At 43.9% G+C, this 121,896-nt stretch overlaps 2 protein-coding genes across 3 annotated transcripts; both read right to left on the reverse strand.

Moving 5' to 3' along the window:
* Positions 1–40,865: 40,865 nt before the first annotated feature.
* On the reverse strand, positions 40,866–83,980 carry LOC112267004 (periostin). 2 transcript variants are annotated; one of them, XM_024444994.2, is made up of 24 exons: positions 83,744–83,980; positions 80,622–80,797; positions 79,901–79,999; positions 61,098–61,162; positions 60,492–60,649; positions 60,095–60,259; positions 59,645–59,791; positions 59,288–59,429; positions 55,500–55,712; positions 55,037–55,171; positions 51,350–51,498; positions 50,628–50,764; positions 49,818–49,948; positions 49,427–49,557; positions 46,354–46,456; positions 44,874–44,941; positions 44,592–44,637; positions 44,440–44,472; positions 43,092–43,186; positions 42,878–42,974; positions 42,492–42,554; positions 42,111–42,197; positions 41,834–41,872; positions 40,866–41,638 (listed from the first exon to the last, which is right to left on the reverse strand). In XM_024444994.2, exons 1-24 carry the CDS (start codon positions 83,834–83,836, stop codon positions 41,595–41,597), a joined length of 2,616 nt encoding a protein of 871 aa, XP_024300762.1. In that variant the 5' UTR covers positions 83,837–83,980; the 3' UTR covers positions 40,866–41,594. The 2 variants fall into 2 exon arrangements, with proteins under 2 accessions (XP_024300762.1, XP_024300761.1); XM_024444993.2 differs by having other exon boundaries at positions 59,645–59,803.
* On the reverse strand, positions 83,523–115,853 carry LOC112267006 (short transient receptor potential channel 4). Its single transcript, XM_024444995.2, has 16 exons — positions 115,328–115,853; positions 112,559–112,746; positions 111,820–112,038; positions 99,051–99,191; positions 98,669–98,845; positions 98,189–98,389; positions 93,858–94,039; positions 93,552–93,706; positions 91,568–91,707; positions 90,615–90,758; positions 90,154–90,326; positions 89,430–89,625; positions 89,017–89,211; positions 88,146–88,187; positions 87,164–87,253; positions 83,523–86,973 (listed from the first exon to the last, which is right to left on the reverse strand). The coding sequence occupies exons 2-16, from the start codon at positions 112,715–112,717 to the stop codon at positions 86,407–86,409; spliced, it is 2,781 nt and encodes a 926-aa protein (XP_024300763.2). The 5' UTR covers positions 112,718–112,746; positions 115,328–115,853; the 3' UTR covers positions 83,523–86,406.
* Between the last annotated feature and the right edge of the window lie 6,043 nt (positions 115,854–121,896).

Raw genomic sequence — 121,896 nt, forward strand, 5'->3', positions numbered from 1 at the left:
CACCTCTCTATCTTTATGATGAGACAGGAGAAAGCATAGACACGTCCACGGATGCACCAGACGTTCTAGCCTACTACATGGATTGGATTTTTAGAAACTTTGTAAATGGGGATTGAAGCAATATTTTACTCAATAGTTGAATTTTGATAACTTATCTCTGTGCTATTGTCGTTGTGGTACAGAAAGTCATTATTTCCATGTCATGAGTTGTATTTTATAGACATAAAACATTACATTATAATTGTTAGTCATTTATTTTAAAGGTGGCCACAGGGAATGGAAACAAAGGGACAATAGAACTCTTATCCACAACTCTGTTTCTCCTATTATGTTTCTTTCCTATGTAGAGGCCAACTATGTGTAGACTAAACCACTGCTGGCTGTTTAAACAAAATGCCTATGAGTGCTCTTGCCACTAGAAATACTCTGGATTTACTATTATAGTTGTACAGCAGTAGTCCAACGCACCAATTAAGTCCCTCACTACTACTACTTAAACATATCTTCTCAGAGCAATACACAACTAAACACAACTCCACTGTAGGGGTTCGTATGTATATTGAGATGAGGGTTGCATCCTAAATAGCACCCTATTTACCTTAAGAAGTAAAACTTTTCAGCAGGGCCATAGCCGCCATTGAGCTCTGGACAAATGTAGTGCACTATATAGGGAATAAAGTGCCATTTGTGACACAAGTGGGAATTACTTCAGAGAACACTGAACAGTTGCACATTGTCTTCTGTGACTTGGCATACTGAGATATTGTACGGTGTCTTTCTATTTTGATGAAGTTAAAATCAGATGCAGTTTTCAGTATTTGTGTCTACAGCTGTAAGAATATGTTTTCAAGAAAGAAAAACAATGAGACCCTCTTGTCTATCTATGTTTATGACATAGGTTGCGTTTTTGCGTCCCAAATATGGGACAAAGCCACAGTCTAATGCAGACTCTGGGAAGCTAATTCAACCAGTTGGCTACTATAGAGTCTTTTGTCAAGGTTCTCTCAGACAGAGACAGACAGTATCTTCCACCACAAAATGTAGGTATGGTTCTGGACCACACCAGAGTTGAAATGGTATTCAGAATAATAAAATAACAAAAGTCATACTTTATCTGTGCTTGATTGAGTTTGCCTGGTTTCACGGACCAATAGAATAATCCCAAAACTGTAAACCTCACCATCTGGCGCAAAGTATTTGAAAGACTTAAAAATATATATATTTTAATCCAGATATGTTCTGGTCCTAGCTGTAGCCATAGCCTGGGTCTGTTAACACGGAAATGTCAGGGGCCAGAAGAAACAGAAGGGCCTTGGAACAACACTGGAGAGAGATGGAAGGAGGGAGGGAGGGAGAGAGACAGAGAGAGTGGAAGAGAGAGACAGTGGGGGGTAGAAATAGAGAGTGGGAGAGAGAAAGAGAAGGGGGAGGGTCCAGGCCTTCGAACAACACTCCACTGGAAAGAGAGTGAGACTTTGAGAGAGAAAGAGAGAGAGACAGATATGAATCTTAAGCCCCACCTTAAACATATATATCAACGAACTGGCAAGGGCAAAAGAACAGTCTGCAGCCACCGGCCTCACCCTACTGAATTCAAATGTCTACTGTTTGCTGATGATCTGGTGTTTCTGGACCTACAGCAGCACCTAAACTTTCTGCACAGATTATGTTAGACATGGGCACTGACAGTAAATCTCAGTAAGGCGAATATAATGGTGTTCCAAAAAAGGTTCAGTTGCCAGGATCACAATTACAAATTCCATTTCGACAGTTGCCCTAGAGCACACAAAAAAACATACATACAGGAAATTGTTCAGACCCCTTCCCTTATTCCACATTTTGTTATATTACAGCCTTATTCTAAAATGGATTAAATAAATGTCCTCATCAATCTACACACAATACCCCAGCATACCCCAAACATGTTTTTAGAAATACCTTATTTACATAAGTATTCAAACCCTTTGCTGTGAGATTCGAAATCGATCATCTTTGAGATGTTTCTACAACTTGATTGGAGTCCACCTGTGGTAAATTCAATTGATTGGGCATGTTTGTAAAAGCACACACCTATCTATATAAGGTCTCAGAGTTGACAGTGGATGTCAGAGGAAAAACCAAGCCATGAGGTTGAAGGAATTGTCCGTAGAGCTCCAAGAAAGGATTGTGTCGAGGCACAGATCTGGGGAAGGGTAACAACACATTTCTGCAGAATTGAAGGTCCCCAAGAATACAGTGGCCTCCATCAGTCTTAAATGGAAGAAGTTTGGAACCACCAAGACACTTCCTAGAGATGGTAGAACCTTCCAGAAGGACAACCATCTCTGCAGCACTCTACCAATCAGGCCTTTATGGTAGAGTGGCCAGACGGAAGCCACTCCTCAGTTAAAGGCACGACAGCCCGATTGGAGCCAAAAGGCACCTAAAGAATTCTCAGACCATGAGAAACAAGATTCTCTGGCGTAATGAAACCAAGATCTAACTCTTTGGCCTGAATGCCAAGCGGAGGAAACCTGGAGGAAACCTGGCACCATCCCTATGGTGAAGCATGGTGGTGGCAGCATTGCTGTGGCAATTCAATTCAATTCAAATGTATTTATATAGCCCTTCGTACATCAGCTGATATCTCAAAGTGCTGTACAGAAACCCAGCCTAAAACCCCAAACAGCAAGCAATGCAGGTGTAGAAGCACGGTGGCTAGGAAAAACTCCCTAGAAAGGCCAAAACCTAGGAAGAAACCTAGAACCAGGATATGTGGGGTGGCCAGTCCTCTTCTGGCTGTGCCGGGTGGAGATTATAACAGAACATGGCCAAGATGTTCAAATGTTCATAAATGACCAGCATGGTCCAATAATAATAAGGCAGAACAGAAACAGAAACAGAAACTGGAGCAGCAGCACAGCCAGGTGGACTGGGGACAGCAAGGAGTCATCATGTCAGGTAGTCCTGAGGCATGGTCCTAGGGCTCAGGTCCTCCGAGAGAGAGAAAGAAAGAGAGAAAGAGAGAATTACAGAGAGCACACTTAAATTCACACAGGACACCGAATAGGACAGGAGAAGTACTCCAGATATAACAAACTGACCCTAGCCCCCCGACACATAAACTACTGCAGCATAAATACTGGAGGCGGAGACAGGAGGGGTCAGGAGACACTGTGGCCCCATCCGATGACACCCCCAGACAGGGCCAAACAGGAAGGATATAACCCCACCCACTTTGCCAAAGCACAGCCCTCACACCACTAGAGGGATATCTTCAACCACCAACTTACCATCCTGAGACAAGGCTGAGTATAGCCCACAAAGATCTCCGCCACGGCACAACCCAAGGGGGGGCGCCAACCCAGACAGGAAGATCACATCAGTGACTCAACCCACTCAAGTGACGCACCCCTCCTAGGGGCGGTATGAAAGAGCCCCAGTAAGCCAGAGACTCAGCCCCTGTAATAGGGTTAGAGGCAGAGAATCCCAGTGGAAAGAGGGGAACCGGCCAGGCAGAGACAGCAAAGGCGGTTAGTTTCTCCAGAGCCTTTCCGTTCACCTTCCCACTCCTGGGCCAGACTACACTCAATCATATGACCCACTGAAGAGATGAGTCTTCAGTAAAGACTTAAAGGTTGAGACCGAGTTTGCGTCTCGCACATGGGTAGGCAGACCATTCCATAAAAATGGAGCTCTATAGGAGAAAGCCCTGCCTCCAGCTGTTTGCTTAGAAATTCTAGGGACAATTAGGAGGCCTGCGTCTTGTGACCGTAGCGTACGTGTAGATATGTACGGCAGGACCAAATCAGAGAGATAGGTAGGAGCAAGCCCATGTAATGCTTTGTAGGTTAGCAGTAAAACCTTGAAATCAGCCCTTGCCTTGACAGGAAGCCAGTGTAGGGAGGCTAGCACTGGAGTAATATGATCAAATTGTTTGGTTCTAGTCAGGATTCTAGCAGCCGTATTTAGCACTAACTGAAGTTTATTTAGTGCTTTATCCGGGTAGCCGGAAAGTAGAGCATTGCAGTAGTCTAACCTAGAAGTGACAAAAGCATGGATTAATTTTTCTGGCAATGTTTTTCAGTAGCAGGGACTGCTGTAGAGCGCTCAGGACCGCAGACTGGGGCGATGGTTCACTTTCCTACTGGATAACGACCCTAAGAACACAGCCAAGACAACACAGGAGTGGCTTCGGGACAAGTCTCTGAATGTCCTTGAGTGGCCCAGCCAGAGCCCGGACTTGAACCCGATCGAGCATCTCTGGAAAGACCTGAAAATAGCTGTGCAGCGACACTCCCCATCCAAACTGACAGAGCTTGAAAAGATCTGCAGAGAAGAATGGGAGAAACTCCCCAAATACAGGTGTGCCAGGCTGTAATTGCTGGCAAAGGCGCTTTAACAAAGTACTGATTAAAGTCTGAATACTTATGTAAATGTGCTATTTCAGTTAGAATTTTTTATTACATTTGCAAAAAAAATTCAAAAAATGTTTTTTTGCTTTGTCATTATGGGGTATTGTGTGTAGATTGATGAGGGGAAAAAAACTATTCAATCAATTTTAGAATAAAGCTGTAGTGTTACAAAATGTGGAAAAGTCAAGGGGTCTGTATCACGTTTCAAGGTGAGACCCAGTGACAACGTCGAATTAATAACAGTTTATTAATCCAACAGGGGCAGGCAAAAGACAGATCCAGAGCAGGCAGGGGTCAGTAATCCAGGTAGGTGGGGTAAAGGCACAGGACGGCAGGCAGGCTTAAATTCAGGGTAGGCCGAGATTAGTAATCCAGATAGGTGGGCCAAAGGTACAGGACGGCAGGAAGGCTCAGGGTCAGAGCAGGCAGAAAAGGTCAAAACCGGAAAAACTAGAAAACAGGAACAATCGAGAGACAGGAACAGAGGGAAAAACGCTGGCAACAGAAGACGAACAGCAGAGGGACTAATCATTTTAGAGATGTGAAACGGGCTGATAAACCGGGGGGAGAGTTTGCGGGATTCCACCAGGAGGGGAAGATCCCGGGTGGATAGCCATACCTTCTGCCCGAAACAATACCAGGGTTCCGGGGTCCGATGGCGATCCGCTTGTCATCGATACCTGGAGGTGGCCTTGAGGAGGGCCAACCAGGCTCTCCTCCAGGTACGCTGACATCTGGGCAGAAGGTATGCCGACCTCTTCTTCCTGCTCAGGGAAGAGTGGGGGCTGATACCCAAGGGAACACTCAAATGGCGATAGGCCCGTGGCAGAGCAGGCAAGGGTGTTGCAGGTGTTTTCCACCCACAAAGCTGCTGGCTCCAGTTAGTGGGGTTGGTGGAGACCAGGCAGCGTAGAGGAGTCTCAAGGTCCTAGTTGGCTTGCTCCGACTGGCCATTGGACTGGGGGTGGAACCCAGAGGACAGGCTGGCCGACGACCCAATGAGGGTAAAAAATGCCTTCCAGAACCGGAATTAGAACTGAGGCCCCCGGTCGGAGACCATGTCCACAGGCAGTCCATGGATCCAGAAGACGTGCTGAACCATGAGCTGGGCCGTCTCCTTGGCCGAGGGTAGCTTGGGGAGAGAAATGAAGTGAGCGGCTTTGGAAAACCGGTCGACCACAGTCAGGATGGCAGTGTTGCCCTCAGACGGGGGAGACCCGTTACGAAATCTAGAGATATGTGGTGACCAGAGATGGTGAGGGACAGGTCGGCTGGTATTCTGGTTGCAGAAGACCAGCCGGAGGTTGTAGAGGAGTCTTGTTCTGAGCACAGACCGTGCAGGCGGCGACAAACGCTGCGGTTTCCGGAACCATAGTAGGCCACTAAAAGCGTTGTCGCATGAAGGCCAGGGTCCGACGGGAGCCCGGGGGGCAGGCAAGCCTGGAGGAATGGGTCCACTCCAGGACCGCAGACCGGACAGTGTCAGGCACAAACATCCGATTATTAGGGCCCCCCCAGGGTTCGGCTAGGACCACTGCGCCTCCCGGACCTGTTTCCCTATACCCCAGCTGAGTGCCATCACCAGGCATGAGGTGGGAAGGATGGTCTCGTGCTCCAGGGTGGTAACCGTGGGGTTATAGCGGCAAGACAGGGCATCCAGCTTGACGTTCTTGGAACCTGACCAGTAAGAGAGGGAAAAGCTGAACCGGGTAAACAACAGGGTCCATCACGCTTGCCTGGAGTTGAGGAGCTTGGCGGTGCGGAGATACTCCAGATTTTTGTGGTCGATCCACACAGTGAAAGGATGTTCCGCCCCTTCCAGCCAGTGCCTTCGTTCCTCCAACACCATCTTACTGTGAGAAGCTATTGATTCCCCACATAGTAGTTCCTCTCCGTGGCTTTGAGGCGGTGGGAGAAGAAGGCGCAGGGATGCAGATGAAGGTCCAGTGAAAAACATTGGGAGAGGATAGCCCCCACACCGACATCCGAAGCATCGGCCTCCACCACGAACTGACGGGAAGGGTCAGGATGAACCAAGATGGGAGCAGTGGTGAAGCGGTGTTTGAGGTCCCGGAATGCCCGGTCAGTGACAGAGGACCACGTGAACAGAAAATGGGTAGAGGTGAGTGCAGACAGAGGGGAAGCCAGGGTGCTGTAATCCCGGATAAAGTGGGGATAAGAGTTGAAATACCCCCGAAAACGTTGCAGCTGGACCCTGGACGTAGGCTGAGGCCAATCCATCACCGCTCTCACCTTTCCGGGATCCATCTGGACACTCCCAGCAGAGATGATGTAACCCAGAAAGGGGACGGTGGAGCGATGGAACTCGCACTTTTCCGCCTTCACAAACAGCTGATTCTCCAGAATGCGTTGAAGAACAGGCCGGACGTGGAACACGTGTTCCTGGGGGGAGCGGGAAAAGACGAGGATGTCATCAATGTAGATGAAGACGAACCAGTTCAACATGTTGCGGAGAACATCATTTACCAGAGCCTGGAACATAGCAGGGGAGTTGGTGAGGCCAAAAGGCATGACCAGATACTCGTAGTGGCCGCTGGCCGTGTTGAAGGTGGTCTTCCACTCGTCCCCCTCTCGTATCTGCACAAGGTGGTAGGCGTTCCGTAGATCCAGCTTGGAAAACACAGTGGCCCCCTGGAGCGTTTCGAAGGCAGAGGAAATGAGTGGTAGCGTGTAACGATTCTTAACAGTAAATGTCATTGAGTCCCCGATAGTCAATGCACGGGCACAGGGTCTTGTCCTTTTTCTCCATGAAGAAGAACCCTGTACCGGTGGGAGAGGAAGAGGGATGGGTAAATCCTGCAGGTAGGGAGTCCCCAATGTAGGTCTTCATAGCCTTGGTCTCCGGTCCCGGCAGAGAGTACAGACGTCCCCGGGGTGGCATGGTGCTAGAGAGAAGGTCAATTCCGCAGTCATAGGGTCGGTGCGGCAGAAGCGAAGTGGCCCGGACCTTGCTGAACACCTCCCGGAATTCCTGGTACTCCGCGGGGATGGCGGAGAGGTCCGGGGCACCTTCCGAGCCCCCAGGAAGACGTCCCGGGGAAGGTTGCACTGACTTCAAACAATGGGTGTGGCACAACGGACTCCAGCCCAGGATGGCACCCGTAGAACAGTTGATGAGGGGAATGTGTTGCTGGAGACAGGAGAATCCCAAAACCACGGGAATCTGAGGAAACTGGATGAGCAGAAATTGAATAGTCTCGTTGTAATTCCCTGACACCCGTAGGTTGATGGGAGTGGTATTATAAGTGACCTGGCCTGTAGAGTGCTCGTCCAGCACTCTAACATCTATGGGAATGGAGAAGGGCTGAGTGGGGATGTTCAGCTCGGAAGCCAGAGTAGCGTCCAAAAAGCTCCCATTGGCCCCAGAGTCAATGAGGACCCAGAGAGATTTAGACTTAGGTTTAGGCTTCCCCACAGCAGAATGGCATGAAAAGGGGTGCGAGCAAGGGAAGCAGAAAAGTTCTCCATATGGCCCACCAGAGTACTCGCTCCTACCGGTGAGCCTGGTCTTTTTAAAGGACAAGAGGACACAAAATGACCAAGAGTCTCACAATACAGACAACTCTTTGTGTTGATCCTGTATTGCCATTCCGCTGGCGACAGCCCAGCTCTGCCTAGTTGCATAGGCTCGGGAAACGGTGATTCGGCCGTCTTCGGCGAATCTCGGGGGAGGTCAACGGGACCATCGGGGACTTCCGGGATAACTCGAAGGACAGGTGGAATCCTTGGAGGTGTGAGCGAAATTTAACTTCCTCTCCTTCCGTCATTCCCGTAATCGCCCATCGATGCAGATGGTCAACGTGATGAGGAAATCAAGATCCGTAGGTAACCCCCGAGCAGCTAGCTCGTCCTCGACCTCCTCCGAGACGCCGTGAGAGACAAGGCAAGAGACAAGGCAAGAAGCACCTTCTATGCCATCAAAAGGAACACAAAATTCGACATCCTAATTAGGTTCTGGCTAAAAATACTTGAATCGGTTATAAACCCATTGCCCTTCATGGTTGTGAGGTCTCGGGTCCGCTCACCAACCAAGAATTAACAAAAAGGGACAAACACCAAATTGAGACTCTGCATGCAGAAGTCTGCATATATACAATGTAAAACACCAAATAATGCATGTAGAACAGAATTAGGCCGATACCTGCTAATTATCATAATCCAGAAAAGAGACATTAAATTCTACATCCACCTTAAAGGAAGTGATTCCCAAATCTTCCATAACAAAGCCATCACCTACAGAGAGATGGAGAAGAGTCCCCTAAGCAAGCTGGTCTTGGGGCTCTGTTCACAAACACAAACAGACCCCACAGAGCCCCAGGATGGCAACAAAATTAGACCCAACCAAATCATGAGAAAACAAAAAGCTAATTACTTGACACATTGGAAAGAATGAACAAAACAACAGAGCATACTAGAATGCTATTTGGTCCTAAACAGAGAGTACACAGTGGCAGAATACTTGACAACTGTGACTGACCCAAAATTAAAGAAAGCTTTGACTATGTACAGACTCAGTGAGCTTAGCAAAGGCCGCCGTAGGCAGACCTGGCTCTCAAGAGAAGGCGGGCTATGTGCACACTGCCCACAAAATTAGGTGGAAACTGAGCTGCACTTCCCAACCTCCTGCCAAATTTATGACCATATTAGAGACACACATTTCCCTCAGATTACAAAGACTCTAAAATAATTTGAAAACAAATACAATTTTGATAAACTCCCATATCTATTGGGTGAAATGCCTCAGTGTGCAATCACAGCAGCAAGATTTGTGACCTGTTGCAACAAGAAAAGAGAAACCAGTGAAGAACAAACAAGATTGTAAATACAATCAAAATGTATGTTTATTTATTTTCCCTTTTGTACTATTTGCACATCGTTACAAAACTGTATATAGACATAATGACATTTGAAATGTCTTTATTATTTTATAACTTATGTGAGTGTAATGTTTACTGTTCATATTTTATTGTTTGTTTCACTTTTGTTTATTATCTCATTTACTGGCTTTGGCATGTTTTTCCCATTCCAATAAACTGAGAGAGAGAGAGAGAGAGAGAGAGAGAGAGAGAGAGAGAGAGAGAGAGAGAGAGAGAGAGAGAGAGAAGAGAGAGGGAGGGAGGACCGGGTCTTGGAACAACACTCCACTAGAGCAGATGGGATGTCATCCTCATTATCCTCCTACCCAGTGGAAACCTGGCATCAGGAAGCACAGGGAACCCCATCTACGTGGCACAGGAGCCACTTGTCCGCTTCCCAGAACCCAAGGAACAGCCAGTAGGGAGTGGACTTGGAACCCTCGGCAGGTAGTGGCGGATGAGAAAGAAGCCAAGGAGCGTCTGCTCTGCTGTGGCCCTGCAATACTGTACATTACTCTTTTGTTAGACTTCTGTGCAGCTTTTGACATTATCGATCATAGTCTGCTTCTGGAAAAACATATGTATTATGGCTTTACACCCCATGCTATATTGTGGAAAAAGAGTTGCCTGTCTAAAAGGACAGAGAGGGTGTTCTTTAATGCAAGCCTCTCCAACATAATCCAGGTAGAATCTGGAACTCCCCAGGGCAGCTGTTTAGTTCCCTTACTTTTTTCAATCTTTACTAACAACATGCCACTGGTTTTGAGTAAGGCCAGTGTGTCTATGTCTACAGATGACTCAACACGATACATGTGAGCTACTACAGCGACTGAAATGACTGCATCACTCAACAAAGAGCTGGAGTTAGTTTCAGAATGGTTGGAATACGTTAGTCCTAAATATTTCCAAAACTAAAAGCATTGTATTTGGGACAAATCATTTACTAAACCCTAAACCTCAACTAAATATTTTAATGAATAATGTGGAAATGAATAATGCAGTAACCCTGGATTGTAAATTGTCATGGTCAAAACATATTGATACAACAGTAGCTAAAATGGGGAGAAGTTTGTCCATAATAAAGCGCTGCTCTGCCTTCTAACAACACTGTCAACAAAGCAGGTCCTACAGGCCCTAGTTTTGTCGCACCTGGACTACTGTTCAGTAGTGTGATCAGGTGCCATAAAAGAGGGACTTAGGAAAATTACAATTGGCTCTGAACAGGGCAGCACTGCTGGCCCTTAAACGTACACAGGGTGCTAACATTAATGATACGCACAGAAGCGCTAGCACACGCACTCTACACACATGTACATTGTAATATTGTTGTATGATGGTATTGTACATTTTGTATTGTAGATATGTAGTGGTGTAATAATGTTATGATGTACTGTTTTATCTTTTGTTTTATATGTAATGTAATGTGTTTGGACCCCATGAAGAGTAGCTGCTGCCTTGGCAGAAGCTAATAGGTGTCACATCTGCTCTTGCAACGCTCTCTACTGCTCATCCTGTGACTCCTTGACCTGCTACCATTCCCCCAGTATTCTCTCCCTCTCTCTCTCTGTGTGTGTGATTGTGTGGGCAGAGACAGGTGTGCTGGAGTCAGAGCAGATCCCCACCAGCTGCAACCTGTTCCATAATCAAGAACTCTACAAATACTCAGCCCTGCCACTTCTATGCTGCCAGATCGTAATCTCTGCTCAGTCAGTCTCAGTTTCTGGCCGTTTGTTACTATTCAGATCCTGTCATCCTGTTGTGCCTGTTTTCCTTGCCTGACGCTGTTTTCTTCTCCGCTACAGTTCTGCCTGCTCTGACTCTGGTCCCTGTCTCGTCATCCTGCTACTCTGTCCTGGATTCCCCACTCCACTACTCCCTTGGATTCCCCTCCAGACCTGCTTACCCTGTCTCAACCCCTCTCGCTCCAGCCTCAGCCTCTGCACCTGGTTTCCAGCAACCCGCCCAAGCGTCCCCTGATCTGCACTCCATCTTCCCCGTGTCAATAAATACCTTGGTTACCTCATCCCAGTCTCCTCGTCTGAGCCTGCTCCCCTGTTCCACTCCGCATAACAATAAGGATCCCTAATAAATACAAAATACAAAGACACAACTCAACCAACTCATCTTTTACTTGGCTGGCTCATCCTTGGTCTGGCTCATCCTTGGTCTATCTGGCAGAGCTAAGGCATCAACATCATGAAGCAATGGGGTTTGTTTTGTTTGTGGCTAAGCTGATTTAAGTGTTAACTCTGAGGAAATTAGCACTTGGTTTTCAAGCCTTATTAGATTCCCATCACAATCATAACTCAGTATATTGAGACATAGAAGACATGGGCTCTGTAGGAATCTCTTAAGCCTGATGTTACATCCCAAATGGCACCCTATTCCCTAGGGCCCTGGTCAAAAGTAGTGCACTATAATGGGAACAGTGCCATTTGGGACGCAGTCTGAGTGGTATGCTGTCCACTAGAGTATTTATTTGGGTCAGTGTTTTTCTTATGCTCTGGGAGAGTTCAGTGCTCTGTAGGACAAGGGGACGTCTCTTTGTAATCAGAACAATGATGTTGTAAAACAGGACTCACTTGACTTGTAATAAAAGTCAGTGACCCTCTTCTTGAAGAGGTACGGTGTTGCAAATATCAAGTGTTCCTTACAGCTGGGTGCTAAATGCAAATCTCAAGCACAGTCATGAAAAAGCACAGTTGGGTTAACACTGGACATGCAACCTTCATAGTGTGTGGGGTTTAATTTTCCGCATACAAATGTGTGTTACCAGTGCAGTAAAGTACTTAAGTAAAAATACTTTAAAGCATTATTTTAGTTGTATCTGTACCTTACTTTACTATTTATTTTTTTGACAACTTTTACTTCACCACATTATTAGATAAAATAATGTATTTTTACTCCATACATTTTCTCTGACACCCAAAAGTACTCGTTACATTCTAAATGCTTAGCAGGACAGGAAAATGGTCTAATTCACACACTTATCAAGAGAACATCCCGGGTCATCTCTACTGCCTCTGATCTGGTGCTCACTAAACACAAGTGCTTTAAAAAAATTCTGTCTGTGTTGGAGTGTGATCCTTACTATCCATTAATACAAAAAACTAGAACATTTTGTTGTCTGGTTTGCTTAGTATAAGCAATTAGAAAGTATTTATATTTTTACTTTTGATACTTAAGTTTATTTGAGCAATTACATTTACTTTTGATATTTAAAACTTCTCTGGGATATGTGGGACGGTAGCGTCCCACCTCGCCAACAGCCAGTGAAATTGCATGACGCCAAATTCAAAACGACAGAAATGCCATAATTAAAATTCCTCAAACATACAAGTATTTTACACCATTTTAAAGATAACCTTCTTGTAAATCCAGCCACAGTGTCCGATTTCAAATAGGCTTTACGGTGAAAGCACACCAAGCGATTATGTTAGGTCAGCACCCAGTCACAGAAAACCATACAGCCATTTTCCAGCCAAGGAGAGGGCTCACAAAAATCAGAAATAGCGATTAAATTAATCACTAACCTTTGATGATCTTCATCAGGTGGCACTCACAGGACTTCATGTTACACAATAAATGTGTGTTTTGTTCGATAAAGTTAATCTTTATGTCCAAAAACCTAATTTGAAATTGGTGTGTTATGATCAGAAATGCATTGTCTCAAACAAACATCCGGTGAAAGTGCAGAGAGCCACATCAAATTACAGAAATACTCATAATAAACATTGATAAAAGATACAAGTGTTATGCATGGAAATATAGATAAACTTCTCCTTAATGCAACCGCTGTGTCAGATTTCAAAAAGACTTTACGGTGAAAGCACACCTTGCGATTATGTTAGGTCAGCGCTAGTCACAGAAAAACATCCAGCCATTTTCGTTATAAAAATTCACTTACCTTTGATTATCTTGATCGGAATGCACTCCCAGGAATCCCAGTTCCACAATAAATGTTTGTTTTGTTCGATAAGGTCCATCATTTTTGTCCAAATACCTCCTTTTTGTTTGTCTGTTTAGCCCAGTAATCCAAATGCATAATGCGCAATCACTTGTTCAGTCGAAATGTCAAAAAAGTTCTATTACAGTTCGTAGAAACATGTCAAACGATGTATAGAATCAATCTTTAGGATGTTTTTATCATAAATCTTCAATAATGTTCCAACCGGAGAATTCCTTTGTCTTTAGAAATGCAATGGAATGCAGCTACCTCTCACGGGCGCACGTGATCAGCTCATGGCACTCTGCTTGACCCCTGACTCAAACAGCTCTCATTCTCTCCTCCTTCACAGTAGAAGCCTGAAACAAGGTTCTAAAGACTGTTGACATCTATTGGAAGCCTAAGGAAATGCAAATTAATTACTTAAAAATCATACAATGTGATTTTCTGGATTTTTGTTTTAGATTCCGTCTCTCACAGTTGAAGTATACCTATGATAAAAAATTACAGACCCCTAAATGCTTTGTAAGTAGGGAAAACCTGCGAAATCGACAGTGTATCAAATACTTGTTCTTCCCACTGTAGGTGCTCTTCTTTGCGAGACATTGGAACCCTCCCGGATCTTTGTGGTTGAATCTGTGTTTGAAATTCACTGCTCGGTTGAGGGACCTTGTAGAAAATTGTATGTAAGGGGTACAGAGATAAGGTAGTAATTAAAAAATCATATTAAACACTAGTATTGCACACAGGTATGCTAACACTAGTATGCAACTTAGTATGTGACTTGTTAAGCCAATGTTTACTCCTGAATGTATTTAGTCTTGCCATGACAGGGGGTTGAATACTTTTCAGCTTTTCATTTTATATTAGTAAAAATATAATTCCACTTTGACATTATGGGGAATTGTGTGTATGCCAGTTACCAAAAATCTAAATTTTATACATTTTTAATTCAGGCTGTAGCACAACAAAATGTGGAAAAAGTCAACGTGTCTGAAAACATATTGTACTTACCCAGAAAAGCCTTGAACAGGAATACCTACCCAAATTTACCTGAGGTACAATCAGCCATCCACTATTTTTCTATTTCTAATAAATATATTAAATCCCTCTCTTCCTCCCCTAACCCAACCCCTCCATCTTTTTATTTTGCGTCTTTACTTTTAATTAAACAATAAAGTTTTTTAAATTAAAATAAAGTTTCAGAAGAGAAATAGGAAACTTTAACACCTCTCCCTCTTTAACACCTCTCCCTCTTATCCAAAAGAGAAAATTGGTGATGAGGGCCAGGTTCAGGATGTCTTTAGCCGGAGCCCTGCACCTCTCCTCCGGGCCATAACTCTACCAGTCAACCAGATACTGGAAATATGGTCAAACCCTCAGAAGGCGTCTCACCGTATATGCTGGCTGGCCATCGATGACATGGGGTGGAGGACGGGCCTAGAAGCAGAAGACAGAGGACAGTGAGACAAGGGTTTAATCCTGGAAGCATGAAAAGTAGGGTGTACACAGAGGGTACGGGGCAACAGCAGATGGACAGCAGTGGGACTAATGACTCTAGAAATGGGGAAAGGACCAATGAAATGGGGGCAAGGTTTTCGGGATTCTACCCAGAGGGGTAGGTCCCGAGTGGACAGCCAAACCCTCTACCCTCTGGAACCAGAGTCTGGTGGAGGTCCGCTTGTCGACGTTACCTGGAGGTGGTCTTGAGAAGAGTCACCCTAGCTCTTTTCCAGGTATGTTGACAGCGGCAGACGAACATCTGAGCTGAAGGTACGTTGACCTCAACTTTTTTACTCTGGGAAGAGCGGGGACTGACACCCAATAGCCGAGCAAGGGAGAGTGTTCCTGGCATATTCCACCCAGAGCAGTTGCTTACTCCAGGTGGTGGGGTTACTGGCAACAAGACACCAGAGTGCCATCTCCATATCTTGATTGGCTCGCTCCGACTGGCCGTTAGATTGGGGATGAAACCAAGAGGACAGGCGGGCTGACAACCCAATAAGAGTGTAGAACGCCTTCCAGAATTGGGACGAGAACTGAGGACCCCGGTACGAGACAACATCAACCGGGAGTTCATGGATACGGAAGACGTGCTGCACCATAAGCTGGGCCGTCTCCTTGGCTGAAGGTAACTTAGGAAGAGGGATGAAATGGGCGGCCTTGGAGAATCTGTCCACCACTGTCAGAATGGTGGTGTTGCCATCTGACGGAGGAAGCCCAGTGACAAAATCCAGAGAAATATGGGACCAGGGGCGATGAGGGACAGGAAGTGGCTGTTGGAGGCCAGATGGAACATGCTGTGGAGTCTTGCTTTGCGCGCATACCATGCATGCCGCGACAAAGGCCGAGACCTCAGGAACCATGGTAGGCCATGGTGGCAGAGGAAAGCCAGGGTCTGACAAGTACCAGGATGACAGGTAAGCCTGGAGGAGTGAGCCCATTCCAGGACCTTAGACCGGACCGCATCAGGCACAAATAGACAGTTATCTAATTTTTCTAGTCCTCCCGGTTTTGACCCTTGCCTGTTTCTGAGCTCGGTACCCGCCTGCCTGACCAGTCTGCCTGCCTTGACCATGAGCATGTCTGTCACTCTGTACCTCCTGGACTCTTATCTGGTTTTGACGTTTTGCCTGTCCACGACCATTCTCTTTCCTACCTTTTTGGATTTAAAAAAAATGTACATTGTAAGACTCTAACCATCTGCCTCCTGTGTCTGCATCTGGGTCTCGCCTTGTGCCTTGATACTACGTGTTATAGAAGAATGCAGAAGCTCTGAACTATCCTAAAGGTTATGGAAAATTTGCTCTTTGAGTATTTTGTTCAGTAGGTTTCCACTAGGAGAAAGCCCCCGCTGCTCTGTAAAAGATAATAGAACGAAAACACCATAGCAAATATTACAGTAATGTCTGCAAAAACACTACAGTAATACTACTGTTTTTTTAATACAGTATTTATACAATAGTAAACTGTAAATACTACAGTATACTACAGTCATGTCCACAACACAACAGTGAATACTACAGTAATGTCAGCGAAAACACTACAGCTAATACGAAACATCCTCTCACTGTCAACTGCGTTTATTTTCAGCAAACTTAATATGCGTAAATATTTGTATGAACATAACAAGATTCAACAACTGAGACATAAACTGAACAAGTTCCACAGACATGTGACTAACAGAAATGGAATAATGTGTCCCTGAACAAAGGGGGGTCAAAATCAAAGTAACAGTCAGTATATGGTGTGGCCACCAGCTGCATTAAGTACTGCAGTGCATCTCCTCCTCATGGACTGCACCATATTTGCCAGTTCTTGCTGTGAGATCTTACCCCACTCTTTCACCAAGGCACCTGCAAGTTCCCAGACATTTCTGGGAGGAATGGCCCTAGCCCTCACCCTCTGATCCAACAGGTCCCAGACGTGCTCAATGGGGTTCAGATCCGGGCTCTTTGCTGGCCATGGCAGAACACTGACATTCCTGTCTTGCAGGAAATCACGCACAGAACAAGCAATATGGCTGGTGGCATTGTCATGCTGGAGGGTCATGTCAGGATGGGCCTGCAGGAAGGGTACCACATGAGGGAGGAGGATGTCTTCCCTGTAACACACAGCGTTGAGATTGCCAGCAATGACAACAAGCTCAGTCCGATGATGCTGTGACACACCGCCCCAGACCATGACGGACCCTCCATCTCCAAATCGATCCCACTTCAGAGTACAAGCCTCGGTGTAACGCTCATTCCTTCCAATGATAAACGTGAATCCGACCATCACCCCTGGTGAGACAAAACCGCTACTCCTCAGTGAAGAGCACTTTTTGCCAGTCCTGTCTGGTCCAGCGACGGTGAGTTTGTGCCCATAGGCCGATGATGTCTGGTGAGGACCTGACTTACAACAGGCCTACAAGCCCTCAGTCCAGCCTGTCTCAGCCTACTGCAGACAGTATGAACACTGATGGAGGGATTGTGCGTTCCTGGTGTAACTCGGGCAGTTGTTGTTGCCATCCTGTACCTGTCACGCAGGTGTGATGTTTGGATGTACCGATCCTGTGCAGGTGTTGTTACACGTGGTCTGCCACTGTGAAGATGATCAGCTGTCCATCCTGTCTCCCTGTAGCGCTGTCTTAGACGTCTCACAGTACGGACATAGCAATTTATTGCCCTGGCCACATCTGCAGTCCCCATACCTCCTTGCAGCATGACTAAGGCATGTTCACGCAGATGAGCAGGGACTCTGGGCATCTTTCTTTTGGTTTTTCAGAGTCAGTAGAAAGGCCTCTTTAGTGTTCTAAGTTTTCATAACTGTGACCTTAATTGCCTACCGTCTGTAAGCTGTTAGTGTCTTAACTACCGTTCCATAGGTGCATGTTCATTAATTGTTTATGGTTCATCGAACAAGCATGGGAAACAGTGTTTAAACCTTTTACAATGAAGATCTGTGAAGTTATTTTGATTTTTACGAATTATCTTTGAAAAACAGTGTCCTGAAAAAGGGACGTTTCTTTTTTTGCTGAGTTTAAAGTGTTTATGCTATAGTATACTGTAGTATTTTTCATGTCAGAATCCCCTCAAACCTGTATACAACAGTCACAGACAGAACTGGGCCTCTTGGTCTGATATGAGGTCTTACTGCACAGGGGATGATATCTTTGAAACCTGCTCTGTCTACATCAGACACTCAGGTTCTCAGAGAATACATTTTTCTCAGCTCTACACAGGCCAGGAAATCCTTACCGTCTCCAGAGGAACTCAAGGAAGAGGAGGAACCCCAGAGTTCCTCTGAGAGGAGAGGCAGGAGTAAAGGGGGAGGAGGAGGAGAGGAGATACTCTGGAGAAGCTCTAAGAGGACAGGGGGAGTAGGAGGGAAAACAGGGAAAGGGAAAACAGCACTAATGATTTGTGCAAACTGTTGGATCCACTTCAGGGAAGACATATCTTTGAAAACGTTGGTTTCCTCTCTAAGGTGCAAAATAGTACAATTCTCAGTGGGTGGTTACTGAACATATGTCATATACAGTATGAATATCACTTACTGTAGGTGCAGACTTTCCGAACAGCACATTTCAAAATAATGCTGGCCCTTAGGCTATATAGTGTATATATGGGCCCTATTCAGTCACAATCTATTATCAGGTTTCCAGGGTAAGATAAAAGCCTAATTTTAGCAATGCAAGAGAACATATTTCAATTCTAAATATTTGTCTTCCCAGAGACAACCGAGACAACCGAAGTACAGTGTTTCACCAGTGAGAAGTTGTGGTTGAATATGCCCTGTGTTGTCTCTACTGTTACTGCAGCCAGACCTCCTTTCATCGTCTAATATTCTACTATCTTTCTTCTAAATTGTCTGACCCAGATGGTCTAAATACACTGGAATACTGAATGAACCCCTTTAAATGAAAGGCCATATAATAAATATAAATATTGTCTTTCCTTTGTTTAGGTCTCTGGTCAAAAGTAATGCATTATACAGTATAAGGAATACATACCATATCTGTGTCAAGATGACAAAGTGTGTTTTAGCCTAAACATGACAGAGGGATACTTTTATGACCTGACTTGGGAAACAAGAGATGATGACCTACATAGAACCATCCCTGTTCAAAGGACAGTGCAATAAACAACACATTTTACTTTCTCATTCTCACACTCCTCCACGTGCCTCCATTGGGCTCGATTTTGTATCAACATGTTTCCCTTAGTGCTTAACAGAAGAATGTATGTCCGCATCACAGTGTGGCTCCATAGTACGCAAAGTTTAGATTTACTACAGCTTCAATGAGTCTATTTTTGGAGAAGGTATGATATACATTACAACTCCACCAACTCCAGCCAGCTATATGGCACAGCCACAAGTATCATGACACAAGGTGAGACCCAGATGCAGACACAGGAGGTAAGTGGTTGGAGTCCTACAATGTTTATTCATCCAAAAGGAGTAGGCAAGAGAATAGTCATGGACAGGCAAAAGGTCAAAACCAGATCAGAGTCCAGGAGGTACAGAGTGGCAGACATGCTCGTGGTCAAGACAGGCAGAATGGTCAGGCAGGCGGGTACAAAGTCCAGAAACAGGCAAGAGTCAAAACCGGGAGGACTAGAAAAAGGAGAATAGCAAAAAGCAGGAGAACGGGAAAAACGCTGGTTGACTTGGAAGACATACAAGACAAACTGGCACAGAGAGACAGGAAACACAGGGATAAAAACACTGGGAAAAATCAGCGACACCTGGAGGGGGTGGAGACAATCACAGGGACAGGTGAAACAGATCAGGGCGTGACAACAGGCAGCCATGGACTCCATGTTAGCTTCCTGGGGACTTGCCTGCTGAGCTGAAGCCTATATATAATATACATTACAACTCTACCAGGAGGAATCACTTCCCCTCAGACTCATTGTCGTTCCTACTATAGCAAGCTATATGACACAGCGAGAGCTAGTCACGGAGTCTACAAGTGCGTCCCAAATGGCATTACTTTTCACCCGAGTCCTATCAGCCCTGGCCAAATGTAGTGCACTAAATAGGGGAATAGGGTGCCATTTGGGACAAACCCATCACTAACGTCTTGGGGGCTCGTCCTGCTGAGCCGAGATCTGGTTTGAGGTATGTGAGGAAGGCTTGGGTCAGAGCTGAGGGCCCTGGTCTCCTCTACTCATCTTGGCTGAATATCAAATGACACCATATTCACTGCATAGTGCACTACATTTGACTAGAGCCCTGGTCAAAAATAGTACACAATATAGGGAATAGGGTGCCATTTGGGATGCAGACCTACAGTCTTAATTACATTACTATCCTCTTCATCACCACCTGTCATCGCCTGGATTGCCATGGAAACATTTCACTCAGAGCCCCCTGACATCATGCTGTTATTATAATATAATGTCATAACTTTACATTTACCAAATCTTTAAGGGAACACTTGTTTCTATTGAGTCACTTCATCAGCATTACCACAAATGAGAAACCATAATACAACATGTAAAATCCTCCCTCCCACCCCCTATTAGCCTGGTCCCAGATCTGTTTGTGCTTTTTCTTACTCCATTGTCATTCACAAGCCAAACATGTTTGGCACAACACTTTCATAATAAGAATTTGGTAAGGAAGCTAACACCCCATCCTTTGATTGACCTGAAGTTGAATTCTAGTTTAAGTTTGGTTTACACTGTAATGTGTTATGTAGGCTGCAAGTATGTACAGGTAAGGGTTTGGACAGGATGGATGAGAGCCTGGTGAGATTCTCCTGATAAAGCATCATTTTCTTGACTGATCTATTGTCAAGTCCTATCAACAATATTTAATTGCAAAAGGATTAAGCCATACCATTGTTGAAATAGTTTCTGATAAAGACTAAATGCCACACACACAATCAAAGCAGTTTGTTTGACACTTGTCAATACATAACAATATTTATGGTGCAGTCTTCAGGGAGTAAAATTACCAGACAGATTCAACCCAGATAATTGGATCACTGCATGGGCTTCAAACATAAGATCATGATGAAAATGATTGTAATGTTCCTTGTATGACTTATCAAAACAATTTCCATGTATTGCTAATCATCCACATACTGCTATAAAGCACAATAATACATGATTTATTTCATAGCACATTACAGACTCCTTTGAAACACAACAGCTGAATCGAGATTGGATCGAGATTTTGGATTGAGGCTAATATCCAACACAATGTAAAGGGAAATCATAAAACCCATTGTGAACAGAGATGTGTACAAGAAGCCAACTAGTTTCTAAAAAAGGAACAATAAACTTTTTTTTAAACAACAATGGATACACCACTGTTTTTAAGAATCTACGTTTTATAGAACTTGATATCATCTGTTATTTACATAAAAACATCCATGTACGTTTGCAAAACTACAAGTAATTTACCAAAGTTCCCGGAATCATCAGTAATTTTGGTAATTAACAGGTAATCTATGGCAATCTATGGTAACTTTGGTAATTTATACTTGAATTACTTTAAAAAATAATGGATTCATATAGTCTTATTTTTATATCATATTGTCCATGAGTTTCTAGTGGATAGACCATATGGTTAAGGAGAATATTGCCTAATTAATGAAAAAAGCATCTAATCAACAATGGCATTATTTCAATTAAATCTGAAACTATTTACTTTTTCACAACTTCGTGCCAAAACATTTACAACAAAGACATATTGACATAGTAAAATAAATAATATTGTAAAAAAAAAAGTTGATTTCATTCTGAAACCCTCATATTAAACACCAATGGTATTCACTAAGTTGATGGTTTATATTTAGGATAATGTTTTACTGCTTTGTCATTCTATTTTTATTTAATAATCAACCTATTTGATTATGTTCTATGCAGTATTTAACGCGAGATGATTACAGGCACCTGTGATAATCTGAAGTACCCAAAAAGGCCATATAACATTTTGAAAGTTATTAGTAATATATACCCTCCTTTTGCAATCCTACATCCATGATAACTTAAGAAATATTCCAACATGATCTACAATAGTGTTTTATGAAATACAGCATGGATAGGAATATTGCATCTTCAAGTAAGAACAATGATGCGTGTTGGACACATGGGATGGATCAATTCATTCAACTACCCAAGAGGATGAACAACACTCCAATAAGGTTTCAAAATAACAAATTCACAAGCTTTGTTAGAGTTTTGTAGAATTATGTTATTATGTTAAACAACCAAAAAGTACTTTGACTCAAATCATTGATTTATACAAACAGTTATGCCATTTTTTGGGAAATAAATAACATTAGAAAAGACATTATGATTATTCAGTGCCAGTATACAGTACATCTCTGGAGGCACCTCATGCATACAGTGGTAGGCATACAGGTCTACAGCAGGGAGCTGATGATTGAACCCCAGTGAGTCTAGTCCCTCTAGGCTATAGTCTCTGGAACCTCCACTGAGCTCTTTTCTTCTGAGTTGTATTTCTCAGAGGAAATCTGAGTTGGATCTGTCTTCCACTCTACATCCATCAAAGCATTTGAACAGCCGTAAAAAAAAAACCATTGCAACACACACTTTCCAGAGTTAAAAACTATTTCCAGACCAACGTTACATAACTCTTTGGTCTCCATTATTATTGGAGCGTCACCTGGATTTAAATCAATCATGTGTCCATGCACGCTGGCTGACATTGAAATAAGATGGATGTGTCTGTGATATCATACTGTAGGATTATTGCATCTCGGAACTTCACTTTCAACCACTGCCTGTTGAGAATGCTTTGGACAAGATACTGACAACAGTACTGTCTCCATGTGGATACAAGTTACATACCGTGAACAGATTCCCATAGGGGCAGTATTGCAAATCAACGACAGTACAACTTAAAAGTTGCCCTTTCAAATATTTTGTTTGATCCAATAATTTTCGTATGACTTTAATTAAGACTTAACAATGTTTAAAGTTAAAAACACATGAATCAGTAACCTATCCAGAAGCAGAAACGTATCTTGATAAGTAAACAGAAAGAGATATGTCTCAAATAATTTGAGAAACATGAACATTGGTCTAACAGAGAAAAATAAAGAAATACACACGGCCTATAGTAAACCACATTTTAAGCCACGTAGCATAAGTAAAAAATAAAAAAAAAACATTTCTGGCACCAGCTTACCTATTAAAGGGCCGCAGCTGAGCTGAGGAGGATTATTTATTGGGTTCCATTTATGTTGCACTTGCGATGCCTTTTGGCTTCCTGTCAGTGCACAAAAGATTGTGCAACTGTTGAATCAGTTCCTCTGTGTGACACCATGCACCAATGGAATGGTAATGGAAAACTCTCTCTGTCTTAACAGATGATAGGTTGGGGCTGGGAGAGTACTATAGCAGCTGGGAGAGACTAGGAGAGTACTGACTCTGAGGGAGTCCATTCAGTTATGTCAGGCTTGAGAACAACTGTTATTCCAATTACCTAATGATACACATGCTCTGTGCCATGGCTCTTATAGGATGATACTCTCTCTGAACAAATACAATGCTATTTCTCTGTAAAAAAAAATATCAACAGACATTCAGCATGGTTATAGAGATGGGCACTCAACATGTACTGCCCTGACACAAATGACTGATGATTGGTTTAAAGAAATTAATAATAAGACGATTGTGGGAGCTGTACTGTTAGATTTCAGTGTAGCCTTTGATATTTATTTCAATTTTTGTACCCCTTTTCTTGGTATCCAATTGGTAGTTACAGTCTTGTCCCATCGCTGCAACTCCCGTACGGACTTTGGAGAGGCGAAGGTTGAGAGCCGTGTGTCCTCTGAAACACAACCCAGCCAGGCTGCACTGCTTCTTGACACACTGCTCGCATAACCCGGAAGCCAGCCGCACCAATGTGTTGGAGGAAACACCGTACACCTGGCGACCGTGTCAGCCTGCACTTGAGACTGGTCTGCCACAGGTGTCGCTAGTACACGATGGGACAAGAACATCCCTGCCAGCCAAACCCTCCACTAACCCGGACGATGCTGGGCCAATTATGTGCCGCCCCATGGGTCTCCCTGTCGTGGCCAGCTGCACCAGAGCCTGGACTCAAACCAGGATCTCTAGTGGCACAGCTAGCACTGTGATGCACTGCCTTAGACCACTGCACCACTCGGGGTGCCGCCTTTGATATTTTTGACCATAACCTGTTGTTGAGAAAACGTATGTGTTATGGCTTTTCAACATCTGCCATATTGTGGATTCAGAGCTACCTATCTAATAGAACTCAAATGGTTTTCTTTAATGGAAGCTCCTCTAATGTCAAATATGTCAAGTGTGGTGTACTGCAGGGCAGCTCTCTAGGCCCTCTACTCTTTTCTATTTTTACCAATGACCTGCCACTGGAATTAAACAAAACATGTGTGTTCATGTATGCTGATGAACCAACCATATACGCATCAGCATCCACAGCTAATGAAGTCACTGAAACCCTTAACAAATAGTTGCAGACTGTTTTGGAATGGGTGGCCAGTAATAAATCGGTCCTGAACATCTCTAAAACTAAGAGCATGGTACAAATAATTCCCTAAGTCCTAGACCTCAGCTAAATCTGGTACTGAATAATGTGGCTGTTGAAAAGTTGAGGAGACTAAAGTTGAGGAGACTAAATTACTTAGAGAGTAAACTGTCATGGTCAAAACATATACATTACGAGTCAAAAGTTTGGACACACCTACTCATTCCAGGGTTTTTCTTTATTTTTATTCATTTACACATTTCTACATTGCAGATTAAAAATATGAAATAACACATGGAATCAAGTAGTAACCAAAAAGGTTTTCAACAAATCAAAATATATTTTATATCTAGTAAAAACCATAGAATTCACAAGAGTATAACAAAATCAAAAACAGCAAATTAAAAACATTGACAGGTCAGGGAATCAGTCTCAAGATCATTCATCAGTGATTTAAAAATACGAATCGGGACAAGTTCTTCCAGTTTAAAAGTATTTTGTAAGGCGTTCCAAGACGATGGCGCAGAGTACATAAAAGCCCTTTTACCAAATTCAGTTCGGACATAGTTTTAGAGATGCACAATGCAGAAAGTAGTAAAAATCACAAAAAACCCTTGAATGAGTAGGTGTGTCCAAACTTTTGACTGGTACTGTAGATTTAATGGTTGTAAAGATGGTGAGAGGTCTGTCCGTAATAAAGAAATGCTCTGCTTTTTGACACCACATTCCCAAAAACAAGTCCAGCAGGATCTAGTTTTGTCTTATCTTGATTATTATTCAGTTGTGTGGTCGAGTGCTGCAAAGAAAGACCTAGTTAGGCTGCAGATGGCCCAGAACAGAGCGGCACATCTTGCTCTTCATTGTAATCAGAGGGCTGATATAAATACTATGCATGCCAGTCTCTCTTGGCTAAGAGTTGAGGAGAGACTGACTGAATCACTTCTTCTTTTTATAAGAAACATTAATGTGTTGAAAATCCAAAAATGTTTGCATAGTCAATTTACACACAGCTCTGACACACACACTTACCCCACCAGACACGTCACTAGGGGTCTTTTCACAGTCCCCAAATCCAGAACAAATTCAAGAAAGCGTACAGTATTATATAGAGCCATTACATCTCATATTGCTCAAATGAACAGCAAACCTGGTTTAAAAAAACAGATAAAGTAACACCTGTATGTACTTCTGTCCTTGACCTGTTCTTGTCTATTAATGTTTGGTATTATGTCATGTTCCATGTTTAGTGTGGAACCCAGGAAGAGTAGCTGGTGCTTTTGCAACAGCTAATGGGGATCCTAATAAAATACCAAACATGACTACATGGGTTCTCTCTGCATCTAACAGGCATGTTACACTGGATGTGTAACTTTTGCAGAGCCACACACTTGAGAACACCTGACGAAGTGGCTCGAGCTCTGCTCACGGCAGGAAAAGCTATACGTGTCCAGTGAAAGCACCCAAAAACCTACGGTGTTTGGGACACCCCAGTGTAGTTCCTCTGTAGTACTACTACATGGGTTGAGTCGTTGTGCTATAGGTAAGACTCATAAATGGCCCTACCTACCTCAGCAAAAGCCCACAGTCAGTAAAACCCTGCTCAGATTCCAGAACTGTAATGTTGCAACCAGCTGTCTAATCACATTCACACTGAGGATGCAAAGCCAAGGCATCCAACGAGGCAGACAGCGCACCCGTAACATCTTTATAAACTGATACACACTCTGGGTCGTAAAACAGCAAGGCTGGTATTTGGGATGCTGCACGAGCCTTTCTCTGTGATGAGCTGACACAGGGGATGTGGGAGTAGGAAAAAGCAGGCTCAGTGGACAGCAGGTTACAATGCAACATAGTGATTTCTTATATATATATATATATATATATCGTATATTTGTTGCACTAAGAATTTCTGCCAGCATTTTTTCTCTTACAGACATTACTCTGGATTTAGCCTAGCTGAGTTGACATGTGAAGGCAGGAACAGCTGTGGTGACACAAACTATTCCTTGTTGAAGGAATACCATCCAAACTAGGAACTCTGACTGAGGTGATGGTTTAGATAAGGAACAAAAACTGTATAGATTACATTGTATCGTGAAAGCATATGATAGAGAGGTTTAGGAGGAAAACTGAGTCCCAGGATGATTGTTGCTTACTCAGAGTCACCCATTCTTGTTTTCTGTTGTTCCTTCGAACTGGATGTGAGGGTTTGGCACAATCTGGTCTAAGAGCTCAAACATCACTGAATCTGGACCGCAGATGCCCGATTGAGGAAGACCCCGATGAGAAAGTGTGTGCTTGTTGATAAGAACAAAACATGCCGGCTGCCCGACTCAAAGACAGACCATAAACCTCACCGAATTGTGACAGAGCTATAGACTCGCAGCAGGAATCATTCCAAGTCTAGGAAGGCAGCGAACACTGCAGACTTCAGGTCCAAAATACAGACACTTCATAGTGAAAAACTGGCATTGAGTTGTGACACAATGGAGGTTTTATGAGTTACAGTCTCTTTACAAAGACCTATACGTATAAAAGTCAGTTCAGTCCTGAAAACATCTTTCTGTATGACAACTAATATCCCATACAGTACTAAACACACATTTTCCCTTCCCATATCTCCAAGGCTTTATTCAACCACGCCTATAAAAGCCTTTTTAGATGGTAATAATGAGACATTCCCCACTAACTGCTCATAAAGAGAATATAATGCCTGAGGGTATGTGTGTTATTGAACTCAATGAAGGGTTACATCCCAAATGTTACTCTATTCCCTATTTAGAGCACTACTTTTGACCCAGGCCCACTGTGTAGGGAATAGGGTGTCATTCGGGACACAGCTTTACTTTGCCGAAAGAGCATTTAAGGTTTATCATTGCAGTGTGGTAAGAAGGTGCATGCCTTTACAACAAGGAAAAGGTCAGGACGAAGGTTGCCATAAATGGTACATCAGACTGGCAGCATGGAACAGCATTGAGCTAGGATGCGTCACAAAGAAGTGGCACCCTATTCTCTATATAGTGCTGATCTTTGACCTGAGCCCTATAGCCCCCGTCAAAAGTAGTGCACTGTATTGGGAATAGGGTGCCATTCTGGATGCACTTTGAATGTAGGTAATTTTCCCCTTGAAAACCTCTGTTTGTCAGAGTTTGGTATTGTCTGTGGGTGATCTCCCCCATCTCTTCCACAGTCTCATAAAATATAAACTGAATGATAGAAAGATCAGGGCTAAGCATATTTCTGTACTTCCAAAACCACATGGAAAAGCAATAGGAATCACTTTTACATGGTTTCTACGTACATATACTTTATTACAATACAGAGAATGCTGTAAACACTTCTGAATAGGCTTCTGACTGGAAATGACATTTAATTGTCAGTATTGTGAAGCATGGAACTCTTTGCCAGCCTCTTTGTGGTCAGATCTCCCCAATTCCCAGATTCCCATCAGGAAAAATAAAAAATAATAATGTCCTTAACTTCTATAAATCTTAATACCATAATATAGAATGATGAACAGAACACAGCAGACACAAACAGGCCGACGGCAGCCTATTGAATTGATGTTTCAAAATACTGGTCTTTCTCGGAAAGCAGTGGCTGAATTTTAGTCAAAGGGTTTTCACCACGTGAAGCAGGGGTGCTGGCAGTCTATGGAGTACATGTGTGTATGTGCTAATAAATTGCTAACGGGGTGCTAGGCTTATTCTTGAGATGGCTTCAGCACTGGCAAACCCCTCACTGGAGCTGCCAATGTAAGCTATCCATTAAAACACTTATGGTGTCAGAGGAAGCGTCGCCCAGAGGATTCCAGCCATGGCAGTTAACCACTTCTAGTCCCATACTTCAAACTCACTCCGGTCTGAACAAGTTACTCTAGCTATCTGCAACATGATTGGTTAAACAAACATTTATTTGCATTTATCGTGTGCAGGTTTATTTTGATTGACAAGAGCTACAATTATTTGATACAAAGCTTTCCTTTGCCACAGCATGCAGTCACCCCTTTTGATAGTGATGCCCTCTAGCGTTGAGTAGATTTGCATAAACCATGCTCAGTTCAGAAGTCTGTAATTTCATAGGACACATTCAACATCAGTCCTTCAGACCTTCAGGATATTTACAGTGCATTCATAAAGTATTCTTACCTCTTCAAATGTTTTCGTGTTACAGCCTGAACTCAAAATGGATTAAAAAAATCATCTTTTAGCAAATGTATTGAAAATTAAATACAGAAATATCACATTTACATAAGTATTCACACCCCTGTGTCAATACTTTGTGGGTGCACCTTTGGTGGCAATTACAGCTTTGAGTCGTCTTAGGCATGTCTGTATCAGCTTTTCACATCTGGAATTGGGGGTTTTCTCCCATTCTTCCTTGCAGATTTTCTCAATCTCTGTTAAATTAGCTGGGGAGCTGCAGGGGACAGCAAGTATTCAGGTCTTTCCACAGATTTTCAATGAGATTCAAGTCTGGGCTTTGGCTGGGCCACTCAAGGACTTTCATATTCTTGTTCTGTAGACATTCCAGTGTTGCTTTGGTTGTTTACTTAGGGTCATTGTCCTGTTGTTAGAATGTAAATCGTTGCCCCCGGTCTAAAGGTTGTTTGCACTCTGAAGCAGGTTCTCATCAAGGATTTTGTTCTCTCATTGTTATCTCTATCCTTACCAGTCTCTCAGTCTCTGCCACTGAAAAAACATGCCCACAGCATGATGCTTCCACTACCATGCTTCACGGTACGGATGATGTTATACGGGTGATGAGCTGTGCCTGGGTTTCTCCAGACATAGCGCTTTGCATTCAAGCCAAATAATTACATTTTTGTCTCATCAGACCACAGAATATTTCAGAGTCTTTCACATGCCTTTTTGCAAATTCCAGGCGTGCTGTCAAGTGGTCTCTGTCTGGCCACTCTCCCATAAAGCCCAGATTAGTGAAGTGCTGTTGCTGTAGAGACTGTTGTCCTTCTGGCCGGGTTCTCCCATCTCAGCCAAGGAACTCTGTAGTTCTGTCAGAGTGGTCATTGGGTCCTTGGTCACCTCCCTGGCCAAGGTCCTTCTTGCCCGGTTGCTCAGTTTGGACAGATAGCCAACTCTAGGCATAGCTTGGTTAGCTCCATATTTTTTCAACTTATATAAAGATGTGTGTTTCTTTCTAAATCATGTCCAAACAATTGATTTGGCCACAGGTGGACTCCAATCAAGTTGTAGTGACATCTCAAGGATGATCAAAGGAAACTAGATGCACCTGAGCTCAATTTGGAGTGTCATAGCAAATGGGTGTGAATACGTGTGTAAATGAGATGTTTCTGTATTTCATTTTCATTAAATTTGCAAACATAAAAAAACAAAAACATTTTCACTTTGTGATTATGGGGTATTGTGTGTAGATGGGTGAGAATAGTTTTTAAAAAATCCATTTGAATTCATGATGTAACAAGAAAATGTGGAATAAGTCAAGGGATATGAATCATTTCTGAAGGCTCTGTATGTTCTTGATATTAGCAACAGACTCAAACTGAATCAAACATGCAAGCGCTGAAAGCAACATAGTGGAAAATTCATTGATTTATCTCTACATCATTTGAATCATAGGCTGCATCCCAAATGCCATCCTATTCCCTTTGCTGTGCACACCTTTTTGACCAGGACCCATAAGGTTTTAGTCAAAAGTAGGGTACTATATAGGGAATAGAATGTAATTTGGGATTCATCCGTGTCTCAGTGGGTGTGCATCTAAAGATGCAGTGTCAGGGCTCTAGTCTGGCATAGCAGTACACTCTTAGTTCCAACAGAGTTTTGTGGCAGTCCTCTAGAAGAGCCATTTTTGGTTCCAAGTACAGTAGAAGCCTTTTTGATTCCATATAGAGCTATTTTGGGTTCCATGTAGAACCCTATGTGGAAAGGGTTCTACATCAGAGGAGGCTGGTGGATGGAGCTATAGGAGGACAGGCTCATTGTATTGACTGGAATGGAATTAATGGAACGGAGGCAAACAGGGTTTACAGTTGTTTGGATGCGACCCAAAAGGTTTCTACATGGAACCAAACGTTTTTTTTTCAAGGCTTCTCCTATGGGGACAGCCGAAGAACCCTTTTGGTTCTAGATAGTACCTTTTTTTCTAAGAGTGTATGAAGAGTGTTAGGGCTCTTTTTAAACCCTGCAGTAATGACCATTACTGACTTCCTCCTCATGTGTTGTGTCCTGCTAGCACACTAAATCAGAGGCCTATGGAAAGCCTGGACGGACTAGGGACAGGCGACGGGGGCAGGGGCGTAGAGGATGGGGAGAGGAGAGGAGATGAGAGGAGAGGAGAGGATGGACGGGGGTGGAGAGGGGTGGAGAGGGATGGGGGAAAGAGGGGAAAAGTCCCGTCAGTGGAATAAGAAGTACTGTAATACAACGGAAAAAGGCCTTTACTGCAGTACATGTTATGTCATGTGGTGGTTGCTGATGGTCTCCATTAAGACAACAAAGACTGAGACATTGAAATGATGGAAAAGATCCTGCCAATGATAGCTCTTGCAGGACGGTTCCATACAAGTATGGGCATATAGACCAGTTGACTCTGAGGTTAGAATACAACACTTCAGTGGTACTGTAGTCCTCAGCTGCAGGGAGATGTAATCACGGAACTTGCCTCTGCAAGTGTGCATGTCAACCAGTTGTTAACTTGAACTGAACTGAAACTCTTTTCAGGTTGATTAAAAAAAATACTGTCTTAGAGTCAACATGAGAACCTGAAGAAGCTGTACAAGAAACGCACTGTTCGTTGATGCAGAGCAGAACTCTTTTCAGGTTGAGAAATAAACAACTGCTGTACAGTAAACAAATGAACCTGAAGAAGTGAAGCGGGTTGTTCATTGATGTACTGCAAATGAAAAATAAATAGAATAAAGAATAATAGATGGTCGGTTGCCTGTCTTGTGTGAAGTTTTTACACTTGTTTTTGGATGGGAGATTGTGTCTCTCTCAGTAATAACAGAGAGTAGCAGCAGCCTAAAAGAGGGGAGGAGGGTGGGGGGTGCAATGCAAATAGTCTGGGTAGCCATTTGATTAGATATTCAGGAGTCTTATGGCTTGGGGGTAGAAGCTGTTTAGAAGCCTCTTGGACCTAGACTTGGTGCTCCGGTATTGCTTGCTGTGCGGTAGCAGAGAGAACAGTCTATGACTTGGGTGGCTGGAGTCATTGACCATTTTTAGGGCTTTCCTCTGATACAGCCTGGTATAGAGGTCCTGGATGGCAGGAAGCTTGGCCCCAATGATGTACTGGGCCATACGCACTACCCTCTGTAGTACCTTGCGGTCGGAGGCCGAGCAATTGCCATACCAGGCAGTGATGCAACCAGTCAGGATGCTCTCGATGGTGCAGCTGTAGAACCTTTTGAGGATCTGAGGACCCATGCCAAATCTTTTCAGTCTCCTGAGGGGGAATAGGTGTTGTCGTGCTCTCTTCACGACTGTCTTGGTGTGCTTGAACCATGTTAGTTTAATGGTGATGTGGACACCAAGGAACTTGAAGCTCTCAACCTGCTCCACTACAGCTCCGTCGATGAGAATAGGGGCGTGCTCTGTTCTCCTTTTCCTGTAGTCCACAACCATCTCCTTTGTCTTGATCACATTGAGGGAGAGGTTGTTGTCCTTGCATCACACAGCCAGGTCTCTGACCTCCTCCCTATAGAATGTCTTGTCATTGTCGGTGATCAGGCCTACCATTGTTGTGTCATCGGCAAACTTAATGATGGTGTTAGAGTCATGCCTGGCCGTTCAGTCATGAGTGAACAGGGAGTACAGGAGGGGACTGAGCACGCACCCCTGAGGTGCCCCTGTGTTGAGGATGAGTGTGTCGGATGTGTTGTTACCTACCCTTACCACCTGGGGGCGGCCCATCAGGAAATCCAGGATCCAGTTGCAGAGGGAGGTGTTTAGTGCCAGGGTCCTGATGATGAGCTTTGAGGGCACTATGGTGTTGACCACTGAGCTGTAGTCAATTACAGTTTTTTCCAACTGCTTACACAAGTTTTCAAAACTGTCTCCTTTTTTTCAAAACTCTACACACAATTCCCAAAACTGCACACACAAAATGCAAAATGCCTCACATCTTCTTCAAAATGTAACACTGCATTCAAAATGCCATAAACACATGTCAGAATTAAGCATTTGCATCAAATGGCAAACACTGCTTTCATAATAGTACATTTTTGGATATACCATGTAAACACTGTTGTTCTAAATCTAAAGCTCTTTGGTCTTTCATAGGCTTATATCTATATATCAATACAATGTTCTACAGTGAAAGTAATCTTCTGAGCAGGGTAACAAGTACACTGTAAACACCAATGAAATGTAGAAACAGAAAATATTTATTAGGCCAAACATTACTGTTGTATACAGTAGCATACAACAAAACCATAAACATATGTAAACCAAAAGTATATTCTTTAGAATACAGTAAAGAACACAATTTGTGTGTGGGGGTCCCGGGGGGTCAGTCCAGGAATTGGTAGGGGGGGATCACCAGTGCTAAGCTACGCTTCATCTCTTCTCCGGCCTGAGTCTGGCCACAATACTTCGTCTACATCACAGGATACGTTTTCTCTTGCCAAACACCGAGGGAAGTTTCTCCTAGCATGGCATATCCAACCTTGGACAGAGGCAACCTCAGTCCAGCCTCTCTCATGGTCAAACCGTGGTTGATCACATGATCAACAAGTTTTGCCCTAATCTCATCAGAGATGGCTCTCCTTCCTTCTCTTCTTTGCCCTTGTCCTCTTCCTCTCCCTCCTACTCCTCTTGCTCTCTGTCCATTGTTGCCATCCATTGTTCAAAACAGGTAATCTGACCTTTGACCTATTTATAGGCCTATACTACAGTAAAGCAGTGATTGGTTAGTGATCAGTTAAGCTATTAGTGTTTGCACATGTGAGGAGTGTGTGTGTGACCTGGGGAATAAGTGTAGCATTTTGATTGGTTGTGTTTGGAAAAGGAAAGCAAGTCACTTCCTGTTCGATTTATGTGTTTTAGGTAGAGAATTGTGTGTAGTGTTTTGAAAAAAGTGTTTTATGCAATTGACAACTGAGTCAAACGCTGAGAAATAGCTTATGGTTTTGGATATTTGGTGTGTAGTTTTGCACTTTGAGTGAGAGGTTTCAAAAATCGTGTGACATAAAAAGATTTTGTGTGTAAGCAGTTGGAAAAAACTGTAATAGCATTCTCATAGGTGTGAAATGGCAATGTGGAGTGCAATAGAGATTGCATCATCTGTGGATCTGTTAGGGCAGTATGCAAATTGGAGTGGGTCTAGGGTTTCTGGGATAATGGTGTTGATGTGAGCCATGACCAGCCTTTCAAAGCACTTCATGGCTAAAGATGTGAGTGCTACATGTCGGTAGTCATTTAGGCAGGTTACCTTAGTGTTCTTGGGCACAGGGACTATGGTGGTCTGCTTAAAACATGTTGGTATTACAGCCTCGGACAGGGAGAGGTTGAAAATATCAGTGAAGACACTTGCCAGTTGGTCAGCGCATGCTTGCAGTACACGTCCTGTTAATCTGTCTGGGCCCTGCGGCCTTGTGAATGTTGACCTGTTTAAAGGTCTTACTCACATCGGCTGCGGAGAGCGTGATCATACAGTTTTCCGGAACAGCTGGTGCTCTCATGCATGTTTCAGTGTTATTTGCCTCGAAGCGAGCATTGAAGTTGTTTCATCTGTTAGACTCGTGTCACTGGGCAGCTCTCGGCTCTGCTTCCGATACCAGTCTCTGTGCGTCACACCGTCCTACAGCATAACTTTAAATATAAATGGTATCTTTTCAGCCCCAGTATGCAACAGCAGGCCCAGACTTACCTTCTTCACTGACAGTTGAACAGTCTCTAAGATGGATGTTATTATTTTCTGCAGTTGGAAATGAGGTGCTGCATCGTATTTCCTTGGTATGGGTTTAATTCAGAATGAGAACCAGCACAAAGAAAAACAGATGACAGTTGGAAAGCAACCACTGTAAACAGAAATATGAAAATTGAAAGGTTTTTTTCAAAGATGCGCTTTGCAGAAATCGCTTAGCCATTACCTGGTTGCAAAAATTCAGTTTATGCATCGTGTAGAGAATAACTGTACCATCCAAACCGTTCTAAAATATATTTTCCATAACCAAAAAGATTGTTTTATCAGCTCTTTGAAGCTGGTGTACAAAACCGAAAGTAAAAGATGCAAAAACTAAACTTAAGAATGGGAAGCATAGAAATAGCGCACATAGAACAGCTCTACCGCTTCTTAGACTTGCTTTCAATGAGAATGACAGGGGGTGTCACGACTTCTGCCAAAGTCGGTTCCTCTCCTTTGTTCGGGCTGTGATCGGCGGTCGCTGATCCACCTTTCATTTTCCATTTGTTTTGTCTTGTCTTCCTGCACACCTGGTTTACATCTCCTACTAATTAACATGTGTATTTAGCCCTCTGTTCCCTCCATGTCTGTGTGGGGTATTGTTTATTGTCAAGGTTGGCACGCTTCCGGCTGGTTTCCGTTAGGTTTTGTTTTATACCTGTGCTTTGTGGCAGCCGGTACTTTGTACTTGGGTTTTGTACTTTGTGCTGCCTCACTTGTTCTTTGGGCATTTGTGTTGTGACGCGGTTGCGTTCTGTATTATGATGCCTAAGTAAAGTGCTTTGTCCATTATCTCTGCTCTCCTGAGTCTGACTTCCATGCACCAGCTACACCCACCATTGACAGGGGGTGTGATATGGAATATGTAATTTCATTACACTCGTAGAAAAAAACACTTTATCTAGGACTTGTGGGTACAGATGGAGAACCCTTTTCGAACCCCTTTTTACAAAAGAGTGTAGGATCCAGTAAAATGAACTATTGGTGTGACTGTTGACCTTTACAGCCATAAACACTGTTTTATGGGGTTGTACACTATCACTGCAGCCAGATAAGAATATAATACCTCCTGATTTCTGACAGATCAATGCATCTCCTTTTCTGGGATCACCTGGTTGTAGTTATAGTCTGGATGGAAGCAGATAGTTGACGTACCAATCATAAAGCAAGTACACTATGACCCTTCAAAAACTCACAAGGTGAATTTAATTCTGGACCTCGAGGCCAGTTCTACTTCTGATTTTCATCCTTCCCCTCTAATCAAGGACTGATTTAGAACTGGGACAGCAGGTGAGTGCAATTAATTATCATGTACAACAGAAAACCTGCAGTAATCTGGACCTCCAGGCTTGGATTTAAATACCCCTGCTCTAAACCATACATTTCCCATCATTGTCTTATAATACCTTAAACCCACATCATACCATCATACGTGTTTGTATAGTGTAATAACATTGAACTAATGTTGTATCGTAGTATTTTAACTCCTGAGTGGACTTCGCTAGCTAAAACTCTGGCCCTGTGTGTCTAGCTGTCGTGTAACACTTTATTTTAACATGTACGTCATCGGATAATCCTGTGCATCCCAAAATGGCACCCCACTCCCTACATAGTGCACTACTTTTGACCAGAGCCATTTGGGCTTTGTTCAAAAGTAGTGCACTATATAGGGAATATTGTGCCATTTGGAATATAGATTTCTTCTCACTGTAGTGATTCCCAACATTTTGGTTTTGATTATCTAAGAACATATGGAGATACTTCCCATCCAGAGAATTGGAACATTCAGCAGAGTGTAAATTAGGGGGGGAGGCTGAATGAGTCATGAGTCCCCCTAAATGCAACAAAGTCAACATTTTTGGGGGTCTCTAAATAATGTTAATTTAACCACTCTCCTATTTGTTTAAAATGCAATTTGTACTGCTACAGTGGTAAATATGAAAATAAAAGTTTATTCCAAATTAAACTAGCCCCGTCCCGTCTACTCCCCCTCCTCCCCTCTGGCGTTCGACGTTGCTGCTATACTAACCACCGGTCCTGGGATCCATCATTATACGCAAACCTGGCATTACTCATTACGCGCACCTGGACTCCATTACCTCATATATTATCTCCCTTATGTCTGGCACTCCCTTAGGTTCTTTCCCCAGTCAGTATTGTTTATGTGTTTCATGTCTATACGCTACTCGTGTTTGTTATATTGTTTGATGTTCTGTTTATTATTAAACTCACCACCTGCACTTGCTTTCCAGACTCCCAGTGTATACGTTACAGAATACTGACTCAAACAATGGAAGCAGCAGGAACACAGGATGTCTCCCAGACTGTCAACGAGCAGGGATTCCTTCTGCGTCAATATCATGACCAGTTGGCACAACTGGGGACGGCTATGGAAGAGGTTCTTCAAGGTGTGCAACGTCTCGAACATACCCAGAAGGCATGGCCGTCAACTAGCGGAGGATACCCTACAACCAGTCGACCCAGCGAGTCAGCACAACAGCCCATTCAGCAACCCGATCTGGTCAGCTATGGCCGTTTGTCCCTCCCGGATAAATATGATGGTACCCCATATAAATGCCGTGGCTTCCTACTTCAGTGCTCCCTCTATTTACACACCAGATGGGAGCCCCCAACACCAATAAGTCCAAGGTTGCCACGGTTAATTCTCTGCTAACTGGGCGGGCGTTGGAATGGTCCACGGCCATCTGGGAGCGAGGAGAGGAGCTAGATTCATATGAGGGGTTCATGGCTCTGTTCAAATGCATCTTCGATTATCCCCCAGAGGGTAGAGAGGGAGGTGAGAGCTTACTTAATTACGGCAGGGGGACCAGACGGCTGCCAAGTACACGTTCACCTGCTGGATAGTAGCAGCATCCAGTGGATGGAATGAACCGGTGCTTCGTACGCTATTCAGAAGAGGCCTGCGCAAGGAGGTTCAGACAGAGTTGGCCTGTCGAGACGACAATCTCTCCTTGGACGCACTCATTGCGATGGCCATCTGTCTGGATAAGCTACTTCGGGAGTGTCGGTACTCTCATCGCTTCTCTCCCTCAGTGAACACTCTGGCTCAGAGCCTGAACCCATGGAAGTAGGGGTCACACGCCCCGTGCTCCGCGGCGGAGCGACACAGATGGTGACAGCTGGGGCTCTGTCTGTATTGTGGTCAAGGAGGGCTCCAGCGGTGTCAAGCACTTCCCAATCTGGGATTCACAAGAGCAGAGGGACAGTCATGTGTTTTTCCACCTCCTGGGGTGTCCATCACACTAGTTGACTGTCCCTCATGTCCTGTGTCTACAGCGTTAGTGGATTCCATTGCTAAGGGGAACTTTATTGACCAGACACTTGCCTCCTCTCTTAACATCATCTCATACCTGCTCTCTTCTCCTTTCCCAGTTCAACTCCTCGATTGTCGGCCATTAGGATCCGGAAACATCACACACATCACTCAACCCCTCACCCTCACCGTGAAATCCATTCATCAGGAGAACATACCCTTCATCACCAGTTCACAAGATCATCCTCAGCCTCCCTAAGCTGCAACGCCATAATCCCACCATTTTATGGTTGAGGATGAGAATCGCAGACTGGTCACACGAATAACAGAGGACCTGCTTCCCCGTCCCCTGTGTTTCCAAGTCGGTTGAAAGTCCTATGGTTGCCCTTCAGCCCAATATTCCGGGTATACCAGGACCTGCGGGAGGTTTTCTTCAAGACCTGCGCCACCTGTCTTCCTCCTCATTTTAAAACTTTAATTTATTTTACCTTTATTTAACTAGGCAAGTCAGTTAAGAACAAATTCTTATTTTCAATGACGGCCTAGGAACAGTGGGTTAACTGCCTGTTCAGGGGCAGAACAATAGATTTGTACCTTGTCAGCTCGGGGGTTTGAACTTGCAACCTTCCGGTTACTAGTCCAACGCTCTAACCACTAGGCTACCCTGCCGCACCTCATTGCCCCTGGGACTGTGCCATCGACCTGCTGGTAGGGTCTGCGCAGATTAATCTACCCTCTGTCGGTGGCTGAGACCCAGGCCATGGAGGATTACATCCAAGAGGCGCTCCAACAAGGTTTCATCCGCACGTCCACTTCTCCTGCATCGGCAGGAGGGATGGAGGGTTACACCCATGTATTGATTAGAGGACTCAATGAAATCGCCACAAAGTACCGTTACCCTCTCCCGTTGGGGCAGCAGCCATAGAACAACTCCGCAGGGCCCATTTCTTTGCCAAACGGGACCTGCGGAGTGCATACAATCTCATTCGCATCCGGAAGGGGGATGAATGGAAGACAGCTTTTAGCACAATGTCTGGTAACTACGAGCACTTGGTGATGTCCTTTGGTTTAGCCAATGCTACGTCAGTGTTCCAGGCATTCGTTAACGCGGTGTTCAGTTACAGGGTCGGACGCCAGGTGGTTGTGTATATCGATGACATCCTGGTCTACTCGGCTACCCTGGAGGATCACGTCACTCACGTTCGAGTAGTCCTGGAACGCTTCCTGGCTAGCCACCTGTTTGTCAAGGCTGAATAGTGTAAATTTTATCAGAAGGCCGTCTCCATCTTAGGCTACCAAATTAGCCTGTAGGGAGTGAGGATAGACGACAAGAAGGTAGATGCGGTCACCTTAAAGGGGTTACAATGGTTTTTGTGATTTGCCAACTTCTATCGCGGTTTCATCAGGAACTTCAGCTCCGTCGCCGCCCCTCTCACCTCTCTCAAGGTTAGTGTGGAGCCCAGCAGCTGACTGGGTCTTCTGTCTACTCAAGGGGCATTTCACTGTCCCCTGCAGAGAAGAATTACGACGTCAGTGATCAAGAGCTCCTGGCGGTGAAGTTGGCATTAGCGGAGTGGAGACACTGGCTGGAGGGTGCCAAGTAACATCACTGACCATCGGAACATGAGGTACATACTGACAGCGAGGAGGCTGAATCCGCGCCAAGCAAGGTGGGCCCTTTTCTTCACAAGGTTTAAGTTCAAGCTGGTTAAAAAAAACACCAAGGCCGATGCCCTGTCCCGTCTCTACGATTAGGGTGATGGTCCTGTCCAGCATGCACCCATAATCCCATAGCTTCTGTGGTCTGGGACGTTGATGTGGACATTTGTCAGGCTCTGGAGAGGGAGTCCTCCCGTGTGCATCTACGTTCCTATGAGGATAAGGGATCGGCTGCTGACCTGGACACACACAGCTGTCGTCTCTGGACATCCAGCTATTTCTCACACTACCCAATCCATCTCTGAGAAGTACTGGTGGCCCACTGTGGCACAGGATGTCACTCACTACGTCAACTCCTGTTCCGTCTGTGCCCAAACCAAATCCCCCCGGAACGCTCCAGCAGGGAATCTCCTTCCCCTTCCCGTGCCTCAGCATCCCTGGTCCCATCTGTACAAGAGGTTCCTGGTCCCCTAACCGATGCTGTCCCCCACAACACACCTCCACCCCCCAGGACATCGAGGGGGTCCGGCCTAAGCCGTCAGATCTATACTGGACTCCCGAAGTCGTGGGGGTCGGCTCCAGTACCTGGTGGACTGGGAGGGTTATGGCCCAGAGTAGCAGTGTTGGGTTCCAATGGAGCACATTCTGGATCCCAACATCATCCGCAATTTCCACTTTCGCCACCCGGACCGGCCCGCTCCTCGTCCTGGGGGGTTTTCGACGTCGCCGGGATACTAATCACTGGTCCTGGGATCCATCATTATGCACAACTGGCATGATTTATTACGCGCACCTGCACGTCATCATCAGGCACACCTGGACTCCATTACCTCCCCTATATCTGGCAGTCCCCAGTCAATATTGTTTGTGTTTCATGTCTATACGCTACTCGTGTTTGTTATTTTGTCCGATGTTCCAATTATTATTAAACTCACCACCTGCACTTTCATTCTGACTCCCAGCGTATACGTTACAATAGTCCCCTATCTCAGGCCCAACTTTTTTTTTGTACAAAAAAGGTACTTTGTCAGTCAGCAAGATACATCAATTAATTTAGTCTTGAAGAGTATAATGACATTACACTTTTTGGTGTTTAGTAACCATGTATATTTCCATTCATCAAATGGTGTGGAAAAAGTCTGACATTCTGGGATTTTTTTTGACTGGACCTCCTATGCGTGCACGAACTTGCATGGCATTTTTAATGGACTTAAGAGTAAATATGTAATTTAACGGTATTTTTTATTTATTACCTTTTAATTTGGGCATGAACACAACCAGTCATGATGTTTTAATCTTATAGTCAAACAAATCGCTTCAGGTAGTCTACCTGTGCATGTTTGTCCACTCCAAAAACATCACAGCACCTAAACAGTGCACGGTGACTTGTTTGACAATAAGGTGCTTGTGTTCACGACAAATTAAAAGGTCATAAAAAATGTATTACATGTCTTTACTATTAGGCCCATAAGAAATGTCATGTAAGCGCGGGCACACATAGGAGGTCAAGTATCCCAAAAATGAGACCCTGACAATCATGGTATAATTTGCACTCTGACCTTTTAAAGGACACAGATTGACATTTGTAGCATTGTCAGACTCTTTTATAGATTTTAGGAGAACTAAAAAAACTTTTTTTAAACCCCCCCAAACAACTAGCATTATACAAAAAATGGAATTCATTGAGTAGGCAGGGCCCAGTAGACACGTGCACAAATTAGATTGCGATCATACATCTTCTCCTCAAATTGGGTAAATGTGATTCTAAAATGTAAATTGAATTCCTTATAACGATGAACTACTAACAAGTTTTTCAAATAAAGTTTTTCTCCTGGAGAATTATGCACTTCATATCCAAGAATATACTTTATTGAAAAAGCTTTGAAAACTGCAGTAAAACAAAGCTATTGAGAATATGTGAAAAGTTAAGTTTGTTAAGAGTGTTGCACATTTGAAACTTCTAAAAGCAAAGCAAAGACAAGCTCAATATCTTTATGGATAGCTAGGTAGACAGTCAGACAGAAAGGCAGAAAGAGAGAGCAAACACACTACTGTGAAACTCAGATCAGAGCTGAAATTACATCTGGTAGAAAAATATAAACATTTGCAGAAATGAAGTCACTGTCAGAAAACAGCAATCACATTTTATTTTTTATTATTTTTATTTTTATGTGAGCACCACAAACTCGATATCATGCAGAGGTAAATGACAAAATCTTCCTAAAAATCCTGTTGTATCACCTCAACCAATGGTCAAGGCTTCCAATAGATTGGTTTCAAAGATTATTTTGCTACCCCTGGCTAGCTTCTAATCTTTCATCTCTAATATACACCGAAAACCCACAAATATGCGTACGCTATTTACATATCTTGATGGCTTTTAGTTATCTTTAGATACATGCATCAATGATTTTTGTTTTGTTTAGCAAATGGCTTTACTGGTCTCACTAAGTTCAAGTTCTGTATGTCTACACACGCATCATTTGGAGTGTAGAGCTTTTATGGGAGACCATTCATTGACATTATCTCTGTTGTTCCTCTCTGGTTGCTGGTGCATCTTTAGTCACCTGGTCTGTCCATGTTTATGCTCTTTGTTCCTCTGGTCTGACTCTCCTCCTGGCACCAGCTAGGGATAGAGACAACAGAAAGATCATCATACACTCAAATAATAGAAATAAAGTTCAAGTCAATGTTCAATGATAGGTGGTCATTCTCTTTCAATGGTCGCAATTAAAGATCCTCATAGGATGACATTACCCATCATTTGAATCCCCCAACACGGTCAAACAGTATGTTATGTTATCAAGGAATCATGTTTTACCTGGAATTTTCCTGCCAGTTACTCGTCTCGGGTTTCCCTCTGTGAAGACAAATTTAAACCTCAGTCATTATAGAACCTTATAGAACCCAAATGTTGGTCACTACAGAATCTTAAAGAACCTAAACCATAGTCTTTATAGAACCCTACAGAACCAAACCTCTGCCACAATTGAACCCTACAGAATCCAAACTCCAGTCATAACAGAAACCATATCTTAATCACCTCAGATCCTTACAGAACCCAGTGGGGATGAGTAGAGTTTAGATGTGTCTCTTACCTTGGATGAACTTGGTGATTTTTTCAGAGTCCATGTCGAGCATTGAAGGGTTTCCCTCGATGGTGGTGATACGGGAGAAGTCAGCACCTACAGGAACGAGACAGGGATGTTACTGTATATGTCACAGATGGGACTATTATATATTCTAACGAAACAAGCAATTATGTTGGACAATTGACTAATTCTGCCGACTATGCCAAATATCACAGGGTGGAAATGTAACAGTTAGATTGAATCTTGTTTGTCACTCAACCTAGATTCTAACAGAACCTGTCACATGTCTACCCAGTGACATGCATATATGTGATTTTCAATTTAACATTGCATTATTTCCTCTATATTAAGTTATCTATCTACAACCAAAGGGGTGATGTTACTGACCTTCCAGCTCAATGTTGGAGATACCACTGCTGGAGCCACTGCTGCTGGCCGAGTACTGAGGACCTGTGGATGACAACATATTGAAACATTACATCAGTCTTCACATAGAAACATACTGTTTTCACAGAGTGGTAGATGTAAGAGTCATGATCCAGGGGTGACGTAGAGTCAAGGGAATTCAGTACGACACATTAACATCTGTAGACCTGTGTCTCACCTCAGCAACCCAAACATTCACTTCTTTGTTTCATATAGTGCATCAATACACCGTATAGCAACTATAGACCAAAACAGGTTCATTTTACTACATGTTAATATGTACCCAGAGTTCTTCAGACCTCATGGACAGGAGTCAAGAAAGACCTGTGTGTCTGTGAGGTACGTACCTGAGACCACTCTGGTAACTTTGGTGACCTTGGGCTCTCCCTCGATGACTCTAGTGACCTTGGTGAACTTTGGCTCGCCTTCAATGACTCTAGTTACCTAATAATCATAATCATGTATTAGATTTATATAACGCTTTTCCCGATGCTCAATGTGATTTGGTGGTTACATGGGTGGATACAATGGTTGAAACATGGTTTGTTACATTGGTGTTACCTTGGTGATGGTAGGCTGTCCCTCAATCACCCTGGTCACCTTGGTGATGGTAGGTTCCCTTTCGATAACCCTAGTCACATGGGTCACATCAGGCGCTTTAGAAAGAGAGAGAGGAGAACAAGTTTAACAATGAAATAAATAACATCAAAAGCATGAAGAACATGACGTTTAAACGGCAAACTAGTAAGATCTGAAGGTCCGAATGAACTTAAAAACTCCAGACTCCATGAACTACAGACATGTAGTGTGTCATTGGTTCCTCTACTCCTTGATTCAAATATTGTCTGTATCGAATTAGACTGAAGCCCAACCTTCCATTGGCTTTAAAATAATTCATATGACAGGAATATATTGCATAATCAAAGGACACGTGGATATGTGCTTTGCAGATATGTTCAGAGTAAAGGCTTTCTCCAAGACATTAGTTTTCCCCTCAGAATCTTGACTGGAGATAATTGCATAATTGCAAACAGTAACTTGAACTTCTGTGCATATTTCTCTTTCACATCAAGAATTAACCTTAAAAGTCAAATCCCAATAAAGAACGGTAATTTTATCCAGAACAGATAAAGCTTTTCCAGGTGTCTGCTGCTATGGCAAGTCTTCTCTTGTTGCTGTCTGTACTGTAATTATCTGAACAACCACAATGGTTTTTCCTCTTGAACGTGGGTCATGAATCTCATGGAAGACAGAGATCGTCCTTATCTGAACTGTGCCAACTAGTCTATCAACTCTTGTAGCACAATGTCTTCAAGTCTTTCTAAGACTACCCATGATATATCATATAAAATGAATTTACACTGAGTGTACAAAACATTAGGAGCACCTGCTCTTTCCATGACATAGACGAACCAGGTGAATCCAGGTGAAACCTATGATCCCTTATTGATGTCATGTGTTAAATCCACTTCAATCAGTGTAGCTGAAGGGGAGGAGACAGCCACCAATTTGAGTGTGTCAAGAACTGCAACGCACTGGGCTTTTCACATTCAACAGTTTCCCATGTGTATCAAAAATGGTCCACCTCCCAAAAGACATCCAGCCAAATTGACATGACTGTGGGAGTCAGCCATGTGGGAGTCAGCCAGTCAGCCATACCCAAAACACAACCCAACCAAGCCACACAATGCAGATCCAACCCGGAAGCCATTCATTCCGGTAGGGATATTCCTACTGGCCTAACCCGGACGACGCTTGTCCAATTGTGCATCGCCCCACAGACCTCCTGGTTGCGACAGAGCCTGGGTGCGAACCCAGGGTCTCTGGTGGCATAGCTGCGATGCAGTGCCCTAGACCACTGCGCCACCCGGGAGGCCCTCATTGTTTCGATCCTTTAACTGTAACTTACCTGACTCAATGACGCGTGTGACGATCGTCCTCTCTGAAGGAAACAGAAAACACACAGCGGTTAATCACAGGACAACAGCAAAGTTACAAATAGATGCAACGCAAAAAGGTACAGCAGACATCTAAGACTTGGACTGATACAGTTGTACTCACTCATGAATGTGAGAGGGATTTCCTTATATCTGTATCCTGACACAAACTGTGAATGAATAAAAAGAAGGATTAGAGGCTGTAAACCATATTACTGTAGGTCTGTGTACACATCGTTCTGCTCAACTCCAATGTGGTAGGTACTGTACTGTACTTTGTTCAAGGCTTTACATATTGTCTTGTCATCTTAAGGTCATTTTGTAACAAACACTTAGACGTTAATCTCATCTTGCAATCTCAGGGTTCTCCCTAATTCCTTTATGTGGGTGTGGCCTGGTACAGTACCTTGATCTCCATGTACTTGATGAGTCTTCTCAGCAGCCCCAGAAGGTCAGAGTTTCCAGCAGGCAGCTCTACAGGACAATACAGTACAGAGTGTTAGACATACTGGTAACACTTTATATTAGGGTACAATACTGTACAGTACGGCACAGTACAGGGTGTTAAACATACAGGTAACACTTTACATTAGGGTACATACAGCACAGTACAGGGTGTAAGACATACTGGTAACACTTCATACTAGGGTACATATAGGTTACTGCCAAAGTAATGGAAACACTTGAGTAAATGAGGGATACAAGATATATTGAAAGAAGGTGCTTACACGCAGGTGTGGTTCCTGAGTTAATTAAGCAATTAACATACCATCATGCTTAGGTTCATGTATGACAATGCTGGGCAGGCCATTATTTTGGCTAATATTTTTGCTACCATGGCTTTGCCCCGATAGGATGACAATGCCCCCATCCACAGGGCACAAGTGATCACTGAATTATTTGATGAGCATGAAAACAATGTAAACCATATGGTATGGTTTACATGGCATAAAACCATGTTTGGGCTCATGGTGGCCTAACACCCTACACTTTGGCGTTGGCGTTTCCTTTATTTTGGCAGTTACCTCTACATACTGGTAACACTTTACATTAGAGTACATACAACACAACACAGGGTGTTAGACGTACTGGTAACACTTTACATTAGAGTACATACAACACAACACAGGGTGTTAGACGTACTGGTAACACTTTACATTAGAGTACATACAACACAACACAGGGAGTTAGACGTACTGGTAACACTTTACATTAGAGTATATACAACACAACACAGGGTGTTAGACGTACTGGTAACACTTTACATTAGAGTACATACAACACAACACAGGGAGTTAGACGTACTGGTAACACTTTACATTAGAGTACATACAACACAACACAGGGAGTTAGACGTACTGGTAACACTTTACATTAGAGTACATACAACACAACACAGGGAGTTAGACGTACTGGTAACACTTTACATTAGAGTATATACAACACAACACAGGGAGTTAGACGTACTAGTAACACTTTACATTAGAGTACATACAACACAACACAGGGAGTTAGACGTACTGGTAACACTTTACATTAGAGTACATACAACACAACACAGGGAGTTAGACGTACTGGTAACACTTTACATTAGAGTATATACAACACAACACAGGGAGTTAGACGTACTAGTAACACTTTACATTAGAGTACATACAACACAACACAGGGAGTTAGACGTACTGGTAACACTTTACATTAGAGTATATACAACACAACACAGGGAGTTAGACGTACTGAACCATTTAGCACTGCTAAATATATATAATATATCAAGAAATGATAACCTGCACAGTGCGTCTCTCAACACATGACAATTTAATCAGGGTATAATTTGTTTCTCCAACAGAGGAGCTGGCATTCAGAGAGGTTTGAGTCAGTCTTACCTCCGGGGTAGAGGAGGGTTTTGACAAAGTGAATGACTCCGTTAGTGGCCATGATATCATTTTCAGGGACCTCAATAGTGTTCACTCTAATTGTGTTGTTAGCCTGGAGGAGAGGAGTAGAGGGGATTAAGATACAAACACTGATGGGATGATTACAGATAAGACAGCCACAATGAGATGAGTTATGAGTACCAGCTGGTAATGTGCCATATGTCTCTCAATTAGGTTGGCATTCACTTTTTCCACATTTTGTTACGTTACAGCCTTTTTCTAAAACGGATTAAAGACATTTTGTTCCTCATCAATCTACACAAAATACCCCATAATGACAGAGCAAAAACAGGTTTTTAGACGTTTTTGCAAATGTATTAAAAAAGAAAACAGAAATACCTTATTTACATAAGTATCCAGACCCTTTGCTATGAGACTCTAAATTGAGCTCAGGTGCATCCTGTTTCCATTGACCATTCTTGAGATGTTTCTATAACTTGATTGGAGTCCACCTGTGGTAAATTCAATTGATTGGATTTGATTTAAAAAGGCACACATCTGTCTATATAAGGTCCCACAGTTGACAATGCATGTCAGAGCAAAAACCAGGCCATGAAGTTGAAGCAATTGTCCGTAGAGCTTCAAGACAGGATGGTGTCAAGGCACAGATCTGGGGAAGGGTGAAAAAAAACTGCGGCATTGAAGGTCCCCAAGAACACAGTGGCCTCCAGCATTAAATGGAAGAAGTTTGGAACCACCAAGACTCTTCCTAGAGCTGGCCGCCCAGCCAAACTGAGTAACAGGGGGAGAAGGGCCTTGGTCAGGAAGGTGACCAAGAATCTGATGGTCACTCTGACAGTGCTCCAGAGTTTCTCTGTGGAGATGGGAGAACCTTCCAGAAGGACAACCAGCACTGCAGCACTCCACCAAGCAGGCCTTTATGGTAGAGTGACCAGACAGAAGCCACTCATCAGTAAAAGGCACATGACAGCCCACTTGGAGTTTGCCAAAAAGCACCCAAAGGACTCTCAGATGATGAGAAACAAGATTCTCTGGTCTGATGAAAACAAGATTGAACTCTTTGGCCTGAATGCCAAGCGTCACATCTGGAGCAAATCAGACACCTCTCATCACCTGGCCAATACCACCCCTACAGTGAAGCATGGTGGTGGCTTCAACTTCATGGCTTGGTTTTTGCTCTGACATGCATTGTCAACTGTGGGACCTTATATAGACAGATGTGTGCCTTTTTAAATCAAATCCAATCAATTGAATTTACCACAGGTGGACTCCAATCAAGTTATAGAAACATCTCAAGAATGGTCAATGGAAACAGGATGCACCTGAACTCAATTTAGAGTCTCATAGCAAAGGGTCTGGATACTTATGTAAATAAGGTATTTGATTTGATTTGATTTTGGCAGCATCATGCGGTGGGGATGTTTTTCAGCGGCAGGGACTGGGAGACTAGTAAGGATCGAGGGAAAGATGAACGGAACAAAGTACAGAGAGATCCTTGATGAAAGCCTACTCCAGAGCACTCAGGAAATCAGACTGGGGCGAAGGTTCACCTTCCAACAGGACAACAACCCTAAGCACACAGCCAAGACAATGCAGGAGAGGCTTTGGGACAAGTCTCTGAATGTCCTTGAGTGGCCCAGCCAGAGACCGGACTTGAACCCGATCGAACATCTCTGGAGAGACCTGAAAATAGCTGTGCAGCGATGCTCCCCATCCAACCTGACAGAGCTTGAGAGGATCGAGGCTGTAATCCGCGCCAAAGGTGCTTTAAAAAAGTACTGAGTAAAGGGTCTGAATACTTATGTAAATGTGACTATTTTTTTTAAATTAAAAAATTTGGGGTATTGTTTGTGGACTGGTGTGGAAATAAAACAATTGAATACATTTTAGAATAAGGCTTTAACATAAGAAAATGTTGAAAAAGTGAAAGGTTCTGAATACTTTCTGAATGTAGTTAAGCTACAGAACATTTGCAACAGTCAGTGTTGGGGAGTAGTGAACTACATGTAACTACATTTTGCAGTAACTTGGTAGTAGTTAAACTAAAATCAAATCTACGTAGTGTTTTCAGTAGTCAATTACTTTTCCACCATGTAGCGGTGTAGGTAACTACTATAACTACTAACACATTACTTTTTTGGCAAAAATTAAATATGGGTGAAGTAGGCAAGAATTTACTAAATTTTTGGCATTAGACATGACTAATTCTTGCTTGAAGCGTTGTTTTTGTGTTTAATGGGCTAACTTAAACATGCTGTTAACATAAGGTCAAAGTAATGTGTTCTTGCAATTTGTAGTCTATGACATTTCAGATGTCCATATGATAATTTAGCACAGAGTAGTTAGGATATAGTGCACTACTTTTTCAAGGTAACTTTAGTTCAGTAAACTATATTTTTTAAGGGTAGCTTTAGTATAGCTTAACTTCTGTAAAGTCATTGGTAGCAGTGGAATGCAACTGTCTGTTGTTGGGTAAAATGTCATCTAAACTAAATCATGAATATTCTGCACAACAAACATCCAGAGACCTCACATGGCTTTCTGCTTTATTTTAAGAAAGGAAATGTTTTTATCGTCTTAGAATATGATCCTAAGGACACTGCTGTAACACAACTTAAAAGCTAAGAATAAAATTAACCCAAAATGAAAATAGTAAATACCTTTGCAAAATCCTAAGTCTTGTCAGAATGCTGAATTATGTTGGGGAAGTTGTCTCTGGGGATGTTCATCCAACAAATGCGGTTCTGGTTTCTTATTCATCAAATGAATGTTATTTTAGACGTTATCTTTTCCCAAACATGTTTAAGTGTTATATATGTGTTCCAAGAAGTCAAATTTAGCCATAACTCCTAGTTTAAACGTTTGTTGACATTGTCGATGACAAAGGATTGCGGTTGTTAGTAATACGGAGTGGATCAGGATGAGAGTCTCTTGATTCACTGTAAAAACATTGTATAATCTCTTCAGGATCTTTGTGATACATGCTTGATTTTGTTGCAGCCATGATGCCATGATTTCTTATATTTACAGCCCCGTTGAGTGTTGAGAGGTTTGGACTCACATGCAGCACTCGGAGGTTGTTTCCCTGCAGAGACTTGAGGAGGTTGGTCACCCCAGTCTCCAAACCTCCGCCGATGAACACTCCATTACTGAAGTGGTAGAGCAGGATGGTACGCAGGGCATTCATATTACCTGGCCAGAACAGACAGGGTTTTAGATGGAAGACGATGGATCCATAGTACATATCGTGCATACATCTATTAACTCTAAGACTTATGGATGTTCTTTTTACATAGCTTGTAGCTATGGTAGCTATGGTTAAGGTCAGCAGTTTTTCCTGACCACCACGATGTGGCCTGACAAGAAAAACCTCTGGCTCTGATATTTGTTTGAGAGACTGAGACAGACTAACAGGGACGGAGAGAGAGGGAGAGTCTGAGAGATGAACCAACCTCTGAGCAGAGCCATGTCACTGTCGCTGACACCAGCGAAGGCCTCATCACTGGGAGCGAACAGAGTGTATTCTCCTTCCTGTTTGAGCAGGTCAGTCAGACCAGCCATCTCCATCAGTGACAGGAAGATCCTACAACCAAAACATGATGAAGGAAACAGTTACCTGGCTCTCATGACAACCACTGAGGGTAGATATAACTGGTGCCAGTGTGATAGCTTAGCATATAGAACTCGTTCCTGAACTTGTCTCTGACTGGGCTTTAACCAGGGTTCTCTACCTTACCAACACATGTGAGCGCCCGTACGAACCGATTGAGCTATAGAAAAGGATCCTCTTCAGTGATGAGATCGTTGGTATTATTTAGATGAAAAGATCACTTGCAAGAGTGATCTTACATGATCACTCTTGTACATGACTTGGAAAGAAGTTGGCCCACTGGTCTGTATAAACTCTTAGCACATTTCCCAGCCTGCTCCCCAGTCTGTATAAATTTGATTGAACTCTGACTGATTAGTGAACTCTCTGACTCTCTGGCTATTGGGTTGGCTAAAGAACATCCTTTCTCAAGCAGGAGTAGGGGGTGAGACAGGATTGTACTCCAAATCCAACACTGTTTAATATACAATATATTCATGAGTTGGCCACAAAATCGGAACAATCTTCATCTGCCCCTTGATCCTTCAACTAGTCTGATCTCAGATCTGTATGAGCTTGAGCTAACTTATCTGACTATTTCATTGGCTGAAGCTCATACAGATGTGGGACCAGGCTAAAGCACACACAGTCTATAAGTCCACAAGCAGCTTACTTAAATCCTCCGTTGTCAGTGAGGATCTGGAACATGGTGGCCTCAGCTGGCTTCATCAGAGTCTTCATCAGGTGGAGGGCTCCGTTACTGCCCTCCTTGCTGCCACGCACCAGGCAGGAGTTCTCTATGCACACCGCCTACAGACAGACAGGACACAGGGTATACAGGTTAAAGAACCACTTAAGTGAAAACTTTTTTTATCCTAATGATGTAACTCTAGTCCTAATATCCTAATTTTAGCAAAATTATGACCTATGTGAGCATTTTGGTATGCTAGCATAAGCACCTAACTAGTTAGCTGGCCAGATAGTTAGCTAGCTAGGCTAATTGGTTCTCTAGACAGCTAACTTCTTTTTTGAGCATCTTTAAAACTGAAATTTGAGTTGGAACATCTGCTGAAGTAGCCCTTAATAAGACATGGAAATGAATAGTCTACTAGCTACTGAATTAACAGACTCTTAGTCAGTCCAGTTGATGGATAGCCCAGTGAAAAGGATATGTGTTGTATGGCAGACAGCCATTGTGTTTGACCAGCTGTTCAGAGACAAGAGATGGACTTGCACGCACGCACACATGCACACACCCACACACACACACACACACATTTGTATACTCACACAAACTCTCTCTCTCACAAACAGACATATACTGTATGCACACGCATACCAGCACACACACTCAAACACACACACACACAAACACACACACACACAGAGACTCACTGTGCGGTAGATGAAGACTCTGAGGAACTTCCCGGCGATAGTCTCCAGGCGCTGTCCGTTGTACAGCTGTCCCAGAGTGATCTTCTCTTTCAGGATGTGGTTCTCCAGAATCACCTTCAGAAAGCTCTGGTCAATGGCCATCACCTCATCTGGTGGATGAGATATTTCATATAGATACATTGTAAGAGGTCAAAAGATTACATTAAATCTGTTTTTAAACAACACATTTTTCAGAAACTAGCCCCAATTCTGCAAGAATGGAGATAGAAGTTATTCCCAGGACCTTCACCTCCACTGGGTGGATGGTATAAATGATAAATATATACATGGTAAACTTCTCTATTAAAGAAAACCCAGATGTGTAGACACCTCATCTGGAAGGGTGATATACATGGAATATACAGTGGGGAGAACAAGTATTTGATACACTTCCGATTTTGCAGGTTTTCCTACTTACAAAGCATGTAGAGGTCTGTAATTTTTATCATATGTACACTTCAACTGTGAGAGACGGAATCTAAAGCAAAATTCCAGAAAATCACATTGTATGATTTTTAAGTAATTAATTAGCATATTATTGCATGATATAAGTATTTGATCACCTACCAACCAGTAAGAATTCTGACTCTCACAGACCTGTTTTTCTTTAAGAAGCCTTCCTGTTCTCCACTCATTACCTGTATTAACTGCACCTGTTTGAACTCGTTACCTGTATAAAAGACACCTGTCCACACACTCAATCAAACAGACTCCAACCTCTCCACAATGGCCAAGACCAGAGAGCTGTGTAAGGACATCAGGGATCAAATTGTAGACCTGCACAAGGCTGGGATGGGCTACAGGACAATAGGCAAGCAGCTTGTTGAGAAGGCAACAACTGTTGGTGCAATTATTAGAAAATGGAAGAAGTTCAAGATGACGGTCTATCACTCTCGGTCTGGGGCTCCATGCAAGATCTCATCTCGTGGGGCATCAATGATCATGAGGAAGGTGAGGGATCAGCCCAGAACTACACGGCAGGACCTGGTCAATGACCTGAAGAGAGCTGGGACCACAGTCTCAAAGAAAACCATTAGTAACACACTACGCTGTCATGGATTAAAATCCTGCAGCACATGCAAGGTCAAGCAAGCGCATGTCCAGGCCCATCTGAAGTTTGCCAATGACCATCTGGATGATCCAGAGGAGGAATGGGAGAAGGTCATGTGGTCTGATGAGACAAAAATATAGCTTTTTGCTCTAAACTCCACTCGCCGAGTTTGTAGGAAGAAGAAGGATGAGTACAATCCCAAGAACACCATCCCAACCGTGAAGCATGGAGGTGGAAAAATCAATCTTTGGGGATGCTTTTCTGCAAAGGGGACAGGACGACTGCACCGTATTGAGGGGAGGATAGATGGGGCCATGTATCGTGAGATCTTGGCCAACAACCTCCTTCGTTCAGTAAGAGCATTGAAGATGGGTCGTGGCTGGGTCTTCCAGCATGACAACGACCCGAAACACACAGCCAGGGCAACTAAGGAGTGGCTCCGTAAGAAGCATCTCAAGGTCCTGGAGTGGCCTAGCCAGTCTCCAGACCTGAACCCAATAGAAAATCTTTGGAGGGAGCTGAAAGTCCGTATTGCCCAGCGACAGCCCCGAAACCTGAAGGATCTGGAGAAGGTCTGTATGGAGGAGTGGACCAAAATCCCTGCTGCAGTGTGTGCAAATCTGGTCAAGAACGAAGGGAAACATATGATCTCTGTAATTGCAAACAAAGGTTTCTGTACCAAATATTAAGTTAGGCTTTTCTCATGTACCAAATACTTATGTCATGCAATAAAATGCAAATTAATTTTCTTAAAAATCATACAATGTGATTTTCTGGATTTTTGTTTTAGATTCCGTCTCTCACAGTTGAAGTGTACCTGTGATATTTTTTTTACAGATCTCTACATGCTTTGTAAGTAGGAAAACCTGCAAAATCAGCAGTGTATCAAATACTTGTTCTCCCCACTGTATATACAGTACAGTATATACTACATGGTTAATAGCATACTTAGATAAACAAAAAGACACAATAAACTACAGCCAAATGCAGGGGATCTTGCGGTATTGGGCAAAACTCAGACGTGTACAGATCAAAAGATTACAATACATCTGTTTGTAAACAATACGTTTTCTAGGAGCTAGCCCAAAACCAAATCAAAGGTTTTCTTAGGACGAAGACCATAAAAAAGTTCCATTGTGATTATTATCGTCATTATGAGTCATAATATAGGTTAATGATGCAGTCTGCTGGTTTAGTCAATTGTAAAACGTCAACCTTATTTTCCAGGAAATCTCCCGGGTTCTGTAGCTTCCCCACAGACAGATTGATCAGCCACATTGTAACAGTGTCTGCGTCACAAATTGCACCTTATTCCCTTATTCCCATAGGGCTCTGGTCAAAGGTAGTGCACTACTGTATATACGGAATAGGGTGCCATTTGGGACACAGAGAGTGACTGTTCCAGTCTGCATTACCCATACATAATATACTGATATCCCACCGGGAGAAGAGCTACCTCCTCCAGAGAGGAAACTATGGCTCTAATAACAGAGGACGTTTTAACAAGTGCTGTCTGAGAAATAGAGCTGTTCTGGTCTGTACAGTACGGTACGTTGACAATGGGCCAATCATGTAGAGTCTAAATTAGAGAACAATTTAGTGGAGGAATTTATAAGCTGTAACTCAGCTATTCAAGCCTGGGACTCTTTCCTTTCCTACAGCATGCAGCAGGCTAGTGTATCATACAACTGATTAATATACTTCGGTTCAGTTTATCACACATGCGTTACAAATGTTGGATTCAGGTAGGAGATATCTCTCCCCACGCCTTGTGAGGTCTAGAATGTTCCTATGCTGTGTATGTGTGTATGTGTGTATGTGTGTCTGTGTGTACGCAGGGGTAATTATGTATTCTTAGGGTTTGCGCGGCATAAAGCTCCAGTTATTAATCATTCCAGCAGTCAGGAGACCAGTATGCAGTATGTATAGTATACTGCTCACTAGTGAGTCCGCATGACACCAAGACTAATGTCACAGTTTGGAGCTCAGTGTGCATTACCCACCTGTGGAGAGGAGTGATAAAGTAGTGACAGAGGAGCTATAGAGAGGAGGAGGGGGACAGAGAGAGGAGCTAGAGAGAGGAAGAGGGGGACAGAGAGAGGAGCTATAGAGAGGAAGAGGGGGACAGAGAGAGGAGCTAGAAAGAGGAAGAGGGGGACAGAGAGAGGAGCTAGAGAGAGGAAGAAGGGGACAGAGAGAGGAGCTAGAGAGAGGAAGAGGAGGACAGAGAGAGGAGCTAGAGAGAGGAAGAGGGGGACAGAGAGAGGAGCTAGAGAGAGGAAGAGGGGGACAGAGAGAGGAGCTAGAGAGAGGAAGAGGGTGACAGAGAGAGGAGCTAGAGAGAGGAAGAGGGGGACAGAGAGAGAAGCTAGAGAGAGGAAGAGGCAGACAGAGAGAGGAGCTAGAGAGAGTAAGAGGACCAAGAAAGGAAAGAGTTCAGGACGTTCAAGAGTATTTAAGGGGAACGAGGGATGTGTTACAGACAGAATTGAGCGGGTCCATGATGTGTACTCACCAGTGAAGACAGAATTGAGCGAGGCCATGATGTGTACTCACCAGTGAAGACAGAATTGAGCGAGGCCATGATGGGTACTCACCAGTGAAGACAGAATTGAGCGGAGCCAGTAGTGTGTATTCTGCCTCAGCTGCCATGGCTGCAGAAAGACCTAGCTCTGACACCATGTCACTGAAGGTGGACTCGGAAGGGGTGAGCAGCTCCATCACCTGCTTGGCTTAGAGGACACAGACAACACCATTAAAAGCTTATCTACCACTGAAAGATCAACACTTCTACACTTATTCAGTTTTTAGATTTTATCTTAGTCTTGCTGTCATTGTGTCATTGTTTCCATCTATTTGCCTATGTGTATGGCTGACTTGTATAATAGTGTAACAGCAAAGGGAGATTTAGTGTATTTCGTGAAAACAGTTCATGCCATTTACATTCCAACAAACAAATGCAAATGCAAAAAACTGTGTGTTAGGAGCACAGCTCTGAAATGAAAGCACTATACAAATGACATGTATAATTATTAGGTGGGTCAAGATGGGGGAGCTAACCTGAGTCAGGCATGAGGACCTCGTCGATGAGGTGGATGACTCCGTTGGCGGTGACAATGTCTTTCTTCAACACCATTTTGATGCCGTTGACAGTCAGGCTGTCCCCGTCACAGCCAATCTCGATGTTGTGGCCTTCCAGGGTCTCAAAGGTCTGGCCGGACATGATGCCCTCTGAACACTGGACAGAGTTCAGCATGTGGAAGTTCAGCAGAGCTGGAGGGAGAGGAGAGAGGAGAGAGGAGAGGAGAAAAGTGTCAATCGGTCCCACACACTCCGATACTCCTACATACAGTATATCCTTATTGATTAACAGCATTTTCATTTGGTTGGGTTACTACATTACAGACTAGACTGGACCAGCATCCCAGGAAAAGTGATATGTGTTTGACTTCATATACTGTACTAGCCAGGCGTCATTTAAATCCTAAATAACATAAAAATCACCATCAAAACCTGTCAGTTTAAACTAGAGATATTTTGCATTGGCTCCGTCTCAATCTACTGCATCACATTTGTCGGCCTTCCACATCAGAGGTGAAAGGTGGCCGAGCTACAGTGGTGTTTGTCAGAGCTACTCATGAGACATCCCGAAAATCGGTCTTCTCATGAATACATCCTGCTGGACACGTCTGAAGTCGGTAACGCTGATCTGCCAACTTCTGTCTGTAGCGTCCCAACCTTTTGGGCTACAAACTAGTTTGACCTCACTGTGGAAAGGGGAGACGCTCGTTTTACTCTACATCCTCCACAAGTGTCACTGGGTTCTTCTGAATGTAACCAATACAAATGAATGGTAGTAGAGGTGCCTATGCATGGGATTATGTCATTTCCAGCATGGCTTCAGAATCGCAAATTAATCACAGGTTACGTCCCAAATGGCAACCTATTCTCCATTAAACAATCAAGTAACTTAGTGTGATTGTTTTCGAGCAAGAACTTTGCTAGGACTGTCTGTGAGTGGTTTGAGTGGGGAGTGAAAAACTTAAAATGAGCTGTTATTGGCAGAGAGAGGGTTGGAACTCTCTTTCTTGTTGGTCTATTAGCTAATTTAGCTCATGGTGATGTCAAAACTCCCTCCCACCAAATCTTGCAGAAACTTCAGGCGGTCGTTTCAAACAACTTTAAAGGGTCAGATACATCGAGAAATCTGACTGCCAATGGGTACTTTGCACCTCTGCCCAGTGTTGACAGTTAACTTTTTGTTGTTCACATAGAACAATTTGAACATCTTGGCCATGTTCTGTTATAATCTCCACCGGCACAGCCAGAAGTGGACTGGCCACCCCTCATAGCCTGGTTCCTCTCTAGGTTTCTTCCTAGGTTCTGGCCTTTCTATGGAGTTTTTCCTCGCCACCGTGCTTCTACACCTGCATTGCTTGCTGTTTGGAGGTTTAGTCTGGGTTTCTGTACAGCACTTTGTGACATCAGCTGATGTAAGAAGAGCTTTATAAATAAATTTGATTGATTGATTGAGTTTACCTCCGATTTGCTTCGTTTAAATACTCCAGGCCATAAGGTGGTAGTAGCTTTTTTTGGCTTGTGCCTGCTGTAAATAATGTAAGATAACTAGCAAGCTGCGCTAATGGGTCATCACTAGTTCCCACAGCCACAAAGTCATAAACCCCGCCTATTTCCAAAATGTTTCTTCATAAAATGTGATTTTAAACCTAATCTTAACCACACTGCTAACCTTATGCCTAACCCTAAACTTAAATAAAGACCAAAAAGCAAATGTTTGTTTTCATACATTTTTACGATATAGCCAATAGTAAGAACCGCGCTAATGTTGTTGCTATCTAGAATTTGTAATAAGCCCTTGTTGATACTAACCAGATGGCCACAACTAAATGACTAGTGTAGATAGCAACATAAGTAAACCACAATGATTCATTTTTTGAACGAAGCAGCTGCCTGTTAGCTGTCGAGATTCGGTGGAGTAGCTACTGTATGTTGTGCTAAATGGAGATGCTAACCCATTTAGCTAACGTTAGCTAACAAAATACTGTATATGGAAATATAAACTCTTTGGACAGTTTATTAGGTGCACCACCCCATTCACGGAAACAGTTTGGTCCTACAGACAGTGAGTCATGTGGCCGTGGCTTGCTATATGAAGCAAGCAGACAGGCATCAAGGCATTCAGTTACTGTTCGATTGAACGTTAAAATGAGCAAAACAAGTGACCTAAGCGACTTTGAACGTGGTATGATTTTCAGTGCCAGGTGCGCCGGTTCCAGTATCTCAGAAACGGCCTAGGGTTTGGAGAGAATGGTGCGACAAACAAACAAGCAAATAACGGCGCAGTACAACAGTGATGTGCAGAACGGTACCTCGGAACGCACAACTCGGCGGTCCTTGTCACCGATTGGCTATTGCAGACCAGGTTCCATTTCTATCAGCTTAAAACAAGAAGAAGTGGCTCCAGTGGACACGCGATCATCAACACGGGATAATTGAGGAGTGGAAAAGCATTGCCGGTCTGGCAAATCCCGGTTCTTGTTGCCTCATGCTGATGGCAAAGTCAGGATTTGGCACAAGCAGCATGAGTCCATGACCCCATCCTGCCTGATGTCAATGATACAGGCAGGCTGGTGGCGGTAGTGTAATGGTGTGGGGAATGTTTTCCTGGCACACGCTATGTCCCTTGATACGAATTGAACAACTTTTTAGACCCGGTACTAGATGGGTTTAGGTAATAAACTGGCCACTGAGTGTATATAAAACACAGGAAATATTGTTTTGGACTGCACTGGGCCTTTAGGTGCTCAACTTTTGACCAGATCCTTATGGGGTAGTGCACTAAGTAGGGAATCAAGTGCCATATGGGACGCAGACTATGAAACCCGGGAGACCTGGAGATCCCTTAGATCCCTTGGGTCCTGGTGTTGGGAGACTAGTGAGTGCAGGAAGAAAGTTTTACTGCTGTGTTTGACTCTGTTAGACTGTGTGTGAAGTGACGGGATCTCACAGCTCAGGGACGTTAGGGATCATCACCCCACTGCCAACCATCCTAATGCTCTGAACCTTCTGAACCTTTCCAGTCCCAACCCTTTGACTGGGATGTGTCCCAAAATTACACCCTATTCTCTAAATAGTGCACTCCTTTTGACCAGAGCCGTATGAGGTAGGGAATGTAGGGAATAGGTTGCGATTTCGGACACAGGCAGAGCCAGCTGCTTTCTGCTTCCTGCCCTGTGGTGTTTAGCACCATAAGAACGACACCTTTTTGGAAATAGTTTTGAACAAGTTAGAGTGTTTTATTATGGGAGTGCCACCCAGACATAAATTATAGTGTGACGGTAAATGTTTAGATTGTAAACTTGTCAAATTATCAAAAAGCTTCACCATATGAAAGTGTATGTCTCGAAAGCCATTATTTCGTAGGCCATATGTGATCCAACATCTGAAACAAGAGCTCTTTTCTTTTTCATTACTCACTCTCACAACTGTGGTGAACGCTCAGTTTGCCAACTGCCTGAGGATTACAAATCCACAGCACAGACTGTAACTAGTTGGCTCCATTTTTTTGAGTATGAAAAAGCGCTTACATGGAAAACCTCTGCGGTTACTCAGCCCTGCAAACATGGCGAGCGGGAACCATTGAGTTACTTTTCCTGCACCTTCATCTCATTAAACACGGATATGGCCTGAGGGTGGAGATCTATATAAAGTCTCTATGTCTCCCCTCTGATTTAAAGTACTCTCCTGTGAGCTGCTCTCTGTATTTCTAGAAGGCATTCCAGAGAGGTGATGGGAGCTCTGAAGCCTGGCCCAGCGGTTTGGTTTACCTTGGAGGACACCCTTGTCACCCATCAGTCGTTGAAGCACGTCTGAGTCCAGCTTCGCGAAGGCATCGTTGGTGGGGGCGAACAGGGTGTACTGGCCGGGTTGTCCCAGCTTGTCCAGCAGGCCTGAGGCCAGAGCCACATCCTGTAGTGAGAAAACACATCATATCCTCCAACATATGCTCCATTTGAATCGGTAAATTGAATAAAATAGAATGAAAAAGACAAGAGGAGAAGAGAAAAGGAGAAAAGAGGAGAAAAGATATAGATGAAAAAGGTAAGAAACGAAAGGTAGGAAAGGAAAGGTAGGAAAGGAAAGGTAGAAAGGAAAGGTAGGAAAGGGCAAAAGAGAAGACTTACACTGAGAGTGGTGAGGTCATCGTTAACCTCGATGACATCCTGGATGGTGTTGCCCACGGCAGTGATGACACGGTCGATGATGTGCACCACCCCGTTGGTGGCAACCTGGTTGCCATGGATAATCCTGGCACAGTTCACCGTCACGATCTTCATACATAACAACACACCACATAGGACATGCACAGCACAGTCAGTATCTGCACACAACACACAACAGCATACTGTCCTTAACTCTCCAATGTGCACTCAACACAGCCTTCAACAACTAACTACCTGCACACAATAAAGCCTTAGCTTTCCATGATGGCAACTTTCCTATCTCATGGCATGGAAACCATCGGATTTCCAATAAATTCAATGGGCGCTGGTCAAAATAGTGCACTAAAAATGGAGTAGGGTGCCATTTGGGATGCAGAAGATGATGTGGTGTAGGTCTAGTGGGATGCTCACCCCGTTGGAGTAGTGGTTGATGTAGAGTCCCAGGTCGTTGTACATGGAGTCGACCACCAGGCCGTTCTTCAGGTCTTTGGTCAGCAGGCGTTTGTTAGCCATGTGGTAGTGCAGAGCATTGTACAGCTCAATGTTCACATTGCTCACCAACGCGCTACGCACTTCCTGTTAAAGAAATGCAGAATAGAAAGGCTTAAGATAACATAAATGCTAAACATAAAGTGATGACAAAGATTTACAACAACCTACACATTCTGGTGTTTTATGTTGTAGCTCTTTTAAACGAGCACAGAATGGTTTTGGCACTGAAAAAACCTAAAACTATCGCTGGTGGATTCAACTGACTGTCTGACTTGGAATTTTCCAGCTGTAAGAGATGATACTTATCCTGACTTACCTCATCTAACAAGTCCCAGGCATCGTTGCTGGGAGCGAAGAAGGTGTATGACCCAGATCCCTCTATCTCCTCCCGCAGCTTGGAGATGTGAGAGTATTCCTGGGTGGAGATGGCCTTGACCAGGCCCAAGGTACCATACACATTGTCTATAGGGGCCACTGTGGAACAGGGAATAGAAGGTACCATGATGATTGCATCTCCCTACATACCGGGGGTAATCCCAAATGGTATCCTATAACCTATACAATGCACTACTTTTGACCAGAGCCCTAAAGTAGTGCAGTACATAGGGAATAGGGGGGCATTTGGGGTGCACACAAGTCTCATTGAAACAACTCTAACAACCCTAAAGAACCCCAAAAACAGACGGATGAAGCTAAAAGGAAACATGCAGGGGTAGGACGATGTGCCAGCGGAATCTTTATGTTGGTGTGGCATTGTGACTCGTGAATTTAATGAGAAAATGTAATACCCCTTGGTATGTCTTCGTTGAACCTCTTGTTTAACCTTTGAAGTACACTATAACATTAAGTGCACTACAAAAATACACTGCGTATCTTGTACCCTATAACATTACATATACTGTAACCGACTGTAGCTACATACCTGCAGGACATCCTTTCATTCCGTCCAGCTTCATGTACCCTGGACAGCACTCATACAGCACCGTCCTATAGACAGAGAGACACAGATCGACTAAGTTCAGAGACATAGACAATGTACCACAGACAGATCACGCATAAACAGATCACTCGTACAGCACCAGCACCGTCCTACAGATAGAGAGACACAGATAGACCAAGTTCAGAGACATAGACAATGTACCACAGACAGATCACGCATAAACTCATACAGCACCGTCCTACAGACATAGAGACACAGACACACCATGTTTAGGGACAGATCACTCATACAGCACCGTCCTACAGACATAGAGACACAGACACGTCATGTTTAGGGACAGAGCACTCATACAGCACCATCCTACAGACATAGAGACACAGACATGTCATGTTTAGGGACAGATCACTCATACAGCACCGTCCTACAGACATAGAGACACAGACACGTCATGTTTAGGGACAGATCACTCATACAGCACCGTCCTACAGACATAGAGACACAGCCATGTCATGTTTAGGGACAGATCACTCATACAGCACCGTCCTACAGACATAGAGACACAGACACGTCATGTTTAGGGACAGATCACTCATACAGCACCGTCCTACAGACAGAGACACAGACACGTCATGTTTAGGGACAGATCACTCATACAGCACCGTCCTACAGACATTAAGACACAGACACGTCATGTTTAGGGACAGATCACTCATACAGCACCGTCCTACAGACATAGAGACACAGACACGTCATGTTTAGGGACAGATCACTCATACAGCACCATCCTACAGACAACACAGGGACACACACGTTAGAGACAGAAAGGAGGGAGAGATGGAGACATCCCACACAGATCACGCTTTAGAGACAGAGACGACACACAGACACAGACAGATAGACAGGTTACAAGTTAGATACAGAGACATACCCTATCCTCTGTTTGAATATTCAGAGTCGGGGTACATAAACAGTGATCCCCACATCCCATGTAATTACAGTGTTCTAGAAGGTCTTTCAGTTCAACAGAGCACATCGTATATTTATCCTGGAGTTCATCCTAGTATATTTCAGCTGAATCATCACTAATGTCTTTATAGAAAGGCTGTTTCATGCTCCTGTGTGTGTGTATGTGTGTGTGTGTTCAGATGTTTCCACATGGTCCTCATTATCTGTTTTATTACCCATAAGGCCATGTGGTCCCAGGGCCCAGGCCAGCACGCCTCCAGGGTAACGCTACCACATTGTATGCATAAACAATGTCTGCCTCCAGAATGGCACCCTATTCCATATATAATGCACTTTGTAGGGAATAGGGTACCATTTACCAAGGACCCTGCCCCTTTGCAACTAAACTATTAGTCTCGCCTTCTAGTCCATGAATCAGCCTCTAAGACATTATGTTTTGGGTCTTGAAGTAGTGCGTTGCAATCAAATCCATAAGCAGTTGGAAACCTTGGTTATGAAATTTAACCTTTCAACTCCCTCATTTACCACAAACTATTGAATGGGCTGTGTGGAAACTGTAACAGACTAGCTCATTAGAAATTACTTGGGGGTGAAATGATGGGAGGAAATGGCACTGTAATCTTTCATCTAAATTAAACAGCTTTTAAAAGCCATCGTAATCACAGAGACACAAACACAGAACAGGCCTCATTAGGTTTTCAGAGGCTCTTTAATTAAACTCCATGACATTACAACCCAGCTAACAACAAACATTAACCCTCTAGAGCAGCGTTCCCCAAACTCAGTCCTCAGAATCCCAAAGGGAACACGTTTTGGTTTTGCCCTAACAGTATACAGCTGATTCAAATGATCAAAGCCTGATGATTAGTTGATTATTTGAATCAGCTGTATAGTGCTAGGACAAAAACCTAAATGTGCACCCCTTGGGGTCCCAACGAGAGAGTTTGTTCTGAAATGTTTGTCCTATATCTGAGAGATACAGTACAAGAAAGATCGGGAAACTATATATATATTTTTTGACATGTATTCAACCCCTTATTTTAGGCACTGAACTATCTCCATATATATACTGAACACAAATATAAATGCAAAATAAAATCATTTCAAAGGTTTTACTGTTACAGTTCATATAAATAAATCAGTCAATTTAAATAAATTCATTAGGCCCTGATCTATGGACTGATTACACATGACTGGGAATATAGATATGCATCTGTTGGTAACAGATACAGTAAAAACAAAAGGTAGGGGCATGGATCAGAGCATCCCAAACAAGCTCAATGGGTGACATGTCTGGTGAGTATGCAGGCCATGGAAGAACTGGGACATTTTCAACTACCAGGAATTGTGTACAGATCCTTGCGACATAGGGCCGTGTATTATCGTGCTAATACATGAGGTGATGTCGGCAGATGAATGGCATGACAACGTTAACATCAGCAAACCGCTCGCCCTCACGTTGCCATACACATGGTCTGCGGTTGTGAAGCCGGTTGGACGTACTGACCGAATTCTCTAAAACACAGTTGGAGGCAGCTTATGGTAGAGAAATGAACATTATATTCTCTGGCAACAGCTCTGGTGGACATTCCTGCAGTCAGCATGCCAATTGCACACTCCCTCAAAACTTGAGACATCTATGGCATTGTTTTGTGTGACAAAACGGCATGTTTTAGAGTGGCCTTTTATTGTCCCCAGCACAAGGTGCACCTGTGTAATAATCGTGCTGTTTTATCAGCTCCTTGATATGGCACACCTGTCAGGTGGATGGATTACCTTGGCAAAGGAGAAATGCTCATTAACAGTGATGTCAACAAATGTGTGCACAACATTTGAGAGAAATAAGATTTTTCTACATATGGGAAATTTCTGGGATCTTTTATTTCAGCTCATGAAACATGGGACAAACACTTTACATGTTGCGTTATATTTTTGTTCAGTGTATTTCCATTCATTTTTTAAACTGGTACTGGGGACCTTCAGATGAGTCTTGTGAGGCTTGTCGGCATCCTAGAGCAAAACAAACGATATGTGCAGTAGTGTGTCTGTGAGAGACATATATTAGTTTGTAGCCCAAACTGTTCGGACGCTACAGACAGAAGCTGTCAGAAGAGGCTGTATCGAGTTCAGACAAGTTCCTTGATGCTTGTGGGGGTCGAAGAGCAAAACAGAGAGCAGCGTGGTGAGAGTTTCTTCTTACCACAGAGGGGTAGGCCAAAACATTCAGATGCTTTAGATGTTTTTGCGAGAAGACTTACTTTCGGCATGTGTGTTTGTCTTATGGTTTGACACAATTGCTTTAACTCTGCCAGAGAGATATGGTGGATTGAGATGCAGCCCATGCAAAAAAACTGATGTCTCTACCTTCTTAAAAAAAAAAGGTTCCAAACAGGTTATTTGGCTGTCCCCATAGGAGAACCCTTTGAAGATCCCTTTTTGGTTCCAGGTAGAACCCTTTTAGGTTACATGTAGAGCCCTCTTTGGAAAGGGTTCTCCTATGGGGACAGCCAAATAACCCCTTTGGGTTCTAGATAGCACTTTTTTTTCTAAGAGTGTAGCTTAAACAGGCGGATTTTGATGAGGATTTTTTAATTATGTTAATTCGTTTTCCGCTGGGCCACGGAAATTGTAGGAAAAGGGTTCTTGTCAAATAGAACTTGGTATGTTTGGAGGAACTTTTGGGGGGGAAGTTGATGGAATATTCTCCTAACCCACAGAAAACTGGACACATTAATGTTCTTGCAGCGTCCCATGACTCGTGTCTAGAATATTATTATTGTACATTCTGAGAACATGGTAACCCACGTTATTGCTATTTTCTTTTTGACATTAAGGGAATGTTCTCCTAACTCTAACACCAAACCGTGCAAAAAAAAAAAATGATCCGAAGGTTTTTGCTAACATAGATAGAATGTTCCTCTAACTAATGGAAAATTGGAAACAAACACTATGGGATCATTACAAATCCCTTTTCGCTCCCTAGAATTGTTAGCTGAGAAACTGTTTGATATCATCATCTATCTGTATGACACCTCTGCAGTACACATGAACTGTATCGAAGACGGATGCTTTCAGATGATAGCTAACAGCTGCAGGTTGGATTTCCACCTCTTTATATCTTAATAACTCTTTGTAGTAACGGTGTCCTGTCCTGTTCCCATTTAATTAGAATAACAGAACTTCTCTTCACATGTTGATACAAGTCTCAAAACATCTAACAGCTGTCTGGGTGGACAAGATTACAAAAGGTACCCTATTCCTTTCATAGAGCATAACTTTTGACCTGAGCCCTATTGGCCCTGGTCAAAAGTAGCGCACTATAAAGGGAATAGGGTGCCAAATGGGACATATCCCATGTATTCATATGACACCTCTGCACATGGACTGTCTCAAATTCTGATGTTTTGTAATCTCGTCCACCCAGGCAGCTGTTAGATGTTTTGAGAGTTTCAAGTTCCATGGTGTCCACATCACCAACAAACTATCATGGTCCAAACATACCAAGACAGCCGTGAAGAGGGCACGTCAAAACCTTTCCCCCTCAGGAGACTGAAAAGATTTGGTATGGGTCCCCAGATCCTCAAAATGTTCTACAGCTGCACCACCAAGAGCATCCTGACCGATTGCATCATCGCCTGGTAAGGCAACTGCTCGGCGTCTGACCATAAGGCACTACAGAGGGTAGTGCGAACGGCCTAGTACATCACTGGGGCCAAGCTTCCTGCCATCCAGGACCTATATAATCGGTGGTGTCAGAGGAAAGCCCATAAAATTCTCAGAGACTCCAGTCACCCAAGTTATAGACTGTTTCCTCTGCAACTGCATGGCAAGCGGTACAGGAGCGCCAAGTCTAGAACCAAGAGGCTCCTCAACAACTTTTACCCCCAAGCCATAAGACAATTCATAAAATCGCCACCGGACAATTTACATTGACCCCCCCCTCTCTTTTGTACACTGCTGCTACCCGCAGTTTGTTTGTTATCTATGCATAGTCACATCGCCTCCACCTACATGTACAGATTACCTCAACTAGCCTGTACCCCTGCACACTGACTCTGTACCGATGCCCCCTGTAAATAGCCTCATTATTGTTATTCTTATTTTGTTACTTTTTATTATTACTTTTTATTTTAGTCTACTTGGTAAATATTTTCTTCTTCTTGAACTGCAGTGTTGGTTAAGGGCTTGTAAGTAAAGCATTTCACAGTAAAGTCTACACTTGTATTCGGCGCATTTGTATTTGTGTGACAAATACAGTTTGATTTGATTTGAAGTGAAGTTCTGTTATTCTAATTGAATGGGAACAGGACAGGACGCAGTAGCTATAAATTACTGCGAAGAATTATTAAGTTATAAAGAGGCGGAAATCCAACCTGCAGCTGTTAACTATATAAAGGGCCTTAACCTGTAGATCAGCATGTCTGAGCATGTGTGTTCATGGGTGTGTGTGCGTGAGAGCGAGTGTATCTGTGTGTGTGTGTGTGTTTGTGCACACTTTGACTGTGAGTGAGAGTTACAGTACAGTGAATGTCTGATTTATCCACTCTGAGAAACCCCAGAGGCCCCGTAACTACTCTCCATCTCTCTCTTTAGTGGTAATCAGCTCCTATAAAGGTATTCAAACTGTAAACAGTACCACATGGGCACCAAGTTGGCATCAAAGTTAAATCAATTTACCATAAGCATAGCCCTTCCTTGTTTTAATAGACAAAAGCCACAGGAGGACACTATCTGGGTCCTAAATGGCACCCTACTCTATATATTGTGCACTACTTTTTATAAAGGGGAAAGGGTGCCATTTGGGACATACTCTAGAACCACCTAGCTAGTCCATTTCATAATCCCACACCTCATAAACCATGACATGACTCGTTAAAGCAGAACAAGTATGCTTCAATTTGTGCAGAGCCAGAGGTATTGTTGAGAGAGGAGAACTCACAGACCTTGCTTTATGATATTCCAGTAAATGCCACAGGGTGTATTCCACTGATTAAGAAGAAGAACTGACTAAAATGTCAAATGTAAGTAAGCCTTTTCTGAGCCAGAGGCAGACGTGAGGCAGCGTGATTTACAAGTACACCACTGGACAGCATGCTATTCTACTGTTTTCAGCTGCAGAAATTCTAAACAGTACCACAAACCAGCAAATGCTGAATATACAAATACAATGATACATGAAGTAGGCTATAGTACGAGATGGGTGTCCAGTTTGAAGTGGACCAGACCTTACATGGTTGTGAAACTGAAATATCAATTGTGGGTTACAGATCTCTGTAGAAAGCACTATGCTGTATGAACACTCCAGCTGGGCACACACTGGTTGAATCAATGTTGTTCCCAAGATATTTTAACAAAATTAGATGTGGAATTTACATCTGTGCCCAGTGAGCTGACCCTGCATGATGCTGATCCTAGATAACTCACTAACTCATGTCTGGATGATGGTAGTTGGGGGTTTAGTTTCTTGTTTTCCAGAGTAATGGTTTTTGAATAATGGTTGCTTGTTGCTCAGTCTTTGGTGGCTTGGAACATAAGTCCAGCTGTGCTTCTTCATCAGCGGTCCCCCTGCAAACCAGAAAAACATTTCCACATGATCTCCAGTGTTCCAGTGGTAGCTGGGTCCATAATAGGACAAGACAGCCTTGTCTAAATCAACAGTTTGACAGGAGAGAGAGGGGGGTCGAGGGCAGGATGGAGTGAGGTTTACAGTGGCTTGTTTCCTTCAGAGCGACAGACGATGAGGCTACAGTGTGTTGCACGCAAGCGTGTATGCACACACAGAGCTATCATCCCTCAGTAAGAGTCAGCAGAGAGAAACAGAGCATATCAAGGCCTGCCGTACGAGGAGAGGGGCTATGTCCCAAATGGCACCCTATTTTCTATATAATGCACCTCTTTGACCAGGACCCATAGGGACCCATAGGGCTCTGGTCAAAGGTATTGCACTATATAGGACAGATGTATTCAACTCTTACCCTAAGAGGTCCGGAGCCTTCTGGTTTTCTGTTCTACCGGATCATTAATTGCATCCACCTGGTGTCCCAGGTCTAAATCAGTCTCTGGTTAGAGGGAAACTATGAAAAAACGCAGTGGAACTGCCTTCGAGGTCCAGATTTGAGTTGGGGAATTGGCTATGGTGCCAGATGAGGAGAGTTCATGGCTCATGGCTGACTGCCATAAGTTCTTTTGAACTTAGCCCCTGGAAACACAGAGAAGGGGAAGAGTGGGGGGGACGAGCCAGGCATGAGATCACACATGCCCTGATGAGGCACAGTCAGCAAAACCATCTCCACTCTCCCACGCACATACAGGAGAACCAAGACTCCCTCTGGCCTGGCCAAGGGGTTGGAAACTTCCCTCTGTCTGGTGAGCAGCTCTACTTTAGACTGGAGATCTCTGTATGTCAGCTAGCCAAACCAATACTACTGTAGTACTGGCATCTGGTCAATGGAGAAAACTGTGCTGTTCCCAATAAACAGATCATTACTAATGATGTGGCCTATTATTATGAGCAGGGCCAGTTGTTTGGTTGTTTTTTTGTGTGTGTGTGTGGGGGGGGTTCTATCCAGCACTATCCATTAGGCTTGCTGCAGGTAAAAAATGCTAGGAACTGTTCCGCACCTCACTTTGCTCAAACTAATCCTCTCCAACAGACTCGGAAGTTGTAGCTTAAAATGGGTAAATTATGGCAGGTAAGGGGACAGTCAATGAAACCAACTATGGAAGAATGTTGTAGCGAATTCGGAAGGTAGCCCTGACCGGGACCCGAATCCTGATCCAGCGAATGTCAGGCCAACACATTAACCGTTAAGCCAAGAGGTTTGAACCTGTTGGTGTAACAGTTAAGGTGTTGGCTTGACAGTCGCTGGACCCAGGTTCCAAAAATAATATTATTTGTCAGGGAATACTATACTTTGTAGATCAGTGATACTACACATCATTTTGCTCAAGCTGATCCTCTCCAAAAGACTCAGAAGTTGTTAAGGGCAGTTTAAGGTGGGAGTCAACAAAACCGACTATGAAAGTATGTTATAGCGAACACCACTCAGCCTCCAGGAGCATAGAACACTACACAGTACCCAGGAGCATAGAACACTACTCAGTACCCATGAGCATAGAACGCTACACAGTATCCAGGAGCATAGAACACTACACAGTACCCATGAGCATAGAACGCTACACAGTATCCAGGAGCATAGAACACAACTCAGCATCCAGGATCATAGAACACTACTCAGCATCCAGGAGCATAGAACACAACTCAGCATCCAGGATCATAGAACACTACACAGTATCCAGGAGCATAGAACACTACACAGTATCCAGGAGCATAGAACACTACACAGTATCCAGGAGCATAGAACACTACTCAGTACCCATGAGCATAGAACACTACACAGTATCCAGGAGCATAGAACACTACACAGTATCCAGGAGCATAGAACACTACACAGTATCCAGGAGCATAGAACACTACTCAGTACCCATGAGCATAGAACACTACACAGTATCCAGGAGCATAGAACACTACACAGTATCCAGGATCATAGAACACTACACAGTATCCAGGAGCATAGAACACTACTCAGTACCCATGAGCATAGAACACTACACAGTATCCAGGAGCATAGAACACTACTCAGCATCCAGGAGCATAGAACACTACTCAGCATCCAGGAGCATAGAACACTACTCAGCATCCAGGAGCATAGAACACAACTCAACATCCAGGATCATAGAACACTACACAGTATCCAGGAGCATAGAACACTACTCAGCACCCATGAGCATAGAACACTACACAGTATCCAGGAGCATAGAACACTACACAGTATCCAGGAGCATAGAACACTACTCAGCATCCAGGAGCATAGAACACTACACAGTATCCAGGAGCATAGAACACTACACAGTATCCAGGAGCATAGAACACTACTCTGCATCCAGGATCATAGAACACTACTCAGCATCCAGGAGGATAGAACACTACTCAGTATCCAGGAGCATAGCTAGCATAGAACACTACTCTGCATCCAGGATCATAGAACAATACTCAGTATCCAGGAGGATAGAACACTACTCAGTATCCAGGAGGATAGAACACTACTCAGTATCCAGGATCATAGAGCACTACTCATCATACAGGAGAATAGAACACTACTCAGTATCCAGGAGGATAGCTAGCATAGAACGCCTCTCAGCATCGAGGAGCATAGAAAACTACTCAGCGTCCAGGAGCATAGAACACTACTCAGTATCCAGGAGCATAGCTAGCATAGAACACTACTCAGCATCCAGGAGCATAGAACACTACTCAGTATCCAGGAGCATAGCTAGCATAGAACGCCTCTCAGCATCGAGGAGCATAGAAAACTACTCAGCGTCCAGGAGCATAGAACACTACTCAGTATCCAGGAGCATAGCTAGCATAGAACACTACTCAGCATCCAGGAGCATAGAACACTACTCAGTATCCAGGAGCATAGCTAGCATAGAACACTACTCAGCATCCAGCAGCATAGAACACTACTCAGGATCCAGGAGGATAGAACACTACTCGGCATCCAGGAGCATAACTAGCATAGAACACTACTCAGCATCCAGGAGAATAGAACACTACTCAGTATCCAGGAGCATAGAACACTACTCAGCATCCAGGAGTATAAAACACTACTCAGTATCCAGGAGGATAGAACACTACTCAGCATCCAGGAGCATAGAACACGACTCAGTATCCAGGAGGATAGCTAAAATAAAACACTACTCAGTATCCAGGAGCATAGCTAGCATAGAACACTACTCAGCATCCAGGAGCATGGCTATCATAGAACACTACTCAGCATCCAGGAGCATAGAACACTACTTAGTATCCAGGAGGATAGAACACTACTCAGCATCCAGGAGGATAGAACACTACTCAGCTTCCAGGAGCATAGAACACTACTCAGTATCCAGGAGAATATGACACTACTCAGCTTCCAGGAGCATAGCTAGCATAGAACACTACTTAGGATCCAGGAAGATAGAACACTACTCAGTATCCAACAACATAGAACACTACTCAGCATCCAGAAGCATAGAACACTACTCAGCATCCAGGAACATAGCTAGCATAGAACACTACTCAGCATCCAGGAGCATAGAACACTACTCAGTATCCAGGAGCATAGAACACTACTCTGCATCCAGGAGGATAGAACACTACTCAGTATCCAGGAGCATTGAACACTACTCAGCATCCAGGATCATAGAACACTACTCAGCATCCAGGAGCATAGAACACTACTCAGCTTCCAGGAGCATAGCTAGCATAGAACACTACTCAGCATCCAGGAGCATGGCTAGCATAAGAACACTACTCAGTATCCAGGAGCATAGAACACTACTCTGCATCCAGGATCATAGAACACTACTCAGCATCCAGGAGGATAGAACACTACTCAGTATCCAGGAGCATAGCTAGCATAGAACACTACTCTGCATCCAGGATCATAGAACAATACTCAGTATCCAGGAGGATAGAACACTACTCAGTATCCAGGAGGATAGAACACTACTCAGTATCCAGGATCATAGAGCACTACTCATCATACAGGAGAATAGAACACTACTCAGTATCCAGGAGGATAGCTAGCATAGAACGCCTCTCAGCATCGAGGAGCATAGAAAACTACTCAGCGTCCAGGAGCATAGAACACTACTCAGTATCCAGGAGCATAGCTAGCATAGAACACTACTCAGCATCCAGGAGCATAGAACACTACTCAGTATCCAGGAGCATAGCTAGCATAGAACGCCTCTCAGCATCGAGGAGCATAGAAAACTACTCAGCGTCCAGGAGCATAGAACACTACTCAGTATCCAGGAGCATAGCTAGCATAGAACACTACTCAGCATCCAGGAGCATAGAACACTACTCAGTATCCAGGAGGATAGAACACTACTCAGTATCCAGGAGCATAGAACACTACTCAGTATCCAGGAGCATAGCTAGCATAGAACACTACTCAGCATCCAGCAGCATAGAACACTACTCAGGATCCAGGAGGATAGAACACTACTCGGCATCCAGGAGCATAACTAGCATAGAACACTACTCAGCATCCAGGAGAATAGAACACTACTCAGTATCCAGGAGCATAGAACACTACTCAGCATCCAGGAGTATAAAACACTACTCAGTATCCAGGAGGATAGAACACTACTCAGCATCCAGGAGCATAGAACACGACTCAGTATCCAGGAGGATAGCTAAAATAAAACACTACTCAGTATCCAGGAGCATAGCTAGCATAGAACACTACTCAGCATCCAGGAGCATGGCTATCATAGAACACTACTCAGCATCCAGGAGCATAGAACACTACTTAGTATCCAGGAGGATAGAACACTACTCAGCATCCAGGAGGATAGAACACTACTCAGCTTCCAGGAGCATAGAATACTACTCAGTATCCAGGAGAATATGACACTACTCAGCTTCCAGGAGCATAGCTAGCATAGAACACTACTTAGGATCCAGGAAGATAGAACACTACTCAGTATCCAACAACATAGAACACTACTCAGCATCCAGAAGCATAGAACACTACTCAGCATCCAGGAACATAGCTAGCATAGAACACTACTCAGCATCCAGGAGCATAGAACACTACTCAGTATCCAGGAGCATAGAACACTACTCTGCATCCAGGAGGATAGAACACTACTCAGTATCCAGGAGCATTGAACACTACTCAGCATCCAGGATCATAGAACACTACTCAGCATCCAGGAGCATAGAACACTACTCAGCTTCCAGGAGCATAGCTAGCATAGAACACTACTCAGCATCCAGGAGCATGGCTAGCATAAGAACACTACTCAGTATCCAGGAGCATAGAACACTACTCAGGATCCAGGAGGATAGAACACTACTCAGTATCCAACAACATAGAACACTACTCAGCATCCAGAAGCATAGAACACTACTCAGTATCCAGGAGCATAACTAGCATAGAACACTACTCAGCATCCAGGAGCATAGAACACTACTCAGTATCCAGGAGGATAGAACACTACTCAGTATCCAGGAGCATGGGAGATTACTCCGTATCCAGGAGGATAGAACACTACTCAGTATCCAGGATCATAGAGCACTACTCATCATACAGGAGAATAGAACACTACTCAGTATCCAGGAGGATAGCTAGCATAGAACGCCTCTCAGCATTGAGGAGCATAGAACACTACTCAGCGTCCAGGAGCATAGAACACTACTCAGCATCCAGGAGCATAGAACACTACTTGGATCCAGGAGGATAGAACACTACTCAGTATCCAACAACATAGAACACTACTCAGCATCCAGAAGCATAGAACACTACTCAGCATCCAGGAACATAGCTAGCATAGAACACTACTCAGCATCCAGGAGCATAGAAAACTACTCAGTATCCAGGAGCATAGAACACTACTCAGTATCCAGGAGCATAGAACACTACTCAGTATCCAGGAGCATTGAACACTACTCAGCATCCAGGATCATAGAACACTACTCAGCATCCAGGAGCATAGAACACTACTCAGCTTCCAGGAGCATAGCTAGCATAGAGCACTACTCAGCATCCAGGAGCATGGCTAGCATAAGAACACTACTCAGTATCCAGGAGCATAGAACACTACTCAGGATCCAGGAGGACAGAACACTACTCAGTATCCAACAACATAGAACACTACTCAGCATCCAGAAGTATAGAACACTACTCAGCATCCAGGAGCATAACTAGCATAGAACACTACTCAGCATCCAGGAGCATGGCTAGCATAAGAACACTACTCAGTATCCAGGAGCATAGAACACTACTCAGGATCCAGGAGGATAGAACACTACTCAGCATCCAGGAACATAGCTAACATAGAACACTACTCAGCATCCAGGAGCATAGGACACTACTCAGCTTCCGGGAGCATAGAATACTACTCAGTATCCAGGAGCATAGAATACTACTCAGTATCCAGGAGCATTAAACACTACTCAGCATCCAGGAGCATAGCTAGCATAGAACACTACTCAGCATCCAGGAGCATAGAACACTACTCAGTATCCAGGAGCATAGAACACTACTCTGCATCCAGGAGGATAGAACACTACTCAGTATCCAGGAGGATACAACACTACTCAGCACCCCGGATCATAGAACACTACTCAGCATCCAGGAGCATAGCTAGCATAGAACACTACTCAGCATCCAATAATTATAGAACACTACTCAGCATCCAGAAGCATAGCTAGCATAGAACACTACTCAGTATCCAGGAGGAAAGAACACTACTCAGCATCTAGGAGCATAGAACACTATTCAGAATCCAGGAGGATAGCTAGCATAGAGCACTACTCAGAATCCAGGAGCATAGAATACTACTCAGCATCCAGGAGCATAGAACACTACTCAGCATCCAGGAGCATAGAACACTACTCAGCATCCAGGAGCATAGAACACTACTCAGCATCCAGGAGCATAGAACACTACTCAGCATCCAGGAGAATTTGACACTACTCAGCATCCAGGAGCAAAGAACACTACTCAGTATCCAGGAGGAAAGAATATTACTCAGCATCTAGGAGCATAGAACACTACTCAGCATCCAGGAGCATAGCTAGCATAGAACACTACTCAGCTTCCAGGAGCATAGAATACTACTCAGTATCCAGGAGCATAGAACACTACTCAGTATTCAGGAGCATTAAACACTACTCAGCATCCAGGAGCATAGCTAGCATAGAACACTACTCAGCATCCAGGAGCATAGAACACTACTCAGTATCCAGGAGCATAGAACACTACTCTGCATCCAGGAGGATAGAACACTACTCAGTATCCAGGAGGATAGAACACTACTCAGTATCCAGGAGGATAGAACACTACTCAGCATCCAGGATCATAGAACACTACTCAGCATCCAGGAGCATAGCTAGCATAGAACACTACTCAGCATCCAACAATATAGAACACTACTCAGCATCCAACAACATAGAACACTACTCAGCATCCAGGAACATAGAACACTACTCAGCATCCAGGAGCATAGCTAGCACAGAACACTACTCAGTATCCAGGAGGAAAGAACACTACTCAGCATCTAGGAGCAAAGAACACTACTCAGAATCCAGGAGGATAGCTAGCATAGAACACTACTCAGTATCCAGGAGCATAGAATACTACTCAGCATCCAGGAGCATAGAACACTACTCAGCATCCAGGAGCACAGAACACTACTCAGCATCCAGGAGCATAGAACACTACTCAGCATCCAGGAGCATGGAACACTACTCAGCATCCAGGAGCATAGAACACTACTCAGCATCCAGGAGCATAGCTAGCATTGAACACTACTCAGCATCCAGGAGCATAGAACACTACTCAGCATCCAGGAGCATAGCTAGCATAGAACACTACTCAGCATCCGGGAGCATAGAACACTACTCAGTATCCAGGAGCATAGAACACTACTCTGCATCCAGGAGGATAGAACACTACTCAGTATCCAGGAGGATACAACACTACTCAGCATCCAGGAGCATAGAACACTACTCAGCATCCAGGAGCATAGAACACTACTCAGCTTCCAGGAGCATGGAACACTACTCAGCATCCAGGAGAATATGACAATACTCAGCATCCAGGAGCATAGAACACTACTCAGCATCCAGGAGCATAGATCACTACTCAGCATCCAGGAGCATTGAACACTACTCAGCATCCAGGATCATGTAACACTACTCAGCATCCAGGAGCATAGCTAGCATAGAAGACTACTCATTATCCAACAACATAGAACACTACTCAGCATCCAACAACATAGAACACTACTCAGCATCCAAGAACATAGAACACTACTCAGTATCCAGGAGCATAGCTAGCATAGAACACTACTCAGTATCCAGGAGGAAAGAACACTACTCAGCATCCAAGAACATAGAACACTACTCAGCTTCCAGGAGCATAGCTAGCATAGAATGCTACTCAGCATCCAGGATCATAGAACGCTACTCAGCATCCAGGATCATAGAACACTACTCAGCATCCAGGAGCATAGCTAGCATAGAACACGACTCAGCATCCAGGAGCATAGCTAGCATAGAACACTAACAATAATAGATTTCACATGAAAGTACTTTGCAATATACTTTTTTCCAATGTGATCCTTGAAATACTATGTGGTTGTTATAATATGTGGTTATACTGTGTCTGTTTCGTGTGAGCAGCACTATGTGGAAACCTCTCTGTCCTATGTGGGCTCTGTCCTTTCTGTCTGTGCTCAAAGAGTTTCCACTGTTTCAACCTCCAACCAGTAAATATGGCTGACACATTACTGCCCTATCAGAGCCAGGAACCAGCGGTGCACCACTGTGGCGTCCCTACGGCGACCACGCTCACCATACAATAATACCATCATAACCATAGTAACCAGGACCTTTATAATGCTTGGGATTGTGCATTGATGTAGGAGTTGAAGGCTTGCTTGGATATAATCTTAAATCTTGTTCCTTTGACGTTCATTACTAAACCCTCTGAACTCTCTTCAGAGTAGTCTTTGTTTCCCAACATACACTAGATGAAGAGATGGTATTTGATGGTCCGTCATCCTCCTAGATTATTCTTTACTGCTGTTCGTGTTTATGTTAATTAAACCTATCCTTCACAACTACTCTCCCTCTCAAGTTCAAGTTCAGTCATAGTACCATTAAAGGTCTCTTTGTTTCTCAACATGGATGAAGATGATAAGAGGGCATTTGATGGCAGGTCATCCTTATACATTAGACATTCCTCTGATGTTAGTGGCAAAATTAGTCAAAGATAACACAGACCTTTTGTTATCTTTCCTAAAACTCCCCCTTCGTCCCAAATGGCACACTATCCTCTATATAGGGGACTACTTTTGGCTCTGGTCAAAAGTAGTGCACTATATAGGGAACTCCCTGACTGGTTCTAAAGGGTGATCGTAAATCTACACATATTTGTTTTTTTGTTTTTTTACACCCTTTTTCTCTCCAATTTCGTAGTATCCAATAGTTAGTAGTTACTGCCTTGTCTCATCACTACAACTCCCGTACGGGCTTGGGAGAGACGAAGGTCGAGAGCCATGTGTCCTCCGAAACACAACCCAACAAAGCAGCACTGCTTCTTAACACAGCACGCATCCATCCTGGAAGCCGGCCTAGCGTCCTGGTCAGCACGCACTGCGCCCGGCCCGCACTACGCCCGGCCTGCTACAGGAGTCGCTAGTGCGAGATGAGACAAGGATATCCCTACCGGCCAAACCCTCCCTAACCCAGACGACGCTAGGCTGATTGTGCGTCGCCCCATGGACCTCCCGGTCGCGGCCGGCTGCGACAGAACCTGGGCTCGAATCCAGAGTCTCTACTCAGTATCCAGGACGATAGCTAGCATAGAAAACTGCTCAGAATCCAGGAGCATAGAACACAGCTCAGAATCCAGGAGCATAGAACACCACTCAGCATCCAGGAGCATAGAACACTACTCAGCATCCAGGAGCATAGAACACTACTCAGCATCCAGGAGCATAGAACACTACTCAGCATCCAGGAGCATAGGACACTACTCAGCATCCAAGAGCATAGAACACCACTCAGCATCCAGGAGCATAGAACACTACTCAGCATCCAGGAGCATAGAACACTACTCAGCATCCAGGAGCATAGAACACTACTCAGCATCCAGGAGCATAGAACACTACTCAGCATCCAGGAGCATAGAACACTACTCAGCATCCAGGAGCATAGAACACTGCTCAGCATCCAGGAGGATAGAACACTACTTAGCATCCAGTGCCTTAGACCACTGAGCCACCCGGGAGTACTACACATACTTGTTTAACCCATACCTTAACACATATCCCGTATTAGCCGTACCAACACACATACCCTGTATTATCCGTACCACCACACATACCCCGTATAATCCGTACCATAGCACATACCCCGTATAATCCGTACCATAGCACATACCCCGTATAAACCGTACCATAACACATACCCCGTATAAACCGTACCATAGCACATACCCCGTATAAACCGTACCATAACACATACCCTGTATAATCCGTACCATAACACATACCCCGTATTACCCATACCATAGCACATACCCCGTATTAGCCGTACCATAGCACATACCCCGTATAATCCATACCATAACACATACCCTGTATTAACCATACCATAACACATACCCTGTATAATCCGTACCATAACACATACCCCGTATTACCCGTACCATAGCACATACCCCGTATTAGCCGTACCATAACACATACCCCGTATAAACCGTACTATAGCACATACCCCGTATTATCCGTACCATAACACATACCCCGTATAAACCGTACCATAGCACATACCCCGTATAAGCCGTACCGTAGCACATACCCCGTATTACCCGTACCATAACACATACCCCGTATTAACTGTACCATAACACATACCCCGTATAACCCGTACCATAACACATACCCTGTATTATCCGTACCATAGCACATACCCCGTATAACCCGTACCATAACACATACCCCGTATAAACCGTACCATAGCACATACCCCGTATTAACCGTACCATAACACATACCCCGTATAATCCATACCATAACACATACCCCGTATAATCCGTACCGTAGCACATACCCCGTATTACCCGTACCATAACACATACCCTGTATTATCCGTACCATAGCACATACCCCGTATAACCCGTACCATAACACATACCCCGTATAAACCGTACCATAGCACATACCCCGTATTATCCGTACCATAACACATACCCCGTATAAACCGTACCATAACACATACCCCGTATAATCCGTACCGTAGCACATACCCCGTATTACCCGTACCATAACACATACCCCGTATAAACCGTACCATAACACATACCCCGTATAATCCGTACCATAACACATACCCCGTATAACCCGTACCATAGCACATACCCCGTATAATCCGTACCATAACACATACCCTGTATTATCCATACCATAACACATACCCTGTATAATCCGTACCATAACACATACCCCGTATTACCCGTACCATAACACATACCCCGTATTATCCGTACCATAGCACATACCCCGTATAACCCGTACCATAACACATACCCCGTATAACCCCTACCATAGCACATACCCCGTATTAGCCGTACCATAACACATACCCCGTATAATCCATACCATAGCACATACCCCGTATAATCCGTGCCTCACGAAAGGCACATAAATCTGTTACACTGACTTCCAAGTGAGGGAATGTTACCCTTGGCTGTGAACCCACTCTCTGAGGGTGTCTCAGGGGGAGTTGGGATATGAAAAAAAAAACATTACCAATTCACATGTGTATTAATACACACCTGTACATGTGCGAAAAAGGACAAATATAAGCACCCACCAAATGATGATTATTATTGTTATTATTAAGCTCTGCTCTGACGTTATGTGGTCCATAGGAGTTTCCATGGCACTAGGGATCACCCTGTGTCCATTTGGACATTTCTGTGTGGCACATGAGACTTCATCATTCCTGGGTTCATGTCTGTGTCCTTAATGGCACACTATTCCTTGTACAGTGCACTACTTTAGAGCCCTATGACCCCCTATGGGCCAAAAGTAGTGCACTATATTGGTAATACGGAGCAATTTGGGACACATCCTCTGTGGTCCATACAGAGGACCCTAACCTGGCAGTGTCATATTATTCATATTTGAACACAAAGGAAAGAATGTGTCCTGGAGGAACCCCCAAAAAACGAAACTTCACTTACGCTTTCTTTCCACAGATGGCCCCTTGATACCAGTTACGACACGTGCTGAAGTACTTCTTCTTGGTCCCCATGGCCTGCTGCAGAGCGCACACGTTGGGTCTAACGGTCGCCAGGGAAACAGAGGAGACAGATGGTTAAATGAACACATTTGGAATATCTAAAGTGTTCCGCACTCAGCATACCATGTAATAAATACTGTATGCCTGTTTGATTTCTTATCCTTATTTCATATTCACAGTATATTTCACTTTTGTTATTTAAAATGTGTTATTATTTTTGCTTTCATAAAAATGTATCTGACATAGCAATTTATTTACATTAGCTCTTAAATGTTGTAAAGTGAACTTTAAAGCATGATTAACTTAGAAATTATGAAATAATCATATTCCGAATTAAAGTCTCTGATATAATTTGTTTCCGTAAATGATCATAAAAGCAGAAAAAGAGTAGTGTTTCAACTAAGCAAAAGTTTGGACTTAAAACAACTTTTGCATGACACATTTGTAGAGAATGTGTAGCATCAGCATAAATCAGTAAATACAGATCATGTCCTTCAGATAATAATACCAATAATAATAATACCAATAATAATAACAGTAATAATACCAATAATAATAATACAAATAATAGTACCAATAATAACAATAACAATTCTACTACTACTACTACTAATGATAATAATAATAATAATAACAATACTAATTTAAAATAATAAACTTACCCCTCTTTTCTTGCTCTGACTTTACTGTGGTAGACTATCTTATCATAAGAAGAGGAGTCCGCCATGTCAAAGTTAGACAGGACAAACACAGCGAAGAGAGCTGCAAACAGGATCTTCATGATGATATCCCAGGAAGCTCCTCCAGGTACACAGAAACACTGAGAAATGGGATCTGGCTGGGGAGAGGGAACTTATATAGTAGGAGAGACTCACTAGGCTGGCTGGTTGAGGAAATAAGAGGGAGGACTGGAACACACCAAAGCCAGACTCACGCCTGGACCACCCAGCACCCCTCCAAGACCATGTTACGCACTCTACACTAATACTGTGTGGTGCGACACGCTACTATACGGGGAAGTAGTTGTAAGATTAATGGAAGGTATTGTCATCATTGAGATTTTTGATTTAGTAATCATTTTGATGCTGATATAATTTGCTCCCACTTCAGATTTTGTACTTCAGATTCTGTTGAGATTCCGTTTAAATTGAAGGAAAAACCACACAAAAAATCACAATGGTATTTATTTATGCCATGGAAAACACCTGTAGAAACCACACTGGCAATGTAGAAGACAGAACATACATCCACCGTTCCTTCCTGAAAACAAGTAGCTAGACAGAGAGTTATCTTGTTCTAGACAGACAAGGTCCAGACAGACATGGTACCATATTGCACTATTAGTCACCTCTGTGAACAGGCAGGCACCACTGGAGGCTGTAAGTCATTTTATTCAGAACAAAGCTGGCCTCCAGATTTAGAAAGCCACAAACACACTCCAGATGGACCTACAGAAGCTGAGTCCTGCAATGCCAGTCACTAATCTGTGTATCAACTCCTAATTATTAAACCACATAAACAAAACACACACAAGAGGTAGGAGTGAGAAGTAATCTGTCAAAAGTAACAGTTTGTGTTTAGCCCCACCTAGTGGACTGAGGGGAGTGTGACATAGAGGAATCTATGACTATTGGAGAGGAGAGGAGAGGGGAGGGTTCAGAGTGTGGTTGTAAATACCAGAGCCAGATGAACTCTTTAATACACTAAAGATGTTAGGAAAGAAAGCCTCGCTCAGCCTCTCTGCCTAAACGTCAGAGGAACAAACAATGCCACAAAGACACGCCTATGTTTCATATGTCCATAGAAAATAAAATAAAAGAGAGCCGCACACTCTTGGAGCTCAGATGCAAAAATGTAATACCAACGTTTCGACAGCCAAGCTGTCTTCATCAGGGACATTTTAATATTTGATTATTGACCAATGATATTAGGCCACTCCTGGCCATGATTACAGACACCTGTGTCTTTTGACACTATATAAACGAGTCATCCCGCAGTGTTTGTGATTATACCGTGATGAAGACAGCTTGGCTGTCGAAACGTTGGTATTAAATTTTTGCATCTGAGCTCCAAGAGTGTGCGGCTTTCTTTTATTTTATTTTCAAGTTTCTACTCCGCTAGCCAGCACCTCGTCTTAATAGGTGTTCTACTCCGCTAGCCAGCACCTCGTCTTAATAGGTGTGCATTTCTTTTTCTTCTAGTTCATATGTCCATAGAGCCTTTAAAAAATAGAGTTCATAATTTAACTAACTCAATTGTTGTGGGAGGCAAATTGGAGAAAATCCCAGTGATGTGTTATGGGCATAAAAAAAAACATTTTTATGGGGGTCATTTTTCAAGTGTGTGAGCTGTGCAACTTTACTGTACCTTTGGAAATGGAGCAATCAAATCAAATTGCTTCTCTGAGCTTTGAAGAGATGTGTCTGCACCACACAAACCAACTAACAAGTCAATCACTGTTTTGCTGCTCCACATGTGCTATGTGAGGTCGGCAGGATCATAGAGATAACCCTACCGTCAGGGAGGGCAGTGTGCTTCTCTCTCTGGTTAGAGGAACAGAACACTCCTACTGTTCACTAGATTCTGCACAAACACCAGAAACTACACAGTACACAGTACATGTCCCCTGAACTCTAACCCTTACAGCTTATGACACATGCTGGAGAATGCAGAAAGTTATTTTCAGCCCATCGTCGAAAGCCAAGGTTTCCCAACTCCAATTGCTGTCATTGTCAAGCCAAGCATAACAATGAGTGAAAAATCATTTGCATGAGAGCACCACAGACTGACAGTCAGGCTCAGGGTCCCACCACATCTATGGTGATTTGTTACAGTTTCTAATCATATTAAACAATCTACAATCAATTCACTCTGCAATCCATAATGAAGTATTTCCATTAGCCAGAGGAACCAGGAAATCTCCCGGAGCAGCATGTCCCTGTTAGATGAGAGAGTTCTGACAGTGTTTTAACACCCAGGCTGGTTAACTCATTTAACACATGCAGTGTGACTTTTCCCTGTAAAGGCCAGCAGACTGCTGGAACACTGAGTGACTGGGGAGAGGAGCAGCAGACACATGGGCTATGTCTGACTCTGAAATGGTACCCTATAAAGTGCACTAGTTCTGCTCAGCCGTCTGTCTGTGCCCTTAAATCCTTTATGTCTGTCTCACAAACTATTCCTATCTGTCCTACCATAAAAACGATTACAGAAATATATGTAAGAGGATCGGGATTTTCTTTTTTTTTTTACAAAAAAAATGTTTTGTTTACGACTTTCAACAGGTTTCTCAGCCAAGCGAATGTTCCTCTGTGTGACCTTAACCAGTCTGAAGTAGCAGTGAAGTACCTTCATATTAGAAAAGGATTCTTCCAATTCATGTTACCATGGAGACAGATATCTAATGAGTAGATGAGACACTCCAGCAGATCTGTAGGTGTGAAGCTGAGAATATCCATGGAAGTGCAAAAAGATGAATGAGGAACGTGTGATATATGGTGATATATATGTGAGAAAACGCTCACTGTCTGTCTAAAGGATGGTGATACTGACTTCAAATCATCTATGTTAAAAACATATTATGTTTATTGATTCATGTTGTATAGCCCTCTGGAGCCTGAATGAATGCCAGAAATAAATCACAACATTAGCACTCCCTCAGAAAGTATACATATCTAATCAATTTGCATAATCAGAATAGCAGAATACAATGCAATACTTCACATGTGAATGCAGTGGTATGTCTTTAAGGTTAACAATGGGATGCTGAGTCCCAGTATCTTACCTTGAAGGGCAAATCTAGGATTCGAAAAACAACTGTCACACCCTGATCTGTTTCACCTTGCCTCTTGTCTCCCACCAGGTGTCTCCCATACATCCCCTGTGAATTTATACCTGTGCTTTCTGTTTTGACTGTTGCCAGTTTGCCTTGTCCCGTTCCTCTTCCTTGTTTTTGTTCCAGTCTCCCCGGTTACGACCTGTTTTGCCTGTCTTGACCCTGAGCCTGCCTACTGTCTACGTCTGCCAACTATTACAGGATAACGAACCCCTGCCTGTCCTCAACCTGCCTTTTGCCTGCCCCTCTATAGTCAATAAATCTCTGAGACTTGAACCATCTGCCTCACATCCTGACATGATAACAACAAAGTGGTAACTCCACCACTTGTTTTGGTAAACGGCTGAGGGATGGGCCTAAAGAAGAAAACACTCAAATAAACGGAGCTATAAAAAGCCCCCCAAAATATGCACAAATGGCTGTACCACTCTCGGATTGCCCCTTTAGGGTTAACAATGGGATGCTGGGAGCTGAGTTAGTGTGCAGTGTTACTGTCAGTACTGAGTATAGCATCATATGGAAAGAACGTGGGGAATTCCTCACAAAAAAAGCTAATGAATGGTATTTCACAAGCTAAGCTATGTCAACATTCATTTGTAGGGGAGAGTTGGGTAAGTTAAGACATTTTTTCCATTCTGTATCACTCCGTAAAGGGAAATATAGTATTATTTCTAACATGGAAATAATCCGAATTCATGTAAACATTACAGTTCTGAAAACATAGCTTGTCCAAAAAAAGTAGTCTCTTGGCACAACACACCGGGTATAGGGTGATATGAACTGTGGGACAGGGTAAGTTAAGCCGCCTTCAAATGTCTGTACTGAATTAAATATTACCACTACCTTTTTAAACAATGTCTATCTTTAACACAAGTCCAATCACTTTTTTTGTGTTTAAATAATTTTAAACATATTTTAACACAGGCTTAACACCTAATAAACACTGTACTTTTTAAAACACTTTTAAAATAGGACAGTCCCTGTTGTTACCTCCTATCCTAGCGATAATGCCTTGGATTACGCATGGGAAGAAAACATTTACATTTGCTCAACTTGCCATTGGCTCAACATACCCAATGGTCATTGGCTCAACATACCCCGTGGTCATTGGCTCAACATACCCCATGGTCATTGGCTCAACATACCCCATGGTCATTGGCTCAACATACCCCATGGTCATTGGCTCAACATACCCCATGGTCATTGGCTCAACATACCCCATGGTCATTGGCTCAACATACCCCATGGTCATTGGCTCAACATACCCCATGGTCATTGGCTCAACATACCCAATGGTCATTGGCTCAACATACCCCATGGTCATTGGCTCAACATACCCCATGGTCATTGGCTCAACATACCCCATGGTCATTGGCTCAACTACCCTGTGGTAATTGGCTCAACATACCCCGTGGTCATTGGCTCAACATACCCCATGGTCATTGGCTCAACATACCCCATGGCCATTGGCTCAACATACCCCATGGTCATTGGCTCAACATACCCCATGGCCATTGGCTCAACATACCCCATGGTCATTGGCTCAACATACCCCATGGTCATTGGCTCAACATACCCCATGGTCATTGGCTCAACATACCCCGTGGTAATTGGCTCAACATACCCTGTGGTAATTGGCTCAAATTACCCCAAGGCAAACATTTGGATTATTAGCCCACACAGCTACTAGGATACACTTAACCTCAAATGATGTATAGAACAATCTTACAATTATCTACTTTCGTTTAGATACAAGCATCATGAAACCTCCAACACAATAAATTCATTTAACTTGGTCAAAAGTAGTGCACTATATAGGAAATAGGGTTCAAACTAGTTTTGAATAATTCGCTAAGGTGTGACATTGTACAGATCTACCTGTAAGAATCATTAGTGTTTTCCGTTATGCATTATGACAAGAGATCGCTGTGAAATAGCAGGGGGCTGACTGGAGGAAGCAGCAGAGACAGGGCTTGTTAATAAAATACTGATAGTTCTATCACGTCTAGGGTTACAAAACTCAGGTAACTTTCCCCAAATTCCCAGGTTTTCCAGAAATCCTGGTCGGAGAATGACGTCTTATATGCTTGTTCCATATGACACCCTATCTCCCCTGGTTCCAGAACCCTATGTCCCCTGGTTCTAGAACCCTATGTCCCCTGGTTCCAGAACCCTATGTCCCCTGGTTCCAGAGCCCTGTCCCCTGGTTCTAGAACCCTATGTCCCCTGGTTCTAGAACCCTATGTCCCCTGGTTCTAGAACCCTATGTCCCCTGGTTCCAGAACCCTATGTCCCCTGGTTCCAGAGCCCTATGTCCCCTGGTAAAATGTAGTACACTATATAGAGAATAGAGTGCTATTTGGTACACAAACCAAGAAACAGACTTCTAGTCTCCAGGTCTCCGGCTTATACGTTCTAGACCAGAATATATTAGTCTGAGAGCTGAATTGGTTCTGGAGTCGCAAGACAAGTTACTACACAGGTCTCCATGAAGACGTATCATAATGATACATTCAAATCGCTTGTGGTCTTTTGAACAGTATTCACTCTATAGTCCTTCTACGTAGCAGCCTCATCCTCAACAGTCTGTGCTAACATGAACCCTTCTCTCTTCACTCTCCCCTCTCTTCGTTTTCTTCCTTCTCTGTACACGTCCTCTCCCTCGCTCCACCCTGCTCCTCCTTCTCTCCATCACAGTCCAGCTCCTCCAGGTCAGCCTCCCCCATCTCCTCAGACACAGAGTAGAGCCCAAAGTCACAGATGTCTTTCCTGGCCAGTCCATCTTTGATGGAGGGAGTGGAGGAGGGAGAGGAGATGGAAGTGGAGGAGGTGGGGATGGAGGAGGTGTCAGTGGAGGTCCAAGAGGGTACCACAGAGCCGTTGACCAGTCGGTTCAAGCCCTGAGAGGTGGAAGGGGATGTGGACGAGGAGGTGGAGGAGGGGGCTGCCCTCTGCTGGAGCATGGATGTGGTGACGTGAAACATGTTGGTCTTAAGCGTGGCTGGGGGGAACTTGGGGGAGTACTTGAAGGAGTGGTCAGGGTAGACCAGACTGGAGGCCCCTGCCACTTCACTGGGTTTACTTCCTGCTATAGCCACACCCCCACCCCCAGGCCCCACTTTCCCCTTCATCATCCCCAGGACCTCATACCTAAAGCTGGAGATGTCCTGCTTCAGCTCCTGGGGAAAGAAACATGCACACATACAACTTTTTATCTATTTATGACATTTACAGTGGACAGTGCAGGTCAATTATCATTCATTGCCGGAGACAGAAACAGTGCTTATTTTTAGTTTGTAGTCCCTGTCTGGTGCTGAATTCAGATTGTTTTCAAAGAAATGTGGAATGTCAGAGGAAACCAAACCTTACCTTAAAGTTCTCCTCAGTCAGTCCTTCCTCTGTCTTGGCATCTCTGATCATGGCTGCTACATATCTCTTCACCAGGTTCCTCAAAACCTCCTGAAAACAACACAGTCCACAGGTTGATAGAATCATACCAAACACATCCACTCCTGGGTTACTAACAACTTCTGTAGATAAAATGGAAAACATAACCCTTAGAGTGGACAGGTACAGGAATGTGTCTCAAATGGCATCCTATTTGCTATATGCTGTAGTGCTCTACTTTTGACCGTGGCCATAGAGCTCTACTTTTTGATCGAGCCATAGAGCTCTACTTTTTGATCAAGCCATAGAGTTCTACTTTTGACCAGGGGCCATAGAGCTCTACTTTTGACTGGGTCATAGAGCTTAAGTTTTTACTGGGTCACAGAGCTCTACTTTTGATCTAGCCATAGAGCTCTACTTTTGACTGAGCCATAGAGCTCTACTTTTGACTGGGCAATAGAGCTCTACTTTTGACTGGGCAATAGAGCTCTACTCTTGACCGGGGCCATAGATCTCTACTTTTGACCGTGGCCATAGAGCTCTACTTTTGACTGGGCAATAGAGCTCTACTTTTGACTGGGCAATAGAGCTCTACTTTTTCACCGGGGCCATAGAGCTCTACCTTTTCAGCGGGGCCATAGAGCTCTACTTTTGACTGGGCAATAGAGCTCTACTTTTGACTGGGCAATAGAGCTCTACTTTTGACCGTGGCCATAGATCTCTACTTTTGACCGTGGCCATAGAGCTCTACTTTTTCACCGGGGCCATAGAGCTCTACTTTTTCACCGGGGCCATAGAGCTCTACTGTTTCACCGGGACTCTGGTGAAAAGTAGTGCATTATATAGAGAATAGGGTGCCATTGGGAAAAATCGAGTTCAAAATATGTGCATCAGCAGAATAAAATCATTGAAAACTGACACATAATGAATGAGAAATAATCATTTTAAATATAAATATAAATACCTGATACTGGTGGTTTATTCTTACATTTATAGCAGCCCGTCTCTACAAAAGAGGAACATTAACTTACTCCAAAAGCACACCAGGCAGCATGACTAATCAGTTCATGTGATTTCCTTCTTGGTGGAGAGTTGGCCAGCTAGCTCTGTCATCACCTGCCCATTCTCTGTTAAAGGGATAGTTTGGGAGTTGGGCAATGAAACCCTTTATCTCCTTCTCCAGAGTCAGATGAACTCGTGGATACCATTTTAATGTCTCTGGATCCAGTATGAAGGAAGGTAGAGGTTGTTTTGTGAGCCAATGCTAACTAACATTACGTGAAGACTTCCAGTCTTTGCACTATTCTTTTTCGCTAAACTAGCGCATATACGAGTTAGCATTGGCTTGCGAAAGTACCAGTAACTCCCTTCATACTGGATGCAGAGACATAAAGATTGTTAATTGCCCAAATCCCGAACTATCCCTTTAGTTCCCGAAAGATCCCTCTATCCCTTTAACTTCTAACTGCTGATGCTATCAGAACAGTTATGTCTCATGACACACGTCTAACCATTCTGGGAAGAACAGGTCATTTCATTCACGATAATTTGTTGAGAACAACCTTCTGAGGCGAGAGCAGAAGAGAAAAAGTAGAAGATTCAACTGTGAACTGTTCAGTGGAGTTGCAGAATTCCGGTAACTTTCCCCAAATTCCCAGGTTTTCCAGAAATCCCAGTTGGAAGATTCCCAGAATCAGAGTGGAATAAACAAGAAATACAGGAAATCCAACCAGGATTTCTGGAAAACCTGGGAATTTGGGGGAAATTACTGACATTTTACAACCCTACTGTTCAGTACAATTATTGTTGATGTAGACTAGAGACTTCATCCTCACCCCTATGGTTCCAAATGTTTCTGTTTTCTTGGCCCTGGTGATCTTGAAGATGTGTTTCCTGATCCAGCAGATGAAGTACCAGATTGACTTGGGGCTCGGGATGATGTTGAATGGAGAAGGCAGAGTCCCTCCCTCTTCAAAGTAACTCATCCACAACTTGGTTCTTGCAAACTTCCACTCAATGTCTGCATGATCCTGAACAGAAACAACACATGCTAAGCATCTGAACAAGTGATATGAACAAAACTGTGAGATATAAAATGACCACAGACAAGTTGTAGGGCTCACAAACAAGTGAATGAATTAATGATTTTGCTTTCCAGTGATAGCATAAGACTCACAACGATGTGTTGGTAGCAGTTGTCTATCATGGCTAGGGTTAGTGTTAGGGTTAAGGATAGGGTTTCACTCACAGCGATGTGTTGGTATGAGTTGTTCATCATGGCGATCAGCATGTTGAGTAGAACCACCAGAGAGATGACATTATAGGTTCCGAACATGGTGGCCCCTACAAACTCTGTGAACTGGTGGTCTGCCTCCACGTTGGTCACATACAGACTGATCAACCCAAAGACAGACCAGAACAAAGACTGGAGTGTCTCAAACAACCTAGAGGAGAAAGAGAGAGAGATGAGAGAGCGAGAGATGAGAGAGGGAGACAGAGAGAGAGAGAGAGAGAGAGAGAGAGAGAGAGAGAGAGAGAGAGAGAGAGAGAAAGGGATGAAAGAGAGAGCAAGAGAAAGGGATGAAAGAGAGAGAGACAGATGAAAGAGAGAGTGAGTGAGAGAGAGAGAGAGAAAGAGAGACAGAGAGAGACAGGGGGATGCAAGAGAGGGGGGGTTATATTTCTAAATATATAAGGAAAGCAGGATCTACATGAATAGTCAAGATATCATAAAAGGCTGCCATTCCAGTTTTGCCCTAATCCAGCCAATTGGCAAAACATACATATCAATCTAAATAAAATAAAATGTAAGGTTGCAAAATTCCAGTAACTTTCCCCAAATTCCTGAAATTCCTGGTTTTCCTGCTAATTGCCTCCTGATTCTGGGCATTTTGGGAAAGTTAACAGAATTTGTTAACCCTCCCAAAAGTTAAACATGTTACAGAGGAACACATTATCAGGTCTTTACTAACGTTGAGAAAGCGTTGTTCTGTGTTTCGCAGCGGATGCCCTTGCATCCCTTCAGTCCCTCGTCTGTCTCGTAGTAGAAGTAGAGCTGGTTGAGCCCGTTAGCGAATGCCAGGAGCACCAGGCAGTAGATAAACAGGAACTTAAGGATGTCCAGCAGCATCCTGCCCAGAGAGATCTGGAATCATGAGGATTATCGTCATATTCATCATCACAATCATCATCATAAACGAGAACCTTTCATACAATAAATAGCAGCTCAGTGCTTTACAGATCAGGGGCCATACTGATCTAGGATCAGGTCCCCCCCGACCATATAATATTATTAATTGTGAATTAAAAGGAACAACTGATCCTAAATCAGCAGTCCTACTCTAAGATGCTTAATAAATACTGCTCCTGGACATAATGACAGAAACATAGTATTACATGACAAATCATGTAAATCTAGTATGATAATCCTGACCTGTAGAGGTCCCAGGTGGGAGTTAGCTGTAAACAGAGAGATGAGGCGGAGGGAGCTGAAGATGTTAGCGATGGCAAACACAGCCTCTGCTACCAGGGTAGGATGCCACATCTGCCATTCGTTCCTGGCCCTGAAGCCACTGTACTGTGGGAGAGAGGGAGAGACAGAGAGGGGAGAGGTCAAAAAACACTGTGGGAGAAAGGGAGAGACAGAGGGGACAGATCAGAGTGGAAGAGAGGGAGAGACAGAGAGGGGAGAGGTCAAACTCTACTGTGGGAGAAGGGGGTGAGAGGCGGCATTACATAGTAAGTCCAATAGGCCTTCTCCCCCGGACAACTTTTTTGTGTGTTTTTTTAAACATTTTACCCATTTTTCTCTCCAATTTCATGGTATCCAATTGTTAGTAACTACTATCTTGTCTCATCGCTACAAATCCCGTACGGGCTCGGGAGAGACGAAGGCTGAAAGTCATGCGTCCTCCTATACACAACCCAACCAAGCCGCACTGCTTCTTAACACAGCGCGCATCCAACCCGGAAGCCAGCCGCACCAATGTGTCCTGGCAACCTTGGTTAGCGCGCACTGCGCCTGGCCTGCCACAGGAGTTGCTGGTACGCGATGAGACAAGGATATCCCTACCGGCCAAACCCTCCCTAATCCGGACGACGCTAGGCCAAATGTGAGTCGCCCCACGGACCTCCCGGTTAGGCTGGTTACCGACAGAGCCTGGGCGCGAACCCAGAGTCTCTGGTGGCACAGCTGGCGCTGCAGTACAGCGCCCTTAACCACTGCGCCACCCGGGAGGCTCACTGGACAACTTTTGACGAGCGTGAGGCGCTCCTACTCATTTAAATTAAGCCTGAGTGTAAGGTGGTTGTATTTTCAAGAATTCGTCGACAATTTATTCAAGCGTATTTCATATTATCTAGTACACAACAACCATCATACAGTACCTTGACATAGGCGACAATCTTCAGAGAAATGGTAGCCAGGTACAGAGAGTTCATAACAAAGTCCATGAGGTTCCACCAGTCATGGATGTAGTCCTGGAACCCTCCATCCCACATCTGTTTAATCTCTGTCCAGATGAAGCCTACAGGACGGAGAACAGACCAGCAGGGTTAATTATGTCCCAAATGGCATTCTATCCATTGCAAAGGGCATTACTTTTGACCAGAGCCCTATGTAACTCACCCTATTCCCTACATAGTGCACTACTTTTGACGAGGGCCTATCGAGGCCTGGTCTAAAGTAGTGATCTAAACAGGGAACATGGTGCTATTTGGGATGCAGTCCTAGAGTTAGGGTTAAGGTTGTCATGTCTGTCTGACGCTGGGCAGAACTAATCTATCATGTCTCTCTCACTTCTTTGATCTATGTCCACGTTCCCCAGGTGAAGAGGGGGTGTTTGTCACATACGCCGAATACAACAGGTGTAGACTTAACCATGAAATGCTTGCTTACAAGCCCTTCCCAACAATGCAGTGTTAAAGAATTATAATAAAAAGAAAATACAAAAGAATGGAGCTACTGTATATACAGAGTACCAGTACCAGATCAATGTGCAGGGGGATGAGATATTTCAGGTAGATATGTACATGAAGGCCAGCTAAAGTGGCTCTGTATGCATGTGTGTGTGTACATGTAGGATCTTAATTTGATCACTTTTATGTTGGTTAGAATTTTCCTACATAGCAGGAAATGCAAACTTGTAGTGTATTTGAGTTTTAAAAAGGCTTCTAAAGTTTGTAATTTCAGACTTGATTTACACTACTGAAAAATGATAATTTCCATTTCCTGTTGCTGCAGAATTATTTTCCTGCTGTGCTAAACTGGCTCAAATTAAGATCCTACATCTGGGTGTGTGTGTGTGTGTGTGTGTGTGTGTGTGTGTGTGTGTGTGTGTGCGTGTGTGTGCGTGTGTGCATGTGTATGTAGAGTATCTGAATGTGCATGGGTTTTGTGTGAGAGCGTTGTTCTAGTTTGTGTGTGAGCGTTGTTCTAGTTTGTGTGTGAGCGTTGTTCTAGTTTGTGTGTGAGCGTTGTTCTAGTTTGTGTGTGAGCGTTGTTCTAGTTTGTGTGTGAGCGTTGTTCTAGTTTGTGTGTGAGTGTTGTTCTAGTTTGTGTGTGAGTGTGCATAGAGTCAGTGCAAGACAGGGTCCGTGTAAGTACTCCGGGTAACCATTAATGAACTAATTAGCACTCTTATGGCTTGGGTTAGAAGCTGTCTCGGAGCCTGTTAGTCCAAGAGTCGACGTTCCGGTACCATTTGCCGGACGGTAGCAGAGTGAACTAAAGCCAGGGTGGCTGCAGTCTTTGGGAATTATTTGGGCCTTCCTCTGACACCGCCTAATAGAGGTCCTGGATCTTGGCCTCAGTGATGTACTGGGCTGAACACACCACCCTCTGTAGCGCTTTGCAATTGAGGGTGGCGCATTTGCCATATCAAGCGGTGATATAGGACAGGTAGACAGGTATGAACAGGTAGACAGGTATGAACAGGTAGACAGGTATGAACAGGTAGACTGGTTGCAAGCCTATGCATCCTGCCATGCGGTTGTACTGAACAGAACACCGTAATTGGAGTTAAATAGGAAACACATGGGCTGGGTTGTCTTACAATACAGTGTGCGTACAATGCATGAAAACCAGCTGTAAAAGGTAGATAGGGTATTTGGCTGAAACACAAGCTTGGTTTCTACCATTTCCTGTCAGAATTGTCATCAACTAGTATCATTAACACCAATAGCAGTCTACGTGGTATGTCTCGAATGACGCTCTATCATCAGCTGACCTTCTTCAAAATCAAATCATCAAATCTTTGGAGTTGACATTGTGTTATGTATCACTTTGGAGGGAGCAGCATGTGTCCGGGTCTATCCTTTCTTGACCAATCATGTTGTGCACCTCTGCGCGCACACACACACACACTCTTACCCAGTACCCAGGGCAGTATCATCCATTCCACCACAGTAGGAGTCGGCCCCTGTCTGTTGGGGTCTGTAGAGACGATGTGCTGGGAGGCCAGCAGCAGGAGGAACAGGAAGGTGAGATACGACGTTGTGTGGCAGATAAACTTGATGAAGGGCTTCCTAATGATGTAGAAGAAGATTACTTTATTGTCCATTAGGTCTAACATAAATTCAACTTCAGCTTCCTGACAGATTTTTCCCATCAGACCAGGGATTCAAACTGGCAACCCTCCAGTTGCTGGCCTGCCTCTCTAATGTCTAGGATACTTGCCTGATGAAGTGTCCATAGTGGCTCTTAGGAGAGACCAGGTAGCAGAGGGAGAAGAGGGGGAAGAGGAGGCCGATGAAGACACAGGTTAGGAACTTCCCTGCCCAGTGACGACGCCTCCACCCAGGGAACTCATCGTACCAACGAGACGCAAGCAGCTGCTGACAGTTAGGCTGGGCTACAAACTGGAGGAGGGAGATTGAGGGAGGGAGGAGGGGAGGAAAAGAGAGGGGAGGAGAAAGAGGAGCGAGAGAGGGGGTATGAAGGGGAAGGGAGGGAGGGAGGGTCAGCCTTTATGATACATTACTGATTAGCTGTTATTGGAGACCTGCGTGTCTAATGCAACTTCACAATGTTTAATTATCTTTCTCACTTGCTTTCCACTCCACATTGACAAACAACTGACACGAAAACAGGCACATCTTAAGCAAGTCTTGGCAGTTGGGTACAGCATACAGCATACTGACAGCAGTAAACATACTCAGCTAATGGAGGTCAATTGACGTCCCAGATTACATTATTTGTGCATCCCAAATTACACCCTATGTGCTATTTGGGACGTGGTCAATGACTGTTTAGTCTGGTTTAGTCCAGCAGCACCTCCAGCTCTTAATGACCTTAATGTGCCTGATCATTCTGATGAGTGTTACCAGCTGTTTTTGGCCTGGTCCCAAGTGTCCCTCCCTGGCATCTCTGTTCCTCTCTAATATCCTCTTCACACACTGTACTGCGCTGTGTCGGATACTTTCTCTTCATATTGTCCTTGTCAGCACAGTTCCAGGAACTGTGGTGGGTATGTAACCAGAGCATTACTGTTCTCTCAGATCTGCCATCTGCTTACAAGGTTTGATAAGGAACACTATCCGTCTCAGGCACTGTCTAAAACACTCTCTGTCTCAGTTGCTCTCTGAATGATGACCTCACTAATGACCTCATCCCCCACAATGCCCTACTCTAAGTGATGGGGATCCATTTGGTTGTAATTGTTCGTAATTCCATTAGACTGAGATGAACTTTACGTCACACAGAGCAGCGCAAATGTTCAGCAGATGGTTCTATCAAATCTCACAGAGACAAAAACATAATGATGTTTAATGAGGAACAGATTTGACAGACAGGCACTCTTTCAAACAGGAACATGGAGTTTGTTAGAAATGTCTCTCTATGGAGTCTTATCTCTGTTCTATCCATAACCTTAAAGCGATATAGCATGTTGTGTATTTTCAGTAGTGTCATACTGTAAATGTCCGTCTCATGGAAAGGGTTTAAAGTATTAAGCGATGAATTGTCACGTTCTGACCTTTATTTCCTTTGTTTTGTATTTATTTAGTATGGTCAGGGCGTGAGTTGGGTGGGCAGACTATGTTTGTTTTTGGGTTTTGGGTATTTCTATGTTTCGGCCTAGTATGGTTCTCAATCAGAGGCAGGTGTCATTAGTTGTCTCTGATTGAGAATCATACATAGGTAGCCTGGGTTTCACTGTGTGTTTGAACAATCACCCGATTGTTCCTGTCTCTGTGTTTGCACCAGATAGGACTGTTTAGGTTTTCGCACATTTATTGTTTTGTTAGTTATTTCATGTCTAGTTCCTTTATTAAAGAACATGAATAACCACCACGCTGCATTTTGGTCCGCTTCTCCTTCACCACAGGACAACCCTTACATGAATTTGTGTTTTCTGCAGTTCTCGGTCCTCTTCACTCTGTACATGAAAACAGATGCAGCATCCCATTCTACTCAGGAGGGGGCAACATTTCATAACTGTACTGTACATGCTCATCGACAGTAAGTCTAGCAGCAACCATAAACAGATTACTGTCTCGAGTCTTCTTGGGTATGACGCTACAAGCTTGGCACACCTGTTTGGGGAGTTTCTCCCATTCCTCTCTTCAGATCCTCTCAAGCTCTGTCAGGTTGGATTGGGAGTGTTGCTGCACAGCTAATTTCAGGTCTCTCCTGAGATTCAGTTCAAGTCCGGGCACTCCTGCGTTGTCTTGGCTGTGTGCTTAGTGACTTTGTCCTATTGGAAGGTGAACCTTTACCTCGGTCTGAACTCTTGAGCAGGTTTACATCAAGGATCTCTTTGTACTTTGCTCCGTTCATCTTTGCCTCGATCCTGACTAGTCTCCCAGTCCCCGCCGCTGAAAAACATCCCCACAGCATGATGCTGCCACCACCATACTTCACTGTCGGGATGATGCCAGACATTTCCTCCAGACGTGACGCTTGGCATTCAGGCCAAAGAGTTAATTCTTGGTTTCACCTGACCAGAGAATCTTGATTCTCGTGGTCTGAGAATCTTTAAGTGCCTCCTGCAAACTACACGCATGCTATCAGGTGCCTTTTACTGAGGAGTGGCTTCCGTCTGGCCACTCTACCGTAAAGGCCTGATTGGTGGAGTGCTGCAGAGATGGTTGTCCTTCGGAAAGGTTCTCCCATCTCCACAGGGGAACTCTGGAGCTCTGTCAGAGTGACCATCGGGTTCTTGGTCACCTCCCTGACCAAGACCCTTCTCCCCCAAATGCTCAGTTTGGCTGGGCGGCCAGCTCTAGGAAGAGTCTTGGTGGTTCCAAACTTCTTCCATGAGGGAGGCCACTGTGTTCTTGGGGACCTTCAATGCTGCAGAATATTTTTTGGGTAATCTTCCCCAGATCTATGCCTCGATACAATCCTGCTCGGAGCTCTACGGATAATTCCTTCGACCTCATGGCTTGGTTTTTGCTCTGACATGGGAACTTATATAACTGTGGGAGAAAGGTGTATCCAAATCATATCCAATCAATTGAATTTACAACATGTGGACTCCAATCAAGTTGTCGAAACATCTCGAGGATCATCAATGGAAACAGTATGCACCCGAGCTCAATTTCGAGTCTCATAGCAAAAGGTCTGAATACTTATGTAAATAAGGTATTTATGTTTCCATTGAATGCAAACTCCATAGACAAACATTGGCAGTAGAATGGCTTTACTGAAGAGCTCAGTGGCGTTCAAAGTGGTACCTTCATAGGATGCCACCTTTCCCACAAGTCAGTTCATCAAATTATTGCCTTGCTAGGGCTGCCCCGGTCAACTGTAAGTGCTGTTATTGTGAAGTGGAAACATATTGTGAAGCAACAATGGCTCATCCACGAAGTGGTAGGCCACACAAACTCACAGAACAGGACCGCCGAGTGCTGAAAAACGTAGCTTTTTAAAAAATTGTCTGTCCTCGGTTCCAACAGACACTACCGAGTTCCAAACTGCATCTGGAACCAACATCAGAACAGGAACTGTTCGTCAGGAGCTTCATGAAATGGGTTTCCATGGCAGAGCAGCCGCACACAAGCCTAAGATCACCATGCACAATCCCAAGCGTCAGATGGAGTGGTGTAAAGCTCGCCGCCATTGGACTCTGGAGCAGTGGAAATGTGTTCTCTGGGGTGATGAATCCCGCTTCACTATCTGGGAGTCCGCGGACCCATCTGGGTTTGGCGAATGCCAGGAGAACGCTACCTACCCAAATGCAGAGTACAACTGTAAAGTTTGATGGAGGAGGAATAATGGTATGGGGCTAATTTTCCATGCTTCGGCTAGGCCCCTTAGTTCCAGTGAAGGTAAATCTTAACGCTACAGCATACAATGACATTCTAGACAATTCTGTGCTTCCAACTTACTGCCAACAGTTTGGGGAAGGACCTTTACTGTTTTAGCATGACAATGCCCCTGTGCACAAAGTAAGGTCCATACAGAAATGGTTTGTCGAGATTGGTGTGGAAGAACTTGACTGGCCTGCACAGAGCCCTGACCTCAACCCCATTGAATACCTTTGGGATGAATTGGAATGCAGACTGCGAGCCATGTCTAATCGGCCAAAATTAGCGCCCATCCTCACTAATGCTCTTGTGGCTGAATGGACGCAAGTCCCTGCAGCAATGTTCAAACATTAGTGGAAAGCTTTCCCAAAAGAGTAGAGGCTGTTATAGCAGCAAACAGGGGACCAACTCTATATGAATGCCCATGATTTTGGAATGAGATGTTTGACGAGCAGGTGTCCACATACTTTTGGTAATGTTGTGTAGCTCCAGTAATGTGTTGTTTTACTAAGGAAGGATGCCATTTTCAGACACAGCCTGGTGATTATCACATAATTCCAACTCCCATAGGAAGTCTCCACCCAAATCCGGCCAGCTACTACTTCTCAATCCTATTTTAAAGATAACAGCAGTTAGCTTCATGCTTTATCCACTGCAATATAACATGCAAAACCCTCAGCTGTACATTGGGAGGGAGAGTCACCTGGCCAAGTGTCAACAAGCAGAAAAATGACAATAAACACATTGGTTATGTCTTACCTCTTTCTGTCTGTATTTGATAGCCAGTTTGAGTCTGGCCAGATCGTTGGTGTTCTCATCCAGTAGAGGGTTGATGTCATCTCTGTAGTTCAGGATCAGCTCTAGTTCTCTGGAACTTCTGGTTTGGTCCAACAGGTCCTTGGCAAACTGTTTACACTGCTGAGATAACTCTTCATACTCCGACATAAACTCATTCTCCACCTGAAACAGTCAGGAAATGTTGGCTAAAAGTCGAGCACAAATAAACACAGTCATGTAACACCGTCCATCTCCTAAAAGGCAGAAGATGGGCGTCTGTGGCACTCTATTGTGGAAGCCTTATGTTCCAAATAAGAATTGAGTATGTACATTAATAGTCCATAAACTGCTTATAAAGTACACTGCTGAGACAACTCCTCACTCTTCTTTGACTCAAACTCATCCTCCAGCTCAATTTAATTTAATTTAATAAACTTAGCAAATATCTGTTGAAACCCCCACCTTGCTGAGTTCCTGTAGTTCCCAGGAGAGCTGGAAGGCTGTGAGGAAAGGGTCTTCACTGGAGAGGGCTATGAGTGATGGGCTGGCCAGGGCCTTGTAGATGTTGAGACGTGAGCGGGAGTGACGAAGACTATCCACATCAGAGCTGGACACGCACTCCATGCAGTTACAGCGCACCTGGAACACACACCGGTAGTGGAGAGTTAGGGGACGGAGGGCAGTATTGTAACTATCATACTGTACTCTACTATTGTATCATACTGTATAGTGTAGTGTGACTACTGTACTACATTACATACTATATCATACTGTAGCATGTAGTATTTTATAATTTACCATAGTACTAAACCATTGTGTAGCATATATCCTGATTCAGACCCACCTCATGTGGCTGGGGCACAGACACCCCCTTCTGCACCAGCAGTTTGATGATCTCATAGTTGTTGGTGTGAGCTGCTAGGATGATGGGTGTGATGTCAGGAGTGAAGTCAGAGAACTGCTTGTCCAATAGGATGGGAGGAACCTGGGGAGAGGGCGGGGAAGAGATAAATATGGGTCATAGTCAGGGATGATGGTGGGCAAGAGACAAAAGTTGTGTTCAATCCAGAAATCGATTGAAGAAGGAAAACTGAATTAGACAAAACTGAATTCATAACAACATCGTAGTATTATCAATATCAATACTACCATAATGTCTCCTTTATGAACCAATACAATAGAGTTTAGGATTTACTTGAGAAGAAGCTGTTTGTGTGTGTGTGTGTGTGTGTGTATGTGTGTGTGTCTGTGTGTGTGTGTCTGTGTGTCTGTGTGGTGATTACAGAGGACCAGCTGCTCTATTACAGAGGACCAGCTGCTCTATTACTGAGGACCAGCTGCTCTATTACAGAGGACCAGCTGCTCTATTACAGAGGACCAGCTGCTCTATTACAGAGGACCAGCTGTTCTAGGACAGAGGACCAGCTATGCAAGGATCTGCTTTAGGATCACTATTGTTTTCACTATATATATGCTACCTTTTGGTGATGTTATTCGGAAACATAATGTCAACAGATACACAGCTGTACATTTCGATGAAACATGGTGAAGCCCCAAAATTGCCTACCCTGGAAGACTGTGTTTCAGACCTAAGGAATTTTTTTACAACTTTTAAACACAGAAAACACAGAGATGCTAGTTAAAGGTCCCACGAAACAAAGAGATCTGCTGTTTCATCTGACAGTTCATATTGATGGTTGTACAGTCATCTCAAATAAAACTGTGAAGGATCTTGGTGTTACTCTGTACCCTGATCTCTCTTTTGAGGAACATATGAAAAATATTTAGAGATCAGCTTTTTTTCATCTTCGTATTATATAGCAAAAAATATTAAACTTTTACTCCCAAAATTATGTTGAAAAGCTAATCCATGCTTTTGTCACTTCAAGATTAGACTACTGCAATACTCTACTCTCCGGCTACCCAGATAATGCACTAAATAAACTTCAGCTATTGCTAAATACGGCTGCTAAGATCTTGACTAGAACCAAAACATTTGATCATATTACTCCAGCACAAGCCTCTGGCATCCTGTTAAGGCTAGGGCTGATTCGATGTTTTACTGATAACCTATAAAGCATTACATGGACTTGCTCCTACCTATCTCTCCAATTTGGTTCTGCCATACATACCTACACGTAAGTTCACAAGACGGATGTCTCCTTATTGTTTCTAGAATTTCTAAGCAAACAGCTAGAGGCAGGGCTTTCTCCTATAGAGCGACGGAGACTAGGTCTCAACCTTTAAGTCTTTAATTAATGAAGACTCATCTCTTCAGTAGGTTCTATGATTGAGTAAAGTGTGGCCCAGGGGTTTGAACGTGAATTGCAAGGCACTGGAGTGACGAACCACCCTTGCTGTCTCTGCCTGGCTGGCTCCCCTCTCTCCAATGGGATTCTCTGCCTCTGAACCTATGAGTCACTCTCTTGCTAGTGCTCTCCCATGCCGTCCCTAGGAAGGTGCATCACATTGAATATCGCTATACTCGACTTGAGTGGGTTGAGACACTGACGTGATCTTCCTATCTGATTTTGCGCCCCCTCGGGCTCTTGCGGTGAGGGAGATCTTCATGGGCCATACTCCACCTTGTCTCAGGGGTAATAAGTTGGTGGGCTATTGATATCCCTCTGGTAGTGTGTGGGCTGTGCTTTGGCAAAGTGGGTAGGGTTATATCCTGCCTCGTTAGCCCTGTCCCGGGGTATCGTCGGATGTGGCCTCAGTGTTCCCCAACCCCCCCATCTCAATGTCCAGTATCTACGCGGCAGTTGTCTATATGCCAGAGGCTAGCGTCAGTCTGTCTGGTGTAATTCTCCTGTGTTATCTGATGTCCTTTTTTATCTTAAGTACTGTATGCTCCCTCTACTTGTTCCATCTCTCTTTTGCTCTCTTTCTCTCTTCCCAGAGGACCTGAGCCTTAGGACCATGCCTCAGGGCTACATGGCTTGGCGACTCCTGGCTGTCCCCGTCCCCAGTCCATCTGGTTGTGCTGCTGATCCAGTTTTTGCTGTTCTACCTGCGGCTATGGAACCCTGACCTGTTCACTGGATGTGCTACCTTGTCCCTGACCTGGTGTTTCCACATTTTTTACTCCCTCTCTCTCTCGCTCTCTCTCTATCATCTGCACCTTCTGTCTCAACCTCTGAATGCTCGGCTATGAAAAGCCAACTAACATTTATCCCTCTATAACCACTGTGATTATTATTTGTACCTGCTGGTCATCTATGAACGTTTGAACATCTTGAAGAATGATCTGGCCTTAATTACCATACTTAATTACCATGTACTCTTATAATCTCCACCGGACACAGCCAGAATAGGACTGGCCACCCCTCAGAGCCTCGTTCCTCTCTAGGTTTATTCCTAGGTTCCTGCCTTTCTAGGGATTTTTTCCTAGCCACCATGCTTCTACATATCTGCATAGTTTTTTTCTATGAGTTGTTTGGCTGAGTTTCTGTAACAGCACTTCATGACATCTGCTTTATAAATCAATTTGATTGCCTGATTGACAGGGTTTAATCTTAATGTGGGTCCCAAATGGCAGCATCATAGGGCTCTGGTCAAAAGTAGTGCACTATATAGGGAATAGGATGCCATTTGGGACACACCCACAGTCTGATTGGTCTCCCTCTGGGAGGAGATGATAAGGAAAGAGGCACTTGAGTGACCACTTCACTTACAGTACGACGAAATACTAGCTAACAGGATTCAATTACTATTCCCTTTACTGCAACAACTCAGATCTAAGTGATGTTCCCGTAAACCACAGGTCTTCTTGTCATTGATTTCTGATGTTCCTGATAGTGTGCGTGCATTTGTGTGTGGTCCAGATAATGTGTTTGCATAACAAAGTGATGTTGAAACAATGACTAGTAATCGCTGCCAGTTAGGTCATGTTGTTGAGATGGAGTCTGACCTTACTATCATTATCTCTAAACTCCCGCAGAAGAGATGGATAAAGAGAGGTGGAGAAAGAGAGATGAAGAAAGATAGGTGGAGATACAGTAGAGATGGAGAAAGAGAGGTGGAGATGGAGAAAGAGAGGTGGAGATACAGTAGAGATGGAGCAAGAGAGGTGGTGATGGAGAAAGATAGGCGGAGATACAGTAGAGATTGATAAAGAGAGGTGGAGATACAGTAGAGATGGAGAAGAGAGGTGGAGAAAGAGAGATGGAAAAAGAGAGGTGGAGATACAGTAGAGATGGAGAAGAGAGGTGGAGAAAGAGAGATGGAGAAAGAGAGGTGGAGATACAGTAGAGATGGAGAAGAGAGGTAGAGAAAGAGAGATGGAGAAAGAGAGGTGGAGATACAGTAGAGATGGAGAAGAGAGGTGGAGAAAGAGAGATGGAGAAAGAGAGGTGGAGATACAGTAGAGATGGAGAAGAGAGGTGGAGAAAGAGACATGGAGAAAGAGAGGTGGAGAAAGAGAGGTGGAGATACAGTAGAGATGGAGAAGAGAGGTGGAGAAAGAGAGGTGGAGAAGATAGGTGGAGAAAGAGACATGGAGAAAGAGAGGTGGAGATACAGTAGAGATGGAGAAAAGAGGTGGAGAAAGAGAGGTGGAGATACAGTAGAGATGGAGAAGAGAGATGGAGAAAGAGAGATGGAGAAAGAGAGGTGGAGATACAGTAGAGATGGAGAAGAGAGGTGGAGAAAGAGATGTGGAGATACAGTAGAAATGGAGAAGAGAGGTGGAGAAAGAGACATGGAGAAAGTGAGGTGGAGATACAGTAGAGATGGAGAAGAGAGGTGGAGAAAGAGAGATGGAGAAAGAGAGGTGGAGATACAGTAGAGATGGAGAAGAGAGGTGGAGAAAGAGAGATGGAGAAAGAGAGGTGGAGAAAGATAGGTGGAGATACAGTAGAGATGGAGAAGAGAGGTGGAGAAAGAGAGGTGGAGAAAGAGAGGTGGAGAAAGATAGGTGGAGATACAGTAGAGATGGAGAAAGAGAGGTGGAGATGGAGAAAGATAGGTGGAGATACAGTAGAGATGGAGAAGAGAGGTGGAGAAAGAGAGATGGAGAAAGAGAGGTGGAGAAAGAGAGGTGGAGATACAGTAGAGATGGAGAAGAGAGGTGGAGAAAGAGAGGTGGAGAAGAGAGGTGGAGATACAGTAGAGATGGAGAAGAGAGGTGGAGAAAGAGAGGTGGAGATACAGTAGAGATGGAGAAAGAGAGGTGGAGATACAGTAGAGATGGATAAAGAGAGATGGAGAAAGAGAAATGGAGAAAGAGAGATGGAGATGGAGAAAGAGAGGTGGAGATACAGTAGACAGATGCCACAATCTCCTCTGATAGAAAGATGAGAGGGATGAAATACACTCTTCTATTACACTCCTCTCTCTCTCCATCTGATGGAGGGACAGAATCCTAATTCAGATGTAAGACAGTATGGTGTATGTAGACATTGTCTCAATAGCTAACTGCATGGGTGGCTCTATGCGTTCTTGTCCATCTAGTTAAAAGGGCCTCAGTTGAATCCAAAGTGTTTCAGAGTGTGTTTGTGTGTCAGACCTACTGTATTCTGTTCTATTTCTGTCCTTTGTTTAAAACTAGCTAAAACATAAATGTAACCTTGATAATACACGCTGTAATTTGAATAAGTTGTTTGCATTTCAGGACTGTGTTTGTCTTCCAGTTACTTTTAATGTTGTATTTGGATGGATGGTTCCACCCTGGTTATCTGCACGGGATGCCAGGATGATTATGAGACAATGAGGGCTTGTTCTAAACTCTTCCAGGGAACTCGAGTGGAAACCATAAAGACAAAGCATTAGTAGAACAGAAATGTCTTACTATTAGTTAAATATGAATTGTTAACCATTAATATCAAAGACATCAGGTAAATATGTCATTTTTCTATCACAGCAGATAGAAATACCTTGAGCTCCTTCGTAGATGGCATTGCCAGTGTTCTCTAAGTTCTGATGGGGAGAGTGTCCATATCTTTGTAGGCTGTAGGCCCATTTTGTTGTCATAGTACTCACAGCCTGTTTCCTAACACCAGTAGGAAAGTTCAGTTTGATTTCATTTTAGTAGACACTCTTATCCATAACAACTGGGCTTAAGTACTTTGCTCAGATGCAAATCTACAGATTTTTCACATAGTCGGCTCAGGGATTTGAACCAACAACCTTTACAGTTACTGTCCCAGGGATCTTAACCAATAGGCTACCTGCCAACCCAGGAAATAAGCTTTTCACAGTTTCACATAATAAGATGTCGTCAATAGGCTACAGATGTATCACTATACACAAATCAGTAGCCTATACAGATGAAAGACAGTACATGCCTATTGACTCGTTGGCTAAAGAGGTCAACAGAAATTTAAATCAGATGATTAACATATTACTAAGAGAGTGTATAAATAAACAAACTGTAAATAGAGGAGTCACATGAGGGCTAGGAGATGTGGGGAGGACGATCTAGTCTAGTGGATCAGCTGTGATTTAAATCAAGCGACGAGCAGAGTTAAGCTTTCTCCTTCAGACCTCAGGGAGACCCTGTCTGTTTTAGCATACCTCTGTTCACCTGTTCATGGCTAAGTCTCAGTGGCACCCTATTCCCTATATAGTGCACTATATTTTGATATGGGCCTATAGGGTAGTTTGCACTAAATATGGAATAGGGTTCCATTTTGGGATACACCCAATCAATCAACACAGAGATGGAAGAGAAGAGGCAATTATGTGTAGAAGAGATGCTGTGGAGAATATACTGTCAGAATTATGGTTCAAACATCCATAGTGCAAGTGAATGGGGAAAATGTGTAAATCGCCCATAGTAGCATATCTCATTGCAGTTCTGAGAGAACCTGTTAATTAGTGTAGACCAATACATACAGAGAGAGATGTGAAAAGGGAATTATGTGCAGAAGCAAGAGGGGAGGAGGAAAAATATGTAATTCACAAACATTATATGGTTCAAATATGCAGTGTGTAATAGCATGGAGAAACACTTGTAAATTGCACATTTTCTCCTAGTAGATATCAGTTGAAAGTTAGACTTGAATTTGTATGTTTTCCACTGAGGGGAAAACCAGGGGAAATGGGGGTAGGGGCATTATATAGAAAAGGGGGGTATTAGTTGCAAGTAATCTCATTTGATACACTTAAATCTGCTAATTTCTTAGCTGATCTATCCCCTTAAAAATAAAATAGGGTTGAAGTTGTTCTTTACCATTCGGCCATCAGATTTGCCACCAATATTCCTTATAGGACACATCACTGCACTCTATACTCCTCTGTAAACTGGTCATCTCTGTATACCTGTTGCAAGACCCACTGGTTGGTGCTTATTTATAAAACCCTCTTAGGCCTCACTCCCCCCTATCTGAGACATCTATTGCAGCCTTCATCCTCCACATACAACACCCGTTCTACCAGTCACATTCTGTTAAAGGTCCCCAAAGCGCTTCTTTTCAGTTCACTGCAGCTAGCGACTGGAACGAGCTGCAACAAACACTCAAACTGGACAGTTTTATCTCAATTTCTTCATTCAAAGACTCAATCATGGACACTCTTAATGACAGTTGTGGCTGCTTTGCACGATGTATTGTTGTCTCTACCTTCTTGCCCTTTGTGCTGTTGTCTGTGCCCAATAATGTGTCATGACGTTGCCCTCTTTGGGTACAGCAAGCCCCATCCCCCTCTCTCTGCATCCTACACCTAGGCTGCTGTGGTCAGAGAGAGGTCGTGAATTCCTGGAGGAGATTATCTCCTCATGGCCACAGTATAGAGACAGAGCGAATTTTCATAGAAAACAAAGGAATTTCTTCTACCTCACAGAACTTGTGGTCCGAATAACATTTATGTTCCGGAGAAGGTATAAAAGATCAGTGAAGAATCCAGCTACGAACTGGTTCGTTAGGTGCAATTTTGTGGGGCTCATGGGAGACGGTGCGGCCACATTACCATAACGCTGTTGTCATGACGTTGCCCTCTTTGGGTACAGCGAGCACCATCCCCCTCTCTCTGCTCCTACAACCAGGCTGCTGTGGTCAGAGAGGTTGTAAATTCCTAGGGAAGACCCTGCCTCATGGCCACACAGTATAGAGACAGAGTGAAGTTTCATAGAGAACAAAGGAATTTCTTCCACCTCACAGAACTTGAGGTCCGAACAACATTTATGTTCCGGAGAAGGTATAAAAGATCGGTGAAGAATCCAGCTACGAACTGGTCAGTTTGTTACATTTTGTTGAAGCTCATGGGAGACGGTGTTGCCACATTACCATAACGCTGTTTATATAATACTTCCGGCGCCGACAGAGATGGCCGCCTCGCTTCGCGTTCCTAGGAAACTATGCAGTTTTTTGTTTTTTTACGTGTTATTTCTTACATTAGTACCCCAGGTCATCTTAGGTTTCATTACATACAGTCGAGAAGAACTACTGAATATAAGATCAGCGTCAACTCACCATCAGTACGACCAAGAATATGATTTTCACGAAGCGGATCCTGTGTTCTGCCTTTCAACCAGGACAACGGAATGGATCCCAGCCGGCGACCCAAAAACGACTCCATAAAAGAGGGAAACGAGGCGGTCTTCTGGTCAGACTCCGGAGACGGGCACATCGTGCACCACTCCCTAGCATTCTTCTCGCCAATGTCCAGTCTCTTGACAACAAGGTTGATGAAATCCGCGCAAGGGTAGCATTCCAGAGGGACATCAGAGACTGTAACGTTCTTTGCTTCACGGAAACATGGCTCACTGGAGAGACGCTATCGGAGGCGGTGCAGCCAGCGGGTTTCTCCACGCATCGCGCCGACAGAAACAAACGTCTTTCTGGTAAGAAGAGGGGCGGGGGCGTATGCCTTATGGCTAACGAGACGTGGTGTGATCACAGAAATATACAGGAAGTCAAATCCTTCTGTTCACCTGATTTAGAATTCCTCACAATCAAATGTCGACCGCATTATCTACCAAGAGAATTCTCTTCGATTATAATCACAGCCGTATATATTCCCCCCCAAGCAGACACATCGATGGCTCTGAACGAACTTTATTTGACTCTTTGCAAACTGGAATCTCTACATCCTGAGGCTGCATTCATTGTAGCTGGGGATTTTAACAAGGCTAATCTGAAAACAAGACTCCCTAAATTGTATCAGCATATCGATTGCGCAACTAGGGCTGAAAAACCCTGGATCATTGTTACTCCCACTTCCGCGACGTATATAAGGCCCTGCCCCGCCCTCCTTTCGGAAAAGCTGACCACGACTAACATTTTGCTGATCCCTGCCTACAGACAGAAACTAAAACAAGAAGCTCCCACGCTGAGGTCTGTCCAACGCTGGTCCGACCAAGCTGATTCCACACTCCAAGACTGCTTCCATCACGTGGACTGGGATATGTTTCGTATTGCGTCAGATAACAACATTGACGAATACGCTGATTCGGTGTGCGAGTTCATTAGAACGTGCGTTGAAGATGTCGTTCCCATAGCAACGATTAAAACATTCCCTAACCAGAAACCGTGGATTGATGGCAGCATTCGCATGAAACTGAAAGCGCGAACCACTGCTTTTAATCAGGGCAAGGTGACTGGTAACATGACCGAATACAAACAGTGCAGCTATTCCCTCTGCAAGGCTATCAAACAAGCTAAGCGTCAGTATAGAGACAAAGTAGAATCTCAATTCAACGGCTCAGACGCAAGAGGTATGTGGCAGGATCTACAGTCAATCACGGACTACAAGAAGAAAACCAGCTCAGTCACGGACCAGGATGTCTTGCTCCCAGGCAGACTAAATAACTTTTTTGCCCGCTTTGAGGACAATACAGTGCCACTGACACGGCCTGCAACGAAAACATGCGGACTCTCCTTCACTGCAGCCGAGGTGAGTAAAACATTTAAACGTGTTAACCCTCGCAAGGCTGCAGGCCCAGACGGCATCCCCAGCCGCGCCCTCAGAGCATGCGCAGACCAGCTGGCCGGTGTGTTCACGGACATATTCAATCAATCCCTATACCAGTCTGCTGTTCCCACATGCTTCAAGAGGGCCACCATTGTTCCTGTTCCCAAGAAAGCTAAGGTAACTGAGCTAATCGACTACCGCCCCGTAGCACTCACTTCCGTCATCATGAAGTGCTTTGAGAGACTAGTCAAGGACCATATCACCTCCACCCTACCTGACACCCTAGACCCACTGAAATTTGCTTACCGCCCAAATAGGTCCACAGACGATGCAATCTCAATGACACTGCACACTGCCCTAACCCATCTGGACAAGAGGAATACCTATGTGAGAATGCTGTTCATCGACTACAGCTCAGCATTCAACACCATAGTACCCTCCAAGCTCGTCATCAAGCTCGAGACCCTGGGTCTCGACCCCGCCCTGTGCAACTGGGTACTGGACTTCCTGACGGGCTGCCCCCAGGTGGTGAGGGTAGGCAACAACATCTCCACCCTGCTGATCCTCAACACTGGGGCCCCACAAGGGTGCGTTCTCAGCGCCTCTCCTGTACTCCCTGTTCACCCACGACTGCGTGGCCACGCACGCCTCCAACTCAATCATCAAGTTTGCGGACAACACAACAGTGGTAGACTTGATTACCAACAACGACGAGACGGCCTACAGGGAGGAGGTGAGGGCCCTCGGAGTGTGGTGTCAGGAAAATAACCTCACACTCAACGTCAACAAAACTAAGGAGATGATTGTGGACTTCAGGAAACAGCAGAGGGAACACCCCCCTATCCACATCGATGGAACAGTAGTGGAGAGGGTAGTAAGTTTTAAGTTCCTCGGCATACACATCACAGACAAACTGAATTGGTCCACTCACACAGACAGCATCGTGAAGAAGGCGCAGCAGCGCCTCTTCAACCTCAGGAGGCTTGTCACCAAATTCGGCTTGTCACCAAAAGCACTCACAAACTTCTACAGATGCACAATCGAGAGCATCCTGACGGGCTGTATCACCGCCTGGTACGGCAACTGTGTCACCGCCTGGTACGGCCCACAACCGTAAGGCTCTCCAGAGGGTAGTGAGGTCTGCACAACGCATCACCGGGGGCAAACTACCTGCCCTCCAGGACACCTACACCACCCGATGTTACAGGAAGGCCATAAAGATCATCAAGGACAACAACCACCCGAGCCACTGCCTGTTCACCCCGCTGTCATCCAGAAGGCGAGGTCAGTACAGGTGCATCAAAGCTGGGACCGAGAGACTGAAAAACAGCTTCTATCTCAAGGCCATCAGACTGTTAAACAGCCGCCACTAACATTGAGTGGCTGCTGCCAACACACTGACTCAACTCCAGCCACTTTAATAATGGGAATTGATGGGAAATGATGTAAAATATATCACTAGCCACTTTAAACAATGCTACCTAATATGTTTACATACCCTACATTATTCATCTCATATGTATATACTGTACTCTATATCATCTACTGCATCCTTATGTAATACATGTATCACTAGCCACTTTAACTATGCCACTTTGTTTACATACTCATCTCATATGTATATACTGTACTCGATACCATCTACTGTATCTTGCCTAAGCTGCTCTGTACCATCACTCATTCATATATCTTTATGTACACATTCTTTATCCCCTTACACTGTGTATAAGACAGTAGTTTTTTTTTTTGAATTGTTAGTTAGATTACTTGTTGGATTATTACTGAATTGTCGGAACTAGAAGCACAAGCATTTCGCTACACTCGCATTAACATCTGCTAACCATATGTATGTGACAAATAAAATTTGATTTGATTTTGATTTGATAATAGCCTCAGATATGAGGTTTACATCTAATTGTTGTATAAGATGAATGAGGATGAGGATGAGGATGATACTGTTTGTAAAATTGTGTAATGTGATTCTGGACTGTTTAATGAAGAAAACTCCAATTCCCTTTTGAGTTTAACTAAATCAGAGGACCGCCCATGAGCCCAGTTAGGAAACAGCAGAGGGAACACCCCCCTATCCACATCGATGGTACAGTAGTGGAGAGGGTAGTAAGTTTTAAGTTCCTCGGCATACACAACACAGACAAACTGAATTGGTCCACTCACACAGACAGCATCGTGAAGAAGGCATCCTGGTACAGGCCCTTTTCTGCAACTCCTGAATAAAACCCCAACTTTGAGAAATTCTCACTAGACCATGTTTTTCTCCATTACGAGAGGACAAAGGTTGAGATGATTGCTGAATCTTTTAACCATACCACGTGGTTAAACTCTTAGACTATCGATACTGACAGAATAAGAACAAGTCTTTGATATTAATGACTAGTCTGCAGCTAGGAATTCGGTATCATTGAATGCGAAGAACGACAACCGCAGAGACATCCATTCTACAACAACATGAATGAATGTCACTCTGAACTACCCACGACAGAGAGAGAGAGAGAGAGAGAGAAGACGGAAACTCTCTAACAGAAACGAACTTATCAACAGCGATCAAGACGACACACGGAGCGTAAATATATATATTGATTGCAATTGTTCCCGAATGAGTGAGCGTTCATGTGCAAAGGATTAGCATTTCAATTGTTATAATTATCAACTCTGTAGGGACTTCTCAGTCGACCCCCACTTCCCTTTTTGTCTAACAAGCCGCCATACCGGTTTAGCCCACTAGGGCACATTCCCCTATCATTTCTTGTAACCATTTTTATTCTGTTTGTTTGTGTGTGCACTTCTGTGATTGTTTAGTTAGTTAATAAATACATTATTTGAGACAATTGATGTATGGATGACTCATAGTGAACACTGGGTTCGTGCAGATAACCAACAATTGACGTTTGGAATGAGACTAACGTGAGGTAAAATAAATAATTCATTAATTCAGAAGACTATTGATCAGATATGAAAATATCTGAAAAGTTATATTAGGAAAATTATAACTTTGTAATCTGATTATTTTCCTGGGTGCCCCGACTTCCTAGTTAATTACAGTTACATGATTAATCAGTTTAATCGCGTAATACTAATTACAGAGAATATTTGATAAAAACGAAGTCTCATTTAATGATAGTAAAGACACGACAAATGTTTGTGCCATGTTTTGTGCTGCTACCATGTTGTGTTGCTACCATGTTGTTGTTATGTTGTGTTGCTACCATGCTGTGTTGTCATGTGTTGCTGCCATGCCATGTTGTTGTCTTAGGTCTCTCTTTATGTAGTGTTGTGTTGTCTCTCTTGTCGTGATGTGTGTTTTGTCCTATATTTTTATTTAATTTATTTAAATTTTGAATCCCCTGTCCCCGTAGGAGGCCTTTTACCTTTTGGTAGGCCGTCATTGTAAATAGGAATTTGTTCTTAAGTGACTTGCCTGGTTAAATAAAGGTTTAAAAAAAAGGTTGTTAAGAAATGTATCCTTATAGGAATGAGTATGTGCCTGGTAGGGCATGGGTTAGTGTAATGCACAGGAAAAACAAGAGGGAATATAGTAGAGACTGTTCTATGTCGACATGTCAGATCTAAGGCCTTTCTCAAGACCAGTCTGATTGTAAAGCAGGTAGCCTATTGGTTTGTGATAACACAAGGAGAGTGTGCTGTATGCAGGTGAATGTAGGCTAGTCACCCCTCCACCAAGTGACTATAGCCAACACTCAACAACAGGGTGCCATTTGAGAAGTACACTGTAACTATCCTACCTGTTTCTCCCCACTGGGCTTCTTGTGGTTGAGCAGCAGTTCCACGGCCCCCACCACCTCTTTACGGATGGCGTGTAGGAGAGCATCACCGACGTACACGTTATAGGTGAGCAGCAGCTCTATAATCTCCAGGTTCTCATTCTCTATAGCGATCAGCAGAGCTGTGCGGCCCAAGGGGTCTATACAGTTAATGTTGATCCGGAAGTAGATCTCTGCCTCCTACAAGCGGGGGGGGGGTGACAACGGATGATTACTTAGTTTTACAGTATCAAGATAGCAAATTGTATCATGTTTATTGATATTGTACTTGAACTGAGACTTATTTATCCCTCCCTCCCCTCTCCCTCCCTTCTCTTCCCTCCCTCCCTCACCTCTTACCTTTCTCCATCTCCCATCCCTCTACTCCCTCCATCCCTACCTCTAGAGCTTGTTTGATGGAAGTATAGTATGCTTTCTCCTACCTCCTTAATCTCCCCCTCCCTTCCTCCCTCTCTCCACCTCTTTCTCCCTCCCTCCCCATTCCTCACTCATCCCTCCCTCTCCTCCCTTCTTCCCTACTTCCAGAGACCGTTTGACTGAGGCATAGTCTCCACCATCCCCTCCCTTCCTCCCTCCCCTTTTCCTCTCCGCCCTGCATCCCTACCTCTAGAGCCTGTTTGACTGAGGCATAGTCTCCTTTCTCCACCATCCCCTCCCTCCCTTCCTCCCTCCTCCTTTCCTCTCCTCCCTTCATCCCTACCTCTAGAGCCTGTTTGACTGAGGCGTAGTCTCCTTTCTCCACTGCTCCCAGGTAGTTCCTTTCCAGGCCAGACAGTTCAGACTCGGCCCTAACAATCCTCAGAGGGATCCGGTCCCTGTAGGAGGAGTTGTCTGTCCTCCGGTAGTACAGTTGAGACATCGCTGCTACTGCTAGGCAATCTCACTCACCTAGACAGGTTAGATTAGATAACATTGATTACCCCTTATCTACATTTTGGGGAGGCAGTGGACAGAGACAGGGACACAGATCCTTGCATATTCAGTTCATATTGTATTTAATTGTGGACTGCCACTCCAAAATAAACATTTAACATTTTTTTAAAGTACATAAATACGAAGTATTGATCATTATGATCATATTAAATAGTTTAAAAAGTACAAAATACATTTAGTATGTAGAGGGACAGAAACAAAAATAAGTGAGCCTCCATCCCCAACCACCCATCCATTCCCCCAACCCCACTCAACCAACATGTCTCCATGTCTTTTACATAACTCATCAGTGTCATTATTCTCCTAACCATCCAGGCTGCATCACATCCGGCAGTGATTGGGAGTACCATAGGGCAGCACACAATTGGCCCAGAGTCTTGGCCCAGAGTCTTGGCCCAGAGGTCTGGCCGGCGTTGTAAATAAGAATTTGTTCATAACTGACTTGCCTAGTTAAATAAAGGTAAAACACTTTTTTTGCTTTTTTAAAACCACCAATGTAAATTCTCCCTGTAATTCTCCTTTGTTGTTAGCAGGCACAAAGCAACCTGGTCTCAGAGAAAGACATAATATAATACTAAAGTATTATACATAGTAGAATACTAAACTCAGCAAGAAAGGAAACATCCTCTCACTGTCAACTGCATTTATTTTCAGCAAAATTAAAGTGTAAATATTTGTATGAACATTCAACAACTGAGACATAATCTGAACAAATTCCACAGACATGTGACTAACAGAAATGAAATAATGTGTCCCTGAACAAAGGAGGGGGGGATCAAAAGCAACAGTCAGTATCTGGCCACCACTTGCATTAAGTACTGCAGTACATCTCTTCCTCATGGACTGCACCAGATTTGCCCGTTCTTGCTGTGAGATGATACCCCACTCTTCTACCAAGGCACCTGCAAGTTCCCGGACATTTCTGGGGGGATTGTCCCTAGCCCTCACCCTCCGATCCAATAAGTCCCAGACGTGCTCAATGGGATTGAGATCCGGGCTCTTCGCTGGCCATGGCAGAACACTGACATTCCTGTCTTGCAGGAAATCACACACAGAATGAGCAGTATGGCTGGTGGCATTGTCATGCTGGAGGGTCATGTCAGGATGAGCCTGCAGGAAGGGTACCACATGAGGGAGGAGGATGTCTTCCCTGTAACATACAGCGTTGAGATTTCCTGCAATGACAACAAGCTCAGTCCGATGATGCTGTGACACACCGCCCCAGACCATGACGGACCCTCCACCTCCAAATCGATCCCGCTCCAGAGTACATGGCTCGGTATAACACTCATTCCTTCGACGATAAACGTGAATCCGACCATCACCCCTGGTGAGACAAGACCACGACTCGTCAGTGAAGAGCACTTTTTGCCAGTCCTGTCTGGTACAGCGACGGTGGGTTTGTGCCCATAGGTGACGTTGTTGTGATGCCTAGTGAGGACCTGCCTTACAATAGGCCTACAAGCCCTCAGTCCAGGCTCTCTCAGCCTATTGCGGACATTCTGAGCACTGATGGAGGGATTGTGCGTTCCTGGTGTAACTCGGGCAGTTGTTGTTGCCATCCTGTACGTGTCCTGCAGGTGTGATGTTCAGATGTACCGATCCTGTGCAGGTGTTGTTACACGTGGTCTGCCACTGCGAGGATGATCAGCTGTCCGTTCTGTCTCCCTGTAGCGCTGTCTTAGGCATCTCACAGTACGGGCATTGCAATTTGTTGCCCTGGCCACATCTGCAGTCCTCATGCCTCCTTGCAGCATGCCTAAGGCACGTTCATGCAGATGAGCAGGGACCCTGGGTATCGTTCTTTGGTGTTTGTCAGAGTCAGTAGAAAGGCCTCTTTAGTGTCCTAAATTTTCATAACTATGAACTTAAATGCCTACCGTCTGTAAGTTGTTAGTGTCTTAACGGCTGATCCACAGGTGCATGTTCATTAATTGTTTATGGTTCATTGAACATGCATGGGAAACAGTGTTTAAACCTTTTACAATTAAGATCTGTGAAGTTATTTTGATTTTTACAAATTATATTTGAAAGACAGGGTCCTGAAAAAGGGACATTTCTTTTTTTGCTGAGTTTATATGTCCTCCAAATATGATAACTTAGGTCATCCAATGTGTACATACTATACGTCCTGTAATTCATAGGATATTATATGACTGCTATTCCATTCATTATGTAATGTGTAATACTAAATAGAGTGAGTCCGATTTACATAATAAATCTTACCCTGAGGCCAGGTTGACTTATTCTGACGTTCATGGCAGTAAAGCAAAATATTTAGCAGAATCTAAATCGACAAAAATCCAGAGTCTAACAACAAAGTCAGCAAAGCAATTATATACATTTGATGGATAATTGTATTATGTATTAGTTTATTATCAAATGAATATGATATCAACTGCTGGTAATAACTGAATTTGGCTAAAGCCATTAATTTCCTCAAACGTTCAGTGTGGTTGTTCGCAGGGCATCCCATCGATGCCAATATACTATACAAATGCATTATACACGCAAGCAAAAACACAGCTGAACTTACCCTCTCGGTCCTGTACGTTTTGACTATGACATTTGATTGTCAAAAAATGAAACACCTCTCTTCCATTACTTGAAACACATAGGCCTACAACAGCAGGTCTTCTGTGGGTTGCAGAACAGAAATAGGACGAAGAAAAACTATTCCACCTTGTTCCTTTGTGTATTCCAGTTGACAGTAGTAGCATATGCTGAATAAGGAGCCTAAAGTAACAACGTTATAATTAGAGCAAGCTAATAGTGTCTTCCTCTCTGGTCGCGATCAAAGATATTTGCAAAATAAATGATATTACAGAATTGTCAACATAATTCCATCAGAATTATCGGGACTCGTAAGCATTCAATTCAGTAGAAGGTGTGATCTTGGATGTTTTAAAGTGTAAGAAATCCACCCTCGTTCAAAACATTCGCAAACACGCAATCAAGCCCGTTTGAAGAGACGCACACATCCTCTTCGCTGCCTCCAGCTTCGCGCGCTCTTCGGTTGATAGACTACAGGAGAGTCTCGTGACTCAGTAGGAGTGTGTTTGTTCGCAAATGAAAAGCATGCAGGGGTAACACAGACGCACAATCCACTATCATCCTTTGAGATGCATGTCCATGTGAATTGATTGATTGGTAAAAAAATGTTTGATAATTCCAAGTAAAAGCTTGTTCCAGCCAGAGACAACATTAAATATGGCAACATTGCAGGGAATATCCAAACCACTGCAAATTTAACTGAGTGACCCTTTTCTAATTTAAGCAACACTTTTTCCAATAAATGTAGTGGAGAAAAACATGACGTTGAACTATTTCATGAGATGTAACAGGTGGCATTGCATTTGTCATGGGATGGGTTCGTCATGGGTTGATGCAGCTGATGAAGTGAACGACGTTATTATGCTCCTCCAGACACTTCAATAACTTAATTTGTCTCCTTCTGAATAAAGTAGAACTAAGAGAATTGTGATGGCTTTCAATTTGGAGCCACTGGATAGGGTTAGGAAGACTGAACAGGGGGGATGGAGAAGGCAGAACTATAGAACGTTCCTGAGGGAACTTAATATTGTAAATAATATTGTAAAGTCCAATGTCAGCCAGGTGACATTCATCCTGAAGCAAACAGAGAGATAGACAATAACAGTGCAGGAGGACAGGGGCTGAACATAGTAGGGCATTTCCCATGGCTCTGACAGTTTAACACATATGTTCGTGCTGAACAGTTGTCTTTATCACATTAGAGGAGAACTGAAGAGGCGTAGTTGACTAATTGAATTAATATTAATAATCTGATTGAGTTACATTCAATTAGTTTAGTTAGGAGGACTGAGAAACAGAAGAAATTGCGTTAGGACTAATGAACCTGATGTTGGAACATTTAGTTGGGGACATGCAACATTTATGTTCTGTGCATTGTGTCCTAAAATCTTCAGAATTATTTGTCAATTTTTATAATCCTTAACAGCATTTACAATCAGCATGTACTGTAGATGTGCTCACAGTCTTAGTGAACATCTAAGAGCACCTCATCAAGTCCCTACAAGAGAAAACTGGAGAAGCTTTTCTATAGGAACAACCTACATAAGATGAAACACTGCACAACCAATCCTTACAATAATTAAGAGGCTACTTTGTTTTACAAGCTCATGTAAACATATGACAACATCAGGTTCTGTTCTCCTCACTGTCGGCATGGACAGTGAGACAGAGCAGAGGCACGAGTTGTGAATGTTTCCCATCAGCCCGGCAGCAGGGACATGACTCTGCAGACTGCACATCTTCAAAAAAATAAGGACAGTCAGGAGGACAGGACAGAGCACATCCAGAGTTGTTGAAAATGTCCCAACGTCAAGACAATGCTTCACTTCTTTAAACAACCTGACCGTTAAGAGAGGATAGGAGAGGACAGGATAGGGAAGTTGATGTGGCACATGCTCCATCTCTTAGACTGATTATTTTATAAATTCCTCTACCACAGTGAGGAGTCCCTCTCCCACAGCCCTGTCAGAGGCAGTAGGAGACGGAGTGAGGAGTCCCTCTCCCACAGCCCTGTCAGAGGCAGTAGGAGACGGAGTGAGGAGGTCCTCTCCCACAGCCCTGTCAGAGGCAGTAGGAGACGGAGTGAGGAGGTCCTCTCCCACAGCCCTGTCAGAGGCAGTAGGAGACGGAGTGAGGAGGTCCTCTCCCACAGCCCTGTCAGAGGCAGTAGGAGACGGAGTGAGGAGTCCCTCTCCCACAGCCCTGTCAGAGGCAGTAGGAGACGGAGTGAGGAGTCCCTCTCCCACAGCCCTGTCAGAGGCAGTAGGAGACGGAGTGAGGAGGTCCTCTCCCACAGCCCTGTCAGAGGCAGTAGGAGACGGAGTGAGGAGGTCCTCTCCCACAGCCCTGTCAGAGGCAGTAGGAGACGGAGTGAGGAGTCCCTCTCCCACAGCCCTGTCAGAGGCAGTAGGAGACGGAGTGAGGAGTCCCTCTCCCACAGCCCTGTCAGAGGCAGTAGGAGACGGAGTGAGGAGGTCCTCTCCCACAGCCCTGTCAGAGGCAGTAGGAGACAGAGTGAGGAGGTCCTCTCCACAGCCAGTCTGGGCACCAGTCTGTTCGTCCTATCATGCCACTCCTTGCCACACTTTGTCATGTTTGGCATGGCAAGAAGTTCACATAAATCAAACTTTATTTGTCACATGCGCCGAATACAAGTGTAGACCTTACCGTGAAATGCTTTACTTACAAGCCCTTAACCCACAATGCAGTTACAGTTACAATGATGAGTTGGAGCCCTCTTTATACAACTGTCGTTCTTACACATAATTTGATCAAATGATCATTTGATCATTCAGAACTGATGTGAACTTGTTTTCTTCATTTCCATCACTGTACCAAAACAACATTCTTAGGCTGTGTCCCATATGGCATCCTATTCCCTACATAATGGGGAATGGCGTTGTCAAAGTATTGCACTACATAGGGAATAGGGTCCCATTTGGGACGCGACTGTAATTGACCTTATGTTTGAAAGAACAGCAATCTTTAAAACAGCCTCCTGACGTCTGTTCTCCCTTTGCATCTAAAACCATGGAACTGACCTAAAAAAATTATAAGACCTTGTGACGCACCACAGACAATGTCTAATAGGTTCTCCAATGAAATGGACATAGATTGATTTAGCGGATCCTCTGTGTTCGAGGCATTCACTGAAGTAACTGGCCTCCATGTGCCCTTTAAAGGCACAAAGCAGTTTTGTATATTTGATTATTTCATTTATAGGGAATAATAGAGGCCTAAAATACATTTACTCAGCCCAGTTTTGAACCACTCTTTCCTCCGTAGCATTGGAAGCCGTGTACGTATGGAAGCAGGATGACAATTGTTTGGGCCTTGTGTTACTAAGCTCTGGGTTGTGTCTGTGTAGGCAGGGTATACCAAACCAAACCACACAGCCACTCCCGAGAAACTCCTACCCCATGACCAGATGATAAGGCTCAGATAGCTTCAAGGTTTCCATCTCTGCATCCCAAATGGCACGCAGGCCATTTATACACACTTTTATTCTGTATTGTCAGTCAGCATTCACTCAGTGTTATATTAACTTCTATCTTCTACTGCTACAACCACATTAGTATCATAATATCACGGCAGCTTTTAGCGGTTTGAGAACCCCTCTGTACCCAGATAGGCTTTTCCGGCTATGTAGTATTTATTAAGCACCAAGGCCCGAGGGGCTGTGATATATTGCCAATATACCACGGCTAAGGGTTGTTCTTCAGCACGACCCGCAGCATTGTTATTATGCCATTGTTGACAACATAACTGACTGACTGGGCTCTCTGCTGGAGAAACCATTATTGTCGTTTATAAATATAGCTGGTTATATTGTCCTGTGGCATCACCTGCAGTTGTTGCCATGCCGATGCCATGTTCAGGAAGCATCTTATTGATGCGGTTCAGTGCGTCTCATCTGCATATTAATTAATACGAGGGGATTCATTGTTTCCTCTGTCAGTACAGATGGCAGACAGAACCATAGGATAGACCTCAGCAGATTGACACCTTAATCCCTTGCCTGCTAATCATCCGGTAATAGCTAGCGCCATTCAGCATCTGACACCAAAAATATATAATTTTTGGAAAAGGTCCTCTCCGCAAGCCAGAACTTACTAAAAAAAACTCTAAAAAATAACATTTGATTTATTACATGCACCAAATACAACAGATGAAGACCTTACCCTGAAATGCTTACTTACAAGCCCTTATACAAAATGTGCTAAATAAACTAAAGGAAAAATAGTAACACAATAAAATAACAATACCAAGTCAATGTGCAGGGGTACAAGGTAGTTGAGGTAATAAGTACATGTAGGTAGGGGTAAAGTGATTACGCAGAGATAATAAACAGAGAGTAGCAGCAGCTTATGTGAAGATTGTGAAATAATGTGTGTGTGTGTGTGTGTGTGTGTGTGTGTGTGTGTGTGTGTGTGTGTGTGTGTGTGCGTGTGTGCGTGTGTGTGTGTGTGTGTGTGTGTGTGTGTGTGTGTGTGTGTGTGTGTGTGTGTGTGTGTGTGTGTGTGTGTGTGGTGTGTGGTTAGAGTCCAGTGAGTGTACATTGAGCCTGCACAAGACAGTTAGTACAAAAAATTCTAATAAATAATAATAAATAAGGGGGTCAATGCAAATAGTCTGGGTAGTCATTTGATTAACAGTTCAGCAGTCTTATGGCTTGGCTGTATAATCTGTTAAGGATCCTTTTGGTCCCAGACTTGGCGCTTGCTGTGCAGTAGCAGAGAGAACAGTCTATGATGTCGGTGGCTGGAGTCTTTGACTATTTTAGGGCCTTCCTCTGACACAGCCTGGTTTAGAGGTCCTGGATGGCAGGAAGCTTGGCCCCAGTGATGTACTACCCTCTGTAGCGCCCTGCAGTCAAATGCCGAGTAGTTCCCATACCAGGCAGTGATGCAACCAGTCAGGATGCTCCTGATGATGCATCTGTAGAACTTTTTGAAGATCTGAGGTCCCATGCCAAATCTTTTCAGCCTCCTGAAGGGGAATAGGCGTTGTCTTGCCCTCATCAGGACTGTGTTGGAGTGTTTGGATCATGATAGCGATGTGGACCACAAGGAACTTGAAGCTCTCGACCCGCTCCACTACAGCCCTGTCAATGTGAATGGGAGCATGCTTGGCCCTCCTTTTCCTCAAGCCCACAATTAGTTACTTTGTCTTGTTCACATTGAGGGAGAGGTTGTTGTCCTGGCACCATACTGCTAGGTCTCTGACATCCTCCCTATAGGCTGTCTCATCATCGTCGGGGATCAGACCTACCACCATCGTGTCGTCGACAAACTTAATGATGGTGTTGGAGTCGTGAGTGGCAGGGCAGTCATGGGTGAACAGGGAGTACAGGAGGCGACTGAGCACGCACCCCTGAGGGGCCTCCGTGTTAAGGGTCAGCGTGGTGGATGTGTTGTTGCCTACCCTCCCCACCTGGGGGTGGCCTGTCAGAAAGTACAGGATCCAGTTGCAGAAGAAGGTGTTCAGTCTCAGGGTCCTTAGCTTAGTGACGAGCTTGGAGGGCACTATGGTTATGAATGCTGAGCTGTAGTCAATGAACAGCATTCTCACTTGTTCCTTTTTTCCAGTTGGGAAAGGGCAATGTGGAGTGCAATAGAGATTGCATCATCTGTGGAACTATTGGGGTGGTATGCAAATTGGAATGGGTGCAGTGTGTCTGGGATGATGTTGTTGATGTGAGCCATGATAAGCCTTTCCAAGCATTTCATGGTTATAGATGTGAGTGCTATGAGGCGATAGTCATATAGGCAAGTTTCCTTGGCGTTCTTGGACACAGGGACTATGGTGGTCTGCTTGAAGCAAGTAAGTATTACAGACTGGGTCAGGGAGAGGTTGAAAATGTCAGTGAAAAAACTTGCCAGCTGGTCAGATCCTGCTCTGAGTACGCATACTGGTAATCGGTCTGGCCTTGCAGCCTTGTGAACGTTAACCTGTTTAAAGGTCTTACTCACATCGGCTATGTCATCCGGGACAGCTGGGACACTCATGCATGGTTCAGTGTTGCTTGCCTCGAAGCAAGCATAGAAGACATTTAGCTCGTCTGGTAGGCTTGCGTCACTGGGCAGCTCGCGGCTGGGTTTCCCTTTGTAATCGAAGATAGTTTGCAAGCCCTGACACATCCGACGATGTGGTTGTCTGGGTTTGTTGGTTCTCATTCAGGGGGAACTTGATAAAAAATATTGTGAATAAACTTTTCAAAACGCTGGCAATGCCGAATTACTATTTGACCTTTATTCAACTAGGCAAGTCAGTTAAGAACAAATTCTTATTTTCACATTTTCAATGACGGCTTAGGAACAGTGGGTTAACTGCCTGTTCAGGGGCAGAACTTGCAACCTTCTGGTTACTAGTCCAACACTCTAACCACTAGGCTACCCTGCCGCCTGGAAACATTTCACAACACTTTTGTACTAGTCGTCAACAATTTTGATTTCGGAACGTTTTCTTTGATGTGAATTATATCATTATCATCTCCATGCAAATCACTTTGTTAGTTACAGTGTAATGGAGATAATGATTTCAGGGTGTTTC

Source organism: Oncorhynchus tshawytscha, linkage group LG14 (assembly GCF_018296145.1).
Source record: "Oncorhynchus tshawytscha isolate Ot180627B linkage group LG14, Otsh_v2.0, whole genome shotgun sequence".
NCBI lineage: Eukaryota > Metazoa > Chordata > Actinopteri > Salmoniformes > Salmonidae > Oncorhynchus > Oncorhynchus tshawytscha.

Coding starts and splice junctions, on each gene's coding strand:
- LOC112267004 (XM_024444993.2), bottom strand. CDS start 83,836: ATGTATGGGAGACACCTGGTGGGAGACAAGAGGCAAGGTGAAACAGAT. Junction 80,798..83,743: donor TCCTAGATTTGCCCTTCAAG/GTAAGATACTGG, acceptor CCCTCTCCCCAG/CCAGATCCCATTTCTCAGTG. Junction 51,499..55,036: donor GCTCAATTCTGTCTTCACTG/GTGAGTACCCAT, acceptor CTCATCCACCAG/ATGAGGTGATGGCCATTGAC.
- LOC112267006 (XM_024444995.2), bottom strand. CDS start 112,717: ATGTCTCAACTGTACTACCGGAGGACAGACAACTCCTCCTACAGGGAC. Junction 99,192..111,819: donor AGCCCAGTGGGGAGAAACAG/GTAGGATAGTTA, acceptor CCCTCTCCCCAG/GTTCCTCCCATCCTATTGGA. Junction 90,327..90,614: donor CCCACCTGGGACCTCTACAG/GTCAGGATTATC, acceptor TCATGATTCCAG/ATCTCTCTGGGCAGGATGCT.